The 144,179-nt window shown below is 46.2% G+C and overlaps 1 protein-coding gene across 1 annotated transcript; it reads left to right on the top strand.

Moving 5' to 3' along the window:
• The first annotated feature begins 33,928 nt into the window (after window positions 1-33,928).
• On the top strand, window positions 33,929-126,955 carry LOC138516903 (E3 ubiquitin-protein ligase TRIM39-like). Its single transcript, XM_069632359.1, has 5 exons — window positions 33,929-34,129; window positions 39,744-39,766; window positions 41,795-41,812; window positions 73,943-74,031; window positions 121,368-126,955. The coding sequence occupies exons 1-5, from the start codon at window positions 33,980-33,982 to the stop codon at window positions 121,847-121,849; spliced, it is 762 nt and encodes a 253-aa protein (XP_069488460.1). The 5' UTR covers window positions 33,929-33,979; the 3' UTR covers window positions 121,850-126,955.
• The last annotated feature ends 17,224 nt before the right edge of the window (window positions 126,956-144,179 follow it).

Raw genomic sequence — 144,179 nt, 5'->3', positions numbered from 1 at the left:
ATATTGTGGCCCCTAGCGTTTTTAATGCATCAATACCTAACAAGTTTTCTGGGTAGTGATTGGTCAATAGCCACCCATTCTCCCATTTTACCCCATGAAGTTCCGCTTCTACTATTTCACTTACAGGAGTCTTTATTGGATTTCCTCCAAATCCAACTGATACCTTGCTTTTATCCGATAATGGGACAGCGGGGACGGCTCTGATATTCACGGAACTGTTTCCAGCTCCCGTGTCTACCAGACATCTCAAGTTTCGGTGGGGGCCGATCCTAATAGAGGCATAAGGCCCCCTTTGGTCTATAGGAACCTGCACCACTCCCGCTATCTCATTCCGGCATCCTCAGGACATATTGCTTGTGTTATCCTGGTTATCCTGAAAATCATCGTTATAGTATACCCCTTCTCCACATTCTTCACCCTGGCATACACCTTGCACTTGTGTTGTTTGTCGTGGCTGATACAGTAGATTGGGGGGAGGCGGGGCCGGCCAGGGAACATCCCCTCTTGCTTGTCCGTCAAAGGCATTGGGTTGAGGGGGTTTAAACATTCTATTGTCTTGGTTGCCGTACCCACCAGTCCTATTTCCTGGGGCAAATGTTGTCTGTGAAGGGGGCCGTACGCCCCTTCCTCTCCCACCACTCTGGGGACACTGGGATTTCCAGTGTCCGGGTCTCTTGCAGAAGGCACATACATCTTGGGGTAGCCCATCCCTCCTCCCATATAGCGCACCTCCTTGCACTGTACCTCTTCCTGTCCCTTGGCCCCCTATCATGTTGCTACTATAGCCCTGTGACGGGCCGTTATAATTGTAGTTATACCTGCCTTGGGGCCCTTGATGCAACTGTTGCATCAACACTTTGGTTTTTAAATCCTTCTCTTGTCGTGCCTTTTGTTGTCCCTTCACTCTTTCCCCTCTTTCGTAATACCTAGCCATTTCGAGGAGATCCCGGGGGTTTCTAGTCATCCATGTACTTTCTGCCCTCCTAATGTTCTCCTGAATTGGCCCGTGGAGCCCCTCTACAAAGTTTGTGGCAAAGTACCGTTGGCCCGTTTCAGACCCTATCTCTAGCCCACTGTGCGCTTTGAATGCTGCTTCATAACGCAGAAAGTACTGTGCTACTTCCTCACTTGCACCCTGTATCACAGCGGACAGTTTCTCCACATTCACATCAAATGGGGGTAACACCTTTTCTAGAGCCCTCAGGACTGCCATGCCATGCCCCCTTAGGGGTTCAGGATATTCCTCATGCAGTTTTCTATTTTTGCTCGCATCCATTACATCTTTCCATTTTATTGTTTCATTGTCTTTGGCACGAAAGGGGGTCCATATTTCTTCTGGGACAATGGCTAACAATATGTTATCTACATCCTCTACGGTAAATAACCCTGGTCTGAATAACTTTCCTACTTCTTTGTAGAATCCTGCCGGGTCTATACGGGGGTCGGGGATGGACTTGGTGATATGCATTAATTCAATTCGGGATAAAGGGAAATACACATAGGTGCGCATCATGTTGCCAGTGGCTGCCTCTATGGTGGGTTGGCACTCTCTCATTGGCATTAATAGTAACTTTTCCGTATTTGTTTGTTCACTCACAGGGGCCTGCGCTGGTGGCGAAACAGAGGATTGATGACTAAGAGCTTTCTCTTTTATTTTTTTATAATCTTTTAATAGTTTCTCCACCTTAGCCATCCTCCATTCTTCCGCCCCTGAATCATCCACTCTTATATTAGATAGCAGTTTCTTATCCAATTCCGTCCTAATCCTATTCCACTGGGACACATATCTAGGCTCCTTTTCCTCTTCTATATCATCCACCCTAATAAGAAGATATTTAATTACGTTTACTTGTATAGGCCAGCCAAGGCCCTCCATCAGACTCACCAGGGTGGACATGGACTGCGAGTGTATGGATGCTATCATACGATTAGCTACGTTTTGGCCCGCCTGGTCTGCATCTTTGAGTTTAGCCTCTCTTCCCCTCACCTCTCTTTCCCATGCCCTCTTTTCCTTCTCCCATTCAACACCGCCCCTTATGACTTCCGCTATTATGTCGGACATACATCCCCATAACTGAACACTGGACGCAGTCACTGGTAGTAACGCGACAGGGTCCTGATATGCTGAGGGCAGATCCGCAGTACTCTGTCCTCTCAATTTACAGTTACCCTCATGAAAGGTATATAGTTTAGTGGCCACTGTCCTAAATTCCAAAGGTGTCAAACGCCCCAATTGGTCCCGTAGGCTGTCATTGAGGGGTGTGCCATACAGCCCGGTCATAAGGATTTGCAAGTCTCCATCTCTATCCTTTTCTACAGTAGTCGTTCTCCTATGGTCTATCAACCTATCTGGGTCTCCATACTTCATTGGGAATTCCACCCTTTCACCCTCACTGTCTGCCGGTGGAGCTGTAGCTCCTGGAAACAATAATTCAGTCGTTGTTTGTTCTGCTTCTAGCCCTATCACATCTTCATATCGAGGCACCGGCACGGCAGGATACATACCCCCACTGTTCTTAATCATCATATGTCTATCCAACTGATCTAGCCTCTCACCCTTCTCTTTTATCTCTAGATCATGTAATTTTTGATTTACCGTTCTCTTCTGCTCCTTTGCTTTTTGTTTATTCTGAGCATTGCGCCTGCGCATTGCTTCTACCCTCCATAGTCGTATAGCCTCAAACTGTGCGGGTCTAACCCGTCTTTTTACTAACTCTATTTCTATTTTGGATATGCGGTCTATGTCAAAGGACCCGGTATCTGGCCAATTATGTTCAATCGAATCTTTTGTATATTCAGACCACTCCCTTAAAAACAATGTCGAGTTCAATCCATGTTTAATCAACATATCAAATGCAGGGGTTCCTTCAAGGGGGGCATAGTGTCTCTTGCCTATACCTCCCTTGTGGGAAGCCGTTTGACCCATCTTGGCGGTATACCACAATTGCCTAAAACACTCACCTTTCCCAAATATGCACCTATTGGCTAACAATAATAATGCATCCTCCTGGCGTATCTAACATATCATATCATCATTTCAACATTACTTCTTCATAGACGGACTTACCACCGTCCTCTTCACAAACCCTGAATCATTATTTCCTTATTCCATAATGCATCCGTCCATACCACTTATCTTAAGGGTCCCGCCAGAGTGTTCCGGACCCGAAGGGCGACAGCCTGCTGTTCCACCGCCAACGGAGCCGGAAAAACAAGGATGACGCGTTGGTTGCAATCAAAGGTGCGGATTCAGTTGTTGGGGCCCCGTGATCAATTCCTTCTCCGGTTCCGCCGCGGCGTTCCTCACCCAGTGACGGACTGTCGCTCCTTCGCATCCCACTTCTGACACCAAAATTGTGGGTGCGATTTCTCGCCGTCACCATAACCAGTACAAAAGGGACCCTATAAAAACTCAAACAGAAAAGAGTTGAGTAAACATTGCTTTATTAACACACAAGCATTCGCGAATGGGCCACAAGTTCAACCGTCTCGCAAAGCAAGTCGTCAAAGTGCCACCCTTTCCCCTGCACATCGTGGTCCTTTTATACCCATCTGTTTTACATTGTCATACATTGCTGCACATAGATTATGTCCACCACAAGGCGGTTCCTCCCAGTCATGACTTTGCATCAACGGTCAACAGTTCAACATCTGCTATTGTGGTTTCCTGTTACCTGTTATTCGCTCTCTCTCGTGCCCCTCTGTGTCCTTATCTCTGTGCACGAGGCTGTGCTTACTCATTCCTTCCCCACCCGTAATCTGCAGATAGTTTTAGCAGGCTCAGCATGCTTCGACATACAGTGACCAAACACAATTCTTCTGTTAAAAACAAGTTCTTGCCAGGTCAGCAGGTCTTAAATGCCGCTGTATATAGAGAAGGCCTCTTCTTTTAACAAAGGGTTCATTCTTTTAACACATATGGTGATTAGTACAAACTCCAAGTGTGAGCACAACATTACATATGTATGCGTACCTTCACATCATTACGGTACATGAGCTCCCGAAATTTTAAGATGGCCGCCCACTGCCAGGCTAGCATCCATACTGCCTAGCAAGCTATCCCCTGCCTCCTCGGATTGGTCCACCTACATTCTTAAAGCCCATTGGATGCCGGCAGGCGAAGCCGGCCCATCTCCAGCAAGGTCAACGACAACAAGGCTGTTGCCTGTTTCCTGCCTGTTCTTGCCGATTATGCTGTATGCCAGACCCACTGGTCCACACGCCTGCCTGCAAAGGTAACCTCCACAGCACTGTTGTCATCTTGTGCTCTTGATTTTCAGCTACTGTCTTATACTCCCACAGTCACACCGCAACTTTCGTAGACACTGCTCCCGTGCACGGCACTCCAGGACTTGCAATCACCCTGACCTGACTTGCTAGCTAGTCTTAACAAACCACAGCTCCACTGCAACTATCTGTTGTATCATGGTGTCTTGCACCTCTGTGTGCCACTATTTAAACTTATGTGCTATACTCTATGCGGTTGTTGTGCTACTTGTATGACCGTCTGCCTCTGCCTATGTCTCGAATCTAGGTGTCCCTCTGCATCTATTCATAATGTGTTATTAGTGCATATTTGCCTCTCTCAGTAATTCTGAAATCTAGATGTCCCACTGCATCATATTTAATGTGCTTTTAATGTGTGATATTAGTGCATTTATGCCTCTGGCTCTGATTTCGAATTAGGTGCCCCACTGTATCCCACTCAAAGTGTGACTGACCTCAGGGCACTCTTGTCTCATCTAGTATCTTCAAATCTAGGTGGCCCTTTGCATCATATTTACTGTGCTTTCAATGTGTGATATTAGTGCATTTATGCCTCTGATATGATTTTGAATTAAGGTGCCCTATTGTTTCCTATTCAATGTGTGACTTCTGCGCATAATTGCCTACACTGTGATCCTGAATTAGTTGCTCACCTTGCTCATCACCTGCAGTTATTTACATGGCCTTCCCCGCTGTCAATTAGCCTCGTGATTAGGACCTCACCTTAAGTAGAGTCTGGCACCTCACCTTACTTGTCATCCTGGTTATGCCATGCGGCTGTGGCACCCTGCTTGCCTCCACCTTATACACTTAGTCACGGTAGGGTACGTCATCTCTACTCTCAGCACCCATTCCACCAGCACTGCCAAACCACAACACACCCCCGTCCAACTCGACGTCCTTTCATACTCCCCTACCATGCATAATTACACAGACTACTCTTTTAATCCGTACCTCAACAACCCGGCTCTGTGGCTCAAGCACTTTCCCACAAAACTTACACCTAACCAACCTTGCACACTACAATCTAGAAACATCAGACTCAGATCTAGACTGCCCCGCGCACTTTGCACACAGCGCAGCCTCATCGCCCACGTACAACATGATTCACCTTCTAGGCCCAACCCCCCCTACACACACCCACCACAACGCTCAACGGAGCTCTTATAAATGCCAGATCCCTCACGGCACATGCTCTTGACATTGCTGACCTTATCACCATCCAAAATCTTGATTTTTTTAGCCATTACCGAAACTTGGCTACATGCTGCCTCTGGCCCTCTTCTCTCCTTAGCCTTACCTAATGGCTATTCTGTCATTAGAAACGACCGCCAGTCCAACCTGACCAAAGGAGGTGGAGTCGCATTTATACACAAAGATAACATCACTATGCGGACCACCACCTGCTCCCAACTCAGCTCTGCAGAATCCCTTTCCGTGAAACTATCCCTCTCACCGACTAACACAGCTACACTACATCTCATCTACAGTCCCTCAGGTCCCCTTGGCTCATTCACTGATGACATCTCTTCTATATTGTCTACCAACACTAAGCCAAACTCGCAGGTGTTGCTACTAGGTGATCTCAATCTGGGCCTCTCGGACCCTAAGGACCACATGGCCATCGAGGTTGCCACCACCCTTGGTAACCTAGACTTCCAACAACGCTTTCTCGCACCTACCAATAATAAGGGCAGAACGCTTGACTGGATATCTGACCTTAACTGCAACACCACTATCACATCTAACTCCCCCTGCACGTGTTCCGACCATCATATCATTACCTTCCACCTACCATCCACTAACCCCCAGCCCAAACCCACTATAGCCCCTGCTATACCTACCAGGAACAAAAAGGACATTACCAGAGACAAATTGCTCCCTCTCATTCTCCCCATCCTCAACAATTGTGCTTTGCAGCACAAGGACCACACTGTCCTAGTAGACACCTTCAACTCTACACTCCTCAAAGCCATTGAGACTATAGCCCATTTAAAAATAGGCAAATCTAAACAACAATCCCATCTGAACTCATGGTTCACCCCGCAGCTTAGAGTTCTGCGCAAAGAAAAGCGGAAGGCCGAAGCTCTTTGGAAAAGCAATCCCAGCTCAGCTAACAAAGACTCCCTCCTCATTACTTCACTTAACTATAAGGAAGCCATCCTCCAAGCCAAAAAAGAGACATATAGCCAAAGTATATCTCAAGCCGAATCCAACACAAAAGAGCTATTCAAAATTCTCAAAGAACTAGAATCCCCGTCGCCTATCCCTGACTCCTGCATCAAAGACAGCTCTTGGTGCAATAATATCAAAAATGCACTTCTCAACAAAATCTCTACCTTGCAAGCCAAAATTAACGCCAAACAAAACACCCTCCTCACCTCCCCCCTAAACAAAACCACGCCACCTAAAACGACCATCCCACCTTCCCTCAAGCCTTTCAGCTTCACATCACTCTCCATCTCTGAAGTGGAAAAAATCATCACTACCTTAAAACCTTCGAACTGTTAAGGTGACTCCTGTCCAGCACCGATCATCAAGGAATCGGCACATGAACTCGCTCCATTCATAACCACTCTCATTAATTCCTCATTTCAATCTGGAGTGGTCCCCAACAATTTGAAGGATGCCTGGGTCATCCCACTTCTAAAAAAAACAACTCTAGATCCGGAGTTACCAACTAACTACAGGCCCATTACTACGGTCCCATTTCTTCTAAAAATATTAGACAGAGCAGCTTACTTGCAGATACAGAACTATCTGGAAACAAACAATCTGCTAGGCACTAGACAATCCGGCTTTAGACCCAAACATGGGACGGAAACTGCCCACTTAGACCTTAAAACCCAAATTGAGGGCCTAAAAGATAATGGCAAACTGGCACTACTGCTCCTTCTCGACCTATCTGCTGCCTTCGATCTGGTCAACCACCAAATCCTTTGTCAACATCTGAAATCTGCAGCCCACTTCTCAGAAAGCGCTACCAACTGGATTAGATCCTTCCTAGACAATAGACACATGAGAGTATTCTCCTCAGCAGACCCAGCGCCAGTCCCCTGTGGGGTCCCGCAAGGATCATGCGTATCCCCCACCCTCTACAATGTGTTCACTAAACCCCTGTTCGATGTGCTTGACTATCTGGGTGTCACCTACACTAATTACGCCGATGACACCCAGATACTCATTCCCATCACAGGCAACCAAACTGTTGACTCTAAATCACTAAACAACATTTACCTTGTCATCCAAGTCTGGATGGCACAACATGAGCTCTGTCATAACGACGATAAGACCGAGCTCCTCATCCTGGGCTCTCAACATAGACTGAACAACTTGAACCCCTTCAACATCGATGGCAACACCATCAAAGTATCCAAAGATACAAAGACCTTAGGAATCTACCTAGACTCTACATTCTCACTTCACAGACAAACTAATGCATCAGCTTACACATGTAAGTTGATCACAGCTAGCCGCCCATTCCTATCTACACCGAATTACATCACCCTCGCCAGGACACTGGTTATGTTCAAATTGGACTACTGTAATGCACTGTACCAAGGCACTAACCAGAGCAACCTTAATAAACTTCAGATCACTCAAAATAATGCCATCAGAGCAGCCCTCAACATCCCTAGATCAGCACAAATCTCTGAAACCAGGAAGAACCTACACTGGCTCTCTGTCACCCAAAGGATCTCACTCAAATCACTTGCCCTTACCTATAAATGCATTCACAACCAAACCCCTAGTTACTTAGCCTTGCGGTTCACTCAATAAATCCCGCACGGCCACACAGATCTGCCCACAGCCAAAGCCTTGCAATCCCTAGATTCAAGCTCCAAACAGGTGAAGGGGTCAGCTTCCCTGTCTTGGCAGCCAAACTCTGGAACACTGTGCCCCTCACCATAAGAAATCTACCATCTCTAAACTCATTCAAACTTAAGGTTAAACTTTGGCTAGCCACACCAGATGCCCATTTGTCTTCTAAAAAGCCTACTCCCGGTCATATGATGTATGCCTGACTGATCTGCACTGCTACTATGTATACCTATGCTATGTAATATGCTCCTGAATTGTTGTTACCTTTGTTTTGAAGATATGCGCCCGGTTGCCTCCGGGCCTGGTCTGCGCTATACAAATAAAATAAATAAAATAAACAGGTACAGTATTCTCTGTAAGATGTTCATCTTTACTGCTGTCATGTGCCGTACCAGGAAAGAATCATACTGGACCACCTTTTTAGATCCATCTTAATGACAGATATCAAAGGGTCATAATTGGTTGTCATTAGCGTTGAGAGGTTCCTGGTGACTTGGACCACAGATATGAAAGAACCGAGTGTTCAACCTTAACCCCAAGGAATGTGCGTAATGGGTCTAAGTTCGGGTCCTGCGCCCGGAGAGGTAGCAACAAGGATTTCGATGTATACATTTCTAACCCCAAAAAGGTCCTGAAGGTGTCAATCAGGGAAAAAAGGGGCGGGAGTGACGTATGGGGGTTTACTATATAGGCCAGGATGTCGTCCGCGAAGAGGGAGAGCTTAAATTCCACCAGCCCCCTTTGTATCTCCTGGTGGGTCCACATCACTATCACAAGAGGCTCCATAGTGAGGACGTATATCGCTGGGGATAGGGAACAGCCTTGACTCATGCCCTTGGAGAGACTGAATGAGTCTGTGAGTTCCCCGTTCACTTGTACTTTTGCCATGGCCGCCCTGACAGGGCTGCTACCCATCTTCACATGTGCTCCCTGAGTCCCGTTTTCTGTAGTAGGGCCATCATGTACCGCCATTCCACCCTGTCAAAGTCCGTCTCAGAGTCGAGAGAAAGGAGACTAGCATCCGGATGTTATCCGACCCTTGGCGTTCCTTCACAAAGCCTCCTTGGTCTCCATGGACCAAGAAAGGTATGACCCCACCACTATTCGTTTCACAAGTACTTTGGCCAAAATGTTGACATTCAGTAAATATAGTGGGCGATAAGGGGAGCACAGAGTTGGATCTTTTCCCTCCTTCGGTAACACAACTATAATGGCCCGTCATTGATTCAGGTAGGAACCCTCCCAGGAGGACAGCGTTGAAAACACTGGCAAGGTGTGGGGCGAGAGTAGAGCAGAACAGTTTATAGAACTTAACTGAGAACCCATCGTCCCCTGGGGTTGTGTCTCCCTTCATGGCCTTTATCGCCTGGACTATTTCCTCCTCTTCGATCGGGGTCTCCAAGTTTTCAGCAACATCTCTGGTCAGGCCTGGTATGGGTATCTTTTGGAGGGAATCCTCAATTAAAGACTCATCACCACAAAATTCAGACCCATACAAATTTTCATAGTAGTGCTGAAATGCCCTGCCTATACTTGGGTGTCATACTGCATTGTACCTTCATCGGATTTTGTGGCTTTGACCATTGTATTCTCCTGGGTTTCCCTCAGCTTCCAACCAGTATTCTGTCCAAACCTACTATTCTATGCCAATCACCCGTTCTCCTTTTTCATAGTACTTTTGTTTATTTTATTATTAAAATGTTATAGTTTCATTTTTTTAAACTTTTCACTTGTCTCCAGTTTTGCAAGGTTTTCCTTTTAGTTCATTGCATGTTTGCCAAGATTTAGAACTTCTTGTAGAAATTGACATATTGTAAAAATGAGTTTGTTTGATCTGCCATTGAGCATCTCCGTCCATCTTTCTTCTATCTCCATCGTCTGTTTTCTAATCTTGTAGTAAGTACCAAATCTGGATCTTTGCTCAGAGAGTTTGTTGCATTCCATTAGTAGATGGAAGAGCGTTTCTGACTTTCGTGTGTCTAGGCAGAAAAGACAGAAGTGTTCTGTTGATGGGATTTGTCTAGTTTTGGCTAGATAGAAGCATGTTGGTATTGTGTTCATTCGGATTTTCAGATATATTGCTCGCATTTTGGTGTCAGGGAAGATGGTCAGGTAGGCTTGGAGTTCATTAATGGATCTGATTTCTGCCTTACATTGTATATTCAGGTTGTATTCTGTTTTTTCTTTGATAGTTTTTATCAAGTCATTTTTCATTCTTTTTATTTTTGCATGTTGAGGGCGTAGCGTGAGCATTTCATGGGAAATTTCTTCTGTTTTCATAAATTGTTCAAGGTTGTCTTTCCACTTAACAAGCATTGTGTTGTTCATTGCTCCATCGTGAGACCTTAAGATTTGGATTGCCGATGTTTTCTCATCCATGAGCAGCTTGCGGTATAGATCTAGTTGTTTCCACAGGACAATTGAGCTGATGGACTGTACTGCTACTTCATGTCTGATTCTAGGCATAGGGAAAGAGGGTGGCAGATGCAGGATCTTGTGCAAGAAGGAGGCTACTAGTTTTGTCCAGCCATAATCCGTTGCGTTTATCATGACTTCTGTTCCATAAACTATTGTTGTAATCACCTTTTGTTTGTAGTATGTCGTTATGGGTTTGAATGAGTATTTGCCATACTTTCGCTGGATCATGCATCCTTGTCTTGCCAGAGATTGGATCTTTTGTTCTAGTTTCGCTGTCCATTCTTTTTCGGATTTCTATTGATTTATATAGATTCCCAGTATTTGAATGTTGTTACTTTTTCAAGCTAGTTACCGTTTAGATAGATTTTGAGTAGTTTTCCATTGTTATTGGTCGTTCTGCTCAGTTGCATAATTTCTGTCTTCTTTGTATTGATAGCAAGTTCATTGAGGTGCATGTAATGGTTTAATTGAGAGAGACTATTTTGTAGGCCTGAGGGTGTCTTATCCAAGAGGATAATGTCGTCCGCGTATGTCATGATTTTAACTGGTATTGAGTTGACCTTTGGGGGGTTGAGGGCATCAGGTTGTAGATAAATCTCGATGTCTGCGGTAAAGAGGTTGTATAGTGTAGCTGCTAGAGGGCATCCTTGTTTTAGTCCGTTTTCATCTTATATTTTCGGTGTTGTATGGCCTTCTCATCTGAGTCTTATTGTTATTGAGGTGTTTGAGTAGAGTTGTCTGATTGGCCCCAAGATGTCATTAGGACATTTCCATTTTTCAGGTTTATTCCCTAGTTTTTGCCGGGATATTCCATTGAAGGCCATATGAAGGTCTATAAAGGCTGCGAAAAGTCTTGTTTTGTTGTGAATTGCTTCGTGTTTTATCAGATTTAGCAGAAGTAGATTGATGTTTGTGCCCACGTTTGGGGTAAAACCAGTTTGTCTTGTTGAAAATCGGTTGCCCATTAATTGAGTTTGTTTAAAAGGATCGAGGCGAACAGCTTCCCTAGGGGGTCAAGTAGCGCAATTGGGCGGAAATTTGTTGGGTCGTCTCTCGGTCCTTGTTTATGGATGGGCACAATAGTTGCAGTTTTCCATGATGAAGGTATCCGGTTGAGCTTGTTTATGAGTGTCATGATGTTACTCATGAGGTTGGCCCATGAGTGTGGATCTTTCTTGATCATCGCGTTTGAGGTCCCGTCAGGGCCTGGAGCACGGGATATATTGAGTTTTTGTATCATGTCTAGAATGTCTTGGTAGTTACAGATTACTGTCCACTTTGTCTTCTGTGTCTGTGATTTGTTTTCGGTTTCTGAGGGCCCGGCTTTGTATATGTTCGTATAGTGTTGGATCCATCGTTGTTCTGTCACATTTCCTGTCAGTTTTTGTTGGTGTGCTGAGTTGTTGTTCAACAAATTCCATAGGTCTCGGAGGTTGTGTGTTTTATAGGTTTCTAGGATTGCCTCTGCATCTGCTTGTAGTAGAGTCATGCGATGCATTTTAGTCCAGTTGTTGTAGTTTTGTTTAGCCGCTTTTATTTTAATGAACAATTCTTTGTCTTTTCTTTTCTTTAATTGTCGCACAGTGTTTCTCAGTGCCCTTTTCCTTTCAGTAAGCTCCTTGTTATAGGAGTGTCGATGAGTCTTCGTGGTTTTCTGGCTAGTTGGTTTATAGTAGGGTTGAAGTAGCCATTGATAGTTTAATTTCTGATCATCAGGTAGAGTGGTTTGCAGGAATTGTCTTGTGAGTGAGGTTGTTGCTTGTTGGGTTATATGCAGTTTTCTGCCAGCTGTGCAGACTTCTAGTGGAGTGGGTCGATTAGACTGAGGGTGTCGTAGCATATTTTGTCCATGTATGACTAGCTGGTTGTGGTCGCTCTTTGTCGTCGTAATTATACTGGCTGTTTCTACTGTGGCTCTCAGTTCTTTCGAGAGGTAGATGTAATCGATTATGGCGGACGATTTGCCTCGGGACAAGGTGGGTAGGAGCTTGCTTGTCTCGTCCATAAGGTAATCGATAGGTAGAAGGTTACGGATGTTGGTTTCTTTTATCCATTTTTTTGCGCGGATTGTTAGTTTTCCATTAGGGATAGGTTGTCCGTCTTTATGCCATAGATGGAAGTTTAGATCGCCACATAATATGAATTTCATTCTTGCGTACTTGAGGATGAGGTTGTCCATTGTTAGGAAGACACCATCTAAGCAAGCTTCGTTGTTGATTGCAGCAGGGTTCCAATACAGGTTCATAATTGAGATTTTTCTTTCATGCTGGAGATTTGAGGAGTCAGAATTTGGACCTCCTTTTATTTTTATGACTGCATTTTGTATCCACGGGTTGATATTTGTGGTTTGCAGTATAGACCATGCGGGATCGATCTTGATTAGCGTTAACAGGCCTGATGAGGGTCTTCCTTTTTATCTTATTAGGGTTGGGTTGAGGAAAGCTAGGAAGCCATCACAACATGGGGTGTTGGAAAGCCAGGTTTCCTGAAAACAGATGATCTGGTATGAATCAAATTCAGGTGATGGGTCGTTAAACAGGTGGAAGTTTCCCCGTGTATTCCATGAGCACAGGGTCCAAGTGATGATCTGGTATGAATCAAATTCAGGTGATGGGTCGTTAAACAGGTGGAAGTTTCCCCGTGTATTCCATGAGCACAGGGTCCAAGTGTTTATTGGGTCGGTTAGTGGTTATGAGATGTTGCTCAGCCCTGTGTCGTCCGAGTAGTTTAGACTGTCTTCTGATGCGTACTGACGTGTGATCGGGCGATCGTTGTTGTAGCTCACTCTTGTTTCATCTGGGTAGTTTAGACTGTCTTCTGAAGTGTACTGTCGTCTAACCTGGCAATCGTCATTGTTGTTGGTTGTGTCAATATGCTCGGCTTCGGAATTTTAATTCACAGGCTTCTTGGAATGACTGGCGGTAGCAGTTGCAAGATAGTACTTTTGTTTAACAAATTGAAGGCTCCTCTCTGTTTTGGTCAACAAAACATCCTTTAGTTGGGTTTTGCATAGGTACAGCGCTGTCAATTGCACCGGGGTGATGTAGTGGGCTGGTATCTGGCCCGGTTGTAGCCCTGCAATCTTGCCCCGAAGGACCTTCTCCTGGTGGTCCCTCTCCCTTTTCTTTTGTGCACCAGCTTTTATGAGGGTCCCCCGTATCATGGCATGTGTAGGCCAACCTCCCCATTATTATTGATGTCAAAATACACTACTATGTTCTCAAGCACCATGTTGGCAACAACCGCGTCTTTCAATAGGGCATCATTGTATTTCCATCTGCCCCTTCGTCGTCGGTCCCACCCTCCCCTCAAGGAGATTCTCACCAGGTCATGATTAGGCCAGGGGACTGGGTCTGTCCTCAGGTCTGTTGTGTTGGCAAGCAAAGAACTATCCACCAGGATGTAGTCAATTCTTGAGAAGGTTTCATTGGTTTTATAGTAGTACGTGTATGTGGGATTGCCCTCGGCCGAGCTCGAGAGCGTGTCTACCAGACCCAGCTCCCGATTAATTCTGCAGAAGTTCCTGGATGTGGAGTGGAGCCAGCGAAGTATGGGGGGCCCATTCTCTTCCTATCTCTCGCTGGGTCAATCACCATATTAATATCGCCCTCTACAATTAGGGTGTCCACTACAAAATGCCTCAGTTTATCCTTGACCCCTTCCTAGAATGACACCTGACCTTCCTTCGGGCCATATATCACCCGCAGGGTGAGTTGGGTTCCTCGGAGCCGACTTTCTTAAATAGATAGCACCCTTCAGGGTCTCTAATTGACGCTTCCACTGAGTAGCCTAGGTTGTTAGCCATTACAGTTGCCACCCCCCTTTTTTGGTTTTGCATGAGGCATGATGCACCTCCCCTATCCCTCTGCCCCAAAGCCTTGGTTCTTTCCCCTTTACCCAGTGCGTCTCTTGTAAGAAGAGTAGATCCAATTTGGCTCGTCTGAATTCCCTGCAGAGCAAGGAACTCTTTGTGGGTGAGTTTATTCCTCTAACATTGAGAGAGCTACCTCCAACACAGGCAGTTGGTCCGCCATTACTTAACATGCAGCTGTTTCTAAGTCGTATCCCCGGTACCTTCCCTTGGCCATTCCCGCCTCACCATTGCTCGATAACTGGGCTTTGTTTTATAATAGAAACCACCAAACCCCTCCCTCCCCTCTTCCCTCAACCCCTCACCCCCATGTTGGACAATTGTAATTCTTACATTATTATAAGTGATGTTTTGAGCTTTCTTGGCCTCCTCAAGGACTTTAGTTTTTTCGGTGTAATAGTGAAAGCGCACTAGAATAGAGCTGGGGTCCTCGCCGAGCCTCCCGCCCTATGCGCACTCTCAATCGTGGGTTCCGTAGTTGCTTCATTCCCAAACAGGAGGCGGATCACGTCCCTGACCACTCAGCAGATATCCCTCTTTGTCTTCCCTTCCACTTCCAGGATGCCGAAAAATCAGAGATTGTTCCTTCTCTCCCTGTTCTCAAAGTCATGCATTTGGCGGGCTCTTTCCTCATCTCTCTTCTCCAGTGCCACTAATCACATGTCTATCTGTGTTTCCAGGGCGGTGGATGACGACTGGTTGGTCTCAAGCTGGAGCAATCTATCCTCTACTTTGTCCACCCTTTGGTCAATTTTCTCAATTCTTTTGTTCTATGTCCGGCTGCATGTCCCTTATTTCTTGCAGCACAGAGGCGAAGCCCTTCTCCATTGCTGCAGTCTTGGTTGAGTCCTCGGACCTTACCATCCCGGTTTCAGGGTTGGGGCTGTCTTGGCTCCCTGGCACCTCTTGACATCGGAACCCAAAGAGAGCTTTCTTCCAACTCCTAGAACTCTGCTGTGTCCATGGCTGGTGTATTAGTTTTGGCTCCAGTGGCCCGATGCGCTCCACCGTTAACAGGCTTGGTGAGGGGTCGCAGGGCAGGTGGGATGTATTACTATTCCCCACACCTTCTCTCGGGTATAGCTTGTACTGTCCTTGTTCACCCTTTCCCCCCTCCTGGGTAAGGCGTAGTAGGCGGTTGTCCCCTTCAAGGCGGACACACGCCCCAATGGGCGTTCGTGGGGGCCCTCACCTTGTACACTATCGCTTACTGTTGATTGAAGACTGTGTACAGTTGGGGGGAACACAGGTCAGTTTTCTTCGATCTGTACGATTAAGTCAGGATTTTCTTCTTCAATGTCCCTAGCCCGGTCCCCCGAATGCCCCACGGCAGGCTCGAGTTCCCATGCTTGGGTGATCTAAGGGTGTCTTGCACCGTGGGGGATGACCCATTCACTGCTCCTACTTTTTCTCCTGCGGGTTGGCGGGCACACACCCCAGGCACGGGCCTGGGGGCCACCACCATCTGTCCCCGTGGTCACAGGTCTCCCTTCCCGTAGTCATGACTTCAGCTTATTTTCGTTTCCAGGGGCCTGGTGAGGTCCGACTCCCAGGTCCCCCCTCCTCGGGTTTGCGTCACTTTCTGTGTTGTCTGGCACCCAGGGTCCCTTACAGGCCGGGCTTTGCCTATGCGCCCTCCTTCTCTTCGGACTGGAGCACCTGGTCGTCTTGCAGTATCCAAGTTGGGCACACGCCCAAAGGCGACGTCTGGAGGCCCCACACCCTCCCAAGGGGGGTGGTCTTCTCACTTTGACGCCTACGGGAACAAATGGTTCATACTTAACCCATGTTGGGTCCATGCTCAGTGTTCACGTTCCCCCTGCTCAGGGCCGCCACCTCTGTTCCTCCGCCCTCACCCTCATCTGGCTGTTGGGGGTCAAGCCCCTGTCTGAAGGGGGTCTTTACCTCAGGAACTGTTCCTCCACCTTATTCCTGGGGAAGGGAGGAATGCCCCCAGCCTTTGCGCCCTCCTCCACGTTTCACTGAGACTCACAGAGATAGTAGGGGGATGGTGATGGTGGGTATTTCTACAAGGCTCCAGGAGCATTGTTACCCTTTCGGCTGTCTTTGAAGTCCCCCCTCTCCCTTTCTCTGAAGTCCTTCTGCGCTTCTGGAGTGGGAATGGTGCAGTGCCCCCTACACCCCCTTAATGTGGGGGACTATTCAATGGAAGGTCCTCCCGGCCTTGCGGGGTGGTGCGCAGACCCCTCCTGTCCTTCTTTAGGGCTCCCTAGTGACTTGGGGCCCGTATGTTCCGATGGCCGCCCTCCCCTTGTCCTGCCACTCTGCCTCTTGGGAATCCTCCTCCTCTGCTGCTACCTCTGCTGGGTGCCTGTGTATTAGCAAGCGTGAGGGGGAGCAGTGCGGCTGTCGCAGTGTCCCCCCACCTGTCGCTCTGGGGAGTTCTTCCAGCGGTCCGGGCCTCCTTACATTACAACTCTGTGGTGTGTCACCACAGGATCCTGCTGTCATCTGGCTGTCCTTGTGCAGCCGTTCTCCACCATACGGCGGCTTCCTCACCGTTCCAACCTTTATCTTTTGTTTATATGCACCCGCCGGTGTGAAATCCTCCAAGCTTGGTAGCCCGGTCCCCTTCTGGGCCCGCCCCTGCCTCCTCACATAGTTCACCCGCCTGGTGTGCTGCGGGTGCCTCTCCAGAGGGTCCTCTCTAGGTGGGACTCTGGGACGGCCCGCAGGTTAGTCGCGCACCATGATGGTACACCGTCAATGCTGCGTATACCTCTCCGGGTGCCCCCTCCGTTCCAGGTCTCCTTCTACTCCCCCTCAGCTTCCGGTGAGAGCCTCCTAGAGCCGGCGCCCCACCGCCAAGTGCAAAGTCAGTGGTAACCCCCGCCGGCTCTTCTCCCGCGCCGGCCTGCTTCTGCTCTCTACCCCTCCAATAACGGCCCGGACGGGCAGTGGGGGTGCTCCACCCCAGGTGGCAATCTCGCGGGGTCTATTGGCCAACCTCTACTGTGGCCTCGATTTCCCCTGCCAGCCGCTCGTGCCGCCTCTCCAAACCGCAGGGCGCACAGAGCCCTGTTCCCAGCCTTGCAGGGGAGCCACTCTTCCACTTTATACACCTCGGGGGGTGCAACCGGGTGGGGGGTAAGTTATAGGGTGCTCAGTCCCTTAATGGCCCGTTGAGGTGGGAGCTGTGCACTCAGGCTTCCATCACCTCTGTGCCCCTTGGTGGTCTCCCCATTCACCCATGTTTGACAGTTGCCGAATTGTATCAACCTCCTCATCAGTTGGTTTTCCAGTCATACCTAACAAAGTCATAATGACACTTTTATGTGCGGTTAGGGCACCACCCCCATATGTACCATTTTGTCTACATTAATTGCTTCCTTCATGGCATGCTCCCTGATTTTCTGAATTGCATCTTTCAACATGTACTACTTCTTCTCACTGGGCCAGTCAGTGGTGATAGGATACTCACGGTCACATCCTTGGCAGCTTGGCCATTTGCGCCTAGAGGAGGCCCTGCCCTCCATACTTCTTGTGTATTGGTGTCATTGGACAGAGGCTACCAACAGACCCTTGGCACCCCATAAAATATTTGCACCATCCATGTAAGCAAGGGCTCACCTGTTCTCTGCCTCAACCGAGTAATAATGTCACCAGCCTCTTGTTGTGTGTAATCATCTAGCGCAGTCAAATCTACAACCCCTCTTTCCAGGTTAGGGGGGCCAGCCTTACGCCTCATTACTGGTTTAGCAGTTACAGTCTTTTTTATCTTGTTTCAAATCAGATTTTACATCCCCCTCTAAGCTACACTCCGAGTCGGTGGAGTTTCAAATATCACCACCCCACTGATCAGGGTCCCAATCCACCCCTGTCATGGCAATTACAGCTGCCACTGTCCTCTTGTTTATGTTACCTCGTTGTTTTTTATATTTATATCGAGCAACCCTGATAGCTGCCAGTTCAGCCACTGCCTGATATGTATCTGCTTTGTTGTGCCAAAGTTTCATTTGTAATTGCTTCATTAGTGAAATATGCTTTTCCTCATCTAACGCTTTCTCTAAACGCAAAATATCTTCATTCAGCTCAACATTTCTCCGGTGCATTTTGCTGTAGGCATGCAATAGGATCCACCCTGCCTCCCGAGCACAGTGAATTCTTTTCCCCTTTCCACTGAAACCTGATGTAAACAAGACACAACTCAGTGGGTCTATCCTCACGTAGAATTTCATACCACTGTTCATTCAATCCTACGCTGCATGCCCATTACTGGGCCAATTAATCATATGGGTGCTTTGGCCCCCCCTTGGATCATAACACCAAGGCAGTCTCTGCCAGCGGAGGACCCCTTATCTTTTGTTCTTAAACAAAGTTTTCATATTTACAAAAAATTACAATAATCTATTTTAAATAACGTAGTCACTCTAACTTACATGCAGTCATGCAAGACGCACACACAAAACACTTATTAATGCAGCCTGATTCCCAATGTAAAGGGGGAAAAAACTCACTTTCACTATCAATCTTGCCACACTGCGTTCAAGCACTGATCCCTTGATTCCTGGAATTCTTCATCAAAATGCACCCTGCTCACAGTGCCAAATGTTTTGTTTTACACAGAGTGCGTGGATATATTTCTTTTCTTCTCCCCAGTACACTGCATGAAAACCTTTGGACGCTTAAGGGCACGTATCTACACAAACACACTCACCTAGGTTATAAAATGGCTCTTACACAGCCTCTTTACTTACCAAAAGCATACCTAAGTGAATAAATGAAACACGAATAATAAATGAATACATGAATAAAAGACATCTAGATAAAATACATCACCTTTGACACAGCTGCAACGCCAACCCTCATCTCGCCAGCTATCCCTGAAAAGCTCCCAGACAGGCAGGCAGGCAGAGAGATCTTGGCATCAACAGACCTCGAGCGATGCGTCCATACTCCAGTGAGGTTATCTGTCTGACTGCTCTGGCGCACCTCATTTTAAGCCATCCGCAAATGCATGAAGGCATTTTCCAGAACTTTCTGACTTTCTAAGTCTCTGCCTGTTGGCAGTTCCCATGGATCACCGGGAAGAGTGACCCATGGCAACCCCAAAAGGCAAAACTCTTATCTTTCTCAAGAAAGCAGCGAAAAACAACTACATAACTTCTCAACGGCTGTAGCAAATTCCATAACAACGTTGTCAGGTACTAGCTGGCATTGTCTTATTCTAGCCTATGCATGCATCTTCTCTCCAACGTGTCCTTGGAGCAATGAAAAATCACCTAAACAATAGGCAGCGCTGAAAACATGTTTACCAGTGGAATCATACGAGAAGAGTTTGCATCACATGTAGCTTCTGCTGAGGCCTAGAGCAAATGTCTATTATGGCTCTGGCCGCACCCAAACGCCAAAGCACACAGGCGCCATGTTTTAGTCAAAAGCAGGCAGAAAAGCGTTTTCTCAAAGTTAACTTGAATAAAGCCTCTGATTAGAAAAGCGTACTGTGTATGAAAAGTGGGTTAAAGAACCGTGAAACATTGCTGAGAGCGCATCCCCAGCCTAAATTCATTTTTACATGTGATCAAGTTGAACCAAGCTGCTATCCGTTTAAGAGCGCAGAAAACTCGCAAATGCACAGCACTGCATTGTAACGCTCACCTGGTATCCACGGGGACGTCACTCAGCCTGTTCTGACCTCTTACGACCTCGAACCCTTCCCTGGAGGCTACTCGACTGGAGACTGGGCCTGAAACACAGGATTGGTAGAGTTTAACTCCCTATTGTTTCTGTGAGCTTGAACCCCTTTTTCTGCGGGGTCCAACCCTTCCCTTTGATCCACAGCGGTGAGTAAGCGCGGTATGCGGCGCCTCTAGATGTTTCCACGCTAACCTGGAGTGTCTTTTCCCTCTTGCAGATGGATGAGAAGTTCCGGAGACACAGTTACCCCAGAGCAGCTGGGATTCAGGTAAGCGTTTGAAGCGCATACAGTCTTTAAAAATAAGCGGAGATCTGCAGAATGCTTACTAATGCCTTTTTTCTATTCTTTTCCCTTTTCCTTAGGAAGCGGCATGCCGGGATGGGAATGACACCGCCGAAGATGCCCGCAGAACAGAAGGAGCGATGAATGATGGGCAGAAGCGCCGCAAGGTAAGGCTGTTCCTAACGGTGTTCTTGTTCTTGCAGGAGCTGAGCGCAGAAGAAAGATGCAGGCCTACTGGAGACCGATCCGAACACGGTGAGTGTCACGCTGTAGGTGCAGAAAACGCAAAGCATGTTTCTCAGCCTGGGCGTGGCTTAAATAGTCTCTGGGTATCCCAGGTGTCTCTGGGCTGAACCACCCCCAAAAGACTAGACTGCACATGCAGTTCTGGGAACCAAAATATGTGGGGGCATCCATCTTGTCCCCATCAATGCACTACAAGTCCAATCCCCAATGTTATCCTATGGGAGTGAGTGAGTCTGGTGCCACAAGCGCCAAGTGTGACTCCAAGTTGGTCTTTGGAGGGATGGAGAGGCCCTTGAGGGCTCCAGCCTGACATCTTGGAGGGCTGGGAACATGAGGGGCAGGAATCATGACATGCATATGTGAATTGAATTTGCTCATTGACCAGTGTTGATTATTATTCATATAGTAATCCAATAAAGCGTGCAGCTTGTCATGTTGCCAGGCTCTGATGGGCTACATGTTATTAAAAAGTGAATCCCAGGCTAAGTGTTTTCAAGATACAGGTTGAGGGGTTAAAGAATTGTGATTTGTGTTTTCCAAACCAACCTGTGTGATCCATTTATGTAATAAAAAAAGAAGTTTAATTGTGTGCCACAGAAAAGCTGGTGGGTGTCACCGTTAAGTGCAAGATTTATCGAACCTATACTTTAAATAAATATACTTTCTTTCTGTACCCCGGCCTGGTTCTTGGCTTGGTTAGCACAGGGGGAGGGATACACGGGGCTCTATATGAGTCAACGGTTTGGCATATTGGGATCCTGAATTAATGATACATTGTGGGCTCTAAAGTGGGGGAAAGGAACTCCCTATGTAAAGTGTGGCCTCCCAATATACTGTTACCTGCCCTCCTACAGCAACCCTTGGGAAGGGACTGGTAAACGGAGCGGATGACTGCTCTCAGACCAACATTGAGGCTCCATTGGCCCTCTTTAGTGAGGTCTCCACTCTTTTATATACTTGTTCTGAATGGGCTGCATCCTCAGAAGTCATTGAGGTGTTCCCTGTAAAGGAGAGGAGGATGGAGCTAACCTTTAGGTACTCTGGAGACTCCCGCCGAAGATGGCCGCAGAACAGAAGGAGCGATGAATGATGGGCAGAAGCGCCGCAACGGTGTTCTTGTTCTTGCAGGAGCTGAGCGCAGAAGAAAGATGCAGGCCTACTGGAGACCGATCCGAACACGGTGAGTGTCACGCTGCAGGTGCAGAAAACGCAAAGCATGTTTCTCAGCCTGGGCGTGGCTTAAATAGTCTCTGGGTATCCCAGGTGTCTCTGGGCTGAACCACCCCCAAAAGACTAGACTGCACATGCAGTTCTGGGAACCAAAATATGTGGGGGCATCCATCTTGTCCCCATCAATGCACTACAAGTCCAATCCCCAATGTTATCCTATGGGAGTGAGTGAGTCTGGTGCCACAAGCGCCAAGTGTGACTCCAGGTTGGTCTTTGGAGGGATGGAGAGGCCCTTGAGGGCTCCAGCCTGACATCTTGGAGGGCTGGGAACATGAGGGGCAGGAATCATGACATGCATATGTGAATTGAATTTGCTCATTGGCCAGTGTTGATTATTATTCATATAGTAATCCAATAAAGCGTGCAGCTTGTCATGTTGCCAGGCTCTGATGGGCTACATGTTATTAAAAAGTGAATCCCAGGCTAAGTGTTTTCAAGATACAGGTTGAGGGGTTAAAGAATTGTGATTTGTGTTTTCCAAACCAACCTGTGTGATCCATTTATGTAATAAAAAAAGAAGTTTAATTGTGTGCCACAGAAAAGCTGGTGGGTGTCACCGTTAAGTGCAAGATTTATCGAACCTATACTTTAAATAAATATACTTTCTTTCTGTACCCCGGCCTGGTTCTTGGCTTGGTTAGCACAGGGGGAGGGATACACGGGGCTCTATATGAGTCAACGGTTTGGCATATTGGGATCCTGAATTAATGATACATTGTGGGCTCTAAAGTGGGGGAAAGGAACTCCCTATGTAAAGTGTGGCCTCCCAATATACTGTTACCTGCCCTCCTACAGCAACCCTTGGGAAGGGACTGGTAAACGGAGCGGATGACTGCTCTCAGACCAACATTGAGGCTCCATTGGCCCTCTTTAGTGAGGTCTCCACTCTTTTATATACTTGTTCTGAATGGGCTGCATCCTCAGAAGTCATTGAGGTGTTCCCTGTAAAGGAGAGGAGGATGGAGCTAACCTTTAGGTACTCTGGAGACTCCCGCCGAAGATGTCCGCAGAACAGAAGGAGCGATGAATGATGGGCAGAAGCGCCGCAACGGTGTTCTTGTTCTTGCAGGAGCTGAGCGCAGAAGAAAGATGCAGGCCTACTGGAGACCGATCCGAACACGGTGAGTGTCACACTGCAGGTGCAGAAAACGCAAAGCATGTTTCTCAGCCTGGGCGTGGCTTAAATAGTCTCTGGGTATCCCAGGTGTCTCTGGGCTGAACCACCCCCAAAAGACTAGACTGCACATGCAGTTCTGGGAACCAAAATATGTGGAGGCATCCATCTTGTCCCCATCAATGCACTACAAGTCCAATCCCCAATGTTATCCTATGGGAGTGAGTGAGTCTGGTGCCACAAGCACCAAGTCTGACTCCAAATTGGTCTTTGGAGGGATGGAGAGGCCCTTGAGGGCTCCAGCCTGACATCTTGGAGGGCTTGGAACATGAGGGGCAGGAATCATGACATGCATAGGTGAATTAAATTTGCTCATTGACCAGTGTTGATTATTATTCATATAGTAATCCAATAAAGCGTGCAGCTTGTCATGTTGCCAGGCTCTGATGGGCTACATGTTATTAAAAAGTGAATCCCAGGCTAAGTGTTTTCAAGATACAGGTTGAGGGGTTAAAGTATTGTGATTTGTGTTTTCCAAACCAACCTGTGTGATCCATTTATGTAATAAAAAAAGAAGTTTAATTGTGTGCCACAGAAAAGCTGGTGGGTGTCACCGTTAAGTGCAAGATTTATCGAACCTATACTTTAAATAAATATACTTTCTTTCTGTACCCCAGCCTGGTTCTTGGCTTGGTTAGCACAGGGGGAGGGATACACGGGGCTCTATATGAGTCAACGGTTTGGCATATTGGGATCCTGAATTAATGATACATTGTGGGCTCTAAAGTGGGGGAAAGGAACTCCCTATGTAAAGTGTGGCCTCCCAATATACCGTTACCTGTCCCTCCTACAGCAACCCTTGGGAAGGGACTGGTAAACGGAGCGGATGACTGCTCGCAGACCAACATTGAGGCTCCATTGGCCCTCTTTAGTGAGGTCTCCACTCTTTTATATACTTGTTCTGAATGGGCTGCATCCTCAGAAGTCATTGAGGTGTTCCCTGTAAAGGAGAGGAGGATGGAGCTAACCTTTAGGTACTCTGGAGACTCCTGCCCAAAACCTTCAAGAGGGTAGAGTTTCACAGATTCATTAGGGACATCAGCTTTCTCTGGTTCCTTCTACTCTTCACTGGTAATGCGCGGAATGCTGTGCAGAACATTTAGCCTATCGGTAGCTGGCAGGCATGAGCCGGCCCCCGACAAAGGCCCTCACCAAGGCCCCTGTCTGACCAGACCTTTCTTCTCTCTTCCTTTGTCTGCTGGTGGTGGTAGGCTTGCGCCTCGGGTCCATGAGGTGCACAATCAACAAGCCAACTACATTCATATGGTAAAACCCCCACTTGGGCTGCACACGCTGTTGTTCATTATGTGACTTTTTATCGCAAGCACAATCGCTCCAGAAGTCACTGCGGGAATTGCAGCTGGGCTGCTTATTTCATCAAGCAGTGATGATCTGCCCACCCGTGTGATCTGAAGCAGCGTGCATTATTCTGAAGCCCATGCATAGCACTTGGGCCTGTTCTACCTGGGTTCTTTTCTACATCTAAACATGGCCATTGCCATGCCTTGCATTTATGTGTCTCCACTGCCTGCCCTACAGACGCTGTGATTGGCCTACCTTCTGCACATTTAGCCTATCGGGAGCCGGCAGGCGTGAGCTGCTTCCCGACAAAGGCCCCCCCCAAAGCCCATCTGACCTTATCTGGAGCTGGAGGGAGCCCCCTTCCATGCCGATAATTCCTACCTCCTGCCTCTTGGCAACGCTCCAAAAGATCAAACTGGTAGTGACCCTTGTATGCTCTGACCCCGAAAAACCTGCTTTCCATTACTCCAGTAAGCAACACGGTTCACTAGTTGTTGACTACACACCGCCCTGATCACTCTGACTGTTTGACTGTTGCCTGCATCCTTCCCCTACTTGCCTATCTGCAAATTCTAATCTCTGCACCAATTAAAGCATGCATATTGCTGTGCCTCATAATGTATGCTTTCTGCTGTTTTCTTAATGTCCTACTTCAAAAAAATGAAAATCATTCCTAGTTGTGCTTTACATCTGTGCACCCTCCATTTTGTCCTGCATTTGTGTGCTTTTCTGGTACATTTGAATTTAGTTGTGCTTTACATCTTGAATCTATTTGCCTCTATTGGCTTCTAGGCCGCCTGGTTCGTATGCCCGTGCATTGTGCAGCCAGTCAACCTGTCCCTCTTTTCCTCCACCTCTATGGCACTCTCCATATCCCCCATCTATTCTAACTCTATCACCTATCCCTCTTCTCTCACAAGGTCTGGAAGAAAAAAGCTTAAAAAAAGATCTCTTGGCCTCTAATTCTGGCCTAACTGTTGCTGACACCTACGTTAGTGCTACTTCTAGACAGACTATCACTGATATCCTCCTGTCTGTTCCCTCTCCAGACCTATGGACCTCCCATCTGATCTATACCCTTTTTCCTCCTCACCAATTAATGGCGGCACTAGATGTGAAGTACTCCTGACACACTTCTCATCCTCTAAGTGCATGATTAATGTCTATCACAATGGCATTGTCATGGCCCAGGTTCCTCAACCCAATATTCTTCTCTTCGACCGGTGCTTGCCGGCCCTCAACTTACTACCTTCTCCTGTTACTCCTCCTTCCTCTCTCTCTGCACCTCCTTCTCCACCCCCGACTGGTGTGTGTGTACCACCTCCCTATACCCATCAAAACTTTAAAGCTGGTGACTGGCTTCACTTCGCCACTCTGAATGCTTGTTCTGCTGTCACACATTCTTTTGACATCTGCCTCCTCCTTGAAGACTGTGATCTCGGCGTCCTTGCTCTCACCGAGACATGGTTCAATGCCAGCATAGTCACTGCTTCTGACTCCCTGCTCCCCGATGGCTACAAGATCCTCTCCAAGCCTCGGCCCAACCGACCTGGTGGTGGAGTAGCCCTGATATTCCGAGTTGGTCTCTAGCTCCCTCATACCCACCCAGCCCTACTCCTCCTTTGAAAGTCTTGTCTGCAAGCTTGCCGTTTCTCCGACTTTCTCTCTCACCCATACCATTATCTACAGGCCCCCTGGCCCTGTGTATGTCTTCCTTTCGGAATGGGCTGACTTCACCTCCTCTCTTCTGACCTTTACCTCTAAACTCCTCCTCCTTGGAGACTTCAACATCCACCTTGATTCTACTTTTTCTCCCTGTTCTCTCTTCTATGATCTCTGTACCCCTCTCCCCCTCACTATTCTCCACTCCGGCCCCACCTCCCACTACCCCGCTCTCCTCTCTTCTCATCTGGGACCTCTCGGCAACCTGATTGAGCCTCCACCAGCACTGACAGCCTCATCGCGGTCATCCAACCGAAGAAACGAGTGACAGCTTCTGCGTTTACCTCCACCTTCATACCTCCTCCATCTCCTCCTCTTGATTCTCCCACTGACTCTGTCCTTGCCAACCTTCATCTTGCTATCACCAACACTCTTGACATTCTTGCCCGTCATGAGGATCCGCCTGAAACTTGCCTCCAAGCGTAACAGTTGGTACGACTCTTATCTAGGCACACTGAAACGCAAGTACAGAGTTTCTGAACGGAAGTGGCAGACCTCGGGCTCATCCTCTGACAAACTGGCCTGACACCTACTCCAAAGGCAATATCATCTCTCTATACGCTCTAAGGAGAGGGCTCACATCCAGGCTTGTATCTCTTGAGGTATGAAGGTGGAGGCAAACGCTCCAGCTGTCACTTTATTTTTAGGTAGTACCAGTTAACACAATGGGCCTCATTACAACCTTGGTGCTAAGTGCACCAACTTTACCACCATGGTGTAAACTCCGTTTACACCATGGTGGATGGCGGATTTACCGCCCCATTCCAAGGTGAGTGGGGCGGTAAATCCCCATTTCCCATTTTCCCTTCCCCATTCCCATTTTTGCCCCATAGGGCATAATGGGAGTGGGGAAGGCGCTAATTACGCCGCCGTAAATTACGGCGGCGTAATTAGCACCATGGCAGGTTAGCGCCATGGATTTTAACGCCTGCTAAAAGCAGGCGTTAAAATCAGAATCAGGCGTTAAGGGTTAACGGTGGCGTTAACCCTTAACGCCTGAGTTGTAATGAGGCCCAATGACTGTGGACATGAAGCACTCACCCAAGAATCCTCAGTTTAAATCTTTGGACTCTTGGCTGTTGTGACAAACAGAGAGGTTGCCTCACTATTTAATAACCAAGGAAACACTATTCCCCTACTTGAAACAAGACATGGCCTGAAAACGCTGACCTCTTGTACTACGTTGGACATGCATATGTCACACCAGCCTAATATAATACACCCAGCTACATCTGTAATCAGTACTGGGACGAGTAGGCCACATGAGAAGGCACCAAACTATCAGCACCATTCTAGTTGTTGAACTACTGCTGATATGTACTCTATAAAAGGGGAGGTGAAACAAGTTGGTTGGTGTAGTAGTGGTGGTGTAGTAGTGGTAGCAGCAGTGGTCGTTGTGGCAGAAGAGGTAGCAGTGATTATTAGAGTTACAGTCGTGAATGCTGACAGCCGAAAGGCATTAGGAAGCTAAAATGTGAAAAGCGCTGTAATTGGCATCAGAACGTGGGAAACATTCAGGGAAACTGCTGGCGGCCAGTGGAAACAAGTTGGAGAGTATTGAACATGCTTGGCGGTTCGATAGAGTATATTGCAGCTGACAAGCAGGAAGAACCGGGAAAAAGCCAGCAATTACCATTGCGTGGCAGAAACAAACCCCGAGAAAGCCCTCAAACAGGCTTTGACAAGTGGTGTTCCCACTGTGTCAGGTAATCGAGGCAGGCAAGCCTGGGGGCAGTCCCGACGTCAGCCTTTCCGAGTTGTGTGACTTTCGCTGTGTCGAGAGTGGAAGGGGACTCACCAGTGTGCAGCCTCAACAGGGAGTGACCGCTGAGCGAGGGGCTGATTCAGGAAGCGGGAAAACGCCTCTGATATAATGTATTCATGTGGAAGACAGCAGCTGATAAAGTCCGTAATCACCAGAGCGGCGAGACTCCACTCCATGGGCACTACGATCGAGGTGGGCAGCCGAACGCAAGAGCGCTGACACACAGGTACTGGTTGGGGGTGGAGAAAGGAATGGGCGTTGAGCGGCACAACAAACACTAACGATATTATCTCCTAGGACGGAAGTTCACACTCATCACAGATTATTCTCCACTAGTGTGTAAAAGCCAACAAAAGGACTCTAACTAACAAGTCATGCGATGGTTCCTAGACCTGCAACCCTACTGTTTCATCGTGGAGCACCGAAAATGTAAAGACCAGGTTGATTTCCTTTCTCGGTTTCCCTGTGAAACAGATGCAGCTACATCACATAGGGGAAGGGCATGTGAGAAATTGGAAGGTGTCTCACCAACTAGTACACGAGGATCTGTCATACAGGTGACCAGGACATGGCCATCGCTTTTGGATCCAGTTCCTGGGGGTGGACCAGTGCGGGAGGACCACCTGGGTGAACAGTCTTCGGGGAGTGGGAGTGGGACACCGGATGGTGAGATGCGGTATCCCCTTCCTTATAACACCTTTACCCCATCCTACCAAGTAGGATATTTAGGAACTCCAACCCCCTGTCCGGCTTTACAACATGAACACTTTCTCATGGACAGCCTGCAATGAGATAATACTGACTAATAGTCCCAATACAATGGTCAGGCAAGGTCAGGCAATTACTGACCATCACACACACCTGATTTCTGTTAAGCTACCTGTGCAGATAAAAGGCAGAGCATGAGAGCACACTCTGAGCGAGGTGAAGCACACGAGGAAACAGCAGTTCCAAGATAGCAGTTTAACAAGAGGAGAAAGACGGCGAAACAGAATGGGATTGCAAGGAGGGATATTCCATTGACCTTTTCGAAAAGGAACTGTTGCTCTCATGAGTCCTCGAGATTGGAAAGCGTAAGACCAGGAAAACAGGCTGAAGAATCCTGCATTGTGTGTCGGAGATACCCGGGGCCCTCACGCGTCAAGAATCAAGGTGGGGAGAATTACCAGCCGCCATGGTACTGTCTTTGGCTCCAAGAACAAAGCAGCATCAATGAAATCAACACATCCGGTGAGTTGGTGAGACCGATACAAGACCGGTCTGTGTTGAAGCCAATGTCATGATGCCTACCCCCGGGGATCCAGATCAAGTCCGGCAACCCCGGAAGCAGGCATCAAGTTATTCCAAGCAAGCCCAACAACCCTTGCTAGGGGCTATTTGTGTGCAGCCATAGGCACCAGGCTCATAGATTAAAACTTACCTGATGCAGACCATGCTGCAAACTTACCTGATGCAGACCATGCTGCAAGAGCTCCAAGCCAAAAGAGGCTTGGAAGGGACTACTTTACCTAGGGACTATTTTTTACTCGGGTGGGGTCGAGGAGGAATACTTACCTGGGACTACTTTGGAGGCTATTTAAACCACGCCCGAAGAGCAGCACACGCTTCGCATTATTCTGCAGCGTAACGCTCACCGTGCCTGCAAGTCTGCATCCAGTCTTCTGCCACGCCCGCCTCGAGTCTGGAGCTCCTAGAAAGAGGGAGAAAGAAGGAGAAAGGGTTAGAACAAGAGCAATACCTTTAATCCTTACCTGAATTCCCGATCCACCGCGCCTTCGAGCTGGAAGAAAGAAGTTATTTTATGCACGTCGCCTCGTCTGCTGCAGCGCCGCGCTGAACTCACCGGCCTTCGCAGCATCTTCACTATCCACCGCATCCTTCTGCATGTTCTCGCCGCACTCCGGCACCTAAGGGGAACACAAGAACAGCAAGGTGAGCCAAGAGAATAAACAGAGGCAATATTAGTTACCCCCCATAGACTTACCTGATTTTACCGCCGGGGGTACTATTCCTCTTCACGGGTCGGCGCAGCCTCCACCGCATCTTCGCCGCACCCCGGCCCCTAAGGGAAACAAAAGGACAGCAAGGTGAAACAAAGGGACAAACAAGGGGAATCCTTCTCACCACAATAGACTTACCAAATTTTACCACCGGATGCATTATTTCCCGAGACTTCATAATTTCTCTCAGCACCTGAATAAGGGAGAAAGCAACAGGTTACATACTGACAATATTTTATCGAACTGTGTTGGATAATACAAATCCTTACCTGACTGTTACCGGTTGCCACGAGGAACTCTTCGCTAGGATCAAGCTGCAACCTGCAAGGAATCGGACAAGAGTGAAAGTCAGACATTTGAACTCTTACGAACTATATACTTACGACGTCTCGCTGGAAGAGTCAATATTGTTCTGGAACTCACCAATTCCTTCGAACGAGTGAAGCAACTGGTTATCTACACGCCCCTGCGCTCAATGCAGGATGGAGAGCTCATCTTTCCAAACCATCAGGTGAGGGGACATTAAAGGTGATCAGTGGGGAGACTAGCGGGGGTGGGGGTTAACACTCAACTCCACGGGTGGTTAATTCCCTTTCTCCATTTGCAGAAGACTACTCCTACGGGCCAAGCAAACGAAGCTAGGTGGGCCAGTCCAGACTGTCATCTCAGCACTACGCGTCACCTTGGTGGAGACCGCAGCTGTCCAGTTCAGATCGACGACCCTGTGGGAGCCAGGTGAGCGTAACAGCCAAAGCGGCATTGGATGGCGAGCACTGAACCAACATTGTTTGAAATATATGTGTTAAAAGTTGCAAGTAAAGTTGAACTGCTGATGAGTGATTGAACTATTGAAACGAAGATACTATACCTTTGACAGAGTGGTCCGGAACCACGTGTGTGCTCAATAGAAGGTCTCTGTAAGGTATCCAGACACCACCTATCAGCTCCACTGAAAACATTCCACGCCCTGCTCCCTTCAAATTTACCAAAGTAGCCGTCCAGGAAACGGAAACAACCATTGCATCCTTAAAGCCATCCAACTGCAAAGGAGGCATGATCGCTGGGATTGCATAAGGATTGGGAAAACCGATATTCCCAATAATGGAGACATTCGAGGAAGTTTCTGTTAAAAACTATTTGCGCACATATGTCTATGTTCATCAGACTATGCCCGATAGTTCAATGAGTTATGTGTTTGGCTCTCGGTAGTTTAGACTCAACACCCTCATAATTAGGCCAACAAAATAAGTATCGTTTAACCGGGTCATACTAGCAACTGGCATAGACATAAGGATTTTAGTTCCATGAAATGCCAACAATGTGTTAGTGGGAGTTATATAAAAGAAAGTTATTATTACACTAATATGAATAGTAGTTTCAAGACAAGTGCAAATAAATGCAATGGGTACGCAATTTCTGGGACTCTCCAACTAAATGCAGGTGCAGTGCTAGTTGAGCTTCCTGTCTTGAACTTGACAACTGAACATTTATTTTCCAAAAATAACAACCTACATACATAGGTTTACTGCTGCATACAAACGAGTTTGAGGTCAGGTCATAAAGAAAGGACTTGACAGAACGAGTCCACTCAGAACAACGAAGATGTGGGTTGTTCCCATACCTCATCGGCTATTAAATTCACCCTTGGCAAACATCAATTACTTCTATGCGACAATTTTTGAGCGAGAAAACCTGAAAATGCAGCATAACAAAGTGTCCCATCATGGGCACTTGTGAGTAGTGAAGATTACAAGCCTCCTCCTGGAAACACTCTTGTTAGTTTGGGCTATTAAGCCAACACTATTGTATGCAAGTAAAGATGGGGAGGGGCACACAGTCTGTAGGTGTTGTTTGGTAGGATATGTGCCCACCCATTGACTGCCCATGGCCCTGCTAATCCCTATGCACATTCCTGCCCCTCCACACCCACAACACCTCCTCATGGGAACCCTTTAAGCTAGTGTTATCAACCCTTACCATCAAACTGCCCACCAGTGATTTTTCAAAGCAGTCTTCTGCGAGTTAATGGCTTAATTTGAGTAATAGACATGTTGGGTTCTTCCATACATACTTGTTTGCAGCGCCACTGGCCAAGTAAAAAAATAAAGGGGCCTCACCAAATGTTTTGCCAGACATGCTAACCCTCCCGATTTTGAAATGAAAAATATTGCAAAATATTGCTATTTTACACGTTCTGCCGCCTACAATAATTATAGCCCCAATGCATTCCTATGGGGAAATTAATTTCTCCCGAATTCTCTCATGAAATCTCCCTCACAGTTGGCTCAGAATGTTGGCATGTATGGTTTTGCCCCTGGCTTCACCTCACCCTGTGACAGCCTTGTAGGGGGCAGTGTGAGAACTTTGCACTGGTTGCATGGTGCAGGTAAAAATGCTCAGCAGAGTTAAAATCTTAAATGAAATTTTTACCTTATAAACAGAACTGTACATTTGCGAGTTAATAGGTGTCCGTTTTCTCCATCTTTGTACTACTGGTTATCCGTTTTGGCTATTAAGTGGCAGTGAAGCACCCTATATAAACCAAAACCATTGCAATGGCGTATACAGAGAAGGGAAATGTGATAGGGAAGGGACACACAGCTTATGGGTAATGTTTGTATAATAAACACCCATTGACTGTACATGACTATGCTAACCCCTTGGCCATTCCTACCCACTACCTACCCCTAGCCACCCAAAACATATCTTTCTTTGATATCTTTGAGGAAGCTCTATTGAGCAGTAACCTCAAATGTCCTGTAAGGGTCTGTCAATGTTATTTTATAGCAGTCTTCTGAGAGCTTGTGGCTTAGTTATAGTTGTAAATGTGATATTAGCATAACAAAATGTCTTAACCAAGTGTGCCTCCAGCCACTTGATTCATATGCAATATGTGTCTTTGCATATTCACCTTGCACTGAAGTTCTGTTAAAAAGAAACAGTGGGTATACCAACAGTTTTGGCTTGTGTATAGGTATTAGACAGGCATTTGCCATACACTGACATCATATGCCCAGTTACTCACAGCAGTTTCAAGCAGTTGCCATTTTATGGTCAGGTCATACCGTTATGGCATTGTGTAGAGTCAACGGGCTCGTGAGAAGATGTGACCCGGCGAGAGGCGGCGACTGCCTGTGAAGTGCCATTCTGAGCGCGGGAGAGGAAAAAGATGCCGCGTCAACCCCAGCGCTCCTCCTGACGAGGGCCCAACACCTGACTGCAGCTGGTACAGCTCTATATCCTGCACCATCCCATATAAATGATTACCTACCAGCACAGTAATATACAGTAACCTGTTAATGTGCAAGTTGGTGATAAAGCCCCTGTTTCAAGTAACCAGTGTATGCATGACCTTTTAGTGGGCCATAACACATTGCGTTCTTGTGCCTACACAAAAGCCAAAACTGTTGGCTTTGCCAATGCTAGTTTTTCTTTCTGTCTGACCCCTGATATTTCAGCCACTCACACACATAGCTCTTGTGACAATCCGTGAGCCTCTGGTGGTACCTCCCACGGTCCACCCCGCAGCATTTTAGGTAGTTACACCATAGCCTTGTAAAGGGCTGAATCACCTGCCAAGCCTCCTGCACGGCCATTCATTCCAATGGGCGTCTCACCCGCCAAAAACAAAACCGGGTGATTTCACCCGCCTAGGCAGCACAAATGGTTGAGAGCTATGGTTACACCAATGCATAGCTCTCAACTCACACGCTTTTGGCGGGTGTCACCCGCCTTGTAAAGGGCTGACTCACCCACCAAGCCTCCTGCACGCCCATTCAATCCAATGGGCGTCTCACCCGCCAAAAACAAAATCGGCTGATTTCACCCGCCTTTGCAACACAAATGGTTGAGAGCTATGCCCATGCCATACTTCATTCAATATACAAAAACAAAATTCACAGTAAAAACGCAGTCCTATTGGTTTTATAAATCCTCAGAAAACGTGCCCGAGGCTAATGAGTTCTGGTGATGACAGCAAGTAGCTGTTGATGTGTTTCAGTAAGACACTGTGGGTTTCGCTCTGTTGGTCTACGTCCTGTGTTCAGAGCTGCTCTAACTTCCGCCCTCAGCGGAAACACCCATCACCACTTCCTGTTTACGTCATCACCAGAGCGACACTGCTCTAATGTGCCCGGAGCCCTGGCTGTCGCGCCGCACGTCTGCCACGTGACCCGGAAGCCAGGCCACGTGACTTCTCCACTGAGCCTGCAGAGGCCTGGGCATGGCGGGATCGGAGAGAACGCTCCTTGCGCAGGGAGGGAGACGCCAGCACGAGGCCGAGTGCGGGAGATACGCAGAGAACAGGAAGCCCTCCAGTAAGGAGAGCCTCATCTGTGGCCCCTGCAAGGAGAGGGCAGCCAGGGTCTACGCGGTAAGGAGCCTGAGCCTCACGTGCACAGAGAATAGTGCTCCTCGGGGATACACACGCAAGGCAGCACTGGCAGCTGCTTATGAAGGAACTTCCTCCTGAACATCCCACGCACAGGACACCCGGGCAAGAGACAGTGGCGCGATGCATGTGTGCACAGAGATAAGAGGCATCCGTGCAGCCCTGAGCATTGCACCTATTAGGAAAAGTCCTCTGCATCTCTCACTGTAGTTGCACTTAGGCAACGAGAGGCCCTGAGAATAGCTCATCTTTTGGAAACACTCCTGTAGACCCCACTGTATTTGCACTGAGACAACAGACCGGGTCGTGAGAACAACTTATTTTTGATCAAGCCTCACTTTATGCCAAACACAGGGCCCTGAGAATATCTTCTCTTTCATCAAGCCTCTTGCAAGTCACACACTGAGCACAGGTGCTGCAGACAGATCGCTGCGAATAGCTAGATCCCCCAGAATGGCTACTCTTTGAGTCTCCTGTAAGTCACAGAGCAGAGATGCAGACAGGACCCTGAGAATGGGGAATATTCAATGAAGCCTCCTGTACATCAAACACAGCACAGATGCAGTAGGCACCTCGAGAATAGCACCTCGTAGGCAAAGCCTCCTACGGTCACACACTTTCTGCACTGAGCATAGAGACAGGATGCAAAGTCCTGAGAGTAGATCCTCGTTAGGCAAAGCTGTCGCACACTGTGTTGAACATGGAGGTACCAAACATAGAGGCATACAAGGGTTCTCGAGGGTCTGAAGGTGCTGCACATTGCCCCCATTTTGACCCCTGTTCATTGCCTGGCCCCTGGCTCATATGATGCAAGGGGCGTTTTCAAATGACATTAGGCACTTCCTATCCAGGTTCCAGCATGCAGCATTTCTCTGGTCAATCACTTAGTTTAATGGTTGTAGGAACTTTGCCTCCAAGTACCAGCTTGCACCACTTCTCCCTGTAATCTCTTCTTGGGTTGCCCACCAGTCTCATTCCAATGGAACGTTTTATTTTGATGTCTCCTTCCTGGGACTCCTCGTCTTTTGTCTGTTAGGCAAAGTTTGTATGCAGTACCCTTTGGGACCACTACACACAACTAGGACTACAGGTGTAAGCAAAACCAACCTTTGGTATAAGTCTATACTACACAGTTTTGTGGTAGCGTTGCTGAGCAGCCAGGCTAATCTCATACGGGTATGTGAGCTGTAAGGGTGTTATACAGAGGTCTATAATTACAAGTATTCACATAGACTCTTATACTCAAGGTTTCTTGGTAAAACACATATTAATTTATTTCACAGTCAAGTTATAAAACATTCACTAGAAGGAGGCAAACTATATCTCACAAAAATATACTTCAGTACTTCACAATATCAGGTTCTGAGGCATTTAAACTACTTTGAAGGAGGAGCAAAATGGCATTCAGAGCATTTGAAGTAGGAGCAAAAAGGCATAAGTATAAAACGAATATTAGTTACTCTTAAACAGTGCAATTAGTTTGCGTTCACCAGAGGAGTTGATTCAATGCAATAGGTTAGGCCAAAGTCAATGGGCTAAAGTCTTGTATAGGATAAAGCAGTTCTGGAAGTTAAACGGAAAAGTCTTTGCTAAAGTTCTCAGAAGTAGTTTGTAAAAGAAAGATTCATATGTTGGGTCACAAGCTAACTAGGCGTGCAAGTTGCCAAAGTTTCAAGCACTTTCTCAGTGAGAGGCAAGTTCTCTCGGTCGGGTTTTCACAGTACCGTACAATGAAGAAAAAGATGCAGCTGAAGACGTCTGTTCCTGGTAGTTCCTGTAGATCTCGCGGTTCCTGAGCCTCAGTCGTGGGGACAAGAGAGAGGACGTTGGGGGACTCCTGCACTGCAGTGGGACTGGTGAAAAAGCTGACAAAGGCAAATCTTTGATTACGGTAGCTAAAGTCAAGCACACAATCTCCTTCTCCCTGGCTATTCGGTTTCCTGCAGTACTCTGAGGAAATACAACCAGCTCCGAGAATGGTATCTAGGTGGCTTACGAGTTGATTGGTCCCACCAACTCAAAGGGAGAAGTTGTCCTTGAAGGGCTTCTCTGTCGAGATGAACTTGGTGATTCGGACCTGTAGCAGGGCTTCACCGGGCAAATCAACGGTCCAGGAGTTGTAGCAGCTGTCCTTTTCTAGCTCATCTTCGGTTCTTTCGTTCCAGTGGACGACTCTGCCTTCCAAGCCAAGAGACTCACCTTTTATCCAGTTTCCTCCCATTCATTTCAGCCTAGCTGCCACTCACCCAACAGAGCCTATCACGCCAAAGTGCATTTGCGTCTCCTAGGCGACTAAGCACAGGGAGTTTCAGGCACCTCCCTCACTTCCTGCCCTCTCCAGACACTCGGGCGCCAGAGGCGGTCTTCAGTCCTGAAGCCCACCAAAGGCGTAGGAACAAAGGGACCAAACCTGTTTTGGCGCTCAGCGACAAACTCTAGAAGGACCTTTCCAAAAAGAAATGGCGAGAAAAGAAGACCGGGACCTGTTTAAACAAAGGGGGTTCAGATGCCATCTTGAAAAACATGACTCCTGTGATTTAACACTACCGTTGTTTGTGGTCGGGAAAAATCATGGTAGTTTGTTGTAAAACCACTGCCACCAGCCATTTCGAGAGGCAAGGGTAGCATTTGACTGCTACATGAGTTTCTAGACACATGGGATACTAAGTAACCCCTCCAGCATCTATTGTAAGATAGTGTGTGCTGGGTCTAGGAATTTGGAAAAAACTAGTAAAGTCAATTTCACTTTGCTTTCTCTGTGAAACAGTAGTTTATCCCAGAGAAGGTATTTAAACCTTGGGACAGCCTAAACAGCTTCCCTGTGTCACTGCACTGAGGGTGCTGTGTGACACACGTGAAAAGATGATGCCTATGGAGTTGTCCTCAACTCCACAATCAAAGAACACTAGAGTAAAAAGCACATCAAAATACATGAGAGAGAGAGTGGCGGAAAAAAGGCTCACACTCTCTCCAGGTAATAAAATCAAGTCTTCAAAGTTGCTGAGGGTCTCTAAGGTGAAGGGAAGTAGTACATTTGAGAACTCTCCCCAAAACTGTCCACTTTGATTCTCCTGGTTTCTGTGAAACTCTCTCTTCCCTTGTGTCACTTACCTCCATCTCTCCTTCACAAGCCTTATTCAGGGTTCTTCCTAACGTCTCGGCCAATCTCATTTGGTCCTTGCTCACTTGGTCTCTATGGTCCTCTCGTCCTTGCGCTGCCCACTGGCTGTGTCTGACATGAGCCTATCCACTCTATTTTAGTGTGTATTTGTGGCTTCCAGATGGCTCGCCAACATTCTTTGTAACTGCAGCGTGTGCATTAGCTCCCCATAGTTCCCCACTCGAGTCATCATCTAGTCACCAGGGCCGCGGCCAGAATCGGATGAGAAACATACTAGTAAGACAGCAGGTTTTCTTGGTGATCACTTTGTCATAATGGGCATGAGCAGGTTTTCAACTTTCTCAATGTCAAATGATTTTAGAAGGTTTTGTTTTCAGTTTGTTCCCGATTTCCCTTGTTAGCTATGTTGAAGCAAACAGAATCTATTTTGTTAAAATAGTTTAAACCTATAGCTTGAGTCCTTAGCTCTTACTAAATGTCCCTATGCAGGAAAGGAATCTGTTCCTGGTTTTATCCAGAGAACAGCCAAAGGGGCACTCGCCCTATCCTGGCTCACTACTTTCCTCCGATTACTAAAAAGAGGTGCACGCCCTTGGGAGTCAACAAATTTCTTTTAATCATGTCGCTAGCCCTCGGTGTGACTTATATATAAAAATCACAGCGATCATTGGTCCAGAATCTATAGGTCCAATCACTGCTGCATACTAAAAATACAATGGATATTAATTTCGAGCTCATATATTACTTCCTTATGAGACAGGTGGTACAGGTCATCACCCTGAACCCATATTTGTCAACCGGTTTCAGCTGGGAAATATAGTTTGCCGCTTTCTTCAGGACTATAGAGATATTTTTTAGCACTCTATACATTCACATATAGACAGTGATAAAGATTCTCTGTCTTTCAATTTCTTTGTCTGGATCCAGCGTGTTCCATTTCTAGATGGGACATCTCATCTGCGTATCAGCTCCCACTATCTGTTGTCTGTTATGATAGGTCATCAATTCAGGTCTTCTTTTCCTCTCAGGAGTTCTGATCTCGTCACTTGGTTTTCAGTGCACGGTATTCACATCTATTCTTGTTTTTTCTTTCTCTCACAGGTCTCGTGTGGCAGTGCAGTGATTCCTAGTGCTTCATGTTCGGGCTCTTATCCGGATCCGTTCCCTCGTTCGGATAAGAGCCCGAACATGAAAAACAGATTCCTTTCCTCCATAGGGACATTTAGTTAGAGCTAAGGACTCAAGCTATAGGTTTAAACTATTTTAACAAAATAGATTCTGTTTGCGATGTGTTGAAATATACTGGGGGAGACAGAATCCAGACACCCATGTGACTCTAATTGTATTGACTAGCTATGTTGAAGGCCATTGATGATCTAACAAATGATTTCAGACTTGTATAACTGTCCTGCTTGACGATTGTCCTTTTGCCATATATATTTGAAGCGCATTTAATGCGATCAAATTTGCTTCTGACCCCATCGCTTCTATATCCTCCTGTTGTAGTGTACTATTAGGCGGAGGTTTGAGGTGCCATGATGTCAGAATCCAACAGCATTAAAGTTTAGTTTTGCATGTATTTAAACCAGGATACATGTCTGAAATGAAGGGTTCTGAATGTTTGTTTGTCACACCTCACTCTTTCTCTTCCGGCCTTTGTGGATACAGTATGCCTGGATCTGAATCGCTCTTCTACCGACCATCATAGAGGCCTCCTAATTGACTTCTTGCTATTTTCCTCTTCTGCAAAATGCCTTTACAAACCCATCCATCTATGCATCTATAGGATTCCAATTGTCCTGAACCCTGGGCACTTACTGTGAGACCATATTAGTTCCCTCTTTTGCTTCTTTACCCTCCGTGGTCACTGGCTCTGGAACTCCCTGCAGTGATGACATGGAGGAAGACGGGGATGCAGGAATGACCACACTTGCAGGATTCAAATCTACCCTCAGTCGGTTCATTGCACTAGAAGGCTAGGCTCTTCAGGGCACCTGTATGATCGCCCTGGTTCCCTGCCCCATCTGTATGTAATGCAATTAATAGTTTTAGGATAGTTCAACTATGTACATGTCTGCTGTATATATTTCTCCCAGCTGCTTCCATATTGTCTCCATTATATTTCCCATAGCTGGCTCCCTTCACAAACTGGCCCACAATCTAATAGGAATTCTCATGTGAAATACCTGATTACCAAACCGCTCAGACCTCTCCTATAACCTAATGCAACCTGTTTCCGATTAACACACCATACCTTGTATCAAGAAATACAGTAAAATAAATGTTTCTTTGTTAATAATAATATATTACAGAGATTGTTCTACACCTTTTGGGGTAATTGCTAGTGGTTTTCCAGCATGTGTCAGATTACAAATGTTTATATTGATTTTCACTTTAGATTATTGGTAAAGTGTATGCACATGTTTGTTAACTATGCAGTCCAAACTGAATCGTTTAACTTCTTCTCTGTTGCAGGAGGCCAAAAGCAAACTCGACAGGTGAGATTGATTTTTTTATGCATACAAAAATACATCCTAATGGATAGTTGAAGCCGCATGCAGAGATGGGAATTTTTCGTTTTGACAGGAGATCAATAGGGAGGAGTTATCTGAGCTATGAAGTCTATAAACACTGTTAAGAGGCCTGGCAAGTGCCCCTCATAATGATGGACACTAACATTCCCACACAGTTTTGCATTTATTACGCAACATTTGTTTTCTGTCGGGCTGTGGTGCTAATTCACTTTGGAAATTGAGATCCCTGGTTGCAGTTCTGCTGCAGGCCTGTGAAGTGAACTGTAATCAGACATACAGTTATCATGTAACACATAAACGGGTCACTTTGGTGGGGCTGCGGTGGAAACCTTTGCCTAGTATGATGCGACACGGCTTTCATAAACTGGCCTCAGCAGTGAAGGGCAATTCTTCTGAACTCTGCAGAAAAGCCCAAGGAAGTGTCATATACGCATTCGGCCAAAGAGTTGGGGAATTAAGCAACCCTGTCAGATAGCCATTGGATACTGAGGTAGGAATCCATTACCACGGTGTTGGTTCAGTTTGACAGTTTAGAGGTGTCCAGTTGTGCAATTCTGAAGGAAAGCTTGCTGCACGCTAAGTGGCTCACTCTGAATGACAGCTGGTGACTAACTGGCTGTTAGTTACGTTCTCATTGTGTGTAGGATGTAGCTGTAGAGTGTTGCGTGAGTGTGGCATTTAGTACAGGAGTTATTACTTTTTTAGGGGCTAGGGGTCATGGAGCCAGAAAGCAGATTTAGGGCTCTTGTTTGTTGTAAGAAGCATTTGTCATGAGTTACAACACAAAGTTGTATTTCTTTGTGGCATTGAGGTTGGGCAGTGGGTGTGAGTATTGATTTGTGTTTTATGTTTAGAAGCTTTGAGTTGGGTACAGCAAAGTGCTGGGAGGAATCGGGTGATAATTATGTACAGAGTCTGGGTACACATGGCACTCTTCTAAGCTCTCACACTGCCAATCTCAAGAATGTAATGAGGTGGGGGTAATGGGCACAGGAGTGGGGGCATAATTTCATGTGTGGTGGGTTTCTTATTAGCAAGAGAAAAAAGGTAATTGCCGTAAATTTAGAATTAATCTTAACCACTGTCATCAATCTGGGCTACCCTCCAGACCATGGTTCTTCACCTGCCAAGCTGTTACAGAAAGGGGAAAGACCATATGCAAAGCCAACCCAAAAGGGGCGGTCCAGCCAGAACTACTAAGCCACATACCTTCTGCACGAGACCACAAGCATGCCCAGACAATTTCCAATCTCATTGGGCGTCCTCAGTGAGGTGTAGCATGAATCTCTATACCCAGTAGGCATGGGACCCACATCTGGGCATACCCGCCCCACTGGGGTGACGGCAGCAAAAAAAGGAGGTGATGGCTGGAAGGTTAAGAAATAAGCTTAACCACTAGCATCGCTCTGGGCCACCCCCCAGACCATTGTTCTTCACCTGTCAAGCCGTTACAGAAAGGGGAAAGACCATATAATTATAATTGGTTATTTATAACCCGCTTAATACCCAGAGGTTTCTAGGCATGGACCCGGGGATAAAACCTGTGTTGCTCCTTGCCATCTTGCTTCCAAGGCGAGCAAGCAAATCAGGCTTGGTGCCACTCCACATGCATCCACAGACTTTTTCTGGCCTCATTGGACATCATTCACCATACAGTCTGTTCCATTCCAGGACCAAGGCATGTACATGGGGTAGCTAACAAACTACCGTTCTATGGACAACATCCTTGTTGTGGACAGTACACAATGTTCATTTTGGTAATAGCACTTCATTTAGAAGTTGGGACCTCTCTGTTGTCTTCAGATAAAATTAGATACTGCCCTTTCTAACTACACACACATGCTTTTTGATATATTTTCAAGGTATTATTTTATAGACTTAGTAAACAGGCATAGCTTAGACCATGTTATTTAATCATTCTGCTTTCTTCACTCTATCTTCTGCTGCACGACGACCGCGTGGCTTCTGGATGCCTCCCCCTGCCTGCTACAGCACAACTATCAATCTGGGGTAAGTCTTAAGTGGAAGATTATTTTCGGCAACGCCGTTGGTACGTGTACTTCTCGCAATGTCTACTTCTTAAAAATGTCATCCGAAAAGCGCACGATGAGGAATCTACGATTTGAGCAATTTGACTGTGTTTCTGCTCATTTTGCCACCTTTGTGTCTGCATATCGTGCACTTCCAACCTTTGACTCACTGTTTTCCAGCCCTCCAACATACCACTTTGTTTCCCACTGTTTTTTTCCCTGGCCAGACCCTGCTCCCACCTCCCATTAGCTGCACCTGGCTTTTAAGCAACCGGGAGGAGGGAGCCGGCCATTACACTGAAGGCCCTCAACGAAGGCCCCTGTCTGCTTCCGTAACGCTTCCCGCTTGCCATCGCCCTCTAGTCCCCCGTGATGGCTCCTTGTGCCCCCCCCTCAGGTTGCCTGTTTCAGCACTCCCTTCTACCCCCACCCCCACCTCGAACCTTTTCAGGAGTTGTTGTGATACATTATGGTTACCATCTCTGGCTTGTGACCAATGCTTGGATTTGACTTTTATGGACTTATGCACTCATATGCTTCACCCTTTTCTTTCCTTATGCTGGACTTCCCCCTGCATCTCGAATCCAGGGGGGCCCTGAATCCTACTATGCCCATTGTCATCTTGAATCCTTGTTTGCATTGCTGTTCTCCTGCAACATTATGTTTCTATGCACTTACTCTATCAGAATTGTCCTTGGAACTAGTATGGTAGCAACCATGTTTGCCTCCTCCCCAGCTTGTTTTTTTTCCTCCCCTCCCACCCCCTCCTGAAATGTCGTCAGGCCTATTACGATGGTTAATTTCACAATCTTGTTGTTCATGGCTTGTAAGAATGTAATTGTATTTTCCCCTTGTTCCCTCACTTGCCTTGAAGTGCTTTGAAACACATTGTGTATAGGCGCTATATAAATAAACTATCATATCATAACCACTGGGAATTGGTCTGGGAACTTACCCTTCCATTATTTATCGTTACATTTGTGCCATTGCTCCATGGAAAGAAAATATGCAAATCATTATCATCCTTTCTCCAATGAACCCAAGCAGCCCCAAGCCAGTTTTAGGCTCATTGGGTGTCATTAGTGAGTTGTTGCTTGGGAAACTAGGTAGAGCAGCTGCACTGCCACTTGGGGTCTGACCAAAAGGCTGGCTCAGGATAGATTCCCACAAATAAGCTTCCCACTGAAAATGTGATAGAACCGCCCCCTACTGAAGAAACCTACTCTCTAGCTGGATGACCATGCCAACTGTTGCCCTATCATGCGTTTACTCTTCCCCCGACAAAGTGATTAATAATACACTTGCCATCCAGTTGCACAAATGATCACTCGGCACAATCTCCTACAGGACTATAAATCTGGGAGCTTACCACGATGCAGTACAAAGACCGCCAGCATTCATGTTACCAATGATGCTCTACACATCTTGGACAAAGAGGACCTCTGCTTACTCTTCCTCCTTGACCTCTCTGCTGCCTTCAATACCCTTAATGAATGGTGTGGGCTACAACAAAATAGTCCTGCAGTGGGCCGCCTTGTATGTTTCCAACAGGGACCAGCTCATCCAAATCGACCACCCAGTAACTTGCAGAGTTCCACAATGCTCCATCCTGTCCCATGTCATCTTTATGCTCAGCACAAAACCCTTGGGGGAGCTCTGTGTCAACACTGACGTGAAACAACATCAGTATGCTGATGACACACTGATTAATCTAAAGATCAATTACTTCATTGATTTTGTGTCCCTCATTAAGTCTGGATGTCAAGCGCTTTCCTGAAGCTCAACCCTACAGAGTGAACCAGAGTAGGGCCCTTCAAGATGAGGTGGCGCTCTTATGGGAAGGATGGGGATGCAGAAATTACTCAAACGTCAGTAATAAAGTGGACTCAAGAAGTTGTTAAGGTGTACGCTGTTTTATTAACAATTATCTAAAACGGAGAGTGCAATGAACATCACCAGATGTTACAGCATGATCTCGACGCATTGCATAAAAAACACACTTTTATACTAAATTTTATCATCATTGACGTCCTACTACGTGGCAACTTGTAAAACCTTAAGAGGGGTTGTGGTTGGGTAACAAGGAACATCTACATGTACTTTCTATGGGGGATGTAGTTGTGATTGGGTTTCTACTGTCAGGGTGTCACCTAAGCCCTCCTCTAGTGCAATTCATCTACTTGGTCATAAAATACACAACAATTAATTGGTTCTCAAACAATAGGGCTCTTTGATACCTGGTCCTCTATAATTGGTTGGCACGCTTGCACCCTTCTAGAATATTCCACTCGCTAGCAGCACACAAGCTGGCACCCCAGGTGCCAGTGGGCTGGTCTTGACCATAGCTTCCCCCCCAATTAGCCTGACATCCATCATCACTCTTGCTCTGTGTCAGACAATTAGCCTTCGAACTTGAGCTTGTAGTCTTCAGAACTCCTTAGAATATTTGCGAGTATGGGTATACTTGCAGCTGCCTGCCTTGACGTCATGTGCTCGGGTCTATTTTCATCTTGGTCACGTGTGATTTTGAGCTTCAATTCTGTATTTGATGGTATTAAAATGAATAGAACTTGGCACTCATTGTCTTTCAGCTGCAGCATGGCTCGCTTCTTTCATTAATTGTATTCTTTGAATAGACAACCAGTTCTAGGCTGCCCTGGCCTTCTTGACTCTAGGCCAGTCAAGCCTCCTCAGTTCTTGCTTGTCAGCTAATGTTTATTAATCGCGACGCACTTCCGGCATTTTTTCATTGAGATCCCAGTTTGCTTAAACACGAAGAGGAATGTCCAGATTTCTTATGCTTCATATATACCTAGGCGTTTCTTATGCTCCATATATACCTTGCCGGCACTGCCTGCCGTCTATTATACTACGTATAGCCAGCTTCTTAGTCTGCTTGCGTTACTGGCTCTGTACAGTTATAAAACGGCTTGCATTTTCTCCCGTGCTCTTCACTCGTGTAACCTTCATTTTTCATTTTGCACATAACAATTTACTTGATTCTTTATTTCATCGTCGGTTTCCATATGTTCTCTCCACATTCTTCATTACTACCTTTTCCCGCGTGCCATATTACGTGTTGTGATGTCACCAGTCTTCTCTTTTCATTCATTTGCTCGCGTTCTCCAGGGATCTTTCCCAAGAGACTGTCAGCTCTCCGTGGATACATAAAGAATGGCTTTCTTAATGAGTACTTTGCTTCAAAGGCTGCGCGTGTTACAGGCATCATTACAGGTGCCGCCTTTATCACGGTCTGTGGTTCCCAACATATAGGCAGGATTGGGGCGAGACTCCTAGTAGAGGCTTTTGGCTCCTCCTCTCCACCCCCCCCTCTGGTTGATTCATCGGCCACTCCTTTCCAAGTTCCTACATCTAGGCATCCTCTTTTGAAGAAGTGCTTCTTTGGGGTCCATATCTTCATCACTCCTTTCAAGGATACTGCTGATTTTACATGGTCATCAACGCTCCAGGTCATAAGCTTGCATTGTCCACCTAGACTGCAGTAGATACATTATCCCACATACCTTTTGTGGTCTCTTGGATACAGGAACTTCGTTCCCTCAGGTGCATGGATGCTAGTCTTTACACAGTCTCTGATTTCTTCATGTGTCAGCTCCTTTGGTTCACCTCCAGACTCGACATTGATCATGATTTTCATTCTTATTGCTTTCTTCGTTGTCCTTGCATTGTGTGATTATTGTCCTGATCACACAGAATCCAAACATTATCAATAGAAGTGAACCAAGAAACTTGAATATGTTTGCCATCCACTGAGGTGCCCATGAGAAGATTGACACAAATCCGCTGTCATCTGCAAGGTCCTCTACTTCATCTTCCATCTTGGCGTGCAAGTTCGTCAACATCGTTATGGCCTCTGTTAAAGGTCCCATTCTCTTTGTCGTGAAAAGGTATGAATGTGCAACATGATTCTCCGATTTTGGCACAAACACCTCCATCCATAGCTGTAATTGTATCCAAGACAGATCTATTCTAGAGTGATATTAGTCTTATGGCTCTCAACTCTTGTTTGATTGCGTTGAATCCCTTTATTGTAGTGTTGATCGTCTGCAGGAGCTCCCATCTGGTTATTTGTAACCATTTAGTATTCACCATTGTCTGGATCCCTGACATAAAGATAATAGTGAATGCTGACAATATCTTGCTGAACAATCTGTAGTCATATGGAATGGCGTTGAAAGCTTTTATTGACTTAGCTGAGAAATAATTCTCCCTCTTCATTCGTTTGATTGCTTCAAGTGATCTGTTCTTTCTTAGATGAGCATTGGCTTTTGGGAAATCCCCAATGTTCAGGTCGCTTTTTGGGATCACTAATGCTGGAACATGAATAATTACTATAGAACACAGTCCACCCCAGTCTCTGGGCAGCTTCATGTAAGCTCTGCATCCACACACCCAGTAGTGATCCATTATCACTACTGTTTCATCCTTCATTCCTGGTTCATCAAAGATTCAACCACACTGTTGATTCTCTCCGACTTTTCTTGTGCCATTGTTTCTGAAGCATATCTGCACTGCGCCTCCTTTTCTCTTCCACCCAGGTTAGCAGCTTGGCAAGCTTCAGCCATAGTGGTTTGCATCCTGTCTTCACACAATCTATAACTGGTTTGCGATGTCCAGTTACTGCCACTGCTCCGCATATAACTACTCCATCTTCCAATCAATCTGGTGAAAGCACTGTTCCCCAAACTTCATCTGGCCTCTTTCTTTGCAACTTAGTATTTCTTCTTCAGTCTTTCCTTGGCAATTGAGAATTCAGTTTATTTCCCTTCTGATTCCTGCTCCCTTCATGCCAGGCTGCTCGTATTTTATCACATGGTTTCTGGTGTGTGCTCTTGCTCTTGTCTTCAAATCTTGCACATAATCCTCTTCATTTGGTGCTGACCATTCTGTTACCCATATTAACAATGCTGTTCGACCGTGGAATTGACCTCTTGTATGACAGAGTGCAAGATGAGTCAGGCAATGAGCTGTCTGGGCATCTATCTCAATAGCTATGAATATCTTAGTTTCCCAATGCATAAAGTAGGAGAGCACACACATAGTAACTCTCCTCAGAGGTTCTTTTGCCCACCTCTTTCATGTGCTGTTATCACATGTTATTCCCCAAATATGCTGTGCTGTCAAGATACGCATCAGTATACATCCTTCCTACAGGACTAATCATAGGGACACTTGTCGGAGAAATCAGTGACTTCACAGGTGTCATTGGCATAGGGACAATCACATATGGCCTTAGCCTTCGCATAACAGACGTGTCTACTAGGTACACTGGTATGGGAAGGATCAAAGGGACTGCTGCCTTCTTTGTACCAAGATTAACAGTGTGTATCATAAGAAACAGAAAAACAATAATAAATGTGGTGCATGCATATATTATACACCAGTCCATCAATCACCACCAACGGTGATTCCTCATACGTCGCTGTGCTCGCTCTTCTTCCACTACATTATCATTATTAGAACTCCACATCATGCCTGTGAATTACTTTTTAAGGAAGGAAAAAGTGCTGATCAGGCAAGTTTGTCAGGAAGCTGCAGAATCTGACAGCTGAGAGCAATCCCATTACAATTGGCCCATTTTTAGGATCTTGCTAAAACAAAAGTATGTCAGTATTTTTCCCCACCAGTGCAGGATACGCTCGCAAAATAAAAATAAAAACGGCAAGTAAGAGCTGATGCGTGTCGACATTAGACCCGATCATTGGGGAGACCAAACAAGAACTCAGTAAGAAACGAATCGGAGAACTGCACCCGTTTCCAATCGCCAAATAGAAACTCAAGATTGGGCATATTCTTTCAGGACTTCAATGCTTTTCTGAAGTCCAACATGTCAAAAGATTTCTGTGGCTCAAGCAACACGTTTTCATGCCTGCTATAATATCTATAAGGAGCCTTCAAAGGGCGCCACAGTCCAAATGCAAACTTGCACTTTCTGCGCCATTCTTCCTCGTCCTCGATCGAGTCTGTATGTGCTGAACTACTTCGCGGTAGCTTGCTTCTGATACAACTGGTGGGGGTGGATCGGTCTCTCCGGCATACGGCTTCACGTCTCCAAGTGAATCCAGGCACACCTTGTTGAACTTTCACTGCTGAAGGGTTAATATTTTCAGTCACAAATGGACCAACACAACGAGGCTTGTGCCACTTTCTTGTGAAGTTTCGGATAGGTACTGAATCTCCAATATACAATCTTGGAACAGGTAGTAGTCCCGATAGTCTGATTGCTGAACGATCTTTGTTTGCATCCTGAGACGGACATCCCTTGCTGCTGTATGTAACGCTCACCTGGTACCCACGGGGACGTCACCCTTCCCTGGAGTCTACTCGACTGGAGACTGGGCCTAAATCACAGGATTGGTAGAGTTTAACTGCCTATTGTCCCTGTGTGCTTGAACCCCTTCGTCCCCGGGGTCCAGTCCTTCCCTTTGATCCACAGCTCACCTTGTTTTCTTGGAAAGTGTGCTCTCCATCCTGCTTTCAGCACAGCGGCGCGTTGATTGATGCAGGCTCGTTGCTGCCTAGTTACTTCACTGGCAAGAGTCCGACAGGTAAATATAATGAGTCTTTTCAACAGTTCTCTAACTTCGTTCCTTTCTTTCCTTAGATGATGACCAGTGTCCGGGAATGGCGACGTGCTGCTGAGATGAGCAGCGCTGAAGGTGAATGAGAGCGCAATGCGACCCTTTTGTATTTGTATTGAACTGAGTTCTTTTTCTGTGGATGCCAGTTATGAAGAAGAAATGCGGTGAGTAAGCGCGTTATGCGGCGCCTCTAGATGTTTCCACGCTAACCTGGAGTGTCTTTTCCCTCTTGCAGATGGATGAGAAGTTCCGGAGACAGAGGTCCCCCAGAACGGCTGGGATTCGGGTAAGCATTTGAAGCTTGTACAGTCTTTAAAAATAAGCAAAGATTTGCTGAATGCTTACTAATGCCTTTTTTCTGTCTTTTCCCTTTTCCTTAGGAAGCGGCGTGCCGGGATGGGAATGAGACCGCCGAAGATGCCCGCAGAACAGAAGAAGCAATGAATGATGGGCAGAAGCGTCGCAAGGTAAGGCTGTTCCTAACGGTGTTCTTGTTCTTGCAGGAGCTGAGTGCAGAAGAAAGATGCAGGCCTACTGGAGACGGATCCGAACACGGTGAGTGTCACGCTGCAGGTGCAGAAAACACAAAGCATGTTTCTCAGCCTGGGCGTGGCTTAAATAGTCTCTGGATATCCCAGGTGTCTCTGAGCTAAACCACCTCCCAAAAGACTAGACTGCACATGCAGTTCTGGGAACCGAAATATGTGGGGGCATCCATCTTGTCCCCATCAAAGCACTACAAGTCCAATCCCCAGTGTTATCCTATGGGAGTGAGTGAGTCTGGTGCCACAAGCGCCAAGTCTGACTCCAAGTGGGTCTTTGGAGGGATGAAGAGGCCCTTGAGGGCCATGTAGGTGATTGTGGCCTGGCTCCAGCCTGACATCTTGGAGGGCTGGGGTCATGAGGGGCAGGAATCATGACATGTATTGATCTGAAATTACAGAGATACTAGCGGTCACACATGTCAAATAGTCTGTTATCTCATTTCCTAACATTTCTGCTGTCTTATGGGCATCACTTCTATTCCTTAATGGATGAGTCAGAGGCGTTGTCATTCGCCTCCCGGTTACTAGTTCATGGGGTGTGAGGTGGTGGTCCGACCAGGGCTGATTTCTTAATGCATATAATGGCAAGGCTAGGTAGTACAGCCATATCTTCTTCAGTGTTCATTTTAATTTAGCTATTCTCTCTTTGAGCGGACCATTGCGTCTCTCACATATCCCGTTCGCTTGTGGGTGATAAGCAGAAGAAAACGTATGTTTTAATATTTAATAACAAACTTATTTGCTCAAACAATTTATTTTCAAAATGTGGACCATTGTCGGACCTCAATACTTCACATATTCCCCATCTAGGAAATACGCCTCATGCTAAAACTTTGGTGTGCCAGTGGCATATGCATGTGTACATGGACCGGCCTCAAACAATCTTGAAAATGGGTACACTATGACAATCGTATACCTATATCCACTACATATCTTCAGCATATCAACATAGTCAATATGTTAATGCTGAAAAGGACCATTCGGTCTAGGGATTACTCCCCTGACTGTTCGCAGTGTATGCCCAGCAGTAAATCTTTGACATATGATGCAATTTACTACATGAAATGCAACGTGTTCTAGCAGGTACGGTACGAACCAGTCTTCTGCAATAGTTGTAGCCAGTCTCTCCCTAGTTACATGCACAGGGTTGTACAGCTGTTCAAGCGCTACCTTCAGTAATGCTACTGGCATCACAGGCTTTCCAGTGCTATCTCGCCGCCATAAGGCTTCGATGGGGGACAAAGAACACCCCCTCCTTTCCCATAACTCCTAATCCTGTGGAGCATTTCCTCGAATTTTCATCAACTGTTTTCGTTAAGTGATTAAATCATTTTTTCATTATCATAGCCATGCTCACCCCCCTCTTTACACTAGGGGTATCAAAACTTGAAATATCTGAAGAATCTGCAACGCTTTTAGCTTCTGCGGCTTCGTTTCCACGTGAAATGAAATCGGTTCTCTTTGTATGTTCTGTGCATTTAACTATTGCAAAGGCTGCTGGGAGCGCTAGTGCCTTAATAAGCCTGTCCAATAATACTGTGTGTTGCACTGGAGTGCTGTCCGCTCGGAGGTAGCCCTTTCTTTTCCAACGTACTAGCGCTGTGTGTACGGTTGATGTGTGTACGGTTGATGTCACATAGGCACTGAACATCGTCATTTCCTCTCCTTCGTATTTCTCAAGCGCGATAATAAGCACCACACGTTCTGCGGCCTGTGCTGAAAAGTGCGATGGCAGCCTTATTTCAAATTCCCCATTCTCCCTGCATTTCACTACATCTGACCCAGTCCTTCTTTCTCCATCATTTTGATTGATTTTCAAAGACCCATAAATAAAGAGAATCTCTTCCCCTTCCAATGTGTTTTCATTTACGCGTGGTATGTTGTCATATGATTCTTCATAGCTAGCACAATCCTGCACCTGCTCTCCTTCTGCTACAGATTCAGCTACAAATGTGGCAGGATTCACTATCCTGCATCTGACCATCTAAATCACAGGATTCGATATGACTACTTCATATGCAGAAGCTCTCTGAGGCGTCAATGAACCCTTAGGTTTCTCCAAAATTGCAAACGGGGCATGCTCAACGGATAACGTCATAGAGCATCCCATAACTATATTCACAGCCTTCTCAATAGCGAATGCAACTGCAGCCAGCAATTGTTCGCAAGGAAAGTGTCCTCTCATAACTGGATCTAGAATCCCACTATAATACGCCAGAGGTTCATACCCTAGAGTAGTTCTCTCTGTAAGCACTGCTGTCATAACTGGTCCATTAGTATGCGAAAATAAATAAAACTCCTCGGAATAATTGGGAATTCTTAAAACTGGCGCTGTGTAAATTGCCTTTTTTAACTCATCAAATCCTTCCTCCATTTCCTCAGTCCACTCTATTTTGTCTGTATTCATTTGTGCCTTTTTTAAGAGCCTGCAAAAGTGATCTCGTATAAGAACTATAATCAAATACCCATGCTCTAACACATTTGCATAATCCCGAAAACTGCTGCATTTGCTTTATCATGCGTGGTTTTGCCGTTTTCAAAATTGCCTCTGCTCTTTCTGGTGTAACCTTTTTCCCTCATGTGAAATTAACTGGCCTACATACAATACTACCTTTTGACAATACTGTCATTTCTCTGTCTACCTTGTATCCCTTTTCTGCCAAAATAATCATTAACTGAATCAAGTCTTCTCTGCACTCATCTTGTGTTGTGCTGCAAACCAAAATATCATGTACGTATTGCAGTACAACACTTTTCCCTTTTAATTCAACATTGCCTAGGTCCATCTGAAGGACCCTATTAAAAATCAATGGAGATTCATAGTACCCCTGAGGTAAACGTGTTCTTTTCAATTTCGTCTCATCGAACGTAAGTCACGTCAGATGTTGGGAGTCTGTATGCAGCGGGATTGAGAAAAACGCATTATTCAAGTCAATCAATGTGAAATATCATGCTTGATGGGAATATTACATAATGTCGTTGCAGGATTTGGAACTAAAGGAAACACTGCCTCTACAATCTGGTTAATTGGCCTCATGTCCTGAATTAAATGCCACAACCCGCTCTTTGATTTTTTTTATTGGACATACTGCAGTATTGCATGGTGACTGACATCACTAGAATACCCTGTTCCATTAATGCAGAAATCGCCTTACAAATACCTTCATCTGCCTCTCAGGATATGGGATTCTGCCTTGCTCGGGGTAAAATTGCTCCTAGCTTCAGTTTAATATGAACGTCTCCCACCCCCTTCAATAGACCTACATCATAGGAGCCTGTAGTCCATAACGAAGCTGAGACTTTATCTAAATCCTTGTCAAATCATTCTGGATGCTGTCGTGCTATCATTATTCGCTGTGGAACTGCTCTTTTCTCTATCTTAATCCAATATGTAATATTCTCAAATACTAGCTCATCATCCATTGGATCATCTTTAAACAGATCCTCATCTGTAACATCAGTCGGTCCATACCCTTCTCCAATAGCAATTACTGTTCTCCATGACCTGCTCTCATCCCATCCTTTGAGCATAGCCAATTCTCCTTGTACCACAGCTGCAACTAATTCTAGAGGTCTAAATCTCCTTTCCTCTTCGTCCCTCTGTATCTGTGGCCTAAACAGAAACTCATCAGGTATTCTCATAGGCTTTCCCACTAGCCCAGTCAACCATGTTAACAAAATGCGTACCCCCATACAGAAAGACTTAAGGTTCGAGTGGCACTCCTCGCAGAGCTATGTGCCCTTTAAATGCCATTATGAATTCGCCCACATTCAAATAGTGTATCCCAGGAGTGTAACATATCACACCATCATCAGTAAATGGAATCGTCATATTAAGCTCTGTCATTAAATCTCGCCCCAAAATATAAACTGGTGTTTGCTGTGAATACAATAAAGGCGCAGACATGTCACTCTACCACAGAAATTGGTAATTCATCAGTAAAAGGAACTCTACTTATAGCTCCAGAAAAGACTTGATCATTCATGCCATTGCCTGATAACGGAAACGTTCTCTCCCAGTATACATGAGCGAGTTGCACCCGTGTCTACCAAAAAAAAGAAGAAAGATTTGACTCCTATCGATACATCAACCTTTGGTTCTTCTGGGGGGGGGGGGGGATCTGGTGTTACTGACATTACTGAACACATCATGTCAACCTGTAAACTGTCCTATTGTGGATTTATACATACTCATCCCAGTACCCGTGAAAGGACTTCATTCATTACAGTAGCACCTCCCACTCTAGCTGTCATTAGTTGTCCCGTGTTAGTGTTCTGCTGTAATTGCATGGGTGCGTGTTGTGTCTGCCCTTGCAGTAGACTCAATGCTGCTTGCTGCATTTGCGGCACTTGTTGCTGATACACTGCCTGATCTTGTGCAAATCCGGTTCTAACTTGTGGACTATATGCCGGAGGGTAAGCTGTGCCCCCCCCTTCCCTCTTGCAAATGTCTCATTCTGTACATATCCTTGACTTCCACACATGCGTGCTATGTGGCCTGTCATGCCACATGCCCAACATACCAGATGCTCTCTTCTAATTTGCCCTCCTTGCATATTCTGTTTGTCATTCTGTGTGTTCTGAAAACTGTTTAGGTTATTCTGGAAACCAGCCCTTCCTCGAAAACCACCCATTCCTTGGCCTCTCAGCATGAACCCACTTCCTCCTTGGTCCATCTGACGTTGATTATCTACCTGTGATGCACCCATAGGATCTTGCATCCCTAACCATTCTCCGCTTGTCAAAACCGCCCCTTTTAACAAGTATTTAGACTATTTCTTTTGCACCAGCTTGGCTTCGTCAAGCTTTCTGGCTTCCTCTTTTTTTCTTATTCTTCTCTTGCCACAGTCGATAGTGATGCACTATTGTCAACTGTATTTCTGCCCACGGTTTAGCTTCCATCCCCACTAATTTCTTGATCTGTCTCTGTACTTGATCTGGCAGCCCCTGACATAAAATGTGGTACAATACTGCCACTGGTTTTCTCCCACGCCTCCTGTGTTTCCAAAGTCCACCATTCCTAAATACTTTGAATGTAAACAAGCAGATCTTCCTGTCTTGCATCTTTCGTGACATAATTGCACCCATATCTAAGGTGTCGGGATACTGTACCCTCAGTGCTCTCCATAAGTCTGCCCTACAATTATTGAATGGCACTCTGTCATGATCTGTATTCTGTGCCTTGACACTAGAATAACCTGCTTGTGCCCAAATATCGCCAGCCCTTTCCCCAAGAAAGGCTGCTAGGAGACCCTTAATGTCCCCTATTGCGACAGTATTTCCTCCTGTCATTTTCTCTAGTTCATAAATCCTTTTTCGCACAACCATTGTCAAACTTGGAAGTTTACATCTCCAATTATCCTTATCCATCTGTGGCCATAGGATATACTGTGGCCTAACTCCTCCTTTTTCTAACAAGGGCAACTGCGTATACCCAGATCCACCATCGGCTGCCTATCCATAGTAGGGACAATGGTTCCACATTGCTGTCTACCTGGCAATGACCTTGGTCTGCTCACATATGGCGGCGAGTCTCCTCTCACTGTGCGCTCGTCCTTTACGGTGCTCAGGATACGTTATAGGTTCTAACATTCTATGGTTCCACATTGCTGTCTTCCTGGCAGTGACCTTGGTCTGCTTACATATTGCGGCGACTCTCCTCTCTCACTATGCGCTTGTCCTTTAGGGTTCTCAGGATACATTATAGGTTCTAACATTCTATCGTAACGTCGTTCTTGGTCTGACCATCTCACTTCCTGGTCTGACAGTATGCATCCCTCTGGTCCACATGTGCTTTCTCCCTCCTCCCCTTGGAAGGCTTCCCTGTCTTCGTCTGTCATATCAAGTCCCCAGCTAGTGTGACTTTCTTCCCTCTCATCTCTGTTCAAAGTCAGCCTGTCTAACGACAAGGCTCTATACTCAAGACTAAACAGGCTTCCTTCTTTGCCTCGTGACTAGGCAATTATAGATCAATCTTCTTTTCCCTTGCTTCCTGATTCACCCTTTGTCCTCGTCTCATGATTAAACTTTATTGATTCTATCTCTGACACTTCCTATCTCAAAATTCTCATCTATGTTAGGTTATTTAGAACATGCTTAATACCCAGAGGTTTCTAACCGCGGACCGGGGGCTCAAACTTGTGGCCTATGAGCTACCCTCCCGAGACTACCACAACAAGATTTTTCAACTACAATGTTAAATATCATTGGTCCTAGCGTTGCTTTCTTTAATGGAAGAAACTCTTCTAGGTTTATTCCAAGCGGTTCTATTGCTGCTCCCTGCGGCTCCACGATATTACTTGACTAGGTTCTATAAGCTTTTTCTGAATGCGATCACTGTCGCGTGCCCTCTGTCTTCTTTTTTGCTCTGTTTCTACATCTAGTTCTCTTCACTTCTTTGCTTTACATCTAACGCTGGCCTCCTCTTTTCTCTTCCCTTCTCGTTTGCTCTACGCGCTTCTTCGTCTTTGCATTTTTTTTGTCTCGTAATTTCTATTCTTCCTCTTCTCTCTTTCTACATAACTTGTGGTGTTGTTCGGGTACACTCTGCCTATCATCATGTCTCCTTTGCTCTTCTGCCCTTTCTTCCTTTCGTTGTTGCTCTTCTTGATTCTCTTGTTCTCATCTTCCCTTAACCTTCTTTCTCGTTCTTTTTCATCTTTTTCGGCTTGATCTTCCCCTTGCCTTACTTCCTTGATACTTTTCCCATCAATTTTAAGCAATATCTGTCCAGCTATCCATCCCTTCATTCTGCACAAGCGTTATCTCGTCAGTTTTATCCTTTTCTCCTTTCCATCGTTTATCTCCTGTTCTATCTCTACAGATACATTTGACTTTTCTCCTCCTTGTTCTGCAAAGCCTTAAATATTTCTTCTCTTTTTTTACTATCTTCTGAACTGTCACCACTGCTATACGCAGCTGGCTCATGGATCTGATTGCTTTTTCATGTTGCCACTTTCAGTTCACTTAACGGATATAGTTCTACATCTTCTGTACTATCGCTGTTTATTTCTGACTGAGTAGGGGGAGAGGAAGGCTCAACACCCTTCTCCTTGCTCTGGTTAAGCATCCATTCTTCAGGGGGCGGTTCCTATTGCTCCTCCTGATACATCTTCATCTTCCAGAGCTCTAAAATAGCTAATATTTTCTCTAATTTCTTCCCTGTGAATGCTGCATGCAAGTATCTGGCCACGGCATGAACATCTTATTGGCCGTGCCTTTCACCCATTCGGCACTGTACTGTTTGATCTTGGGCATGTGTTTGGGCAATGGCTTGCATATGTGCATCAGTGGTGTGTCTTCTCCCATTTTGACAAGTCTCAATCGACTGTCTATAGTTACCAAAATACGTAACAGAAAAACAATCAATATGTGCACGCTCCACACTTGCCGCTCAAAGCCTTTATGTCTCAATAATTTCAATCTTCTCTACGACCAACATGCTCTTTAGTCGGCGCTGACAATTACCTAACATGAGTAAGGACCTTTTGTCTCTATACAACACAGCCTATCTCTGCCGTTTCCTCTTGACACTTCTTTAAAAATAAAATTCAAAAACAGTCGACTTCACATAAACGTCATGACTTCCTTTCTCTTAGCCCCTAAAAAATACCACCCAGTGTGAGTTTAAATAAAACCTTTTCACTGATCTATCTGTGTGTAGCCTATATTATCCACATGGATTTTGAAATTATTTCTTCTGCACGTTTAGAGTTATGACTGCTGGGCTGTCAGACGCTATACTTCTCTCCTTAACACTCTATCATATATTTCTGATGTTTCCCCGTCACACACTGAGATGTTACTTTATTCTATTACAATCCCCCTTTCTCCCCACACTATTGCCAGTCTCTTAGTCTACTTGCCGTTCGCTTTTCAGCTGTAGGCCCTCGGTATCGTCTCCCCTCTCGTAATCCGGCCACTGTCACCTTCAGTCCGCCCAGCGCCTGTGGAAACTAGGACGGATTTCATCAGAGGGACCCATCCCACCTGTATCTTCTTTACTTGCCAGCTTGACTATGTTTAGCCGCTCTCCACGGGAAACTTTGCGTCCTTCCAGCTAAGGGGCAGAGGGTATCGGATAATCTGAGTCTCTAGTCTACTAAATCGACTGACCTTTTTAAACCATCCTCTGCTACCACTTGAACCCGAGTAGGGCCCTTCAAGACGAGGTGGCACTCTTATGAGAAGGATGGGGATGCAGAAATTACTCAAACGTCAATAATAAAGTGGACTCAAGAAGTTGGCAAGGTGTACGCTGTTTTATTAACAATTATCTAGAACGGAGAGTGCAACGAACATCACCAGATGTTGCAGCATGATCTCGACTCATTGCATAAAAAACACACTTTTATACTAAATTTTGTCATCATTGACGTCCTACTACGTGGCAACTTGTAAAACCTTAAGAGGAGTTGTGGTTGGGTAACAAGGAACATCTTCATATACTTTCTATGTGGGATGTAGTTGTGATTGGGTCTCTGACAGGGGGGCATCTAAGCCCTCCTCTAGTGCAAGTCATCTACATCGTCATAAAATACACAACGATTAATTGCTTCTCAAACTATAGGGCTCTTTGATACGTGGCCCTCTATAATTGGTTGGCACGCTTGCACCCTTCTAGAATATTCCACTTGCTAGCAGCACACATGCTGGCACCCCAGGTGCCAGTGGGCTGGTCTGGACCATAGCTTCCCACCCAAATAGCCTGACATCCATCATCACTCTTGCTCTGTGTCAGACAATTACCCTTTGAACATGGCTTTATAACGCCTGAGAATATTATGGAGTATGGGTATACTCGCATCTGCCTGCCTTGATGTCATCTGCTCGGGTCTATTTTCATCTTGGTCACGTGTCTGAAGACCATAATTTGAGCTTCAATTCTGTATTTGATGGTATTAAAACGAATAAAACTTGGCACTCGTTGTCTCTCAGCTGCACCTTGGCTTGCTTCTTTCATTAATTGTATACTTTAAATCGACAACCAGTTCTAGGCTGCCCTGGCCTTCTTACACTGGGCCAGACGAGCCCCCTCAGTTCCTGCTTGTCTGCTAATGTTTATTAAGTGCAACACTCTTTCAGGCATCTTTCTCATTGAGATCCCAGTTTGCTTAAACATGACGTGGGATGTCCATATTTCTTATGCTTCATATATACCTTGGTGTCTCTTATGCTCCATAGATACCTTGGCGGCACTGCCCGCAGTATATTATACTACGTATAGCCAGCTTCTTAGTCTGCTTGCGTTACTGGCTCTGTACAGTTTTAAAACGGCTTGCATTTTCTCCCGTGCTCTTCTCTTGTGTAATCTTCATTTTGCACGTAACAAGTTACTTGATTCTTTAGTTCGTCATCAGATTCCATATGTTCTCTCCACATTCTTCATTACTACCTTCTCCCAGCATGTCATATTATGTGTTGTGACATCACCAGCGTTCTTTAGGGATGTTTCCCAAGAGATTGTCAGGTCTCTGTGGATACATAAAGAATGGCTTTCTTAATGGGTACCGTGCTTCAAAGACTGCTTGTTTTATCAGCATCATTGCAGGTGCCACCTTTGTCACTATCTCTAGATCCAAGCATATAGGCAGGTTGGGGGCGGGACTCCTAGTAGAGGATTTTGGCTCCTCCTTTACAAGAGACCAATGTCCTTCTCCTTCGAATCCCCACGAAGCATGCTAAGTCCAGAAATAGCTGACTGACATGAACACAACTGAGCACACTTCAACTCTCAACCAGTTGAAAATCTCTCGGTTCCCTCATCGACTGTGACCTCTTACAAAACATACATTGCCAAGAAGATGTAGTCAGCATGGCAGCAGTGTGCCCTCCTCCGCTAAGTCTTTCATGCCTGCCCTGTGTTTCGTAAAATCCATAAATCTGTCACTGGCAAGAAATATACAAAGATGTGGTCTTTAATGCAACCTGCAATGGCATTGTTGTAGCCACACTAATCGGGGTGCCCCTAACATCGTAAAACATGCAATTCCCTCTGTGCTTATCCGATATCCGGTTTGTTTTCTAGAATGTTAGTCAGCTCGCCCATGCTGCAGCACCGTGGCTGAAAAGAAAAGGCAATGGCATATGGGCGTTGAGCCTGTGGCAGAAGAACATCAGACAATGGCAAGTGTGCAGACAAGTTCCATGGAGAAGCAGTGAGACAAGGCTGTAATGTATGACATGCTGAAGCAGTGAAACAAGACTGTACTGTATGGAATCGGCAAATGCCTGTCACAGAGCTTGTAGCATAAGCAACAAGGACAAGAATTCATGCCAGAACGTAGACCTGGGAAACATTGAGAGAAGGCTGGAGCGGAAAACCAGGAATGTCTGAATCTGGCAGGGCCTTCTGTAGGTACCAAATGAAGTTTTGAAATGCAGGTCCAGTTCTGATGGCCGACAAGGAGAAGCTGATGCTTAGAAACCCAGGTTAAAGCACAAAGCTGCCAGCCCCATTGAGTAGAAAAGCAGCAAGTGGGAGCTTCAAATGCAGATTCCTAGAGTGCATTGAGAAGAAATGTAGCATGCTGGAACTTGGAGTGTGAATTACTAGAAAAAAAACAAGAAAGCCTCATGAAAAGGAAAGAGTGGATTTTGGAGTTAGGGGGCAGAGCTTCTAAGCATCTTGAGAAAGAAGCATTCAAATATCACAAAGCATATTGTCACTGGGGGGGTCAGATCTGCCGTTACCCCAGCTTTGATGATCCCTCATCATTGACTGTGATAACTTGGGCTGTTGGGAGATGTTGTCCAAACATCCGGAGAGCCATAGGTTTCAGAAACCCTAGATTAGCCAGAGAAAGTAAAATACCACACTGCATGCTGGAGTTTCGAGTCCGATCGGCAGCTGGAAAAAAGAACATTTAAATGTCATTGTCTCCTGAAATGGAGAGTCAGAACTCCTTTCATAAGAAAGAGACATTGAAAGAAGACAGTGCGTGCTTGGAGTTTGAGAACTTGGGTTTGTGCTTGCTACATCCTGCTGAGCAAGAGGCATTAAAAAAACACTTTTCACGTTGCCTTTTGGAGGTAGAAGACCAGAACACCAAATCATCATCAGAAATATAAATTAAGACTGCATCACACACTGGTATTGGAAGACAGCTCTCATCAGTCACCCAGATAAAAAGATATGAACGGGAGGCAGCATATGCTGGACATGGGAGTCTAAACTGCCAAAGCATCACGAGAAAGAGACCTTTAAAGAAGACGGTGCATGCTGGGACTTGGTGGCTGATGTTTATGAGAAAGGGAACCCAAGTGATGTCATGGCCATGAGTAGATATGTGCCAAACCGTCTTGAAGAATAAAGTTTTGTTTAACTTTCACATTTCTAGTGTGATAAGGGCACATTGTAGAACCCTTCGTCAAGATTTGGATGACCTTTGGGGACCAGAGAAGACCATCTGCTGCGTGAGGAGCTACATGTTTTGAAGAGGTGCTGTCCATGGGATATTCCTTGAAGACCCTCCATATGTCCAGGTCATCGTGCTTCCTGTTACCAGGGTGGATGCTGCACTGTATTTTCACAACTTGAGGAAGAGCAGTCTTATTTGAAACCCCAAATGCTTCCCGCTTGACGTGATACAAGTAACCCTCCCCCACTATTGCTCCTGGTGGCGAACTGCAAGAGCCCAGATTCATGAGGCACTAGAACAGTGAAAGGAGTCCCCTCCCTACCACCTTAGCATATAGTTCACTTCACCCTTCACAACACACTTATCCCCCGGAAAAGGGGACAGATTCACAAACCCAATGCAGCCTGTAGGGCGGATTAACAGGTGGAAAAACAAGATGCTTACCTGATTAACAGCATAGTGCTGTCTCAAGATAACCGCCGCAGAAACCTTACACAGTGTTGCAGAAGCTTGACTTCAAAATGATGAATATGCTTTTTAGTGCCCGGGACACCACCAGTCGTAATACCCAGAGACAGTTACCAAGGGGGAGGAAACAAGTATAACCAGTTGATAAAGCTTTGTGCGGGAAACTGTACATCTTGGAAGACCCCAAAGAGTCATGGTAAAGACAGTCGCAACAGGAGAGGGGAAAGAATCGGGAGAAGTACCAGACTCATAAGTTGTTATAACTCCTGGAGAAGTTGGCTGTCGCTCAGCTGACCCTCCACACTGAATCTATTGATTGCTTCCAGGACCATCAATCTGGCTTTTGAGCATCCAGAGGCACAGAAACTGCTCTCCTGAACACCTGTGAAGGCCTGCTCTCAAACCTGGTCACCAACACTCCCTCTGTATTCATTCTCCTTGACCTCTCCGCTGCCTTTGGCACGGTTAACCACAACATCCTGATCGCACGTCTCTGTGACACTCTGGGAATCTCGGGGCAGGCCTGTGCTGCGAACGACCTCTGCCTCAATGCCAGTAAGACAGATCTTTCGTATTGGGACTCCTACTCCCGCTTTCCCACTTTCACTCTGGCCACCCTCCCTTACCGGTGCGCCAACAGCCACCTCCGAGGCTTAACACCTTGGGGTCATCTTCGACTCCACCCTCTCCTTCTCTCACATTTTAGACATCTCTAAAACGTCTATCAGCTACACCTCCTCAGAGGTACTCTACCTTTTCTCACTTTTCCCCCAGCGGCTCACTGTCTCCAGAGCCCTGGTTCTCTCTAGGCTGAAATACTGCAACAGCCTCTTCCTCAACCTCCCTGTTTCTGCTCCGCACCCTCTGCAACTCATCCAGAACAGATCCGTAAGACTTATCCTTGGCCTCAAGCTCAGGGACCGCATCTTTTTGCCACTGAAATCCCTCCACTGGCTCCCCGTGGCGGCAAGGATCAAGTTCACGACCCTCTGCATTGTCCACAAGGCCTTTTGGGGCCTGGGACCTACCTATCTGCAACGGTGCCTACCTAAATACTGTCGCTCCTGAGCCCTCCGCTCATTTACCTCCAACCTTCTGCAAGTGAGTCGGTTCTCCAAGCAGAGATTTGTAGGGAGATCTTTATCCTCTGCAGGGGCCTCCTTCTGGAATACCCTCCCTGCCGCCCTCCATCTTGAGCCTGATCTCCTTAAATTCTGGAACCTCCAAGACTTTCCTCTTCTCCTCTTCCTTCTCTCTCCCTCTATCCTACTAACCTATCTCTCCTCTTTGCTTCTCTCTCTCTCTCTCTCCTCTTTTCCGTACAGCTTGTTGACTGGGTGCCTGGTGTACCTCAGTCTCACAGGTCTCTGGCACCCCCATCAGCCCTTCACACTCGACTCCAGGTCCTGCACTCGCCTCCTCCTTACTGCACTTGAGAAATTACCCAAGAGAGTGGCTCTCTCGGCACTTACCCCAGTCTCCACCGACTAGGTGCACTTGGATCCCCTCAACCCAGGACTTAAACCCTCCCCCCCCTGTAACCGTCTGTGCACTTGCAGGATCCGAATGCACCTGCCTGACGATCGATCGCCTATATGTCCCCCACGCCCCCGTCTTCACTCCCTAACTGCTCTTGGAAAACTGCAGAATTATCGTTAGATCTGTTTGCTGCTGTCCCAACTCTTATTGTATTATATGCACTTACTCTGCCTGTACAGGCTTATCATCTCAGAATTTCAAGGGCTCTGAACAACTGTTGTTTTTCCCCTATATTCCCACCCTCCTTGAGCGCTTTGAAACACTTGTCTGTGTATAGGCGCTATATAACTAAATAAACATTACCATTAGTTAACCAGACTAATCAGGAAGATTATAAAATGTCATGGTAACATTCAGGGAGGGACACAAACTTCACTACTGCCCTGGTGGAAGAAAGAAGGTGCCCAAAGGGAAGAGCCAGAGACCTGTTCATAAAGAAGCAAGCCTTGCGAGGGCTATGAATCGTACCCTGGCAGGAACCACATCTAGAGGAAGAGGGGAAGCAAACAGTATGCTGAAGGCTGCATTTCAGAACCTGGCAGAGACCAGATCCAGTGGAGCAGAGAAAGCAAAGGGCCTACTGAGGACTATGTCATAACCTAGCCAATAACGCATCTAGAAGGGGAGGGAAAGACAAGGGCCTGCTGGGGGAGGGCGGGCTATATATTATACACCGGCATAGACACAATCTAGAGGAGAGAAAGCTGAAAGTCTGCTGAGGGCTGTGTTTCAAGCCTTTGCAGAGACCAGATCCAGTAGCGGAGGGGAAGCAAAGTGTCTGCTGGGGGCTGTGTTTCAGACCCTGAAAGAGTTCACATCTAGAGGAGGGGGAAGCGGAAAGTCTTACATCCAGAGGAGGTGGGAAAGCTGAAATCCTCCTCTGTGCTGTGTTTCAGACCCTGGCAGTGATCACATCCAGAGGAGGGGGAGAAAGCTGAAGGTCTACTGTGGGCTGTGTTTCAGACCCTGGCAGAGATCATATCCAGAGGAGAAGGGGAAAGCTGAAAGTCTCCTGTGGGCTGTGTTTCAGACCCTGGCAGAGATCACATCTAGAGGTGGAGGGAAAGCTGAAAGTCTGCCAGAGGGCTGTGTTTCAGAACCTGGCAGAGACCAGATCCAGTGGAGGAGGGGAAGTCAAGGGCCTGCTGAGGGCTAGATGTCATACCCAGGCAGAGATCACATCGAGAGGAAGAGGAACAGCTGAACGTCTACTGTGGGCTGTGTTTCTGACCCTGGCAGATCACATCTAGAGGAGGGAAAGCTGAAAGTCTGCTGTCTGAAAGGCAATATCCGCAAACTATTAGGGTGACCTCTGGCTACAGTTGACAAGCGCCCCAAGGTAAAGGGATTGTACTTACTGCCAGGGAAAGCCATGAATCCAGCTAGGTACTCTATCGCTTGGACTGTCATACTTGAGACTAAATCTTAGACCTGGGACACCGTTAGTACAGTTATGCTTATTGCATTTTGGTTGGAAATCCGAAGGGACCAATCATCCCACCCAACTTGACAAACTCCCACCAGGCTATACAGTCACCAGACAGGATCGCTCATCCAAAGGTGGAGGCATTGCTCTAATGGCCAAAGACTCCCTCTCCATCAGAAAGATGGACAAAACCATGAACAATAACAGTGACTATCTCCAGTTGAAACTCCGCATCTCCCACCACTGTACCATTCCCATGCACCTTGTCTACTGCCCTCCAGGCCCCTTAGACGACTACTTTCCGGCCTCCCTCACCCACTTCTTGGCAGACAATCTAAAAAACAAAAAAAACTAATCTATCTTACTTGGTGACATTAAACTAGGCTTGAACGACCCCAAAGACCCTGCCACCAAATCGCTCAACACAGCCCTTAAAACCCTAGGATTCAGAAATTCTATCACAGACCCCACCCACACGCTAGGCAGAACACTAGATTGGATCGCCCAACACAACTGCCCTCTATCAATCTCAGGTAATACCCCTACCCAAGGTCGGATCACCACGTCATCACCTTTGGCATCTCCACTGCCAGAACCTCCTCTTCCCCCTCTCACTCTCTACCTCCCTCACTAACAAGAAGTGCTTGCCAACTCACGAAAGAAAGACTTCTACCTTTCCTCCAAGGACCAGCCTTTAGACCCCCCTCCCCCTTCTCCAATGCCCCAGAAGCCCAAGCGTACGACACTGCTATCACAGCAGCGGTCAATTCTATCGCCCCACTCAAACCTCGAAAAATAAAACCCACTAGCCACACCAATGCATGGTTCACCACAGACCTCCTCAAACTCTGTACTGACAAACGTGCCTCCCTTACACTTTGGCAAGCCACCCAAGCTGACAAAGACAAACAAGACTTTAAAGCACGCTCAAAGAAGTACAAGAAAGCCATCATTCACACCAAAGCTAAATCCTTCAAAATAAGAATCTCTGACGTCAAGTCTAACACAAAATCCATTTTCTTTATATTCAGAGAACTAGAGACCCCCACACCCACCCCCCAAAATTTCACCAAAGATAAGACCTTGTGTCACAACATCCAAACAGCCATGCGTAACAAGCTGAATTCACTACAAACTAAAATCCTGAACACCAAACACGTGACAACCAGCCCACCCCCCCACCCCTCTTCTCCTGACACCTCTCCCCTTTTCTCTTTTAAGGCCATACAGGAGCAGGACATTATCAACCTCATGACTACTATAAAGCCTTCCAACTGTAAGGGTGACTCTTGACTGGCTGCAATTTTCAAGGACTGTGCAGACACTCTCGCTCCATTCCTAACAGCCTTTGTCAACGCTTCTTTTGATACTGGGAAAGTCCCCTCTTGCCTCAAGGAAGCCTGGGTCCGACCCCTCCAACAACAAAAAAACACACTTGACCCCACTTACCCAATAACTACAGGCCCATCGCCACTGTCCCTTTCTTACTTAAGATATTGGATAAAGCAACATACCTACAAGTACAACACTTCATAGAAGAGAACAAACTCCTAGGGTTACGACAATCCAGCTTTCGCCCCAGGCACGGAACAGAGACCGCTCTACTTGACCTCAAAAACCAAATCGCCGATGCGAGAGACCAAGGTAAACCGGTCCTACTCCTACTTCTTCGCCTCTCTTTCGGCATTTGACCTCGTAGACCATAATGTCCTATGCCACCACCTCACCTCCACAGCTAAATTCTCCCCTGACACCACTGCATGATCACCTCCTTCCTACAAAGTAGGACCAGGCAGGTTTTCTCTGACCTAGCCTCGGCTTCACCTACCATCATGCTCTGAAGTACCCCAAGACTCCTGCCTCTCCCCTACTCTCTACAACAACTTTACAAGCCCCCTCTTTCTCATCCTTGATGCCATGGGCATCTCCTACACCAACTACATTGACCTGACGATACTCAGATCTTCCTCACACTCTCGGGCAACTATGACACAGATTCCACGGATCTTAACAACATTTACACCACCATCCAAGCGTGGATGGCTGTCAAAGGATTCTGCCTCAACTCGGACAAGACAGAACTCCTGCTGGTAGGATCCACTGAAACTCTCAGAAATGGATACCCAGTTCAGCCACTTCACCATTGACTCCATCAAAATCCCAGTATCTGACACGTGCTTCTACCTAGTATACAAATATTGTGCATGATTAATATTTTTGCCCTACTATTCCTCCCAGTACTGTACGAATGGCACATGATACCCCTCTGACATCCTTACTGCACCCGCCTGTACCCCAACCTCCTGTCAGTCACCTGCCACTGCTTCTGCCAAACGCAGCATAACGGTTATCCCCTCCTCTACTACAGACCTGCAATTCCAAATGGCCAGTCATCTTGTAGCTCTCACGTTTATACTCCTTCCTTTAACTCTCCTCAGCAGTGTTTCCACTCATCTGCCTTATATCGTTCCGTTCCCACCATGGGTCTAACAACCCATCCCCCTGCACCCCGGAGACCTCAAGCTTCAGGTCCCTCGCTAGCACGAGCACTCCCAGACAACTGCACCATTATTAGAGCTGATAGATCCTCAGGCAAAGGAGGAGGCGTAGCCTTCATCGCCAAATCCCAGCTAAGACTTACCAGCACCCAACTCCCCTCGGCAGAGTTGCTCTCAGTCAAGCTGCCCCTATCCCACTCAAGCACCATACTTATGCACCTTTTATATATCGCCCACCTGGCCCCATTTCGTCATTCTCCTCACCCAAAATACCAAGCCAGGTGCTCAGATCATCCTCCTAGGTGATATGAATCTAGGACTCCACAATCCCAAAGACACTAACGCTACAGCTCTAGAGCACACCATCTCCCGAATCGGCTTCATGTCCTGCACCTTCAAACCCACACATGACAAAGGCAAAACCTTGGACTGGTTGGCCGAACTTAATTGCACCACCACGATACTTAACGAACCCTGCGAATGGTCAGACCACCATTGCATCACCTTTTCCATCCAGGGCAACCTTACACCGGACATGCTCCGCCCTATCACTAATATTCCACTGAATATTGATACTAACCCCTCAAAACTAGTCGACACCTTTAATACCTCCAAGAAGCAAGCAATCGACCAGATTGTGCCACTCAAACTCCGAAAATCCAAACGTTCCACCCACTTAAACAAATGGTTTACTCCGGAGCTGAAAACACTCTGGAATGAAAAAAGGTCAGCAGAGTCCCTCTAGGGGGAAAAAACAAACACTCCAACAAACAAGGAAAAATACATGACTATCGCCACTGCTTACAAAAAATCCATCAGGACAAAAAAGGAGATCTATAATGAAAGAATCGAGAATGCTGAATCTAGCACTAAGGAACTTTTCACCTTCCTGAGGGAACTAGAATCCTCTTCCCCTATCATCGATGACTGTTCTAAAAATGAAACATAGTGTGCGAACATCCAAAAAGCCCTCTCTGACAAAATAACTCTTCTCCAATACAAAATTAACCTACATCCTATCCCACATTCCTTCAAAGATTCTCTGCACAATATTCCACCTTGTCCCCTCTTCCAATTCTCTCAAGTCTCCATTAAAGAAGTGGAAAATATTATCTCAGGAATTAAACCGTCTAACTGTCAGGGCGACATATGCCCCGCTACAGTCATCAAGGACAACGCAAGAGAATTAGTCCCATTCATCACCACTCTGATAAATGCCTCATTTAAAAACTGTGCTGTTCCCAACAATCTCAAGGAAGCCTGGGTCCTGCCCCTGTTAAAAAAAAAAAAAAAAAACAAAAAAAAAAAATACTAATGTTGACCCCAATGTGCCCACAAACTATAGGTCCATCACAACAGTGCCGTTTCTTCTTAAAATCCCAGACCGCACAGCCTATTTACAAATACAAAAACACCTCGAAGACAACAACCTGCTAGGCCTTCGTCAATGTGTATTTAGACCCAGACATGGTACAGAGGCGGCACTGCTAGATCTCAAGATTCAGATGGACGAGCTTAAAGACTGCCATTCTCCTGCTTCAGGATCTATCAGCAGCATTTGACTTGGTAGACCGCGAAATCCTCACTCGACACCTAACTTCAGCTGCCGCCTTCTCACCGAACGCGGCCAGTTGGATCAAATCCTTTCTCTCCAACAGAACCACCAGGGTCTTCTCTCCCTCAGCTTCAGCACCACCAGACCCCATTACCTGTGGTGTCCCACAGGGATCTTGTGTGTCGCCCACACTCTACAATATCTTCACCAAACTCCTATCGACCACCTCGACAATCTGGGTGTCACGTATACCAACTATGAAGATGACAACCAGATCCTCGTCACATTCAAGACACCAAACTGCTTAACGACATCTACCTAGAGATCCAAGCGTGGATGGCCAATCACAGCCTCTGCTTAAACGATGATAAAATGGAGCTACTTATCGTTGGCTCCCAAACTCGTTTAAACAAACTAGACTCACGCTATGAGTCATTTAACATTGATGGGAATATCATTAAAGTCTCGAGGGAAGTCAAAACGCTCGGTATTTACCTTCACTCTTCGCTGACACTAAATAGACACGTTAACTCCTTAGCCTCCACCACAGCCTATACTAACAAACTGATCGCCTGCAAGCCATTCTTATCTACCACCAGCTGTACCACACTAGCAATACCACTTTTACTCTCCAAGCTCGACTATTGCAACACACTATTCATTGGGACCTCTGTATGGAACTTAAACAAACTCCAAGTGTTGCAAAATAATGCCCTTAGATCAGCCCTCAATATCCCGAGATCGAGTCCCATTTCCACCCTCAGAAGAGAAGCTCATTGGCTACCCATCCGGGATAGAATCACTCTCTGCACTCTGGTCATCACTCACAAGTGCCTAGCCAATGCAGCTCCCGCGTACCTTACATCTAAATTCACAAGACACCAGACCAACAGGCCCATCAGATCCAACTACCTCAACCAACTTACTATCCCCAAATTCAACCTCAAAACAGCAGGAGGGGCCAGTTTCCCAGCGCTAGCAGCCAAATGCTGGAACACCCTCCCCCATGACATCCGAGTAATCGCTGCTTTCTGGTCTTTTAGAGCCAAAACCAAAGCCTGGCTCCTCAGTCCAAACGACTACTAAGTCTGTCATGTCCGTCCCGACAACCACATGATCTCTGAGTGTGCAGTCCATCTGATGGGTTGTTAATAAATTTGCTTTCGTTCCTTTACTATTTAAATATATATATATATAACATAACTAATAATGTATAATTGTAACCAACAATACTTCACACTGGTTCTGATCTCCTGTTTTTCGACTGACTTGAAGTTGATCTGTAGCACACCTCCAGTATCTATTTCTGTAAAAGGTGATTTGTACCAGATGTATTGTAACACTATTTCTATCTCTAAGTCTAAGCACCCAGTTACCCTTAGGTGAGGTGCGCTATATAAGAAAATAAACTAAACTAAGCAGTGAAAACCCTCAGTCTATCTGGACTCCACCTTATCCATGATGAGACAAGTCAAAGCAATTGCCTCTACTGCAGCCTACCATGCAAAACTCATGAACACTGCCAGGCCCTTTCTCTCCAAAGAGAACAGCACTAACATAGCCAGAGCTATCACCGGCTCTAGGTTGGACTACTGTAACATACTCTTCCTAGGGACCTCCACAAAATATCTACAAAAACTGCAAGTAATCCAAACAGTGCTCTGCGTGCAGCCCAAGGTATCTCTAAAAAGAGAACACATTTCGGACGCTAGAAAAATCAACCCATTGGCTCCCAATTAAGGAGAGGGTTATGTTAAAAGCCCTGACTCTTACCCGTAAATGCATCCACCTCTCTACACTGGCCTACCTATCACAACGAATCCACCCCGCCACAGCTACAAGGCCAACCAGGACACCCTACGCAAACATGCTCACTGTGCCCAGAGTAAAAAGCCAGGGCAGGAGGTGCTAGTTTCCCTACCATGCCTCTCTACACTGGAACGCCCTTCCTGTTGTGTATGTGACGTGCTCTGTGTAGGTGTGGTTGGGTAAAGGAGGGTGGTGTGTTGTGTAGTGCTTGTCTGATGTGATGTAGCCAGTGATGACATGTGGAGTGTTGATGAGTGAATGATGGAATGTTATAGGAGAGAGTTCTGAATGGTGGCAGTTACAGCTGGCCTGCCTGGGAGATGGGAGCCGGTGTTGTCCTACCTAATGTCCTATATATGTCTTCAATGTGTAACTGTAACTAAGAAGCTGGAATAAACTATATGAAGTAATCATAATCAGCCTGGAACCCACATCATTTCATTGGCGACAAGTCTGTCTCTGAAGGTGAACCTATGCTACCAAGGTGGAGAGGAAGCTAAGTGAATCAGCGTGAGAAAAAGACACTGAAGGACCCTGCTGTGGGGAGTTCAGGAAGGACCAGAAAGACTGCAAGAGGAAGGACAACGCCGCCCTCAATCTGTACGTCCCATCACCCACGGCGTGGGGTAAGGCTCAGGAAAGGGTCCCCTCTTCACAAGTGCACAGTTGTGCCTTAGCCAGGGCGAGTGCTGTGTCCAAGGGGCTGATTCTGGCAAATCAGGATTTGGTTGAAGGAAGGTGCGAGCCAAAACATCAAGTGTGGTAAAGCTGTCCTAGTAATAGCTTGGCAGTCCATAGGACCTGGGAAACGCTGGTCCGAGGATTTTAGGATTCAATCTACAAGAAGTGGTCCACGAGACAAATGACTGTCTAGTAGCTCGTAGTATTAGTGAGTGCTGTGTCTGGGACATGTGGGATTGAAATTGGGCCAGGCGAGGAGAGGTCTGCGCACATCCCGTCACCAGGGGTATTTGGTAATATGGCTCAAACACAGGAGGAATGGAGCTAGTATAGCAATTTGACCGTTGGTCATTGGAGTTCCGCTCTCGCCTACTTGCACATGGAGAATGATGATGTTGTCCTCCAGCCCATGGAGTCGGCGAAGCTTCGGAACGCTGATGTCCTGATGTTCCGGAAAAGGATCCGATGAGGAATGCCCGATGCGTAATGGGACTGGTCGGGAAACAAGTTAAAAGGCTCGAGGAAAGGACCCTGTGGAATCGACATAACGTGATCACCTCACGTGAATGGGACTCGGAAGGAAACTAGTCCTGATCGTTGTGATTTCACTGCTCCATGCTTCGGAGCCGCTCCGCCTACCTCACTGCGATGTCTCAATCGGTGAGATGCTGTGTGGCAGTGCTATGTGGACACAACCAGCGTCCGAGTGTTGAGATCTCTGCCTCATGAAGAGTGGCATTTATGGTGGACAGTGATGAAGGCATGCCGCTCCGTCTCAGTTAGCGAGGAGTCCTGTAGCGGCCAATAATTAACCAACTGGGGCAAGAGCAATGTTGTGAACACTGTTGAGGTGAGGCTGAATAGCCTGTGTTTGTAAGGGATTGCATGGAATGCCCCTTGTGACTTAGCAGAAAAGTGGTGTTGATGGTCTGCAATAACTCCCACCTGGTTATCTGCAACCATTTAGCATTCACTCCAACTTGTGGATTGTAACAATATAGTTGGGTATGGTAGTTCGTATAGAGTGTAACGCTCATTAGTTTCCAGCTAGCTATGGCTAAAGCTAAAGCTGGTTTTGGAATGTGAAAAGTTTTCCAAAGTGATGTCGGGATGGTGTGGAAGTAAGTTTATGGATTTGGGATCTGTATATGACCCATTATAAGCGGGCAAGACACTCTGCATATGCAGAATTATGTACCATTTTTTAGATGCTTGTGTGCTTTACGATTTCAGGTATGTGCATTTTGCTGTTGTGGAATGGTGAATTGTTATGGTAGGAACCTGCGTGCATCGCGAGTATGCAGGAAGGATCATGGTTGTGTGAGTACGTGTGTGATAGCTTTAATCATTTTGAGGATTTTCAGCAATTTCACGCATGTTATTAGTGCCTACTTACGGCTATGGACTTTTAGGTTAATAAAAGTTTTGGGTATTGGTATTTTGCTTCACTTTCGGCAAGATATGGTTATAGCATTTATTTGTTAAAATGCATATCCTTTTTACTGTTGTGTTGTATAGTTACAGTAGAATATATTGTTACAGCATTCTATGGTTTTGGAGTGCATGTCATAATTCTGACTCTGATTATATGGAGAGTGTCAGTGAGAGCTTGGTAATGGATTGTACTCGCAGTGAGCATGGATTAGGAGTTGTGGGTCTTTTTGGATAGGCGAGGTAGCAAGTGCGTATGGTGTGAAGGCGATTTAGGTACAAGTGTTGCGGTGTGCATGCATGGTTTGTGTCGTTTGGGTGATGTCAGTGGGAGGTATTGTCTTCCCGTGTGGGTATTGATTTACGGAGTTTACCTGATTTGGTCAATGTTGGAACAACCATGCTGTTGTTCTAGAGTGAGGTAGCGCCTCTGCTCTTTTAGTGCCAGGAGGTTGCGTTTTTCTAATCCATGTTTGGGTTTTGGGTCTGTTTTATGGAGTTTATCAGATTTTGGTAAAGGGTGAACAGCGATGCGGTTGTTCTAAGGGGAGGTAGCGCCTCCTCTGGGGCTTGTTGCCCTTCTCATCACGGGGGACAGTGTGTAGCTGGAGGCAAGGGGGTGCATGGCTGGGGACGCCCAGCAATGACACATTGGAATGGGGTGTGGTGGCGTCCTGAGGTGATGAGATTATTTTTCATATTATTTGTTGTGTTGTGTTGTCCTTGTTTTATAGTATGGGTCCGACTTGTGTGAGGATGTCATCTGAGCCAATTGGAGTGTTTAGCCTCACCAGTATTTGTTGCTGGCATTGGGATTGTGTGGCCACCGCTCTCAATGTGTTAGGTAGGTTTGTTCAACGTGTTCTGGTGGAATGTGCTCGGTTTGTCGAGTGGATGGGTGTGTGTGAACTGAATGATGTTGTGTTTCCACTATGCAAGTTTCTTGCTGGTGTGAGGTTGTGGTTGGCTTTTTGGGGGCTTTGAGGCCCGATTGTGCTCTAGAGTGGCAGTCTAGAGGCCTGCTGGAGTACCAGGGTGGCAGCCTGGAGACCCGCAATATTTGAGGCGGGGCGGTTGGTAGGTGGCTAAAAAGTTTTGTGGTGGTGTCGGGGCATAGGTGAAGTAGCCCGGTGTCTGGGTGGATTTGGTCCTGGGGGTGAGAGCCCAGATGTCTGTCTGTGGCAGGAACAGACACAGGGAGCATGGTGATTTTGTGATAGGTTCAGGGAATGTAGTTCGTTCTGGTGTGTTGTTCTGATGGTGGGGATTTGCCGTGGAAGTGTTCGTCTGTGAGTGACATGTCACGTGTACGTGTGTTTTGAAAGGAGGGAGGTGTGTTGTGTAGTGCCTGTATGTGACGTGCTCTGTGTAGGTGTGGTTGGGTAAAGGAGGGAGGTGTGTTGTTTAGTACTTGTCTGATGTGATGTAGCCAGTGATGTCACGTGGAGTGTTGATGAGTGAGAGTTCGGAGTGGTGCCAGTTACAGCTGGCCTGCCTGGGTGTTGGGAGCCGGTGTTGTCCTAGCTAATGTCCTACATGTCTTCAATGTGTAACTGTAACTAAGAAGCTGGAATAAACTTATATGAAGTAATCATAATCAGCCTGGAACCCACATTATTTCATTTCCTATAACGCTTCGTGCCAAAGCCTGATTTGGTGCCTTCCGCAAAGCCATAAAAACCACTGTTTGCCTGATCAACACCACAGTCCCTGGGGACTACTCCCCACAGCTCTTGATAAACCTGCAAATGTAGCTGCAACTAGCTGACTGTATTAATGTGCTACCAATGTAAAATATGTATTCTGTACCTCCCTGCAACTAAGCTCCCTACAAGTAACAGCGCCACGATGCTCATGGGCTGTTTGTGCGCTATACAAATGTAAAAAATAAATAAACTTACTGACACATCTCTGGCTCGTGTGTTCTGTCGATCCAATGTCACACTAGTCAAGGCTATATTTCCTTGCGTCCGTCACATTCCTTCAACTGAAACAAATGTATGTACTTTACCTTCAGGGGCAGACATATGTATTTGCTATGTCTAGTGGCATGTATGCAGGTCTTTCTGTGCCCTTGTGAATGCTGAAAACTGTGGTGTATGCTTCTGTGTTAAGATAACTTGGGACGGTTTCCTCTGAGTTTCTATCAGTCGTGGTCCAGGTCTCTAGTAACAGGGATGTGTATCTTCTTTTCAGATTGGAAATTGGGAATGTCCAAACACTGGAGGAAATCGGATTGGAACATGGCAATGTCCAAACACTGGAGGAAATGAAGAAGTACAAAGGTACACCAAATTCTTTCTTTGCAAACTTTTTGTGATGATAAAACTGTTACGAGCTCAGTCATTCAGTGAATTGTTTGAGATCACCCAGATTTTAGAGTCTGAATCACAACATATTTTCTGGCACATATGAAGGAATGTGATAAAGCTTTGCCTGATTCATTGAAATGTGTGCATGATCGATTTATCTGTCTATCCCTTAACCTGTCTGTGATGTAGAATGGAATAATTGTAAGCGCTTTCTAAGAGACATGGGGGGGGGGGAAGAGGGGATTAAAGAACTACATATAACAGGCCCCGTTAAAATTAAATGTAAAAAAAGGGAATTTGATTGGGTTACTCAATGTCTCAAATAGTCTGATTACCACCTGTTACAGGAACCCAATCATACAATCAGACAATATCTGCTCCCAGGCTACCTAATGCGCTCTCCAAGCGCTTTCTATCAACTGGCCTTATTGTGCTTTAGGCTCCATTAGTTATGTACCTTGGATGTGTGAGGCCAAAGAAGGGGAGTCCCCAGAAGTGAACGAACGTGTCGTCTGTGTAAAATAGACGGTACCTCTGAAAATTGGAGACACTTTTTTGGTCTGTAAGGGAATGTGTGCTATTAGGAAAACGTTTTGGTGCCTTTTGCAGTGTGGGTTAAGATAGGTATCAGATAAAGTACTGTGGAAGAGAGTGCTAAATGGAGTGTTGGGAAAGATTGTATGCCGTACCCTTTGGGTTCACTACAACAACCCTGACCTCCTGGCAATCGGATCCCAACCTTTGGTATGAGCTTATACGGTTGGTAGCATGAATGATCAGCCAGGCTTATCTCAAGAGGGGTCAGTGTGAGCTGTAGGGGAGTTACACAGAGATTCACAGTGACCGGTATTCAAATAAATTCTTACACACAAGGTTTCTTGATTAAACCATTATTCATTTAACAGTCAGTTAGAGTAAGCCTTCTTCAGAAGGGCAATATAATAGTAACACACAAATGCACTCACACACTCTTAATACTTCTAAATCATTAAGTACCCTTTTGGGATGGCCCATAGACACCTCCTACACACACCCTCCGGTAACTTTAGTAACTAGGACACTGTGGACATTAATATACCACTGTTAGCATTTAGAATCAGACTTAAGAGTTTGTCAATGAGAGAGGTTATTGGGACAAAACAAGAGATCTCACAAATATTCTCAAATCAGGTAGGTACTTTTGTAAAACCCCAATGCAAAGTTAGTTAACCCCTTCCTGGAAGGAAGACCAAACACAATCACAGAGGGAAGAAGTCATTCAGGGAACCAGGATAGGCCAAAGTCAATTGGGCGAAAGTCTAGGTGGATTGAAGCACTTCTCAGAGGTAGGTAAAAGTCTTGCACAATGTTTTAAAAGTCTTTGTAGAAAAGAAGAATTCAAAGTTGGGCCACAAGTTGTTTTAGACTTGTGAAGTAAAGAAGATATCAGCAACTCTACAGCACAACCACAACAAGTCTCACCAACAGAAAACAAGTGCAGTTACACAACAAGAAGGATGTTCTATTAGACTGTACAGTACCTTTAGGTTTAAAAAAAGTGCAGCAGATGACTTCAGTTCCTGTGCAGCTCTGCTGATCCTGGTGTTCCTGGGCCTCAGTCGTGGGGACAAGAGGGAGGACTTCTTGGGACTCCTGCACTGCAATGTGACGGTCACCAACCGCAACCGACAATCTTCAAACCAAGTGGCACTTTAGTGTTTCAGCTCCTCGTGTCTACTGCAACCAGCACCAGTGCAATTCCTAACTGTCGAGAGGGACTTTCCTTGCATCTGGGGTCCAGCACTCTGAGGTGGCTCAGGCCCGGTCAGTCCTGCTTCCTGGGAGTCCGGAGGATCTTCCTGGAGCTCTTGGCCAGCTTAAAAGCAACACACTCAATCTGGTGTTCCTCTCCCTGGCTATTCGATTCCAGCAGCAACTCTGTGGAAATTCTACCAGCTCCGAGAGGATGTCCAGGTGGCTTACTTTGGAGTTGATTGGAGAAGTCTTCCCTCCAGGGGCGTCTGTCGATACAAATTTGGAGTTTCAGCACAGCAGCAGAGCTTCACCGGGCAAACCAACGGTCCAGCAGTTGCTGCAGGCATCCTCTTCAAGTTCTTCTTCGGATTCCTTTGTCCAGTGGCCGACTCTGCCTTCCAAGCCAAAAAACCTGCCTTTTTTGCAGGTTTCTCCCTATTCATTCCAGCCTAGCTGTCAGTCACCCAGCAGGGTGGCTGCCTTGCCGGACAGTCAGCCGGCTAATCACCGCAGAGTGCATTTGAGTCTCCTAGGAGGCTAAGCAGAGGGAGTTTCGGGCACCGCCCTCACTTCCTCCCCCTACCAGACACCCGGGAGCCAGAGGCGGGCTTCACTTGCGAATCCCACCAAAGGCAAAGCGAACAAGGGGACCAAACCTGGTTTGGCGCGCAGAGTAAATCTCAAGAAGGACCTTTCCAAGAAGAAATGGCGAAAAAAGACTGGGGCCATTTTGACAAAAATTGCACCCTTCGGCAGCCCGCGGTAAAAGTAAACTACTGCCACCAGCCATTCGTCGAGGAAAGGGTAACATAACATTGTTACATGAGAAGCTAGACAAAGGGGATACTAGGTAACCCCTCCAGCACCCTATTGTAAAATAGTGTGTGCTTGGTCTAGAAAGTTACAAATGTAAGTATTGTATTGTTTATTCATTTATAGAGCGCACTGGGCCCGTGGGCATCTGGGCGCATTAAAGGTTACAAAGTTACAGGCGACCAGGCCAAAAATACATATACATAGATTCTTTTAGCAGACATGTACATATTTACATTAGATACATTAGATACATTAGTTACAGTCTCTTACTTTGGTATAATATACAAGATTTGGTGCAATCATACATACATACATACATACATACATACATACATACACACACATGTGGTCGCAGATCTCGGGAGTGCAGCCACCTCTTAACATTAGTCTTAAAGGAGTGGAAGGGAGAAGTGGCTCGTAAGGAATCGGCGATTGAGTTCCATAATTGCGCCGCCAAGACTGGAAAGCTAGATCCACCTGTTTTTTTTTAGTTTGAAATTGGGTATTCTAAGACTGTTGGATTGCGCCTTTCTGATAGGTCGTTCTGAGGTTTGTTTAGAAAATCTATCAATGAGGTATAATGGAGCCCTATCGGACAGACATTTGTGAGTAAGGTTAAGTGATTTGAACTTGATTCTGTCATTTATGGAGAGCCAGTTGGTAGAGCGTCTTGCGTGGGAGAGATGCTGAGTTTTAGGCATGCCTAAGGCAGATTTTAGGGCATTGTTTTGGAGTGTCTGGAGTTTATTGGTATTGTTTACTGCTTCCCAAGTATAGGGCATTGCAGTAATCCAACTTGAGAGGATTAGGGCCTTTGCAATCGTAATGCAGCTTTCTGCAGACAGTAAAGGTTTGCATGCATGAATTAGTTTGCATGTGTAACTAGTAGCAGAGGCTGTGGCGTTAATTTGTTTATTGAGGTTGAGTGCAGAGTCCAGGTAGAATGCTAAGGTCTTTACCTCCTTAGAGACTTTGATCTTAATTCCATCAATGATGACGGAGTTGTATTGGGGAGAGAGTTTAGTCAATCTGTTAGGAGACCCAACGATTAAGAGCTCCGTCTTTTCGTCATTGAGGCATAAGCCATAGGTGGCCATCCATGTTTGTATAATTGAGTAGATTTTCTTAATCATAGTTACATCTATGTCGTAGTCTCCTTGGATGGGGATGAGAATCTGGGTGTCGTCGGCATAGTTAGTATATGAGACTCCACGATTGTCAAGTATGTCGAAGAGGGGCTTGGTAAACATATTATACAGGGTTGGAGAGACACAGGAGCCCTGTGGTACTCTGCATGTAATAAGTACTAGGTCTGCTGCGGAGGAGGGTGTGAAGACGATCATGGATCTATTATCCAGAAAGGAGCTTATCCACATGGTGGCTTCCTTGGAGACGTGGGCGGCTGATTTTAGGTGGTTGCACAGGACATTGTGATCAACCAGGTTGAACGCGGCAGATAAGTCCAAAAGGAGAAGGATGGAGGTTTCTCCAATGTTTTTCCGATCATCTAGTTGCTTCTTCAGGTCGATATGGGCAGTCTCTGTCCCATGTCTCGGTCTGAAGCCTGATTGGCGAGTGCCCAATAGGTTGTTAATCTCTAGGTAAGCTTGAATCTGGAGATGGGCAGCTTTTATTGAGGATTTTAAGAAGAAAAGGTACGGTTGTGATTGGCCTGTAATTGGTGGGAATGCTGGGGTCTAAGTTTGGCTTTTTTAGTAGGGGTAAAACCCAGGCATCTTTAAGATTGGTAGGAACTGAGCATGATTTGAAGGAGGAATTGATGAATGGATGAATGTGGTAATGAAAGGAGCTAAGTCCTTGGCAGCTTCTTTAATAATCTGTGCTGGGCATGTGTCTCCTAGAAATTTAGAGGGTTTGTGGGAGGTGATGAGCTTTACAACCTCAGTAGTTGAGATAAAGTTGAATTTGAAATGGTGACTAGGTTTGATTTGTTTGAAGGTCGTTTTTTGCGGGATGGCTTCTTGTAGAGTGGTTTTCTTAGCACTAATTTTCTCTTGGAGCATGGTTATTTTTTTGCAAAGGGCATCTTGGAAATCCATGCACCAAGATTTGTTTTTGATGCATGAGTCACTGGGGGTGACCGGGGATTCCAATTTCCTTAGGATAGAGAAGATTTCTCTAGTGCTGGCTTTTTTTATTATTTCATTAAATGTATCTTTTTTAGTTTGGATGATTTCTTTTTTGTACCTGTCGGCCAGAGAGGTGAGACGGTGCTTGTTCTGGTCAGTCGGGTTGTTTTTTTCATTTGGCTTCAGCGTGTCTTTTCTCATTGCACAGAGCTTTCAGGCTAGGAGTAAACCACAAGTTCAAATGATCTATAGGTTTTTCTTTGCTGAGTTTAAGTGGTGCAATGGAGTCAATGGCAGAGTTGTTGATATTATTATACAAGTCAACCAGGTTTGTTTGGTCGCAGGGTAGGTTCGCAGAGTTAGTGATCGATTGGATCAGGGGTAGGAGGTTGGGGACTGTTATGTTTTTTTTTTTGTATATCTAGTTAAGGGAGGGTGGGGCCATTGGTCTAGCCGAATTGGTTTGGGGACTATCTTGAATGGTGAATGGAATTAGGTAATGATCTGTCCACACACAAGGTTCTGTATTCGTTATGCAGGATATGCAGTTGATATCTGCGATCCAATCCAGGATGCAACCTTTTGTGTGTGTAGGTCCATTGTTCCTAAGAGTTGGGCCTGCTTCTGTGATGGTATTGGCTAGGATGGTGGCGTTGGTGACGCTGGTATTGTTCAAACCTTGGTTGAAGTCTCAGAGTATAATAGTTTGGTAGCCGGGTTTAGTGTTGGTGTTAAGGAGGATCGTTCTGTCTTCTTCAAAGGTCCCTAGCGGGCCCGGAGGTCATCATACAAGGTGCATGGAGACAGTGCTGATAATCATAGGTTGACTGAGAGTAGTTCAGCAGTGAGCTGAGGGCTAGATTCAATTGCTCTCAAACCAAGGTTAGATTTGCAGATGAATGCTGTGCCTCCCCCTTTGGACGTTTCTCTATCTCTTCTGTTGATAGTGACGTTTTCCGGGACAGCTAGGGTGAGGGGCAGGGAACACAGCTTTGTGGAGCCATGTCTTTATAACGGCTAGGAAATCAAGCTGATTGGTTGTGATGTCGACGATTTCTGTGGCGTGGGCTACGAGAGATCTGGCGTTGATAAGAGGTCGCTAATTTTGTGGGATTCCTTAGTCCTATTTTTAGATGGTTCTTTGTGGCTGAGTGGTAACTGGTCAGATACCTGATTTTGTTTAGAATTATGATTGATAGTGCTTGGTCTAGTAAAGTCAATTTCACTTTACTGCTCTTGGAAGCTGTAGTTTATCCCAGAGAAGGTATTTAAACCTTTGGGACATATAAAAGACATCCTGTGTCACTGCACTAAAGGTGCTGTGTGACACAATGTAAAAGATGCCTATGGAGTTTGTCAGGCTCCACAACCAAAAGAAACACACTGTATAAATAAGTTGCTGGGAGTCTCTAAGGTAGAGAGGAATTAGCACATTTCTGAGAATTCTCCCTAACGAAGAGCAACAGCGAGTCCTACTATAAAGGCACGCCACTGTCTCCTGGGAGAAATGTTGAACTATTGTATGAATAAGGATACGTATAAATGTTTTGATAAACCAATATATACATGAAATAATAAAAAACGATGCAGATTTCTCACTATGTGCTTTAACATATTAATTTTCTTGTTTATACATTTAAGGTGGGTTTAACTGTCGCTGCACCTTACATTTCAGTATTTGTCAGGATCAGTCTTTTTACACCCTCTAACTGCAAGGTGTTTAAAATCAGACTCTATAAGCTTCGATCTAAGTCAACTACAAGGGACTTTTACCCAGACCACAACTCCAGGACATAGTCCTCTGTGACTGGATATTGTCTGACGGAGCCTTTGCACTAGATGTGGACAGTAGCTGAATCTCAAGTATCTCCAGCACACAGTCCTTTTAGTCAAAAGCCATGGGTCTTCATAATTTGGATTGTCCCTTCCCTCGAACAATGTTCCTTTGGTTCGTTTGGCTTTTGTAGATTCTCCACTCTCATTTGTTTTGAGTGTTGGCACTACAACTCCCACAAGACACTTTGTCCATTTAGTGTGACTTTAGCAGTATATAGTTTACTTGACTTTGTCAGTGCTATATGCCAGACTACCTGAATTGCAAGCTAAAAATTATCGAGCAGCACGCTGCCATATTGCAGTAAGACCATTGTTAGACTGAAAACTAGACTGATTTGCAAGGAGAAAACTAGTAAACTGCCTTTCTCATGCTCTGCTCCAGTCCAGTGTATTCTATCATCCAGATGGCAATCCAGACTGTCAAGGCCCCTTCAGTTTTGAAAAGAACTGACGACCTAGCTCTTCCAACAACACTTTGGTGTAACCAAGATTCTGGATAACTTGTACAGACCCTCATCCCTATATTGTACTTTTAGAATTACTTCTAACGTTTACTTGATGACTTGTTAAATTCATCCTACCAATGTTTTGCTCTATGACTTGTACAGCGCTCTGTTTGTTTAGACTCACTTGAATTTGTTAGGACTTCATTGCTTGATCCTCAGTTATGATATGATAGTTTATTTATAACGTGCTTAATACCCAGAGGTTTCTAAGCGCAGCGTGGACCCGAGGATTGCCCCTGTGTTGCTCTGTGTCGGCTTGCTTCAAAGGCGAGCACGTTGCGCCTGAGCTATCCTCCCGAGATGACTGATTTGCTTAGCACTGCAAATGTTTCTATACTTGCGTCCCTTGGCTTAGTTACTATTTCTTATCAGAGTGATCAAACCACAACTCCCTCTAAACAACCCCCTTAATCATTCACTTGTCTACTGGCACCATAACACTCCTTGAGGTGTGTGGACCAAAAGTCCTTTAAATATATTCCGTCTTATGGATTCTCATAGTTTGTTTCCGCTGTGGTCCTTCAAGTGTTCAACCACAAGTTCTGTAACACAATTCATTCTTCTGGGTACACTTTATCAGTGTCTGAGTCCCAATAATAATTTCCTTATCTGGTTTTCCCTCAGTGGAATTCCAGGTTCCTCTCTTGGGATGTCTTTCCTTTTTGGCATCCTCAGCTCCCCCTGTGCTTTCGCTTGGTTTCTCTGCCCTGTCTCGCTGTCTCTCCCTGGTGTGGTATTTAGGTGTTTCTCCCCTACTCACTTCTTCCACGTATGAGTTTGCAGAGGAGCAGTTCACCTCCGTTCCTCCTCAGTAGCCTCTACTGCAAGGTTGGTCACAAGCCCATGCTCTCCTCTCTGCTGATCCGATCTTGGTCAGCATTTCCAACCTCTCAGGAAACTTGGTCTTACTCCAACTGGAGTCCATAATCGTCTTTGTGGACTCTGGTTACCTGAGGGGGGGGGTCAGCAAAGCCACTACTATTCCAGTGTATTTCCAACAGCTCCCATCACTGCTTTGTATATTTAAGGCTCAGTATTTCCTGTTTATGATTGGTCTTGTTTCCTCACCAACTGTTGATGGATTTCTAAACTCTGACCTGGTGGGCAGAAGTTTAGGAGCCCCCCCCTAGTTTAGTGGAACTGGGGAACCTTCTGGACAAGCCCGACCAATCTAGGTTGCTTGGCAGGTTGTCAAGTCTAAGTCTGAGGAGGGGGTGAGAGTGATTGGAAGCCCACAATGAGCATACACAGTAACGACCCACAGATTACTCTTAGACAAGTGTATATGAAAAATATCTATACATTTGTCGGCCAGACCAATAGACACAAATAAACCTCAGTTATATAAAAACAGTTACCACACAAGTACTATACAAGATAATATATATACAATACGTTTCCTAATGCGACAATTGAGTAAAGCACAGCCACAACCTGTAAAGAGAAGGGTGAGTTAACATAGTGGGAGCATTAGACAATTCTTCGGAGTAGTCCCCTAACTTTCAAGTCCATCTCTAAGAAGTGCTCAACAGTACAGTTGTGCGTAAAAGCACCCGATCGCGCAGGCAGAACAAAAAGCGGTTCTTCTTGGGAGAGCTGTAGCAAGTCAGGAAGGGGCTTGAGGCGATGAAGAATTGGCTCCCACTATTAGAGTAGGGTCTGCCCTTGGCGGCAGAGCAGTTTTCAAAAGGTGAGAATAGCTAGGGAGCGCAGGCTAAGCCAGCCAAAAGCGAATACCCTTTTAGGGATATTCGTGCGTAAAAGAGATGGTAAGTGATGCAAGTACTCAACAACCCTCTGCACAGTCCGGACCAAACTTTACCAGTTTAGTCAAGGTCGCTAGTATTTCAGAGGCCTGCAGTTTCGCTGCACTCCGGCTCTCAGCACTTTCGGGATAGGATGATCGTCCATGATGGACAGTTGCCTTTTCGCTACTTTCGAAGAAGATGCAAAGAAAATTCCAGTGCAGCAGGCTTCAGGGCACTGGAGAGCAGGTCAGCAAGGCACCTACAGCGCCAGTCATCAACCAGTAGTGACACGGGAATCACAGATGCATGCAGTGTTATGCTCTCTCCTAAATCGAGACCTAAAGGAGTTAGGCTTGTGGAAATTGGCTGGAGGGGGCACTGGACCACAAGCAAGCAATGTCCCAATGTCCCAAGTCTCGAGTGTCAACTTAAGACCACAGCGATTCAGCGGGATACCCTGAGGTAGAGCTGGACAGTTCATTGGCTGGCCCAGGAACACTTGTACGAGCGCGAGAAATATATCCAAAGAAGCTTGTTCGGCGGGTAAGCAGGGGGTGCAGAGATAGTTGTTCCCAAACTCAAAAGGGGTGAAGCGCCTTGGCAGGCCTTCTTGATCGATGAAGAAAACAGGGGTACGATGGGACAGCAGAGGGCGAAGGGTGCCAAAACCTTCCAATGCATCTCCGGTGGTTTCACAAATCGGTTTCTTCGCACAGGATACTTGGCTTCTTCTGTAGGTTGGGGAGAATTTGGTTGATCGATCTGGAATTGATGCAGAGCCCCTTCTCTTATCCAAGATTAGCTTTGCGCCAAAATCGAGGATTTCCACTTGAAGATCTGCTCTCATGCAGGCATCCCAGTTGTAGACCATTGATGGTCCACGGTGGTCCCAGTCATTCAGGCACTCCAGACATTCTGGCACCAGTAGTGTGGATTGCGCCCATACCGTCCCAACCTGCTTCCTGGGGGTGGTGAGACACACACACACACACACTCACACTCACACACTCTCTATGCCCAAATAAGGAAAACCCAGGTTACTCGACCTGGGTGAAGGCAAGGGACAAAATGGCCAACTGCTGCCACCAGTTCGTCCCAGGCATACTTGTACATTCACCAAAAAATCCTTGGAGGGTGTCTAGGGCCATAAAACCAAAAGGACCCTAGCGCACGGTACTGGAAGGTACATTGTGCACGGTTAAAAAGTTATCAAGAAATGGCAACATAGTCGAGGACTAAGGGAAACAGTTTCCCAGTACTGAAGGACGTTTGTTTCCCCAAAACAAGGGAGCAAAAGCCCAGGGGAGCGTAGCTGAAGGCTGTGCTCCAATGGCAAAAGTCAGGATGGGATAGCCAAACAAAAGCAACACGTTTTGTGGTCTACAAATGGAGGGAACATTACGCACAGATGAAATCTTTCCTAACACTCGCCCCTTCCAGACCAAGGACAGGGGGAACAAATCCACTCCTGGATGGGCCTCATGTTCAGGTCGGTTAAACATTCTGGACAACCCATCAGCATTGCTATGTTAGACACCTGGCCTGTGCTCAATGGTGAAGTGAAACCCTTGCAGGCTTATGGACCACGTGAGCATCTTGGGATTCTCTGCTTTCATGTCCATTAGCCACTTTAAGGGCTTATGTTCAGTTTGCACAGGGAAGTGGATCCCGTAGAGGTAGGGCCACAGCTTCCTTAGGGCCCACACGATAGAGACATATTCTTTCTCCACAGTGAACCAGCTGAGATCTCTGTCCTTAAGCTGGCAACTAATGAATCCAATCAGGTATTCCTTGCCTTTCTCATTAATTTGTAATAGTACAGCACCTATCCCAGAGTCTGAGGCATCTGTCTGCACAATAAATGCACGTTTGTGGTCGGGGACCCTGATGACAGGGGCCTGGCACAAGGAGCCAATTTAAACCATTGAAGGCCTTCTCACACTCCTCAGACTAAGAGACCTTCTTGGGCTTCTTTGGAGTTGAGAGCAGTCAGAGGGGCAGCTATGGTGCCATAGTCGCCATAAAACTTCTAAAAAAACTGCTTCATGTCCAAAGTAGACCACAGATCCTTGACCAATCTGGCACTTGCTGGCCATTATGGTTAAGTGGGCCTTCTGAAGAGCCTGTAACACTATTCTAAGGTGTTCTACATGTCCTTCCCCGGTGGCACCGAAGACTGCTATTTCACCCAGATAGACTAAGCAGAATTCATCCTTCCCATTTAGAACATGCTTCACAAGTCTCTGTAAAGTGGCAGGTGCTTTTTTCAACCCAAGTGGCATTACCCTGAACTGGTAAAGGCCTTATGGAGTTGAAGATGTTATCTTCTCCTTGGCATGCTCTGCTAGGGCTATTTGCCAATATCCTGCAGTGAGGTCAAATGTGCTGAGGTACTTGGAGGCACCCACAGTATCCTCCAGCTCATCAATTTGAGGTAGGGGGTGAGCATCTGGTCTGGTGCCATCATTCAGAGCCCTTAATCCACACAAAACCTAAATCCAGAGGTACCAGCATTTGGCACTAGAACCACAGGACTAGACCAAGGACTATTGGAAGGCTCAATCACCCCAATATCCAATATCTTGTTGACCTCAGCCTTGATGTAGGATCTCACCTTCTGTAGCCCCTACTTTTGTTAGGTACACTATCCCCGGTGTCAAACCTGGAGTTGGTGAGAACAAGGAGGAGAACTGCCTCAGTAAAGTTCTTACTTTCACTTGTTGTGTCAGAAGTCGGTTGAGGGGCCATGTGGACATCTTCAATTGAGCCATATGAAGGACCATTCTGGAATAAGTCAGGGTTAGGTTCCGATTCCTCCTCTTCCTTGCCTGATGCCAGCAGCAGTGTAGCTATTTAAACCCTAGGGATGAAAGCCTTCCGCCTATTTATGTAAAACACTTTAGAGGCCTGCTCGGGCCTTCTAAGGTCCACCAAATAGTTGACCTCACACAGCTGCTCCACAACTTAAGGCCCAACCATTTATCCTGTAGGGCTCTAGGCCTTATTGGGTTCATGATCTGGACTTCTTGGCCTGGGGTGAAGTGAACAAGGGAAGCCTTCTCGCCATATCAATGTTTGACCAATGCCTGATCAGCCTTCAACTTGTCACAGGCCTGAGCCATCAGGAGGACTTTCTCTTCCTTAGTCGCCCCACATAGTCTACTACATTGATGTGGGAGCTCCTACCCTTCCTTGAATATGGCCAGTGGCCCCCTTACAGGGTGACCAAAAAGAAGCTCAAAGGGGCTGAAGCCAACCCCCTCTTGAGATACCTCTCTGTAAGCCAAGAGTAAGCATGGTAACAGGAGATCCCATTTTCTCCTTTTGGGGTTCTTCCAGAGCCCCAATCATGCTCTTGAGAGTTCTATTAAACCTCTCAACTAAGCCATCTGTTTGTAGATGATAAGCCGATTTAAACATATGTGACCCCACACTCCTTCCACATGGCTTGCATATACTGAGACATAAAATGAAGCCTCGGTCAGAAATCACTTCTTGGCAGTCAGTCTTCAATGGGATGGCTTCAGGATATCTTGTGGCATGGTCGACCAACACCAAGATAAACCTATTGACAGAGGATGTCTGAGAGTTAAGGGGACCAACCATGTCAATCCCTACCCTCTCAGTCACTCCCACAACCGGGAGTGGCACCAATGGAGCCTGGATTGGTGAGTCACTTTTCACAGAGATCTAGCAAGTGGCACAACTCCTGCAATGTCCTTTTACCTCAACCCCTTTCTTGGGATGATAGAAAGGCATGGATAACCTTTGCTTGGTTCTCTTGATCCCAAGGTGACCAGCAAGGGGGACTTAATGCGCCAATTGTAGGTGGAATGGTCTGACGTGAAGGGGGACAACCAACCTCCTATGGTCATCTTCAGTAGACTCTGGGCTCACTGTACAGGAGCCCACCATCCCAATAAATCCTGTGCTTCCCAGGAGGTTCACCCTGAAGCTGGGATTAGGCCTGTCCCCTTAGGCCTTCTAAAGATGGGCACTCACGTTTGCCCTTACTGAACTCTTCCCCATCAGGACCACCTTCAACCAATACACTAGAGTTCAGGATGGTCATGTGGGTTGAGTATTTCAGGCAGCACCTATTCCTCGTCAGATTCAGGTGCTTGGCCAACTGCCTCCACCTCAGTGGTAGGTGTGTTTGGGGGAATGTGTCCATTGCCTCTTTTTGTTTTTCTGACTCTAGCCTTGGGTTTCCCCATTGTCTTTGGCTCAGCCTTGGACTTGGCAAGGGCAGCTCTTGTTTGTGACCTTGTGCTGGGTCTCTCTGCTGTATCCCCCACAAGACCTAAGTCTCGAGGTCATTTCCCAGCAGGACCTTTTCAGGGAATCCTCACTACTGTATCATTGATAGTCAGATTTACAGGCATTACTGGGAACTTGAGGAGGGGGGGGCATCAGCTAACTCGGTGGGTATAATGGGAGCTCTGGCAAGCTTCTCCTGGTTGACCAGTGCGGCATCCACCACAGGTCTGCTGGCTACACTATCCCTAAGAGCAGGAGTGTCTACTCCATTAATCCGCACACTGTGTTTAAAGTAGTGCTTAGTGTTGCCAAGTATCCTAGCATAAGCTTGTGAAACTCTTGGCTCCCAGGGAAACTAAGACTACATCATACTCTAGCCCACTGGGGAAGGAATCTGAATAGAAGGATGCCCTTGTGATAATTTCTTCCTCATAGGAGGGGGAAAGCCAGACTCCGAGTGGATCCCCAAGTTTTTCACCTTACATCTGGGGTCCCACTTCACATGGTCACTTTCTCCACAAGCCACACAAGATCCACTGGGTCTGTGTACATAGGGAGACTTATTGTAACCAGAGCTATGCTTGGGTAGGATTACTACCACTACTCTGACTATTCCCAGGGGACGTAACCTTTTTAAACATGTTGTGGCCCTTGTGAGAGGAAGATTTTTCAGGTCCCCCACCCTCCTTATCTTTGTTCCTTTTTTCACTCCTCCTGCTTACTAAAAGCAGGCTTGTCCTTATGGGACAATTGGAGTGACACCCATAAATCTGCTGCAATGGCTAATTTCGTATGACCTATCTGCTTAGAGTCAGCCAAGTACTGCTTAAGATCAGGGGAACAAGAAGCAACAATCTGTTCAAGCATGACTAAATACATTATACTCTCATGTGGTGGCCTTGTATCCTTCCACCCAACCAGTCAAGTTTTTTAAAGAACCAGCCACATAAGAAACCCAAGTATTACCTTCTTTCCTTTTGTAATCTTTGAATCTTTTTAAGTATTGGACAGTCTTCCCAAACTTTTAAGACCATAATTTTCTTAAATTTCGCAAAGTATTTTCTGTCCGCCTTTGACATATCCAGACTAGCACATCCAGCTAGAATGGGGTAGCCGACTTAGCAACCATGCAATCTTATCAGCATCCACTACCATCCACTACCTCTTGTACCACACATGCATACTCAAATGCAGTCAACTAGTCCATAATGTCATTCTTGTCGTCATATACACTAAGCAGATCATTTGGAAATCTTAGATGAGAGGAGGGGCCTGTTCCATTACCAGACCCTCTGGAGGAGCCATTGGTGCTTTGCAGTCTAGCAAGCTCCAATTGGTGATCCCTGTCTTTCTATTTCTCTGACCTCTCCAGTTCTAGCTTAACCATGCAGAATTCAAGCTCCTGCCTAAACAGTAGCTCTTGGTTCTTGAATTTCAGCATGGCCTCAGCCTCAGTGCCGGTCAGCGAAGTATGGGACACATCATCATCATCATTGTCCCTTTCTATAACAGCACTAGTTACTACATTACTGGTACTTGAGTGCTGTGTTGTATGTGGCTTGCTTCAGCGAGTGGGAATGTTGTGATGTCACGTGGAGTGTTTAGGTATGAGTGTTGGAATGTGTGGGTGAAGGTTCCACCCTGGTCAGTTGGTTAGCCCTCTGCCTGGGTGATGGGCTGCCAGTGTTTTTATGTCCTTTATCTAGCTTATATGTAATTTAGGAAACTGCTTTATAAAGATACCTATGAAGCATGGAAATAAACCTAGTAATTTAACCTAAGAAGGCTGGGAGCTGCTTCATTTAATTGGTGACAAGCTTGTCTTTTATCAAGAGAAACCTGAGCGTATAACTGAGGGAAAGCTGGTGAACCTGCTGCTGGGGGTGCAGGAAGATGGAGAAGGACAACGCTGCCCACACACCAAGTAAGGCCCATCACCTAGGGTGGAAAAAGGGGGAGGAAGAGCTTCCCTAATTTGAAGGATGGGCTGTCCTAGTAGTGGACTAGTGCTGAGCCCAGTGACTAAGAGTGGGAAATGTCCCGTTAGCTGGAGGGGGGAAGCCTTGCCCAGATATTTAGAAGGTGAAGCTGTCCTACACGCTGGTGAAGCACAAGCCCTATGCTTAATATGCACTCAGCGTTGGAAATGTTGCCAAGGATAAGTCAAGAGCATCCCCATCTCAAGTTGTGGAACCCCAGCATATTGGACATTTAAAGTACCCAAGGGAGAAGAGTCTGTCTGGATGGCAAAAGGAAGAGGCATGAGTGAGATGGATTCGGCTGGGAGATGCTATTACGTGCATAACTGTGACAATAGCTGGCAAGGGAATAAACTAAGTGTAGACGCCAATATTAGGAGTTCTTTTTTGTTGTTCTTGTTTTCCTTCTCCAAGGAAGATAATGTACCGTGGTTTTGCCTTAAAGTTGGGGGCTGAAACGAGCGGTGCTCTGCACTAGTTGACGGTTGGGGTAGAGAAGTTCTTGACAGCCTGAAGTCGTAAGAGTAATGATGATGTCAGTAAGATCCCAGAGGGAGTCCGTGAAAGAATGGAATGCTTTTGAAAGTCAAGTGCTGTAAACCCCTGTGTTCTGTGCGGGTGGCATTACGGAGCACAACGAAAGGAAAAGGGGACTTTCGAGTAAAGGACTCATTGGCATTATCCAACATGACCAGGAAGTTTACCGCAATGCAGCCAGGGTTGCGTTGCGTTGAGCGACTTATATCTATAGCTGCCGGTGGGTTCAGAGGTGTCGTAGTATGGATGCTACACAGTGAGGCAGCGAAGTTTCGTGCAGTTAAGGGTCGGACTACAATGTTGTAGGAGTTGGGACATTTTCGTGCCACGTTATGCTCTGAGGCGGGCCAGCATTTATATATATATATTTTACTCCTATTGAGGGAGCGAGAGGTTACGGCGTGGGACAGATCCATGTAGATTTGGGCAAACTTGTTAAGTAGCTTTTTCGCAAGCAGGAAGACAAACTTGTATCCTTTTGTGATCCCATCCTTGTGTGGTCTGCTACTTCAATATACATAGATGGCATTGAGTCTGATATTGTGTGCTTAGTGGAAGGTTACATTTTGAGGATTTGCAGATTAGGAGGTGACATGGACCTCTAGAATATAACCAAATGTATTTGGTCATAATACTGCTGGTAATTGTATGTGGACTTGCTGCATGGATTTTACTGCATGGTTGGTTTTGGGTGATGTGGGTCAGGAGTGAAGGCTTGAATTAACCTCTTGAGGAACTTCAGCATTTAGGTCGCTTAATAACGACACCGACTTTTAGGATTAGACTTTAATATGGGTTCATGACATCTATGCGTGTGAAGTCATAGAATTAACTTCTTGAGGATTTTCAGCGTTTAGGTCGCTAAATTGCGACATGGGCTTTTACTATTGAATTTGGTTTGGGCTTCATGTTAATGGTTTTTTTATACATAAATTTGCAGATGTACAGAATGTACAGAGCGTTAACATGAACTGCATGTAGTGGGTGGTGTGAAGTATGGTGTACGGTATGGAATCCTTGCATGAGTGTGTGGGGTAGAGGGGGAATTGGAGGTAGCGCCTTCAGTCCTGTATTACGGGTGTGGTTCATCAGATGTTTACTGCGGGGGTATCGCCTCCAACGTGTTTGGCGAGGTTGGAAGAAGCTTATGTACCAAATGTGCAAGTATGGGTGCTGATGGTGTGAGGGTGTCAGGTCAGCCTGTTTGCCTAAAATGTGGTCTCCGGGGGGTAGCGCCGTCAGTCCCTTTTACTTTAGGTGTGGAAGTTTTGCAGAAGGGCATTTGGGAGGTAGCTTCTAAAGTGTGGTGTCTGGGGGTAGCGCCTCCAGTACAGTATGGGCGTGATAGAAGCTGTTGGGCATGTTAATTGCATAAGTTTAGTTGTGGTGGTAGCGCCACCAGTATAGTGTGGACGTGACTGTAATGGCAGTTATGCAAGGTTATAAGACGTATGTTTGCCTTTGGTGGTAGCGCCCCCAGTCAGTCTGGGTGTGACTGCGATGGTAGTCATGCATGGTTTAAAGAGGTGTGTGTGTCGGGTGGTAGCGCCCCCGGTTTTGGTGTGGCCATGTCTGTGGTATTGGTCATGCAGGGTCACACACATACTTCGATCTTGTGGTCTTGCGCTACACCTATTGATTTCTATTGCACACAGGCGGTTGTGTTCTTCTGCTCTGTGTGCTCATTTATGACTTATTCCACCTTTCAGAGTCCAGAGTGTGTTAGTAGCATTGGTTGTTGGTCTCTGTGTGCCTGGCCAGTGCATCGGGAGTTTTGAGATTGGTAGAGAGTTGGTGCACGTGTTGTGTGCTCGCCCTGGTCATGCAAGTCAGTGTGGATGGCATGTGTTGGAGTGAGTGGAGGTGTGTCTCGTAGTGTTTTGTGTGTCAATGAAAGGAGGGGAGGTGTGGTGTGTGTGTGGTGTGCTAATGTAAAGGGGGGAGAGTGTTTTATGTGGCTTGCTTCAGCAAGCAAGAATGTTATGATGTCACGTGGAGTGTTTAGGTATGAGTGTTGGAATGTGTGGGTGAAGCTTCCTCCCTGGTCAGTTGGTTAGCCCTCTGCCTGGGTGATGGGCGGCCAGTGTCTTATGTCATTTAGCTTATATGTAACTTAAGAAACTGCTTTATAACGATACCTATGAAGCATGGAAATAAAGCTAGTAAGTTAACCTAAGAAGGCTGGGAGCTGTTCATTTCATGCCCACTACTTTCTACGCTATCATAGGAGGGCAACACCTGAATCCTAACTTCCTGCCAATTCATGATCCTCTGGATCATTTCAGACGTGGTACCAGTGGCCGCTAGGCCCCTTACGGTACACATCTTTCTTCGTGTCTCAGATTTTGAGGCACTCAAAGCAATGTCCGTAATTGCGTCCCTATTATAGGTAAAGGCAGGTGGTTTACAGTTTAACTTAGGGACACTTTGGGCCTCTTTCTAACTGTAGCGTTCCGGTATCAACGGTGCCAATAAGCCTACGGGCACGTTGTTACCGGACTGGCACAGTACGACTCTGCTGAGTTTCATGGAAGCACTGTTATTAACGGGTTTGGTGCTTCTGTGGTCCCCATTCAAATGGGAATGGGGATTTACATTTACTGGCACCTGACTTCCCGGGAACGCCAAGGTCATAATACTATAAGACAGTCCCCAGAGCTTCAGGAAAACAAGTTTATACCTCCACTCTCATCGAAGTGTGACAGTTAGTGATTCCTCATGAGAGAGATTGTTTCCTTAATTAGTGTTGGTCCACAGCCAACGACAGCCTTGATGACAGCGAAGTGTAGTGGTGAGAGGCTGCGCTGTGCCCGTCCTATTTGCCCCATGAAGGTGGGTCCCTGGCATGAGAAGCACTGTTGGTGCTATGTGTAATGCGGAGCTCATTTGCCCCAGAACTGATTATGACGACACCTGCTGAACCGCAGGGGTTGGTGATGACTTGAAATGGCCAAGGTCACTGCGTTCTACTTCTTCGCACTGAAATCGGCGAGTGCTTAAGAGTAAAGGACCATTTTACGCTCTGCCAGCGTGATGATGCAAGTCTCTTTTAGTGGAGCTGGGAACCTGGAAGAACACGGTTTGCCCAACAGACCTGGGTATGTGTTAGGTGATCAACGTACTGATGCAGCTGTCGCTACCAGAGCGTTATCGCAGCAGAGCTGTCCTGAATTTGTTTAAGGTACTCTTTTGCACTTGGTCGCTTCATAAGGACAGAGGTTTTGTTCTACTGCAGCATGAAGTAAAGTAAAAAATTAAATGCTCCCTCATTTTGTTCTGAGACTGTCATGAAGTGAAAGACTAAAGTGAAGTCATTTGTAGTGGATGACTGGACTGGCGCAGGACTAATGTCACGGGGCAGGTGAACATGCTGGCGTTTTATGTTCTACATAGTTAATGGCAGGCTGGGCTGCTGTTAAGAAATCCTGTATTTGTTTTATGGACACCATGCCGACTTTTAGAGTGAAGATGTTTCATGAGTACTTTCATCTATGCTTGTAATTGTTTTATTTTTTAAAGCAATGTGAAGAATGTTATTTTCTTCCTGAAGTAATTTTATTATATTTGTTTGGTGAATTTTTGCAGTGTGTTGGCCTGCAGCGTTTCTGTGTGAGAAACATAAGTAACTATATTCACAAAGTAATCGCATTCATATGTTTGAATGTCTGTAGTGTGGGCTGGCAGTGTTTCTGTGGATGAAGAGATAGTTATCATAAGTGTGTGTGTTAGTGGATCCCTTGCGAATAAGTTGGTTAGCAAGTAGAACAGTGAAATAACAGTATCATATTTTTGAGGATTTGTAGGACTATACTTATTTATTCATGCTGCAGCATAGACTTTTAATAGCTTAAAATAAGTTCTGAAGTCCAGTAAAAGAGCTGGGGGGTCTCTAAGGTTGAAGGGAATTGGCACAAAAATGAGAATTCTCCCTATCACTCACCCCCTCCCCCCCAAGACTATGGGACAGGAGGATTTAATCCACTCCTGGATGAAACTCCTAATCCAGTCGGTCATACTTCTTGCAGAGACCATCAGCATTTTGGTGATCACACTATGGTAAAATCACCCCCTTGGAGGCAGGCTGACCATCTTAATAATTTAGGATTCTCCCCCTTCATCTGCATTAACCATCCCAAGGGTGGGATGTCAGTCTGAATAAGAAGTAGATCCTGAAGGCAAGCGTCCCCACCCAGCACGATCCTCCCCGCAATGAGAGACAATGACGGACTCTCCTGAGCTTAAATGGGAGTTTATCAATCAGAATAGGGCATGCAAAGAACTCTGCAAACTCCGAGAGCGCTCTGTCCGACAATAGCAAAAACAGGCGTCAGAGATGAATGTCTTTTCCCGACTTATTTGCCCTTTGCCCTATGCCATGCACACCGCAGTCATTCAGTCATTGCAATGTTATCTTCTTTAGTAAATCTATCAATAGGTTATTCTACAGGTTAATGCAACACAGGAGGAATGCACCTTGTGAGGGGTTTGATGGTGATTTATCCGTGCTTGGTTACCAATGTCCTGTTTGACCGGTACCATAGGTCGTGGGGCTAAGTCTCCGGGCCTGGGGCGGGCGGTACATGTCTTTCGGTCTCGTTAGAAGTTATTATGAATGGGCTGTTGTGTGTTACCACAGTATTGGGTGTCTTCGTTGCACCGGGTCATAAGTCTGAGGTGTTCCGGGGGGTTGTGGGGTTTACGAGGGGGCGCCTTGGATTTGTGTATTCAAGCGGAGGTTTACTGCTGGGCTGTAAATAATGCAGGTGGCAGGCCGTGGCCTTGGATGCTGTAGCGGGAACTACAAATCTTTGAAGCGGCTCCAGCCTAGTTGGGGGAGGTGGAGCAGCGTGGCGCAGGCCTTAGCTCTCTTATCTGGCAGGGTGGGGGGGGGGGAGAATGGCCTTGCATATATTCACAAAGGTATTTTTCTCGTGTGTTGCCGACTTTCGATGAGAACATCATAAACATTTGAACATCCTTATAATACTCATTTGGATCACTTGAAAACATACATTTCAGCTCACTACATGTCTCGAATATAGTCAGTCTAAGCACCTTACTAGTACATTATATTTTAACAATTACGGCATTTAGTAATATACATATATATTTGCATTACGTGAGGTAGTAGTGTAGTTGGTGGAGCATAGAGGACGAGACCCGCCATTGTACGCGGCGGTAATGGCATATAAGGGCTGTAGATATGTACACATGACTGGCGCATTTGCCCGCGTCTTTTCACACGAGCCTTATGTATAGTTGCATTCGTCTTCACCTGCACTCTAGCAGCATTAGTTCAGTTATGGCTCGGGACCGCAGGGTGTACGGTTTTCAATGATGCATATAGAGAATATTCCCCCGGAATGCTTTTTATCATTTGCACACCCCTGCAGGGGTGTGGGTCCTCCATTGCTGGTGTCATGTAAACATGCGTTTCATACAATGATTACACAATTTTACAGGCTTCTTTAGTAGAAGTAGTTTTATGGAAAGGATACACGTATTACAAGTAGTTTTTGACATTCGTATTTGGGTATTTTTCTGCTTTCATCGGATGACCATTCTACAGTTCTCCCCATCACCCAGGCCTCGCTGACCGGGTCATGCTGGGAGCAGTGATACACTGTGGACGGTGAAATGTTACAGTGTTAGTATCTTGTGCTAGCTCATGTCCGTTCTGTTCGTGGGAACGGGCTCACAGCGGATCTGCCAGGGTGCTGCGGCGAAAGGGATAATTGAAACTCTCCGAGGGTGGGGGCCGCGCTACAGTGCGCTGAGCTCACACCATCTTTGATAGGCAAAATGGTTTCTGGGCCTAGCTAAATTCAATACGTGTGGGCAATGTCTTCAGCAGGTGAACCCTCCACCACCTGGGCCCGGGTGGTCTGAGGGGACGCCCAATGAGCCATGGCCCCCACCTGGGGAGGGGATGTAGGCAAGGAGGGTTTTTTGGACCACTCCTCCCCTACATTTCCCCCCTTTCGTTACTTAAGTAACAAATTCTTTAACTCATTCAATCTCCTACACTCTTCTTCGTCCATAACTGCCTCATTCCATGCTGGTGTACCTTTTATCGGCATCCAGGCTCTGCACACCCCCCTTAAGCTCTCACCCCTCCTAGCATATTCATCTGGGGTACAGGTTAGGTATATACATCCGCTCTCTCCTTCCAAGTCTACCCACACCTCCTGATACCATTCTAGTATACGGGGCTCTCTGATGGTGGTGTGCCATAATTTGTCTATGATATCCTTGTCATGATACCTGGGCACTAGCTGATACCTGGGTGTATCATCAGTTCCGGTTTGTACCTGCACTTCCTGCATAGTTTGCATTGTCCCACGGGTGTTGCCCATTGTCACCATCATCATTGCACCATTAGGTACTGCGTTAGAACAGCATCGAAGACCCACCTGGCACATGCAAAAAATTAAAAGGAGGAACACCACAGCTGGCATCAAAAATTTCACAGTCATTCCAAGCCATGAGGGGACCCAGGAGAAGATGTTGTCGAACCACGTACTGTCTTCTGCTCCACCTTCCATTTTCATTTTTTCTCCTAGGTTGTGTACTGCTTCGATCACATGGGACAGGAAGCCGTTTTCTGCGTCTTCGGAAGGTACGAAAGTGCAGCAGGCACTTCCAATTTTTTGGCAAACACCTCCATCCATCGCCGTCAACAGGTCCAAGACATACCTGTTTTGCATTGTCATCAGCCTTAAAGCCCTTAGTTCCACTTTTATTACGTTGAACCCTTCTTCAGTGTCATTTGCCAGCTGAATCAATTCCCAGCGTGTTATCTGGAGCCATTTTGCGTTCGCCCTTGCTTGGACACTTGAGATGAGTGAGGCAAAGAATGTTTCTGCTGAGCTGAATAATCGGTATCTGTCTGAGATCTGAGCCAACAGTTCTGATGATGCCTTTGATATGTAGTTCGATGCTCGTTTGTTACGGGTCAGCACCTCTTCCTTGCTCCCGGAAGACAGGACATACATCCGTGACTCCGCAGTCGGCTGGGCTGCACTCTGTTGTATGCGTTCCTGTGTCTTTTTGCTCCCCTCAATGTGGCTTTCTGGTATTACCATTAGGGCTGAGTGCAGAGTGGCCATTGAGCAGCTGCCACTCCATGACGGGGGAAGGTGCAGGTATGCCTGGTTGCCGCATACCCAGTACGTGTCCATCAGGGCCGCTGTCCCTTTTCTCAGATCTGGGATGGTGAGGGTCTTGTTACAGTTCTTGTTTGTCCCCATGGAGGTTTTCCCTTCTCCTTTAAAACATAGTTCATAGTCTATTTCGTTCTGCAGTTTGAAGGGTTTTTCAATGGCGGTCACCCAAGTTAGTTTTGGAATGTGTTCCTTCCATACTGGTGTGCATGTTTCTTCTATCCATTGCAATTTTTCTGGTGCCACACCTCTTAGTGCTTCAGCTTTACACATTACTTCTTCATCCTTCCACTTTTTGTCTGAAAAAAGTGTCCCTTGTATTACAAAAAATGGTTCCTCCAGACATACCACCCCTGCTGTCTTCGGGTAGCAAGTTTTCTCGTTCTGCAGCATTCTAAAAGTAACTCCATGTGCCTGGAAGGTGTTCTTAATCCTGCATAACGTAAGATGAAGGAGACACTGGGCATCTATAATTGGCAACTCTTTGGGTAGCAATACTTTGGGTGTACCTGAAGCATGGGGAATGAGGGAGCAGACATAGCAGCTCTCGTTTGTTGTTCGTTTAGCTGTTGCACTCATATCCGCATACCATTTATTCGTCTGGTGGGGGTGTCGTGGGTCTTCCATTCTATCTAATCCTAACCCATAGTACTCATCATACTTCCTCCTTTCCACTCCCCTTTTCTTTCTGTTATTTATTTTCCTTATGTACTTCCCGGCTTCAAGGGTGACCGACACAGTAGACCCCCCTTTCTCCTTCCCGCCCCCCTTCACCCAATCATCATATAATATTCCATGTGTTGCTTTCATCCTTCCATTTTCTTCCATCCTATTAGTTGACAATGTGTCTATAGCTGTGGGGGCAGGTTGGCTGGTAGGGGTGTTATACAACCAGGATATGGCGGAGGGGTTTCGGTCGTTTAAACTGTGAGCATTGTAATTAGATAACTTTGGCGAGGACACTGTGTTATTTTGCATTTCACCCTGTAGCTCTTCGTTTTTTATCATGACAGCATTGGATGGTGTTGTATAGTAACCCCATACAAGTTTCGTCCCGTCCCATACCAAGAAGTCACCTTCCTTAATATTTACACTCGTGGTTGCATTGTTTACAGTAGTGCTGTTAGTCCCCCCCCCCCGTTTATCTCGATAGAGATAAACGCTATTAACCAATATGTAACCAGGCCAAACATTAGTGTAAAAAACAATGTAATACACGCTGACAGTCCACATTCATACGAATATCTGCATTTCTCAGTTATCCACTCTCTAACTCTAGTAAGTGTATCCGTTGCAGGCTGCCCGTTAGATGCCATGGCAGTTCCTGTTCGAGATATTTAAGTGCATGAAGGTAAACATTTTGTGGGCACTACCAGTGCCAGTCATATTTTGACGAGGAATGGAAGTGGGTAGGGTTGCGGGGAAGGGTATTCACAGACAAGGGTGTAAACGCGTCATAATTTGATCACTTCATTAATTACATATAAGTCCACAAGATAAAAAGGAAAAATGTTTTTTTCCCAGTAACATCTTAAAAAGAATGCAAGTATATTTATCAGTCATTTTCCCATTCAGGTCAGTTACTGTCACACATACACAAGTTCATATTCAGATATTCTGCTCAGCTGCATCGTTTGCTGTTGTCTGTGCCCCCTCATCTACCTCCTCTTGCACATTACTATATGCTTTTCGTACATCTGTCAAGTGTACCCAGTATTTTAGGCCCTTTACTTTTATTGCCGTGGGCGTGCAGAACACTACCTCGTATGGGCCATGGAACCGTGGTGCATTCCATCGACGCACAAAACTCCTGACATAAATGAATTTGCCCGGCATCAGCTGTAGCTGTTGCTCAGGCTCCGTGACAGACCCTGTTATGTTTCCCTCCTCTCTCGTGAAGGGTGGAGAGAGCTGCTTTGATATTGCGCGCGCTGCCCTTGTCAATTTCTTCAAATAGTCTGTGAACTCTTCTCCCAATATCGCGGCGCTCCTGTGTGCATCTGAGTGTTCGCGCAGTGGAGAGTGTGCTGTGCTCATTCGTCTCCCAGTCACGATCTCGTGCGGGGACAAATGGTGGTCTTTGCTTGGCTGATTTCTCAGCTCAAATAGCGCAAGGGGTAGACAGTAAATCCAATTTTTTTTCAATGAAAAGCATAGTTTTGATAACCTGCCTTTTTAAAAGTCTGTTCATCTTTTCCACTATGCCATTACTTTGAGGATGATAAATCGAACACAATTTATGTTTTATTCCCAATAATGTAGTAACTTCCTTGAAAAGCTCATTTACGAAGTGAGTGCCATTATCTGAGCGAATAACGTCACAAATTCCCCAGCGCGGGAACACTTCCCTCACTAGGAACTTTGCAGCGCTTTTGGCATCAGGTCGTGCACATGGTCCTGCTTCCACCCACCTTGAGAATGGGCATACAACCACGATCATGTACCGTGCTCCATTACACCTTTCCTCCATGTCCGCGTAATCAATATGTAGCTCCCTGAATGGGCCAATGGGTTTTGGAATTGTTCCCCGTAGCGTGCGTATTTTGTATATCTGACATGTCGTGCATTCCATCGCTAATCGAGATACGTGCTCCTGGAGACAGGGCACGAACCATTCTTCCTGTATTTCTGCTGCTATGTGCTGTTTGGTATTGTGTGCAGGGAAGTGTAGTTGTTGAAACGCAATTTCCAATAACTTGATTGGCATTACCACTTTCCCTGAGTTATTTTGCCGCCACAGTAAGTCTGTCGCCGACTTGCCGCACCCTCGTTTTGTCCACATCAATTTTTCCTCTGCACTGGCTCCTTCCTGTAATTCTAGTATTTGTGATATAGGCATCATGTTGTACCCTTCTGGGAGCTCTTCGTTTGTCTTGTGCTGCAGCATGTACTCACCTGCTTCATATTTCTGAAAATAGGAAGCCTCCTTGGCGGCAGCGTCCGCTGCGCGTTTCCCAAAGAGTCAACGTCTGTGTTGGATGTATGTGCTTGGCACTTCACTATTGCTACTGCAGTTGGGTTTTGTAGGGCCTCAATTAACTCTTTCAATAATTCTGCATGCTGTACTGGTGTTCCGTCTGCCCGTCGAAATCCCCTCCGCCCCCATCTTGCTAGACCTCCATGTACTGTCGTTGTCATGTAAGCTGAGTCTGTATATATTGTCACTGCGCAACCCTTTGCTGCATGTAGTGCTTCTATGAGCGCAATCAGTTCTGCTGCTTGTGCGGAGTAATGTGATGGGAGGCGGTACTGTATTAGTGTTTCATATTCACCGTCTTCTAACCTCACCACTGCCATGCCAACATGTTTTTCTCCCGTGTCCACATCAATCGATGCAGACCCATCCACAAAGTACACTTCCCCCTCGCTCAGGGCGTTCTCACACACCACTGTGTCCTCCCCTCGTTCTCCTGTGTAAGTTGCACAATCGTGGTCCTGCATGTCCTCTAGTGTGCATGCTTCTGTAATGAATGTTGCGGGGTTCACTGTCTTGCATCTCACCACATGGATATTGGCGCTAGACAATATGATCTCATAGGCTGTTGCCCGCTGTGTCGTCAGTGTGCTTTTTGACCTCTCAAGTATTGCAAATAGTGAATGTTCCACAAACAATGTCACAGGGCATCCCATTACTATTGTGGCACTTTTTTCAATCGCGAACGCGGCTGCAGGGAGTGATTGCTCGCACGCGAAATGGCCTTGCATCACGGCATCTAAAGTACCACTATAGTAAGCCAAAGGCTTGTGTCCTAGGGACGTCTTTTGTGTCAGAACAGCTGTCATAAGTGTTCCCTTGCAGTGCGAGAATAGGTAAAATTTGCGTCCATAATCAGGATTTGCTAGTACTGGAGCGCTTGAAATTAACTCTTTTAATGATTTGAATGACGCGCTCATTTCTTCTGACCATTCCCTTTTTTTATTTTCCTGTTGTGCTTCTTTGAGTGCTTGTAGTAGGGGTCTCGTGTATGCTGCATAGTCTAATATCCATGCTCGGCAATAGTTGCACATTCCCAGGAACTTCTGCATGTCTTTCACTGTTGTGGGTTCTCCTACTGATCTTATTGCTTCTATCCTGTCGGGGATTATTCTTTTTCCATCTTTTGATATCAGCTGTCCCAAGTATAAGACCTCTGTCAGACAGTACTGTAGCCTTTCCTTGTCTACCTTGTACAGCTTATTGGCCAATAGAGTCAGGAGCGTTGTTGAATCCTTTCTACATGTTTCTTCGTCTTGTGCAGACACTAGTAAATCGTCTATGTACTGAATGATCGTACTCTCAACTGATAGGTTTCCCAAGTCTTCATGCAATATGCGGTTGAATATCCTTGGGCTCTCACAGTATCCCTGCGGTAATCTGCAGTGTTCATATCTCTTTCCCCCCAGTGTGAATGCTGTCAGGTATATACTCTCTTCAGCCAGGGGGATTGAGAAAAATGCGTTTTTCACGTCGACTATTGTGAAGTGTGATGCCGCTTTTGGGATGCTGCATAATATTGATGCAGGGTTCGGGACCAAAGGGAACTCTTTCTGAATTATATCATTTAGGGGGCGTAAATCCTGTATCATCCTCCAAGACCCTCCTTTCGCCTTTTTGATTGGATAAATACATGTGTTACATGGGGAATTTGAAGGCACTATTATCCCTTGTGCTAGTAGTGCATCTATTGTCTCTTTTATCCCTTGCTCAGCTTCACGGGACGTTGGATACTGTTTCACTCGGGGTAGAATTGCTCCTTGCTTTAGTCTTATTATTACAGGTTGTACTCCATGCAACAGGCCTACATCATGGGGGCCTGTTGTCCACAAATTATTTGGTCATCATCAAAGAATGACGGCGGTGCTCCTACCACTGCCATCAGTTGAGCGGGGATTTCCCTAGCTTGAATCAAAATGTCACAGGGCATCGCTATTTCCATTACAATTTCACTATCCCCCTCTGCATCTGAAAAGAGATCCTCATCTGTTAAGTCTCTTAGGGCGATGTTGGCATTCGTGCACAGTACCGTACGCCACTCGCATCCTTCCATATCTATTCCAATCACCGCAATCCTTTTTGCTGACACCTGTACAGCGTGCAAGTCTAGTGATACCACTGACCCTGGTGCTGTGTCGGGGCACACTATGGGGCGGAAGAGGAATTCTGCTGGAATCCTCCAGTCCATCTTCCTCAGCTCTGCAACTATGAGGGCCAATGTCTTTAGCCCTTCAATAAACATTTCCTCGTTTTCCGGCAAACCTCGTACTTCTTGTGTGGTCGTGTGGCCATGTACTACCAACATTGCACGCAATGGGCATATTCCAGGTGTTGAACACACTATACCGCTCTCAGTGAATGATATGGTCATGTTGAGTTTACTCAGGAGATCCCTTCCTAGTAAATTTATTGGTGAGTGTTCATAATACAGTAAGGGTGTCTTTATAGTCTCCCCCCCACTGTTACGTCCAATGCTTCTGTGTAAGGAACTTCAATTACAGCCCCAGAGAACCCCTGCGTCTCTAACTTCCGGTTAGATAACGGGAACCGGCCCTCCCTGATACATGATTTCTCCGCTCCCGAATCCACCATGAATATGAACTGCTTGTCTCCTATCTGCGCCCCTACCAATGGTTCCTCTGCTGCATCGTAGGTGGTAGATAGAACTGGACACGCAAGTGTTCTCTGTGGGCTGTCCTATGCAAGGTGTCTCATTGCCCCCCCTTCATTAAAGATACTTCCTGAAAACTACTGACACGCCGTTGTAAGGTGCTGGTGCGGGGGCCCCGTTTGCTGCTGTCGCAAAAGGTTTGCCTGGCGTGTACTGCTAGTTGTCATTGTTTTGTGGGTGGTTCTGTGTTCTATACTGGTGCCCCTGTTGTTGCTCATTATTACCTTGGCCTGGGTTTCTCGGTTGTTGTCCCATTGGAAGACCATATGGGCTCCCCGGGTGGGGATGGCCATACTGTATTACCTCTTGGAACCCATTGTTGGGTCTGGCTCTGCACTCCCTAGAGTAATGCCCCCATCTTCCGCAGTTCCAGCAACTCCCTTGTGCACCTCTAGGGCCCTGCCATCCATTTCCTCCCATTCCCCCGTACCCCGGTCCACCTCCTCTTCGGCCCCTGTACCCACCTCGTCCCCCTCGAGGGGTCCACTCTTGCCACTGCGGACCTCCGCCTTGTTCCTGCTCGTTCCACTCCGCTGTCCTGCTCCAGCCCAATTAGTTGCCATCCTTCCTTGTATTGCTATCAGCCCCTCCTCCTCCTCATCTCCCTCCCTGCTGTGGGGGAGTGCGGCTACAGCCGCTGCGACCTTCACCAACTTTGTCTGCACTAGTTTTGCTTCGTCTGCCAATCTCTTCTGCGCCACCTCCTTCTCCCTTTCCTTTATTCTCTTACAGTGGTGTACTATTATGCTCTGGATCTCAGGCCATCCCTTTGCTTCAATACCTGCTATCTTGTCGAGCGCCTTTTGCACTTCCTTTGGGAGCCCTCTTTTTATAATGAAGTAAAATAAAGATGTCGATTGATACCAGGGCGTGCCCGTTTCTGTTCTCCACATCTCTTGGACCCGAAAAATGTAATCCATAGCCTCCTCCCCGTCATTCATTGTACACTGCATTACTGACTGTAAATCTGGTGTATCTGGAAACGTTTCTCGCAAGGCATCCCACACCCTTGCACGCACTGTGTTAAAGGAGGCCCCGTCATGGCGGTCGCAGTCTAATGTTACTCCCGGGAAACCAGCCTTGATCCATACTCTTATCAGCCTGATCCCCCACTGCTGATACAAGCAAGCTCTTCACATCTCCTATTGCTGGGGGTACCCCGGCAGTGTGTTTCTCGAAGGCGTATATCCACTTACTTGCCCCTCCCGATAACGGGGGCAATAACTTTAATAAATTGGCTTTATCCATCTGAGCCCATGGGATATAATTCGGCCTCTCTCCTCCCCTATGTATCAATGGGAGCTGTAGCCTTCCTTTTGTCGTTGCATCTACACCCGTTTTGGCTGCTGAGGTTCCCAGTGATGCCATTTTCCCCACCCTGTTCCTTAATCGCCCCGTCCACTCATCATCCAGTGTTCTCATTGAACATGTACCATCCACCCCTTCACTTCCCCCTCCCATTGCCATGCCCAATCTGTCGCTTTCTTCTAAATCGTCCCTTATATCACATAGTAGTTCCTCTCTGTCCCCTATAGGCCTTTCTTCATTACCAATACCTCCCTCTCGTGTCCCTACTTCGATTATTCGTGTCGGTTCTTCCTCAATTCTGAACAGTATCTCACCTTTTTTCCACCCGTCTTCAAGTGTTCTATTCTCACTCGGCGCTCTAGACGTGCGCCCCGATCTTGCTGCATTAAGTGGCGTTTGTTCACATATGTCTTTTATCCTTGCGAGCTCATCCTTCGCTATTGAGAGTCTTGATTGTATATCATCTGTTAGCTTTTCTATGTCCACCCTTTGTGTACATGCCTGGGCTCGCTCCCTTGTACTTTCATATGGCGGGGGTGCCGTTGGCCGGTGGGGTGTAGTAGTTGTCAGGGGAGGGGGGACATAAGTGGGGTCACTGTACCCTTCTGCGGGCACAGGCTTCTTTAATATCGGGTACAAGCTTATTACCTCTACTTGTGGCTCTACATTTGACGATTCTTTACCATCTTTCTGTATCATCAGTGGATTGTCAGTGGTGGAGGGTAGGTCAGGATTTAATGCTGGTGCTTTAGGCGGTGGTATCTCTTCAAATAACCTCCAGAGATCTAATATTTCCCTCCTATTGTGCAACTGCTTCCCCTTGTATTTCAAACAAATGCATGTGGCCACCATATCCAGAACACTTTTGTCAAATGACCCTCCCTCGGGCCATATCTGGGGTAACCCCTCTCCCTTCAGCTCTGTTATCCACTGGTCGTGATATTTCTTAATTCGTTCCGCGTACCCTGGTAGGTTCTTACAGATATGTGATAAGGGTGTTTCGGCCCCCATCTTTGGGTTTTCCTAGTACTTGTCTATCTCTGTGTGTCCACAATTACAATGTAAACCTATTACCAATATGGGTTTCGTCTTCTACTTCACATTCAATAATGGGCTCCTCTGTGCTCTTCCCCCTGCCTGCGCAATGCAAAACTGGCTGTATACAGTCTCTATGTTATTCTCTTGGGGGGGGGCACATACAAGAGCAAACCATCAGTGATTTTGACAATATTAACCCGGAAATCAAAAAGGTACACACTCACTTCACCTTGTCATTTTTGTCTTCACGAAGCTTTATCCGGCCACACTTACCATGACCATTCAATTACCATACATTTATAACCATTTTACACACCCACAGCACCAAATTGTCTTCCGACGCATACGAGGTGCACACACCTCTCTGTAACACTCTATTCACAATTCAAACTGCCCTCCCTTTCCTCCCTAGCCGGCTGTCCATGTCCGTCTTATTCAGATATATGGATGCGCATATATATATATTGGTCTGCTCTTCCCTCTTGTAGTAGGACTCTCTCTCTCTTTTACTTCCTCCCTAACGTTTTGTACTGATCTCACTTTTAATTTCCCCCCAACCCTAAAGAAAAGAATAGAAAGAGGAAATAGCAGTCACTAATATATTCTCCGTGTCCCCCTTTGCCAGACACTTTTATCTTATTATCCTCTTCATATATTCCCAGTACTAGTCAAGATAGCACTATGCGGCGCCGCCTCCCACCCCCTTTCGGAGCTAGGTTCCCGTCACTTTTATCTCTTATTCACCTCTTAATCCTAATGGCCATATGCAAAGAAAAAGCAAAGAAAGTTTAGGATGATCCTTAGTAGATCTGCGTACCCCCCTTTTCTACCCCTCTTCGTTCTCTGTCCTAAATTTCTTCCTCCACTCCCTTTACGATCGCTCACACTCAATACTCACGTGCCCGTCTTGAACCGATAGTCTCCGAAACTGGGTCCGTCCAGGCAGTGTTGCCGTCGCTCAACAGTCAGCCCCGGCTCCGGCGAGCGGTACTCAAAGTGGATTTTTCAACCGGGATCCCGTACCCTCTCTCTATTGAGTGCGCACTTCTTAGTGTACCGGTCGCCGTTGGCGGGCAGCCTCCCGGAGCCGGCGCACCGTGCGTATCCCTTTTCGACCAGAGATTCTCGTGCCAAAAGGGGACGGTAATGTTAGGTTGGGAAAAAATAATAATAATAATAATCACGCTTTCGGGTTCACCACTGAAGGCAAGCGTCCCCACCCAGCACGATCCTCCCCGCAATGAGAGACAATGATGGACTCTCCCAAGTCGGGAATAAAGCCAAGACAGAGTGCGGGTGAGCTTAAATGGGAGTTTATCAATCAGAATAGCGCATGCAAAGAACTCTGCAAACTCCGAGAGCGCTCTGTCCGACAATAGCAAAAACAGGCGTATTTATTTACAAAAAACGTCATCAGTACCTATATACTATAAGGGCCACAAGTTCAATGGGGTTGGGTGGCGATGACTAGCTATAGGTGCTGCTGCGATGTGGTTGGCCTTGGCTGGAGGACGTCACTGGTCAACCTCGTGGGTTGGGCTGGGCCTGGTAGGTCAGCTGAGTTCATCCGGGCGGTGTTGTTGTGCCATTGTGGCCAGTGTCAGAGATGAATGTCTTTTCCCGACTTATTTGCCCTATGCCATGCACACCGCAGTCATTCAGTCATTGCAATGTTATCTTCTTTAGTAAATCTATCAATAGGTTATTCTACAGGTTAATGCATCACATGAGGAATGCACCTTGTGAGGGGTTTGATGTGGATTTATCCGTGCATGGTTACCAGTGTCCTGTTTGACCGGTACCATAGGTCGTGGGGCTAAGTCTCCGGGCCTGGGGCGGGCGGTACATGTCTTTCGGTCTCGTTAGAAGTTATTATGAATGGGCTGTTGTGTGTTACCACAGTATTGGGTGTCTTCGTTGCACCGGGTCATAAATCTGAGGTGTTCCGGGGGGTTATGGGATTTACGAGGGGGCGCCTTGGATTTGTGTATTCAAGCAGAGGTTTACTGCTGGGCTGTAAATAATGCAGGTGGCAGGCCGTGGCCTTGGGTGCTGTAGCGGGGACTACAAATCTTTGAAGCGGCTCCAGCCTAGTTGGGGGAGGTGGAGCAGCGTGGCGCAGGCCTTAGCTCTCTTATTTGGCAGACTTTGCAGGGTGGGGGGGGGGAAGAATGCCTTGCACATATTCACAAAGGTATTTTTCTCGTGTGTTGCCGACTTTCGATGAGAACATCATAAACATTTGAACATCCTTATAATACTCATTTGGATCACTTGAAAACATACATTTCAGCTCACTACATGTCTCTCGAATATAGTCAGTCTAAGCACCTTACTAGTACATTATATTTTAACAATTACGGCATTTAGTAATATACATATATATTTGCATTACGTGAGGTAGTAGTGTAGTTGGTGGAGCATAGAGGACGAGACCCGCCATTGTACGCGGCGGTAATGGCATATAAGGGCTGTAGATATGTACACATGACTGGCGCATTTGCCCGCGTCTTTTCACACGAGCCTTATGTATAGTTGCATTCGTCCTCCCCTGCACTCTAGCAGCATTAGTTCAGTTATGGCTCGGGACCGCGGGGTGTACGGTTTTCAATGATACATATAGAGAATATTCCCCCGGAATGCTTTTTATCATTTGCACACCCCTGCAGGGGTGTGGGTCCTCCATTGCTGGTGTCATGTAAACATGCGTTTCGTACAATGATTACACAATTTTACAGGCTTCTTTAGTAGAAGTAGTTTTATGGAAAGGATACACGTATTACAAGTAGTTTTTGACATTCGTATTTGGGTATTTTTCTGCTTTCATCGGATGACCATTCTACAGTTCTCCCCATCACCCAGGCCTCGCTGACCGGGTCATGCTGGGAGCAGTGATACACTGTGGATGGTGAAATGTTACAGTGTTAGTATCTTGTGCTAGCTAATGTCCGTTTTGTTCGTGGGAACGGGCTCACAGCGGATCTGCCAGGGTGCTTCGGCGACAGGGATAATTGAAACTCTCCGAGGGTGGGGGCCGCGCTACAGTGCGCTGAGCTCACACCATCTTTGATAGGCAAAATGGTTTCTGGGCCTAGCTAAATTCAATACGTGTGGGCAATGTCTTCAGCAGGTGAACCCTCCACCACCTGGGCCCGGGTGGTCTGAGGGGATGCCCAATGAGCCATGGCCCCCACCTGGGGAGGGGATGTAGGCATGGAGGGTTTTTTGGACCACTCCTCCCCTACAATCCATACAAGTATGGTCTAAACTTCTTCAGAGACCACACAATGGCAGAACACACAGGTTCAATAGTTGCCCACCTTGTCTCACGGTCCTTCGGTTTCCTACTGATAAAGCAGACACAGGTCCCTGCCTTTCTCATCCAGCTGGATCAAAACTGCACCTATCCCTTTATTAGAAGAATCTGTCTATTCAATTAAGGATTGGTTGTAGTCGGGAGCTCTCAAGACTGCAGCTTGACAAAGGGCTTTCTTCAGTCCTTCTAAAGCCTTAGTGCACTCCTCATTCCACCTGACCTTCTTGGTCTTGGTCTTTGAAGTTCCTGTAATACCCAGTGATACCTAGAAATGCTCTCACTTGGATCTGAGTAGTAGAGATGGCCCAGTCTTGTACAGCTTGTACTTTACTACGCAATGCCCTTATTTCACCTCCTCCTACCCCATGTCCAAGGTAGACCTCTTTACTCTGACCAATTTGACATTTGCTAGCCTTTATGATCAGATGGTTCAAGAGCCTGCAAAACATATATCCTATGTGGTGAAGATGCTCTTCCCAAGTGGGGCTGAACACTGCAATGCCACCCAGATATGCCTTGCAGAAGTCCTCCATCCGATTCAGATCTTGATTCGCCATCCTCTGGAATGTAGCTGGTGCATTTTTGAGTCCAAAAGGCATAACCTTAAACTGGTAGAGGCTTCATGGGGTAGAAAATGCAGTTTTCTCCTTGGCATGGTCTCAGAGCTATTTGCCAATAACCTGAGGTCAGGTCAAATGTACTGAGGAACTTGGCTGAACCAGGTTTGTCCACTAGTTCATCTATCCTGGTTAAAGGATGGGCATCGGTCGTGGTAACTGCATTAAGAGCTCTATAGTGCACAAAGAACTGTAATTCCTTGTTTCCTGCTTTTGGCACCAGTACAACTGGACTAGCCCATGGACTTGTGGATGGCTCCATAACCCCAGGATCAAGCATCTTCTTGACCTCTTCCTTTATGTGGGATCTTACTTGGTCTGACATTCTGTAACCCCTGCTTTTGAAAGGGAGACTGTCACCAGTGAGAATATCATGCTGACCCCAAGTGGTCAATCCTGGTGTCAATAAAAACAAGGGAGGCAAACTGATTTAACAGAGCCTTGCAATCCTCCTGTTGTTGCAGATTCAGATCTGAAGAGTTTTTCACTCCTTCAATTGTCTCTGAAGGTTGTCCCCTGAGGAGATCCGGGAGAGGCTCACTCTCCTCCTCCTTTTGATCAGAAGCTAGAAACAAATCTCCTAGTTCTGGTCTGGAAACATAAGCCTTCAGACGGTTAGTGTGATAGACCCTCGGGACCTCCGTGGGATTACTCAAGTCCTCTAAATAATTGACCTCTCCAAGTTTACCCACAACCTGAAGGGTCCAATCGGCTCTCTGCCTTGTAGGTACCATAACTAGAACAAGCTGGTCTTGAGTAAACTGCACCATTTTGGCCTTCTGGTCATTCCAATAATGGCCATAAGCAGGGAGAGTGGAAAGTTACCTGAATTAGGTAAATGTATTGCAGTCAAACCAACTTAGCGCTCATAATGGCCCTGCTTGTGGCCATTATGAACCAGTACTCAACTTTCTTACTGATTGGTTTTCTTTCATTTCTTTTATTTATTATTTTTTTCCGTGGCCTGCCTTCTGCTACTACATACATGACTACTGGGTATGTGTTCCATTTTCAAACGTTAATTCACATGACACCCTTTGTTATGTTTCTACATACATTTCATGCATTGATGTGTTTGATGGTATATGGATATTACTCATGACATTATTTGCATTATTTATTTCAATCATTTGAATGTACATGTTGTGTCCACATTGTATAGGCCTGCCCTGATGAAGGAATTTCCATTCCGACATGCATTGGCATAACCAAAGTCTGTTGATGAAGTGATTTGTGGCAAACTCTTCCTCAATAAATATTACTAGTGTCTACTCTTTATTTTTCAAAAATGAACTTTGATTTGACTGATAAAATCATCGTTGGAAAAACAACTGGACTTTTTTGAGTTTTGTTACTTAATAATCTTCAAGGTTCTTATTGAAGGTTCATAAAATGTGCACTTAATTTAATCCCGGATTGGGACTCCAGAGAGCGGCTGTATGACTGGGTATTTTACCTATTCTCTTGCCTCTACTGTTATTTTTTGGTTTGGGTGTCTCCTAACCTTTTACAGCCGGCTCCTGTACACTGAACTACATTTCTAAGGATAGTTGTCTATCAGAGACTTTGCGTATTAACATTAAGACAGTTAAGAAGATTAATGTTCCAGTGGTGCCCACTCATTTTTTGCTTCCCACCTGTCAAATTCAGCCTGGAACTGCTACCAGCCCGTACCCTGCTCTGCGGGCCACACACAGGTGCCCAAAAACATACACTAGGGTCACAGGGTTGTACTCCCACCCATGGGAGCCGTAAGGGTATCCCGTTGGTCTGTACACCAAACCAAAAGAGAGAGCTACATCGCCAGGAGTCCTGCATGGAAAACACAACAGAACACATGATAAAAAGCAGTAAAGGACAAGCATACGGAGGCCCGTCCCTCCGATGCATTTCCAGCATCACAATGACCATAGAGCAGTTGAAAGGGGCTGAACCAACCCCTGATTGAGGTACTTCTCTATAAGCAAAGAGAAGGCATAGCAGTAAAAGGTCCCACTTTCTTGTAATGGGTTCCTCTAAAGCACCTACCTATCATGCTCTTCATAGTTCTATTAAACCTCTCCACCAACCCATTGTGTTGGGGATGGTAGGCTGTTGAGCCCTTGTAGGTCACTCCAGTTTTCCCACATGGTCTGCATGTAGTGGGACATAAAATGTGATCCCCTTTCAGAGATGACCTCCTTAGGAAGCCCTACCCTGGTAAAGATACCAAGGAGGACCTTAGCCACTGCCTGAGCAGTAACAGTTCTCATATGTATGGCTTCAGGATACCTGGTAGCATGGTCTACCACAACCAATATAAATCAGTTGCATGAAAATGTTGCAGGGTCTAGGGAGCCAACAATATCAATCCCCACCCTCTCAAAGGGGACTCCCACCACTGGGCAGAGCACTAAAGGTGCCACATTTTTGGCTCCACCTTTGCCAGAGGTCTAAGGTGGCAGCTCTTGCCGAACCTTTCTACATCAGGCCCCATCTTGGGCTAGTAGAAATACAGAGATAGCCTCTCTCTGGTCCTCTTGAAACTCAGGTGGCCAGCCAGAGGAATCTCATGGGCTAACTAAAAACATTTGTCACCTCCTGTGGCACTATAAATCTCCTGGGATAGACCCAGTAGGTTCACTGTAGAGGAGGCCATCTTCCCAGTAAAGCTTATGCTTCCCTGGCACTTGCTCTTCCTGCTGGAAAGCTGAAGACCTTCTAGAGAGGGACACTCTCTTTGACCTCTGCTGAAGTCTGCCCTAGAGGGTCCACCTTCTGCAAGTAAAGTCTGCAGCTCAGGATGGTCTTTAGAATCCACAGCTCTCCAACATAGGGAAGGTTTTCTTCCAGCTCTGTTTCACCAGTAGCTTATGCTTCTGAGTTGGGTTGATCCTCCCACCTCTGCTGTGGAAGGGGTCACTTGAGTGACCTGGGACTGTCCTCTCAGAGATGTCCTTGTCCTGTGAATAGGTTTAGATTAAGACCTTTCTTTTTCCCTGAGATCTTGGGTTTCCCCTTTCTCCTTCTTTGGCCTGGAAATAGAAGGGTGGCCTTCCGCTAGACTGAGGGTAAGAGGAATTTCCTCAACCTCCCACTGAGAGTCTCCTAAGATTGCCTCTCTGGCCAATCTTGTTTGCTCCTGCTTCCTTTTACTGGGAGGCCTGGGGGTACTAGACAGGACTCCCCCAGGCACTTTATTATGTACACTAACAGGTATTCCAACACTGGATGAGAGCTGGCAGAATAGGAACCATTTGGATTGGGCCTCCTGCAAGTTTAGCGGGACCTTTTGGGTGCCACATCCACTTCCCCAGGCTTGAAAAAACATTCATAAACCATTGTAAAGCATGCCCCAGTCTCTAATGGCAGGGGTCGTCTGACCATTTACTAGTACACTGTCCTTATTTTTTTCTTTGGTGTTATCTGGTATGGAGTTGTACAAACCCACATTATGTTGTTCCCACAGACCCAGGGACACTAAAGAAACACTGGCCTGAACTCCAATTAGGTCTTCAGTCAGTAATTGACAGTTACCACTTGCCATATGAACTTCTCCCTGAGGGATGAAGGCTAAGGAGGCAGTGTGGACCCCTGAAGGTTTACCCTTAATCAGGGAGCACATGATCAGTAGACCCACATACAAAATATTTCTCACTCTGGAATGAGGGTTTCTGCTGACTTCCCTCTGGTTTCACTAGACTTAGACTCGGCGCCTGGATGCCTACGGGCTTTGGCACGGTATAAGAAAAATAACATAACATAACCTTACCACGTTTTCATGGGACTTAACCCGTACTATATTTGTGGCCCTCTTTTGGATGGTTGGAATTGGAATTCTCTTTTCGCTCTTTCTTTTTCTTCTTGCATCTTCCTTTTTGTGAGTTGCTCCAGTCCTTGTGAGTGGCCTTGTTGGCTACCCACAAGTCAGCAGCCTGTGCTAATCTTTTGGATCAATCTCTTTTGAGTCAGCCAAGTGCTGTCTCGGCTCAGGAGAGCAGGCATTAAAAATAGATTCTAACAAAAACAGATTTCTCATTCCTTCAAAGGTGTTCACTCTGTAACCCTTAACCAAACCATCTAAGTTATTTAAACACTCGCATACCCATGTAGCCCAAGGTGTACCATCAGTCTTCCTAAGGGTCCTAAACCTCTTAAGGTACTGAGAAGGAGTTTTCCCAAATCTGGCTATTAATGCCAGCTTCACAGATTCACAATCCATTCTCTCAATGGCATCCAAATCCATTAAAGCATCACAACCATTCAGGTGAGCCTAGATATGAGCCAACTGATTACATCACTCCCACTGATTCCTTGAAGACTGTATGTGTATTCAAACGTACCCAGCCAATCCAATACATCAAGTTTTGATTCATACATACTTGCTGCTTCTTTGGGCAGGCAAGGCCTCTTGGGACTTGCAGACCTAGAGGACCCTGGAAGGGAAGTATATTCAAGAGCCAGTCTTTTCATATCTATTTCATGTTGCATTTCCAACTCACTGAGTTTGATGTCTTTGTTTGGCTTCAGCTTGAGCATTCAACATTTTTAACTCTAACTATAATCTCATGGTTTCAAGAGAAACCTATTCCGGGCTTAATGTTTGACCTTGTGGGGTCCAATGGAAATAGGCTGAGGCAAAAGGGCAGGCTGTGGCAAAGAGGTGTTCTCTTCCTGAGACTCCTCTACCTCCTTTGACTCCTCTTGCAGATTGGAGTTACTCTAAACTGTCGTCCTCATTATTTTCCACATGGTGTTACAGGCCTACTACCCAAACTTTGGTGATTCAACAAGCTTGCAATTAATTCTCATGCCTTTCCTTTTACAGGCACACCCCTGGCTTTGCACATATCTGTTAGTTGATCTACTGTCACAACAATCCTGACTGCCTCTTTGAAGTTATCCATATTTGCCATGTTACAAATGCTTCACTTTTTTATGATGGTATTTTGCCTTGTGGCTGGTTTAGTTGGGCACAGTACAGCAAATAGTCAATGTAACCACTCTACACAAATCCTCACCGCCTGCCACCAGTGTTAGGCAAGCTTGTATGCAGTAACCCTGTTTAGAGACTACACCAGTCTTGTCATCTTGGTATTAGGTAACCCACCTATTGGAATAGGTCCGTACTACACAAGTTGGTAGAGTGATTGAGCAGCCAGACGTATCTCAAGAGGGGTTAATGTGAGCTGTAGAGCTGCATCATCGAAATCCACACATACAGGTATCCAAATAACACTTATGCTGACAGTTTTCTAGTAAAATAATTATTTAACGGTCAGTTTTAAATGAGCATTCTTTAAAAAGGGCAGCGTGCAACAATAAAAATAAAAAACACATTCTCAGAATCAAGATAAACAAGTATATACTCTTTAGAGATGCTTTATATACACTTCTACACCCTGATGTGACTACAATCACTAGGACAGTATTGCTATTTAGATATCACTTTTTGCTCTTTGTACAATTCTGAGGTGGTGGAAAGGAAAGGTTAAGGGAAGGAAAAAGGTAAACGGGTTCTCAGAGCATGTGAGCACTTTTTAATCTCCCAACAATAGTAGTAAAAAATAATGTACCACCTATGAGGGACAGTTAGAATCTAAGTCTGCATCAGAAGAGTCTGCAGGGAACCGGGACAGCCAAAGTCATTTTGAACAATGTCTATGGAGCTGAGGCACTTCTTAGATAGCACAAACGTCTTGCACAAAGTTAGAGTTTGTAGAAAATCACTGTTGGGCCACAAGCTGTTAGGCCTGTGAAAGGTAGAGCTGATCTGCAAAAAGCAGCTACTGCAAGTCTCAAGTGAGATAATGCAAGCCACAGACTAGAGGTAGGTACCCCTTAGTCCGCACTGTACCTTAAGTTAGAAGAGGATCCAGCTGACTTCTGTTCTGGTTGCAGATCCTGGGTTCCTGGGCCTCAGTCGTGGGGACAAGCGGGAGGACGTCTGGAGTACTCCTGCACTGCCGTTGGAATGTCGGCAGAAGCTACTGGCTCTTTTCAGTTCAGCGGCACTTTGCGGTTTCTGCTACCGGCAAATGGCCACACCACGGATCTTGGACACTTTATGGCCTTCCTTTACTCCTGAGTCCAGCACTCTTGTGAGGTGACTCAAGCTTGGGTTGTCTTGCTTCGGGCAGGTCCTCGGGATCTTCCTGGCGCTTCGGTCCGGCTTAAAGACGTTGCACTCAACTACGGATTTCTCAACCCCCTGGCACTCTGTGCCAGCAGCAGCAAAGAAGTACAGCCAGTTGGGGAAGGTCTTCCAGCACAGTTCGTCTTGAGAGTTTGTGGGTCCCACCAACCCATGGGAAGAATTCGTCCTCTCCGGAGCTTCTCTAGTCTATTCAGAAAAGCAGTTTCAGCACAGCAGCAGGGCTCCACCGGGCTGTTCAGCGATCCAGGAGGATGCAGCAAACTTCTCTTGATTCCTTCGGATGTTTCGTCCAGTGGTCGACTCTGTCTTCAGTTCAAGAAGTCTCGCCTTTTATGCCGGTTTCTTCCTTTCATGCACGGCCTAGCTGTCACAATCACAGCAGGGTGGCTGTCCTACAAGGACAGCCAGCCAGCCAATCCCGACTGGGTGCATTCAGGTTACCAAGGAGACTAAGAACAGGGAGTTTCGGGCACCTCCCTCACTTCCTGCCCTGCCAGCCACACTGGAGGCAGAGACGGGTTTCAGTACTGAAACCCGCCAAAGGCAAAATGAACAAAATGGTTAAACCTGGTTTGGCGCGCAGAGTAAAACCCAAGAAAGAACTCAAAAGCAAGAAATGGCAAAAAAAGAAGACTGGGCCCTTTTGACACTATGGTCACACATGCGTGTTATACGTAGGCTGAATCCTCAGCTGCAGATAGAAATGCACATTGGTAGCCAAATTAAACCACTGCCACCAGCCATTTAAAGTTGTGAGGGTAACATACAAAAGGCTACATGAGTAAGTAGGAAATGGGGTGACTAACCCGCCCGCCCCCCACCCCTGGCACTCCACATAAGACTGGGTGTGCTGGACCTACATAGGAAAAAGGTAAGTAAAGTCAATTTCACTTTACTACTCTTGGGAACAGTAGTTCACCAAAGAAAAGGAATCTAAAGATTTCTCTGTGACACTGCACAGACGGTGCTGTGTGTCACCCTACAAAAAGTCCAAAACGAAAGAATACAGAATCCAAATCAGATCAAAATACATGAGTGTGAAAAAGTCTCGCTCACTCGGGATAAAAATTAAACTTCCTAAAGTCCAGCAAAAGAGCTACGGTGCTCTAAGGTTGAAGGGAATTAGCACAGAAAGGAAAATTCTCCCTAATGTCACGTTCTTCCGAAAGCCACTGTTCACAGTGGATCCACTACAGGCCTGGGCCCACACCCCGGTCCAACGAGCAGGCAGGAGTTAAGCAAAGACAGCACCCACAAGGCCACTCAGCGTACTCGTTTTGAGACTGGTTACCTTAGGTGGGCACTTCCCTTCTGGATAAGTCACCTGGATACCCCTGCAGGTACTGGGACGATGGAATCATGTTGTAAGGGTCACCAAATGAAGGCAAGTCCCTTTTTATGCACACTCCAGAATAAAGACCACCCTATAGGGAAATAGGCCAGGAGATAGCATTGCAAGGATAACAAGGTTTAATTGTACAGATAACTCTGCTGCTCAAGAGCGCTCTAGTTAATTCAAGGAAGAGCAGATGCTTAAAAAGGCTATGTGGTGTCATTACATACAGTACAAACCAGAGTTGCTGATTGGCAAATATTATACACATGGGGATGCCAGGCTATAATTGGTTAATTCTGTTGCCATCGATCAGTCTCCACGTGAATCAGCTGGGCATATCTTGGTCTTGGGTGAAGGTCAGGCTACTCGTATACTACAAAGTTTCATCTTAACTAACACGCTGACCTCCCTATTCCATCACTGTGGCATGCACCTGGGTGGCATGGAAATGGCGCCAGGGGGAAGGGAGAATAAAATAGTCAGGCTGACCTACACATTCAGGGCTTCATTGATGCCGCACTCTCAAGGTCTCCACCGTGGGTTTGATCTTTAGGATCTACGTGAAATCTCTGAGGCGGAATAACCCGCGATCGAAATGTTTGCATGGGAAATATACGCACTGCAAAATGTTTGTCCATTTCCCATGCGAACATCCATTTCAAAACCCTACAAAATTATACCCCCAGCCACACCCATAACCCCAACATACCCACACCCTACTTAACTTTTAAGACGGTGTCCCTGCAGCGCCAGTTCCCTTTCACTTCTGTGGTCGGGAACCGGCACCGCAGGGTCTATTTTTTGGGCAGCTGCATGGGTTTCCCCCTGCAACGCCCGCTCAATATACTGTACAGTGTAGTGAGCTGGGTGTTGTGGGGGACACCCCCGCAGCCCTGTTTTTTTTTTTTTTTGGTTTTTGTTCTGGGTGGGTGGGGTGTCCCCCCCCCCCAACCGGTGTTGCGGGGGACACCAGCCCCCTGCAGCCTAAATAAATAAATACAACATTTCATACCGGCCCCACCAAAACTCCTAAACGCATACCACAAAAAGTTTGAACTTGGTCGTTCGCACTTTTCGTGGTGTATTTTAGCTCTTTTGGTGGGGTCAGTAATTTTTTTCCTGACATTTCGTCCTATTGCGATCTTTAATGTATCCCTCCCTGAACCTCGTGTTACAAAGGCTGTATTTTGTTTGCTTATTTATATAGCACTCCAAACCCGATGGTATCTGGGCGCGTTACAAGTTGCTTAAAATACTTTTTACAGAATAATTGTTTTAGTTGCAAGAATAAACAAGTTACATGACAAAGAATGGAACTAAGATTTAACATGTTTAAGTAAAAGATTTACAGTATATACAACGCTATGTGGTTATCAGCAAGAGAGGTCTAAGGGGTACAAATGGCAAGAGATAAGTCGTAAGATCTCTAGTAAGGAGCCAGTATTTTGTTTTATTTCTGAAGCTAAAGAAAGATGGGTCTGCTCTGATATCTGTTGGCATAGAGTTCCACAATTGTGCGGCCATGATGGGTTAACTACTCCCTCCTACATTTTAAAGGTTATATCTAGGGACTTTGAGTGAATGTGAATACCTACAACTGGTTGGTCGTGTAGAAATATTGTTGGTAAATTTATCCACCAAGTATTTAGGCCCTGAATTGGCTAGGCATTTGTGGTAAAGGGTTAAAGCTTAAGTTGTATTCTATCATTGACTGCAAGCCTCTTGGTGTTCTGTCTAGCCACTGAGAGACGTTGTGTTTTCGGTATGCTTTGTGCAGTTCTAAGAGCATTGTTCTGCAAAATGTGTATTTATTGATGTTACTGGAACCCAGATATAGTGCATTACAATGATCTAGTTTTGAAAGAACTAGCACTCTGGGTAATGTAATACAGCTAGTTGTCGAGCGGAAAGGTTTGCAGGCTTGGATAAGCTTACATGTGTATGCTGACGCTGATGCTAACTTACCTGAGCAAGTCCAAGGCTGAGTCTAGGTGGAAACCCAAGGTTTTTACGTCTTTGGCCACTTTAATCTCTATACCATCATACCATCTATGTTGAATGATTGAAACAGGTTACTGAGTTTGCTGAGTTTGGCTGGAGTTCCTATGAGCAGGAGTTCAGTTTTTTCATTGTTCAGACAGCGGCCATGTGAGGCTATCCAAGTCTGGATGAAGAAATAGACTTTATACAATAGGGCAGCGTCAGTCTCATAATCACCCGACATGGGTATGAGGATCTGGGTGTCATCTGCATAGTTAGTGTAGGTGACACCCAGATTGTCAAGGTCATCAAACAATGGCTTTGTGAAGATGTTGTACATCGTAGGCAATACACATGGACCTTGCAGGACTCCACAGGTTATTGGTGTGGGCTCTGCTGATGCAGAAGGCGAGAATACTCTTATGGACCGGTTGTCTAGAAAGGGTTTAATCCAGGCTGTCGCTTCTGGAAAAAATGGGCAACTGTAGATAGATGATTGCATAGCACTTTATGGTCCACTAAGTCAAACGCGACAGACAGGTCTAATGTTTATTTATAACGTGCACCAGACCCAGCGGTATCGGGGCGCGAGGCGAGGATACTTTAATCTTACATAGTTGCATAGATACACTGTTACAAGGAACAGTACGACAGTACAGAGTGTGATGTCAAATTAATAGTACATGTTATCTTACAGGTATGGTCACACAAATGCAAAGCGAGATCAAGTATGTGTAACGGGTCAGGTACAAAAGGATTAGCAAGTCATGCTGTAGCTAAAGATCATTTTCATTAAGCCAGTTGATATTTGATCTAAAATGTGGGTAAGTTTGGTCAGTCCTTAAGGTGGGTGGGATGGAGTTCCAGAGTTGGGAAGCTATTCCCACTGATTGTCGTCATTTTGAAGGAGGGGACTGATAAACAGTTAGTGTAGGCCGCTCTGGTAGGTCTGGACGTGAGTTTTCTTTTGAACCTCTCTGTCGGGTAGCTAGGTGCTGAATTGTTGAGGCACTTGAAGGTTAGAGATGCCGTTTTTAGTTTGATTTTTGTCAATAGTTGAGAGCCAGTTGGATTGTCTTCTAGTTGTTGACATGTGTGCGCTTTTGGTCATTCCTAGGGCTGCTTTCAGGGCGTTATTTTGAAGTATTTGAATTTTCTTCGTAATGTGTTAGATTAATTAAATCCCAAATAGAAGGTGTTGCAGTAGTCCAGTTTGGACAGCACAAGTGCTCTTGCCAAGGTGATGCAACTACTTGTGGAGAGGTATGGTTTTGCTGATCTAATCAACTTACATGTATAGGCCGTAGATGATGCCATTGCTTTCACTTGTTTTGACAGAGTAAGGTTAGTGTCAAGATAAAAACCTAGTGTGTTTTACTTCCTTAGCAACCTTAATCGTGTTGCCATCTATGTCAAAAGATGTGTAGTCATGGCTGAGTTTCTTAATATTGGCTGTAGTCCCCAGAATGATGAGTTCCGTTGTGTCATCATTCAGGCATAGACCGTGTGGTGCCATCCATGCCTGGATGAAGTATATCCTGTCCACCAAGGCCAAATCCTGATTGTAATTCCCAAAAAGTGGGATGAGAATCTTGGTGTCATCTGCATAATTAGTGTAGATTAATTATCAAACAGGGGCTTGGTAAAAATGTTATACATTGTGGGGGAGACTCATGATCCCTGGGGTACGCCACACGTGATAGGAATAGGCAGTACTCCAGATAAGATTTTGAGGTGGGAGTATTTTACACATGATTTTTCAAATTAGGGATTAAATGCAATTTCAAGAGAGTAAAAATGAGTTTTCTCCTCTGTAAGAGTAAAACATATCCAACATACACCCAATGCATATGTAAAATCAGACCCGTAAAATCAGACCCGTAGACCAAAAGAGTTGTAGATCAAAGTTGTCTGGCTTGCCTTTAACCATTTTATTACACTTGTGGAAAATATTCTGCCATAAAATAACTTGGAAGTACATGCTACATACACAGCTTCATTTTCAAAATTCTGGACCCTAGAAACTCTGTTAAGAACTACTATAGATAGACTAATGTGTTGCTTGCAGAAGGAGTGTGAGTAAGCAAGTTCTAGCATATGATTTACTTACAGGAACTTGCACACGTAATCTCAGCAACAGTCACAACCTGCTAAACTACCTTCCCTGCCGTCTGCTGCAGGAAATTAATGTGTATCCCCACATTGTGTACAAAACCAATGATTCTGGCAATTACAGTTGGGAAGAAATGCAGACAAGTGCATAAATTGCAGACTGGTCCCAAATCCCTGCTTCAATACTAAGTAAACAAAACTAATTTTGCCACTGTGCCTTTTTTGCAAAAATAGAAATGTCTATAACAAGTGTTTTATTGCCAACTAGTTACTACTCAAAAAAGCCTGACTGACCCCTTTTCCACTGTTTGAACTACCATTAATAGTAGTGACCATTTATATAATGCACATGACAAAGGGCCTAATTCATTGAGCGTTTTCCAATGGGGTGTTGCCATTATGAAAGGTTTCTGTGAATTAGTCCAAAAGTGTATATGTCTTGTGGCTTACTCCTTGCTGCTTCATTAATATAAATTCACATGAATTCCTCGAGTATTAAAAACTCGCCTGTACCTTCCCCCATCTTCCACTTTCATCATAGGTGAGCAGTCTTGATTGCCCAACAGGTTTGATACTTGGTCCGTGCTTAAGGGCTGGAGTCTGGCATGAAGTGCATTGAAAAGACCACTTTAATGTTTTTTTTTTATCTCCGCATTACAGCTGCGTTTTTCGACACCATGACTGCCTTAAAAGGCAACAATGACCCCTGGACCAACCTCACAATTGTGGTGGTACCTAGACGTCTATATCATTGCCACAATCATTGCACCACATACAGCCTCATATACGCAGCTACATTGGGGTGTCCAAGTGTTCTGAGTTGCTGCTAGTGATGGGCAATGCATTCCTGTTTCTTCTAGATGCCACCTGAGAGCAGGCCAGGTCTGGACGCAGAATATCAACGGGGTTTACTTCATAAAAGTAAAACGCATGCATATGGACTCTGTCCTGTCTCTGTATTCTTGTGAAATCTTTGTTGTGAGAACAGCAGGTGTGTATGTGTACATAAGATGATATTTGTATGTATAAGAAAGCTGCATAATATTGCATTCTTCTCATTGCACATTAAGTATATATGGTGTGCCAATGTTCTGTATGCCGTCAGTGGTCTGCCTATGCACATTAAGACTCTATTCTGTCTCCTCTCTGCAGTGCTCGTGACTCTGGACCCAGAAACGGCAAGTTGTGGCCTAAGCTTATCTGAGGATGGGAGACGTGTGAGCCACCCAGAAACACTGCAGACTGTTTATTATGATCCCGAAAGATTCTTTGCCCGCAACTGCGTGTTGGGGAGGCAGGGGTTCTCCTCAGGGAAGCATTATTGGGAGGTCCATATTTTAGAGGTGGGGGGTGGCTGGTTAGTGGGAGTGGCCCGCAAATCTGTGAGCAGAATGGAGACAGTCCCAAAGTCAACAGAGGATGGACTCTGGGTTGTGCAGGGGGGACCCGGGAGTATGCATGTACTCCGCGAGCAACCCAGGAAAGTGGGAGTCTATCTAGACTACGATGCAAGGCGGCTCTCAATGTTCAATGCTGACAGCATGGAGCACATCAATACATTTACCGAGGCCAATTTCAATGAGGAAGTCTTTCCGTACTTCTGGCTTGGGAGATCAGACTTGCGCCTTGTGTAAAAGCTTCAACCTCTGGCCTCTTCTTGGTGATGCTATTACCATATTTTCAGAAATATCTACCAGCTGCTTCTTCATGTTTTCAGAAGTCAGACATCCATCAGAAACATGTAGAGTATATCTGTGGTCTGGCTTAACCATGAAACATTGCAGCGACTGGATGGACTCTGGAAAGCATGTCCTTCAGCCCCTTGACATGTTGATAAATGTACAGGTCCCTTCTCCTCACTGGACCCTTACCTGGCTTCTGCCCACTGCGTGGGCAGACAACCTAGTCCTCGACCACATCACTACAAGAAAATACTTTTTAGACAGGCCTGCTCCAAGGTAGTTTTAACATACAGTGGCCAACACATTTCGAAGAAAGGCTTAACTCAACTCTGAAACACCTATTTCTGTACTAGATCCACCCTCTGCCTGGCTAGGCAAACCCTTGCACGCAGAATACAGAGAGGTCAGTGGGATCATCCAGTACTGTGCCCGCTCCCTTGGCATCAGGTATTGTTTACTGGCCTAGCTTCCCAGGGGCCAGTGGGATCATCGAGTACAGCACTTGGCCGCTCCCTTGGCATCAGGGAATGTCTACTGGACGAGCTTCCCAGAGGCCAGTGGGATCATCGAGTACAGCACTGGTCCCCCTCCCTTGGCATCAGGGATTGTCTACTAGGCGAGCTTCCCAGAGGCCAGTGGGATCATCCAGTACTGTGCCCGCTCCCTTGGCATCAGGTATTGTTTACTGGACTAGCTTCCCAGGGGCCAGTGGGATCATCCAGTACAGCAGTGGGCCCGCTCCCTTGGCATCAGAGATTGTCTACTGAGATCATCCAGTACAGCACTGGTCCCCCTCCCTTGGCATCTGGGATTGTCTACTGGACTAGCTTCCCAGAGGCCAGTGGAATCATCCAGTACAGCACTGGTCCCCCTCCTTTGGCATCTGGGATTGTCTACTGGACGAGCATCCCAGAGGCCAGTGGGATCATCCAGTACAGCACTGTTCCCGCTCCCTTGGCATCAGGGAATGTCTACTGGACGAGCTTCCCAGAGGCCAGTGGGATCATCCAGTACAGCACTGGTCCACCCTCCCTTGGCATCTGGGATTGTCTACTGGACGAGCTTCCCAGAGGCCAGTGGGATCATCCAGTACAGCACTGGTTCCCCTCCCTTGGCATCTGGGATTGTCTACTGGACGAGCTTCCGAGAGGCCAGTGGGATCATCCAGTACAACACTGGTCCCCCCCTCCCCTGGCATCTGGGATCGTCTACTGGACTAGCTTCCCAGATGCCAGTGGGATAATCCAGTACAGCACTGGTCCCCCTCCCTTGGCATCTGGTATTGTCTACTGGACTAGATTCCCAGGGGCCAGTGGGATCATCCAGTACAGCACTGGTCCCCCTCCCTTGGCATCTGGGATTGTCTACTGGACTAGCTTCCCAGAGGCCAGTGGGATAATCCAGTCCAGCACTGTGCCCGCTCCCTTGGCATCAGGGATTGTCTACTGGACGAGCTTCCCAGAGGCCAGTGGGATCATCCAGTACAGCACTGGTCCCCCTCCCTTGGCATCTGGGATTGTCTACTGGACTAGCTTCCCAGAGGCCAGTGGAATCATCCAGTACAGCACTGGTCCCCCTCCCTTGGCATATCGGATTGTCTACTGGACTAGCTTCCCAGGGGCCAGTGGGCTCTTCGCGTACAGCACTGGTCCCCCCTCCCTTGGCATCTGGGATGGTCTACTAGAGAACCTTACCCAGAGACCAGCAGGCTATCATATGCTCAAAGCTGCAGTCATCCGCTCCCCAATGGCAAATGCATTTTAGAGCTCTTCCCGCCATTTTTACTGCTGCTCTGTGATCAAATGACAGCAGTACATTAACACAACATTCTACAGTAGCGCTTTCCTTTGTGTATGCCGTGTTTTTCTTTGGCCTTGCAGTGCATGACGGATGTCAGTAAATCATGAGTAAAATTGAAACAGATCCAGCAACCGGCCTTTTTTGCAGTCCAGCGAATGCTATATTTGTGTAATTGTTGGACATATCTTGTGTGAAAATGTATCTTACAGAGATGGTCAATTTATTATAGTGTCCTTCAGAAAATATGTGGTTTAAGCCTCTTCTGTATCTGACTTTAATTGCAAGAGGAAAACCTATCATTTTTGTGAAAACAACATTATTTGGCCAATGAATGGCACATGCTTGGGATTAATGGGAAACATTGGTTATCACTGATCACTCAGCAGGAGGCACACACGTTACATGTGTGCTGAGCATCATTCAACCCGAGAAGAAGAAAAAAAGGAATAACTAAATGACAATGATGTTTACTAATGATGCCAAGTAAATGTGAACTGTGTATCATACTGCGATAGAGTGCCCGCTCAGAGCATTGACTCTGTGCTGTCAGTTTGTCTCCTCTCTGCTTGTCCTTCAGTGTCTGTCTGTGCGCTAGATATCCTGTCACTTTAGTTCAGTCTCCCGTTCTCGCTGTGTGCTGTCTCTGTGTACACTTGCTCTCGCTCTCTCGCTCTGTCTCTTTCTCTTTCTCTCCTATTTCTCTGTCTCTGCCTCACTCTTTGCTCTGTCTCTCTCTCACACATCCTCCCCCAACAATTCTACCACAACCCAAGGGGATTGTTTCCCAGTGGAGCCATGTTTCCAAGGGCTTCGGAGGGGTGGCGTGCGCGTGCTCTTTCTCCATTTCACTGACATCTTTACCTAGGAATTCTCACTTCTTTAGGCAGGCTCTCCTATGATGTAAGAATATGTTGCACTAATTCCTATGTGCTATGATAAGTCAGGCGCCATCGGCTACTCGGGTGCCAAAGATCACACATGGTGTCCCATGGCTGGAAGGAGGACCTGGGACACTGGGTCCACTCGACAAGGCGATTTAGGTGGAGCAGAGCATCTTCTTATCGCAAACATTTCACGAGGCAGAGTCTAGGCACATAAAGGAAACGTCTTCACTCAAATCTCTGTTTGCTTTCTCAATCCAGAAATAGTGGCGTGTGACTTAAGAGCCTGGCTAGAAGCAAAACATTTAAATCTTGTACCCGCGGTATATAAGTTGTAAAGCCCATGACATCTAAACCAGTGCTATTGTAAAGCAAGCGTTTCCCTCTGTCACCCTGCCAATCACCTGACATAATAGCCATGCCCCAGAGCCACTGAGCCCTCACCAGCCCCTTGTGCTCCACCATAATCCGCCATGGCTAGCAGCTAGTCGCGGCTGGTGGAGTTTCACAGTAGAGAGACCTAAATATTTCCCCAAAATGTATGCAAGCGACTGAGTGTAGCGAGGGAGTACAAATCCCCCTACCGTGACCCGGGGAGGTGTCTCCTCCGAAATCTTTTAAAATAATGTGTTTAAATGGTGCAAATTCAAAGTAATGGTTCTGCAAATAAATGGGTAAGGAGCCATACAATTTACTAAGCCTGGGAAAAGAAATTCAGCCGAACTCTGAACCGCGTGAATTTTATAGCTTGATTCTTTTAAGAGATTCAGGTGACAAATGTGGGTTAAGCTCATGAGAATGTCAAGCTCATACTCATGTCTGCCGTGTAACAAACTGTATTGGTCTGACATGAAATATTGCAATTCACCCCTTCAGTAAAGAATCACGAAAAAAATCAAATAACTGCCATCTTACCAACGAAGCACAGGAGCATTTTACAATACGGCCCACAATATATGATAGAACTGCCACTGTATCGTACGTGTTCATGTCTGTGCCTATAGTATGAGCCAACACTGCCACTTTAAAAAAACATGCCTGTGGTCATTTTTTACTCCACTCTCTCCTTCTCTCACATTTCGGACATCTCTAAACTACCAGCTACACCTCCTCAGAGGTACTCTACTTTTTCTCACTCCCCCCCGCCCCAGAGCCCTGTATCTCTCTATGCTGGACTACTGCAACATCCTCTTCCTCAACCTCCCTTCTTCTGCCCTGCACCCTCTGCAACTCATCCAGAACAGAACCACACGACTTATCATTGGCCTCAAGCCCAGGGACCGCATCTCTCCAGTGCTGACATCCCTTCACTGGCTGCATGGATCAAATTCAAGACCCTCTGCATTGTTCACAAGGCTTTCTGGTGCCAGGGACCTACCTACCTTCAACTCTGCCTTCCTAAATACTGTCCCTCACGAGCCCTCTGCTCGTCTACCTGCAACCTTCCAAGCAGAGATTTGGAGGAGGATCCTTATCCTCAGCAGGACCCGCCCTCTGGAATAGCCTCCCTAGTGCCCTCTGTCTTGAGCCTGATCTTCTTAAGTTCTGGAAACTCCTCAAGACATTCCTCTACTCTTCTTCCTTCTCTCTGCCACTACCCTGCTAACTTAGTTCTCTGCTCTTCCCTTCTCCCTCCTCTTCCTTACAGCTTGCTGACTGGCTGCCAGGTGTACCTCAGAGTCTCACAGGTCAATGGCACCCCCACCATTTCTTCTCCGCACTTGCCCCTTGGCCTTACACCCCTCACACACTCACTGCTCTTGAAAATTAACCCTAGAGAGATGTTTTCTCTGCACTTACCCCAGTCTCCACCGACCAGGTGCACTTGGAACCCCCCCCCCCCCACTTTGTGCACTTGCATGATCCGTACGCTCTGAGCTGAAGATTCTATTTATGTTCTGTATGTTCTCACTGTCTTCACCCCTTAATCGCACTGGTTAAAACTGCAGAATCACGTCAGGCCTATTTGCTGATCTTCAAACTGTTAAATGTATTTTACGCACTTACTCTGCCAGTGCATACTAATGTCGTCTCAGAATTTCAAGGCTCTGAGCAACTGTTGTCTTTTCCCCTGTTCGCACTCTCCTGGAGCGCTTTGAAACACTTGCCTGTGTATAGCCGCTTTATAAATAAACAATACCATACCTCACTGTATATGCCACCTCTGCCACTGTAATGGATATGTTCATGATACCTGTGCCCAGAATATATTCCATCATTGCCAGTGAAATAACTTGGAGAGTACAGGTAAAATTAATCATGTCTTGAAAATATAAAAAAGGATCATTTCAAAACTAACTTTGTATGTCAGCCCTGGTTGTATTGTTTGCAGTCCTATAAAATAAAAAAGAAATAAAACTGATGACTTGGGAATTAATTGGATACAATGTTTCATTTTGTAATTTTCTCAGTAACTTCTTAGTTTATTTATTTCATTTGATTACACGCCCAAACCCTTGGATATCACGGCGTAAGTTACAAATATCTTGGTTTACATGTCATGGTTACATACATTGTTTTGCAAAGTTTACGTACATTTAATTGGCACAGTCATATATACAGCTTGGATATGAATATCCTTAGCAGTTGTCTTGTGATCCTGAGAGGGAGACCACCTCTCCGCTGAAGAGCTGCTGCCGGATTTTTAGTATTTATTGAATAGCCATGTTTTGACTTTTTTAAACTTGGGTAAGGAGACTTTGTTTAGACAGGTGAGTGGGGAGTGAGTTCCAGATGCAATGGGGAAGCTGGCTTTGCCTGCTTTTGTGGTGGTGAAGCGTGGAATGAGTAGCTGGGTATTGGCATTGGATCTGTGTGTTCCGGGGCGAGGTTATTCGTGTGATGCAGCTAGTGAGGTAAGTGGGAGCTGCATCAAATAAGCATTTGTGGGTGTTGGTTAATGTTTTGTGGAGGATTCTTGCGTGCACTGGGAGCCAGTGTGCATCTCTTCTATGCTGTGTGATATGTTCTTTTCTCTTGATGCCCAGTGCTGCTCTAAGGGCTTTATTTTGTAGAAGTTGGAGTTCTATCAGATTATTTTTTGTGGTACCAAGCAGTAAGATGTTGCAATAGTCTATTTGTGTAAGATGAGGGCTCTAGCAAGAGATAGGCAGTTATCCGTAGATAGGAGCGGCCTACTTAGAGTGATGAGTTTGGCGGTGTATGCCGTTGAGGAGGCGAGCGCGCTAATGTGAGTGTTCATAGTGAGGTTGGAGTCGAGGTGTACTCCTAGTGTTTTGACTTTGTGGGAGATGCTGATAGGTGTGCCATCGATCACTGTGGAGGTGTAGTCTGGGTGGAGTTTGAGACTAGTCGGGGAACCAATTATGAGGATCTCAGTTTTTTCTCCATTAAGGCAAAGGCTGTTATTCGCCATCCAGTTTTGGATGTGGGAATAGATGGGGTTGATGGTGGCCGTGTCCTGTTCCAGGTTGCCCGTGATGGGGATGAGAATCTGTGTAGCATCAGCAAAGTTTGCGTACATTACTCCCATGGCATCTAGTGCAGCAAAGAGTAATTTGGTGTAGGCGTTGTATAGGGTGGGGGAGAGACAGGAGCCTTGTGGTACCCCTAGTTGTGCCAGGATAGGGTCTTCTGCAACTTCTCCTAGGGTGACTCTTGAGGTATGGACGGAAAAGAAGGATTTTATCCAGGCAGTGGCCTTCTGGGAGAAGTGGAAATTGGTGGAAAGTGTTTGGCATAGCTTGTCATGATCAACCAAATCAAACGCCGCTTTGAGGTCTAGGAGTAGTAGGATGCACAATTTACCACTGTACCTGATAGCGTCCATCTGGTTTTTAAAATCCAGGAGGGCGGTTTCAGTACTGTGATTGTGGCGGAAGCCTGATTGTCTTTCCCCTAGTAAGTGGTTTTGTTCAAGGTGTGATTGTACTTGGGTATAAGCTATTTTGTCGATGATTTTGAGGAGAAATGGCACTGTTGTTATTGGCCTGTAATTAGTGGGGTTAGTTGGGTCTAGTGATGGTTTTTTTGAGTAAGGGTGTGACCCGTGCTACTTTGATGGGTGCTGGTATTTCGCTGGAATTAAAGGACTCATTGACAAAGCTAGTGATGGTGGGAGCTAGCACGGAGGCGCAGTCTTTAATCGCTTTGGCTGGAGTGCTGTCGCCTTTACAGTTGGAGGGCTTGAGTGAAGCTATAGTTTTGAGGACTTGTTCAGGGTTTACTTGTGTGAAGTGGAATGCTGGTGTGTCTGAGCTAGTAATCATGGTCGGATGATTGGGGGGGGGCGTAGAGTTAAGTTTGAGTGTGTGTTTTATTATTTATTTATTTTTTGCGCGGCTATTTAATTTTGGAGCATGATTACTTTGGAGGATTTAGCGTCCTGAATAGTGGTGCACCAGCCTTTGCTTTGGATTATGGGGCTCGTGGGAAGGATGGGGGATTCTAGTTCTCTAATAGTGAATAGCTGTTTAGTATTGGAGGCTGCAGCCGCTATACGGTCGTTGAAGGAATCTGCTTTGTGGGTGAGAGTTTGTAGGTTTTAGATATTTGCTGTAGTTTGGTTTGAAGTTCTGGGGTGTTGTTTTCCCTGGTTAGGGGTACTAATGCGCTTTTTTTTTTCCTCTTCTGAGTTCTATGAGCTCATTATTGAACCAGGGGGCGCTGCGTTTAGGTGTGGATACTTTGGTTTTAAGGGGGGGCTACTTCGTCAATGCTAGTTTTAGGCATTGGTGGTAGTGCATGGCAATGCTCTCGGAGTTAAGATTATCTAGTGGTTTAGTGTTGAGTAGGTTCGTGAGAACTGGGTTTAAGTTCTCAGGGGTGAGCTTGCGCGCATTTCTGACCTGGATGGGTGGAGGATTACAGGTTTTGGTAGCGTGATCTGTATCTAGGTTTATTTTAAAGTTAATAAGGCAGTGGTCGAACCACTGCAAATTAAGGACATCTGTTATGGATACTGAGGTATTGAGGGTAAGTATCCAGTTGAGGATTCTGCCTTTGGAGTGGGTGGGGGTGTTCACTATTTGGGAGAATTTCATTTCCTGAAATGCCTTTTGGCATGCTGCCGCGTTACTGTCAGCAGGGTCATTGTAGCCTAGATTGAGATCCCCTAGTAGGATCTTTACTTTACTTATCTTTACTTTAGATTTGAGAAATATATATTGTGAAACCTAATTGGGGCTACTAAAGATGTTTGCATTGGGCCAGTTGTGAAACTGCTAGTTTTTAAAGGGTGCCATCATATTCATGTGAAACTGCCTGGCCTGAATATTCCACTAAACCTGAGAGTTTAACTTTGCAAACATTTCTAGCACATTTGATTTGGGCTGTTAAACATTAGGCCAATAATAATGCATTTATTGCTTCATCCCGATTCGTGTGTACCTTAATGTGTCAATACCACACCCACACTTTTACAGCTGAATAAGTAAATTATACTTCATAAATATATATACCACTTCATTCAATCCAGACTGGAGTCCCAACACCTCTTAGCAATTGGAAGGCATGAAGATGTATTTGGGGGGGACCAAGCTACATGCACGAAGCACATAACTCCCAACCTAAATTGTTGCAGTCCTCCAAATGCTGCTGGGGCAGCCTTCCTTCAGAGCCCTATGATCAATTGCAAATCAGATTGGTGTTAGGAGTGACAAGTCCTCACCTATCTCGGGGTTGTGCCGCTTTCTCCCCTGGCTGGCAATGGAGGATAGGATCAACTTCAAGATTGTGTGCATGATATATAAATGTCTGAATAACCTCGCCCCTGACAATCTGCCAGAGATGTTGAGCCTGTATCAACCAACCCAGGCCCTATGATCTGTGGACAAGCGGCTCTTGTCTATTCCCTTCTCCTTGTGCGTATATAGAGGAGATTGGAGATTTTCTGTGCATTGAGATGAAGCCTATGTATCCCTCACTGAAACCCTACCTAAAGTATCCTCCCGGGTGGCCAGGCTAAGGAAGACGCTTCCTGATCCTGACCTTGGGGGGGGGGGGGTGCACTGCAGGAGGATCACCCGGGAGAGGAAAAGGGTGAGGAGAGTGGGGGATACTATTGGGATGAGACACAGTATTTCACCTCTTTTTAGGAGGAGATCCTAAAAATAGCATAGTGTGTAATAGATTGTTGCCATCATCATTCCATAGTTCCACATGTAGACCATCTGAATGGGAACAAATAACAACCTGTTATAACCCAAGAAAGGCATGCAGTTATACATTTCCATAGCTCCCAAAAGCCTAATAAGAGGAAGTTTTATAGTAATGGGAGTCTTAAGACCATAGATCCATATGCCTCTTCTCAAAGCTGCTTTATGACTTGATTCCTGTGATATCCCTTTGTTAAATGTTTTATAAAGTGGAAATCAAGTTTTTAATCCAAAAGGAGTTAAACAAACTTTATTACTAGGTACTTCACGTCCCATAATTCCCTCAGTAGTCGGCTGAGGAAGAAGGATGCAGAGGAACAGGTGTAGGAGTGGACAGCCAATTAGTAAAAATGACCTACACTGAGAGGCTTAAAAGACCCCCCTCGGGTGCAGATAATGGGGAAGCAGAACTGGAGAAGGCAGTGTGTACTGTGCATGCTATGGGAGGATGAAGTAGCAGAGCAAGACAACGGCGGGACTGTTGCAAGTCCTGAGGGGGCGGTCTGGCTCTACTATACCTAACTGCAGTGGTCGCACAGCCGGAAGCGTGGAGAAGAAATACTTACCCAAATAGACTACGTTGTCCAGAGATTGCGCAGCAGAAAGCAGGTGTGGTGTGAGTAGTCGAGAGGTCTCAGGTGGCAGGTTGGCACCGGAGACACTCGAGAGTCAGGACGACTCCAAAGCAGTGTGGTGGAAGCGGTGACGACCAGAGAGAGGGTGTGCCTGTTCTGGAGAAGCCACAGGTCCAGCAGTCCTGCGAACGCAAAGAGGAGCATCTTGAAGCGATTTACCCGGTGGGTGTGAGACATGCGAGTGACTCCAGGGCGTTCCAGTGCAGGCTTTGTGTTCAGTGCAGGCAGGATCACTCATGAGCAAGTCAAAGGCAGACTGATGAGCATTATGAATACAGAATTGTTGCTAATTTACAAAAGCAAGCTAATGAGCATTATGAATACTGAGCTACTGCTGTAAACTTACAAAAGCAAGCTAAGAAGCACTACGAATACCGAACTACTAAAAACATGCAAAGGTGGCCGATGGCAAATCAAACCTAGAACTGAGTATGTGACTTTGTGCAAACGCCAACAGCCAGTTTGGGAAGCCTAATCAGAATCTGACATACCACCAATACCCAAGCCACGAGAACTTAAGGAACAGGCGATATCAGTCTAACAAAGGTTGCCAAAAACAAGAGGGGGATGTTGGAAAGCCCCAGGGTTGTCAAGGTTGTAACTCAGGTTCTGGGACAACTATCAGTGTGATTGATACAAACTCAATGCTAAAGCCAAGGCAGCAGCAGGAAAATACTTTATCCTGATCCCTATCTCGCTGATGTGGAAGGGATAGAAAGGTGGCAAACAGGCTGCCCTTCTGTGAGAAGCTATCCAGAGGGAGCTGAGCATCGTTTGTAGGCAAGTCCTCATATGGATCAATGTAAATTATTTTCCCTGAAAGCTGCTAGCATTTTGATATCGAAGGAGACTATTGAAGTTGTTGTTGTTCTACTTTGAAAGTTACCATTGAACCACTTACCTGTTTTTGTTCTGAAGAAGTAGATGGGTAGGCGAGTATACCCGTAGTGCAAGAAGTGATTGCCCAGAAGAAACCTGGCGAAACCAAACGCCAGGTATGATATGATAGTTCATTTATATAGCGCCTATACACAATGTGTTTCAAAGCGCTTTAAGGCAAGGGAGGGAACAAGGGGAAAATACAATGACATTCTTACAAGCCATAACAACAAGAATGTGAAATTAACCATCGTAATAGGCCTGACGACATTTCAGATAGTTTTGGAGTTGGGGCAGTGGGGAGGAAAAACAAACAAGCAGGGGAGGGGGAGGAGACAAACATGGTTGCTATCATAATAGGTCTAAGGACAATTCTGATAGAGTAAGTGCATAGAAAGAAATAGGGGGGAGCAGAGGATAAGCAGTGGAGAAGTAAGAGGGGAGAGCGAGAACAGTTGCAGAAGTCAATAATAACACATGATGTTGCAGGAGAACAGCAATGCAAACAAGGATTCAAGATGACGATGGGCATCGTAGGATTCAGGGCCCCCATGGATTCGAGATGCAGGGGAAGTCCAGCATGAGGATAGAAAAGGATAAAGCATATGAGTCCATACAAGTCAAATCCAAGCATTGGTCACAAGCCAGAGATGGTAACCATAATGTATCACAACAACTCCTGAAAAGGTTCAAGGTGGAGGCGGGGCAGTAGAAGGGAGGGCTGAAACAGGCAACCTGAGGGGGTCACAAGGAGACATCACGGGGGACTAGAGGGAGATGGCAAGCGGGGAGCGTTACAGAAGCAGGCAGGAACCTTTGTTGTAGGCCTTTGGTGTAATGGCCGGCTCCCTCCTGCCAGTTGCTTAAAAGCCAAGTACAGCCAATGGGAGGTGGGAGCAGGGCCAGGCCAGGAAAAAAAAAAAGACCAGTGGGAAACAAAGCAGCCATGTTGGAGGGCCGGAACACAGTGAGGCAAAGGATGGAAGTGCACGAGATGAAGGCACAAAGGTGGCGAAATGAGCAGAAACAGTGAAAATGCTCTAATCGTAGAATCCTCATCCTGTGCTTTTCAGATGGGATTTTTAAGAAGTAAATCTTGTGAGAAGTACACATACCAGTGTGCGTTGCTGAAAATAAACCTTCCACTTCAAGCTTATCCCAGTTTGATAGTTGTGCTGTGGCAGGCAGGGGGAGGCATCCAGAAGCCATGCGGTCGTCGTGCAGCAGAAGGTAGAGTGAAGAAAGCAGAATGATTAAATAACGTGGTCTAAGCTATGCCTGTTTACTAAGTCTATAAAATAATGCCTTGAAAAATCTATCAAAATGTGTGTGTGTAGTTAGAAAGGGCAGTATCTAATTGTATCTGAACACAATAGAGGGGTCCCAACTTCTAAACGAAGTGCTATTACCAAAATTAACATTGTGTACTGTCCAATAAGGATGTTGTCCATAGAGCGGTAGTTTGTTAGATACCCACCGGTACAGGCCTTGGTCCTGGAATGAAAAAGACCATGGGCCTCATTACAACCCAGGCGCTGGACCATGGTGCTATTCGCAAAACACCATGGTCCAATGCCGGATTCCGCCATGGTGTATGGCGGAATTACCGCCCCATTCCAAGGTGAGTGGGGCGGTAATTCCCCATTCACCATTTGCCCTTCCCCATTCCCAGGTCGCTTAGAACCTTGGACTTTAACGCCTGCAAAAAGCAGGCGTTAAAGTGTGAATCAGGCGTTAAGGGATAACCCTTAACGCCTGACTTGTAATGAGGGCCTATATGGCGAATGATGTCCAATGAGGCCAGAAAAAGTCTGTGGATGCGTGTGGGGTGGGACCTTGCCTGATTTGCATGCTCGCCTTGGAAGCAAGATGACGCGGAGCAACACAGGTTTGATCCCCGGGTCCGTGCTTAGAAACCTCTGGCTATTAAGCGTTTAATAAATAACCAATTATAATGATATGGTCTTTCCAGTTTCTGTAACGGCTTGACAGGTGAAGAAAGATGGTCTGGAGGTTGGCCGGGAGAGATGCTAGTGGTTAAGATTATTTCTTAACCTTTCAGCCATTACCTTTCTTTTGCTGCGGTCACCCCAAGTGGGGCGGGTATGCCCAGACGTGGAAAGTGTCTGGGCATGCTTGTGGTCTTGTGCAGAAGGTATGTGGCCTAGTAGTTCTGGCTGGACCGCCCCTTTTGGGTTGGATTTGCATATGTTCTTTCCCCTTTCTGTAACGGCTTGGCAGGTGAAGAACCATGGTCTGGAGGTTGGCCGGGAGAGATGCTAGTGGTTAAGATTATTTCTTAACCTTCCAGCCATTACCTTTCTTTTGCTGCGGTCACCCTAAGTGGGGCGGGTATGCCCAGACGTGGAAAGTGTCTGGGCATGCTTGTGGTCTTGTGCAGAAGGTATGTGGCCTAGTAGTTCTGGCTGGACCTCCCCTTTGGGGTTGGATTTGCATATGTTCTTTCCCCTTTCTGTAACGGCTTGGCAGGTGAAGAACCATGGTCTGGAGGGTAACCCAGATTGATGCCAGTGGTTAAGATCAATTCTAAACTTTCCGGGTATAGGTAGTAGAAGGTGCAAGTGCAGAAGAGTAGTACTAATGGAAAACAACATTGTGACATTTGGGGAAGAATTGTACAAGCTTGTTGAGGCAACGTTGCAATTCTTTCTGCCGTTAAAATTGTGGAATAGCATCCTGACTAAACTATTTGTTGTTTCCAAAAATGTAAAAGTGTTGTTCTTCCAGGAGGAGTGAGATCTTATGACCTTACTTTGGGACAGTTCTTATTCCAGGAGAAGTGAGAGCTTATGAGTTTGTCAAGCGAATTCATTGAAGCAACCAAGCCTTCTGTTAAAACGGATATCCTTTGAACTGTGAAGAAAAGCCTTGTTAGGATCTGGCTAAGGTAGGTTCACCCCGATCGCAACAAGAGACTGATCATATTTACAACCCTTGGTAAATCACAGTTCTCTGATAAGATTCTTCACCTTTGAAAAAGACAAGAGCAGTTCTGGTGGGAAAATCCTTCAATGGACTCTCTGGCAGCTCATTGCAGAGCCGCCTTTGAGTATAAACTGTCCATCCTGGCTGCCAAACGCAACTATTATCAAGAACTAATTGAAACAGACTCCTCCCAAAAATAACTCTTCACCATTCTTAAGGAATTTTAAGGGAAAGATGATCCTTTTCCTCCTATCACAAAAAGTGATCGATGGTGCTCCAATATTCAACAGGGCTTTAGTAAGCAACGTAATGTCCATTGGGATAAGTTCACTCGCCTACGCCTTGGTCATGCAACCATGACAAGTGTCCATTCCAAGGCACTCGGTGCCCTGAAATATTTAACTGCACTATCACTGTTTTATAATCTTTTAAAGAAATAATGGAAGCTGAACTCTCTAATATCGTCCGCAATCTGAAGCCATCTTCCTGCCCTGGTGATCTCTGTCCACCATCTAAAATGAAAGAATCTTTTGACTGTCTAGCCCCTTTTGTCACTAAATTAGTTAATCCCTCCTTTGTCATCTCTACAGTACCGGTCTCTTTCAAAAATGTCTGGATTTCCCCCGTTATCAAGAAGGTCTCCCTTGATCCGGCTGCCGTAGAGAACTACCATCCTATCACCAACGCTACTTTCTTGTTGAAAATCCTGGACAGGGTTGCTTACCTGCAACTTCAGAAACATATTCAGGAAAATCGGCTCTTGGGCTCTTTGCCATCTGGCTTTCGAGAACTTCACAGCACTGAGACTGCTCTGTTGGACCTTAAGGCCAATCTGTGCCGTGTTGTTGACTGATCAGGTTACTATGTTGATGCTCCTCAACCTCTGCGCAGGGTTTGACCTTGTGTTTTAAGTCACTTGCCGAACTCCTTACTTGCGGTGTCCCGCAGGGTGCTTGCCTTTCTCCCACCCTCTTCCACCTATATATTCGTCCTTCGGTGGATCTTCTGGATAGCATCGGCAAGGGTTACACTAACTATGCTGATGATACCCAGATATTGATCGAGCAGACTGGTGAATATATGAGCGGGATCGGTCCAGGATCACTTCCATCTATACTCTGATTGAGGAGTGGATGATTAACTACTCACTGGCCCTTTACGGGAACCACACCGAACGTATGATGGTGGCCACTACCCAACGCCTTGGTAAACTAGATCCCAGGTATATGCCGCCTTTGACATTTCCGATACCTCTATTAAAACCAGCCCCTGGGTCAAGACTCTTGGTCTCTATTTTGATGCCTCTCGTAGCTTGAGTAAGCATGTTAGTCAGGTGAAGAGATCCTGTGACTAACTACTTGCCTTATTAGGCAAATTAAGCCCTTCCTCTCTACAACTAATACTGCTAACCTCGCTGTTGCTCTGGTCAACTCTAAACTGCACTATGGAAATAGTCTACTGGCCGGCACTTCTGCCTCCAACCTGGCCTCGTTACAGGTGGATCAGAATAATGCTGTTCGAGCGGTTTGTGGTCTGGCAAGAAGGAATCATGTCGCCGAGGCTCATAGAGCTCACATTGGCTTCCAGTTAAACATTGTCACCTATAAAATTCTTCTCCTTACTTTCAAGTGTCTCAGTGACAGAGCACCTCCTTATCTGAAGAAAAGGATTGGGAGACCCCGTATCTCCCATCCTCTCTGATCTAACAACTCTAATAGACTTAAGCAGCCTCGCTATAGACTGGCTTGATTTGGTGGCACCTGCTTCGATTCTCTTACACCTCGCATGTGGAATACGCTGCTCACTGATATTTGTCCATTTGTCTTTTCCCTGAACTTTTCCTCATTTAAGAGTACTCTAAAAACGTATCTCTTTAATTCGAACGACTAAGCTCCTTCTTCCTGTCTCCTTTTGGTTTTCTAGACTTCATGTTTCTCCTCTTACATGCTGCGCACTGAAGTCCCCAGGGGCAAGTTGCGCCCTATAAAAGATATTTGACATTAACAATCAGGTTTTATGTTATATATGTGTAAGGTGTTTCGTTCTTAATTAGTAATGTATGATGAGCACCGGTGGGAATTAATGATTGAACAGCAACCTGAGGCACACAGGAGAAGGGGCAAACACCTAGCGCGCATAATGTGCCTGTTTGGCGATCCGGGGATCGACTAAATGAAATCTCCACAACCTTTGCGGCTTCAAGCTGGAAAGTGAGTGCCTCCACTGAAGGATTAGCTCCCAGTACCCCTTGCTTGTGGTAGAAATACTGCATGGACCACTAATTAGACTGAACAACCTGGAAATGCTCTCTACGATCTCTATGTTGCCACCGGACCATGCACTGGGACTATCCTCCAGTAGGTGTGAAATTAATGTGAAATGTACTAATCAGTAAGGGATTACCCCCTGACTCCCTAAAAGGCAATAATGGGTCTTGTTTATAGAGAAAAATCTAACTAAGTGGAGGGATGCTGATAGAGTAAATGATGAGAAACCACACTCGCTTGGATTTGATAAAAAAAAGAAACCCGGCAAACCGGGCAGCTTTTAATAATAAATATTAAATAATTTCATGAGTGTGCATTAACAGATGGCCAACTTTGCATTGAAATCTATTCAGTCCCCAGTCGGAAATACATCAGATCTACCTTAGGACTAAGGCAAACAGGACGAAGGCAAACAATGTAATGGATAAGCGTGTTTGCAGCATTAAATACATTGTTTATTCACCCAGAAAAGTGTGCAACCAGTGTCAATTGACTGCTGTCAGCCAGCTTAGGCCAAGTGACGAGGTTATATATATATATATATATGTGTGTATATTAGACGGCCCGCGGTAGCGGGCGTGTAGTTATGATTAGGTTGCTAAACTCATAGGAAGAGCACTTTTTTGGCGGCTTATAACTTTGCTCCCCCTGGAGGAATCCTCACCAAACTTTGCAAAAAAAGTATATGGGCGGCTCTGAATTGAATCGCCAAGTCGGGGGAGGTTTCGTTCAGGGTTGGGCAAAGTTATAGGGGAGGTCCCAAAAATGTTTTTTCTCCATAGATGGAATGTGGAAAAACTTTGCGCATGACTACAACCTGAACGGCTCGACGGATTTTCACCAAATCTGCGGCAGGAGCGGGGGCGTGGGTCAGAAAGTGTGCTTTTGTGTGTTTGGTGGAAGTACTTTTGTTGCAAATTACTGAAATGTAAGTCCCAAAAAATGTGATATCTGGATCCGCTCCGCGTACCCATTTCTCTGTTCGCTCCACGGACCGAAGTGTCATTGGCCTGCGGTACACTGTGATGTAGGTGAACGTTGGACGCGGCCTGTGGTTAGCTGGAGGGAAGCATGCTGTGGGTCAGTCTTTGGGAAACGCCACCATGGTGTATCGGAGGACAGTGCGGCGGAAGAAGGGTCTGGAAAATGTACTGAACGCCGTGTGTTGGTTGCAAGAAGGGAGGGAACGGGTGGGGGAGTGAGAAGAGGGTTCATGTGATATGAAGGTAGGTGGAAGAAGACGGAGGAGTGCTTGCAGCTTTCGTGCATTCTGCGTCGAGTCGCGGGTAGCTAGACAGAGTACTTTGTGTGGTGATTAGGTGCAGGTGTCCTAACGGCCTGATAGCTTCTGGCGCTGCCTGTTTGCGGTGACCTCTTTCCGTGGTGAGTGGGGGTAGATCAATTTTAGAAGGGGAATGAATTGCACATGACATAGATTGGATGGGAGCGCAGGTGGTTGTGCTATGCAGATGGAATGCGGTAGTTGGGCACATGGTGGCATGCATGGGTGTAGGAAGTTGCATTGGGTCAGTGGAAGAATTAGACTATTGGGGCATGGGCGAAGGCCATACACTGTAGGGCATGCACTGAAGAGTGTAGGGCTTTAGCATACCCAACGCAGTAACACAAGTGTGGGTGTGCATCCGGTACAGGGTGGTGCTTGCATAATGCAGTGTGTGCACATTGGTTGCAGTAGGCCAGTGTTGCGAACCGTATGTGGGTAGTTTGGCAGTGACACAATACTTTAGGAATGGAAGTTGGGATAGCCATAGTATGTGCATGAAAGTGCACAGGGGTGCAGGAGAGAGTGCTTTCTTTCTACATAATTGTAACTGGTGCAATTTGTTGCTGCATAGTTTCATGGCGGTGTGAAGGTTGGGTAGGAGTGGTGTGTATGTGGATAGTCGAAGTTGGTGACATGGTGAAATGGATGGTGCTATTATGTATCAGTGAGAGTATTGAAGGCCTAGACTGTTGGGTGCATGGCCGAAGGCCGTAGACGATGCACTCAAGAGGCTAGGACTTTAGGATACACACAGCAGTAATACATTTTGGATTCTGTAGTCCTTAGAGGATGATGACCTGTAAAGAATGGGTGTGGAGTACATTTGAGACGCAGAAGAAGTGAGCTGCCATGTGTGCATGTTTTGTTTCACAGGTGAGGACACTGTTAGAAGATGGGAAAGCTTTTGATGTGTACTTAGCGATGGTGAGGTGAAAAGTCATGCAGTGTGGGCACTGCGTGTTTGGTTTACATATCGCCAGTGTGGAAGAGGATATGGTAGAAGAGCACCTTAAATGTGCTTGGTTACTATGCTGTGTGCTGATTTGTTGAAGTAGGGGCAATGTTGTGAAAAGGTGCCGAGTAGGTTGGTAGTGACACAATTGGTGATATGGTCACATGCATGGTGGCATTACGTTGCAGTGCCTGTTTTCAAGGCCTAGCCTATTGGGTACATGGCCGAAGGAAGAGGATAGTGGAAAGGGAAGAAGAAATGTACATGATTTACTGCGGTGCTGTCTTTACAATACTTTGCGAGGTGCACGTGATACATTCTGCGCTTTTGAACATGCTGGCCAATGGAAATGCGATTGTTGGAATTGTCCAATCCGGTGGTTGGAGTGTGCCTCACAGGAAAGGGCGGCCATATTTTGTTACATTACTCTGTGTAGTGAGGCTGCCACTTTACATCACATCCATGACACAGGTACACCCACTTTTAGTACATTAAGCAATCCATAGACACGCTGTACAGTAGAAGCCTACCAGGGTAGCTCAGCAGGTTGACAACCCGATGCTGAGATGTTATATATTGAAAACTAAATGCCGTATCATATCATATAAGTGTTTTAAGGCGCGACGAGGCAAGGGAGGGGGAACAGAGATAAGACCGACAATGATCCTACTAGGCCAGTTGTCATTCAGATAGCTCAAGTACATGGGAATGGGGAAGGAGGAAAGTGCGAGGGGAAGGGGACAGTGCAGTACATGGGATAATAAATAACAATAAGTAGCGTCCAGCCAGCTGGTGGCAAGTGCAAGGGTAGTGCAGACATCAGGTGTCAAGTGCTAGTGGTGGAACTGAAAGGGTACAGAACAGTCCCTAAGTGCGGGGGGTTGCCAGGAAGGCAGTGCAGGTGTGCAACTGGGGGTGTGGGGCTTGGGCTTGAAAGCAGGGGGGGTTGCCAGGTGACCAGTGCAGCTTCAGTATCTGCCAGGAAGTCGGCAGGGGAGAGGAGGAGAAAAGGCAGAAGCAAAGAGAAAGGTTTTGAGGTGCTCCCGGAACTGGAGATGATTCTCCTCAAGTTTCAGGGAGGCAGGGAGGCTGTTCCAGAGAGAGGCCCCAGCAGGGGAAAGAGATATACCACCAACTTGTTGCTTGGAGAAGCGACTGACCCTGAGGGACTCCGAGGCGGATGAGCGAAGAGCTCGAGAAGGAAGATATTTTGGAAGAGAGAGCTGAAGGTATTGAGGCCCCAGACCCCAGAAGGCCTTGTGGACAATACAGGGGGTTTTGAACTTTATCCTCGCAGCCACTGGGAGCCAGTGCAGAGATTTCAGTCCTGGAGATATATGATCCCTGGGCTTGAGGCCAAGGACAAGTCTCGCAGTCCTGTTCTGGATGAGTTGCAGAGGGCGGAGAGTGGAGGCAGGCAGATTTAGAAAGGGGCTGTTGCAATAGTCCAGCCTAGAGAGAACCAGAGCTCTGGAGACAGTGAGTTTCTGGGGGATAGAGAGGAAAGGAAGAATGCCTCTGAGGAGGTGCAGCTGGTAGTGTGACTTCTTAGAGATGTCAGAGATGTGAGGAGAGAAGGAGAGTGTGGAGTCGAAGATGACCCAGAGGTTTCTAGCTTCACTGGTGAGAGCAGGAGGAGGGCCAAGGGAGGCCGGCCAGAGAGTGACAGGAAAGGAGGGAGCAGGTGTCCTAATGAGGAGAATCTGTCTTACTGGCATTAAGGCAGAGATCATTGGCGGCACACCACTCCTGGGTGGCGGACAGGGAGTCAGAGATGAGGGAGGGAGAAGAGGTGGCTGAGGGTAGCCTGAAAATGAGCTGAGTGTTGTCCTCATAGCACTGGAAGCATAGAAAATGTTTTTGGCCAGGGGGTATGGGTTGGGCTGCTTGCTTGCTTAAATTCAGGACGGAGGGGGGATTTTTCTGCCCCTGTAGTGAAAATCAAAAGTTGGCACCCATGAACCCACGGTTTCATTTCCTAAAAACTGCTGTCAGCACAACAGAAGCATTTATTTGTGATTAACCAGTTTGACAAGCATATAACATCTTTATAAATATAACCTGTGCTAAAACACAGAGGGGCACACAAATAACAGAGTATGTGTGGTGTTTGACAAAACAAAACATTTCAATGAAAACTAGTGAACGCAAGCAGCATTTTTCAATTTGGAAATTACTTTTTTGTATGGAAGTGTGAAATGCACATTTGGAAAACAATAGTGTGCCTAGCATGTAGAAAGCCTGTATAAAACGCAAAGGAAGGGCACAAAAATTACAGGATATTTGTGTGGTAGTCATGCCTGGACTTCAAACAGCGGTGAACACCAAATGGCTACAGATCACCAGGTGGGAGCTCTTCCAGACAATCAATGCTACTATTATAAGGGTTTAACGCCATAAAAGAATAACTGAGGGCCATACGACTGTTGACTCTCCAGAACAGCTATGTCCTTGACATGTTCACAGCAATGGAAGGAGATGTTTGTGCCAAAATCGGGCCATCATGTTGCACATTCATACCATCTCATGACGACACAAATGGGACCTTGATGGAGGCCATATCAATGTTGACAGACTTGCACACAAAAATGGAGGAAGAAACAGATGGCATTGAAGATGATAGTTGTTTTGCATTCCTGTTCACATGGATTCCTCATTGGATGGTGTTAGGGAGAATTCTCCAGAATGGCTAATTTCCGTTACCTACTGAGTCCCTCAGCAGCTTTGCTGGATTTCTAGGATTTATTTTTTCACCTGGTAAGAGTGTGAGCCTTTTTTTCCCACTCTTTCATGTGTTTTGCTGTGTGTTTTACATTTTTGTGTTCATAGACTATGGAGTCTCACCTACTCCATAGGCATCATCTTTTTACTGTGTGTCACACAGCACCTTTGGTGCAGTGACACAGGGTTGTCTTTTTCAGACTTCCCACTCTAAACTCCATTTTCTAGGGCTGACTACTGTCCCCCAGAACATGTACAGTTGCCATTGACTTTATTAGTCTTTTTAAATTCACAGACCCAGTACAAACTATCTGACAAAGAGTACTGGAAAGGGTTAATAGTTATCCCTTTTTATCTGTCTCTCATGGAACATTATTTTGGTCCCCTTTATTTAAGATTTGGCTGGTGGCAGTGGTATCTACCATTTTTTCCCCCTACCGCGGTCTATGTAAATAGCGTTGGTACTGTTTTAGGCTAAGTTAATAGCCTCAAACCTTAATCCGCTTGACCCCTTTTATTTTATTTTGGTTCCGTCTGGGTTTATTCGCCATTTCTTTTTGTAAAGGTCTTTCTCGTGTTTTACTCTGCGTGCCAAGCCAGGTTTGGTTCCTTTGTTCGCCGTCCTTTTTGCGGGCTTCTGCACAAAAGCCCTCCTTAGGCAGCTGAATGTCTGAGGGTGACAGGATGTGAGGGAGGGGTTTGAGACTCCCTGCACAGGGTCTCCTTGGAGACCCATGTCGCACTCTGTATGATTGGCTGTAGTAACTGTCCCGCCAGAACAGCCACCCCACTGTGTGATTGACAGCCAGGCTGCGTGAATGGGGGGAAAACTGCATAAAAAGCAGGTCTCTGGGACTTGGAAGGCAGAGTCGCCACTGGATCGAGAGAAGCTGCAGGAAGAGGACCACTACCATGACTGAACCTCCCGGGTCCGAATCTCCAAACTTCGATGACAGGGAAGATCTGCAATGAATCTTCTCCCCCTGAGCTGGTGGGACCAACCAGTTTGCCAAAGTCCAAGCCAGGTCTCCCTCCTCTGGTCGAATTTGCTGTGCACAGCTACAGTGAACCGGATAGCCAGGACGACCGGACCCTGCTTTAAGGAGCGCACCTTTTATTTGTCGCTTTGCTCTGCTGCTGGTTTCTTCCCTGGGCAGTGCAGGACCCTCCAGTATTCCTCCTTCGTGTCAGTCCGACAGTCGCTTCAGGAACCGTGAGCCTGCAGGATCTGCCAGGAACGTCTGTGTCAGCTACAGCATTCTTCTGCTCTAAAGGTACTGTGCAAACCCAGTTGTTCGTTCCGTCCAACCGCGGTGAAAGTGTTTGAAATCTTTTGCCAATCCGAGGGCTTGTCCTTCTCTACTCTTTAAAGTAACTTTTCTTCCGACCAACTTAGTTTCAAACTCTTGGCAAAGACTTAACCGCAAACTACTCTGAACTGTGTGATCCTCTGCAAAGACTCTGAACCATAGACAGTGGCCCAGGCCTATTGAATTGAATCCTCATTGTAGCAAGCCTTTTCTAGATTGCCCTGCCTACTTGTTGGTGCTGCTTAACTGTGAATAACCTTGTCTTTCCTTCCCTTTTAAATTGCTGGAGTGCCATTTTGCTCACACTTCATTTTGAGATTAACTTGGCCAGATTCATTGGGTGTTGTGTAGTATATTAAGATTTTGATTTTCTGCTGCTTTACTTTAGTGATCTGTTTTACAAATGATGTGTAAATAAATGTATATTCTTTTACTCAGAAACCTTGAGTCAGTCTTAGCTTGAACCATAGTTCAAGATGCTGGACTAAGG

The sequence above is a fragment of the Ambystoma mexicanum genome, chromosome 6q (genome assembly GCF_040938575.1).
Source record: "Ambystoma mexicanum isolate Mex_15411 chromosome 6q, UKY_AmexF1_1, whole genome shotgun sequence".
Taxonomy (NCBI): domain Eukaryota; kingdom Metazoa; phylum Chordata; class Amphibia; order Caudata; family Ambystomatidae; genus Ambystoma; species Ambystoma mexicanum.
This window is presented reverse-complemented; position numbering and strand designations above follow the sequence as displayed.

What these genes read in the sequence shown, in the direction of transcription:
- LOC138516903 (XM_069632359.1), top strand. Translation starts at nt 33,980, where the DNA reads ATGGCGGGATCGGAGAGAACGCTCCTTGCGCAGGGAGGGAGACGCCAG. An exon ending in GGGCAGCCAGGGTCTACGCG is followed by an intron (nt 34,130 to 39,743) that starts GTAAGGAGCCTG and finishes TCTCTGTTGCAG; the next exon opens with GAGGCCAAAAGCAAACTCGA. An exon ending in GGAAATGAAGAAGTACAAAG is followed by an intron (nt 74,032 to 121,367) that starts GTACACCAAATT and finishes TCCTCTCTGCAG; the next exon opens with TGCTCGTGACTCTGGACCCA.